The 144179-nt window shown below is 32.8% G+C and overlaps 8 protein-coding genes and 1 long non-coding RNA gene across 15 annotated transcripts; 3 read left to right on the top strand and 6 right to left on the bottom strand.

Annotated features, from left to right (window-relative positions):
* Positions 1-7820: 7820 nt before the first annotated feature.
* Positions 7821-95886, bottom strand: LOC144562170 (uncharacterized). Of its 5 annotated transcripts, none has more exons than XM_078311344.1 (3): positions 95877-95886; positions 8658-8728; positions 7821-8411 (listed from the first exon to the last, which is right to left on the bottom strand). In XM_078311344.1, exons 2-3 carry the CDS (start codon positions 8712-8714, stop codon positions 7971-7973), a joined length of 498 nt encoding a protein of 165 aa, XP_078167470.1. In that variant the 5' UTR covers positions 8715-8728; positions 95877-95886; the 3' UTR covers positions 7821-7970. The 5 variants fall into 5 exon arrangements, with proteins under 5 accessions (XP_078167470.1, XP_078167467.1, XP_078167469.1 ...); XM_078311341.1 differs by having other exon boundaries at positions 7821-8423; XM_078311343.1 differs by lacking the exon at positions 95877-95886 and having other exon boundaries at positions 8658-8780.
* On the bottom strand, positions 21617-31560 carry LOC144562165 (phosphoribosylaminoimidazole carboxylase, putative / AIR carboxylase). Of its 2 annotated transcripts, XM_078311333.1 has the most exons (19): positions 31400-31560; positions 31259-31317; positions 30133-30387; positions 29289-29504; positions 29062-29173; positions 28436-28498; positions 28021-28159; positions 27427-27482; positions 26871-26944; positions 26417-26564; positions 25857-26030; positions 25272-25359; positions 25032-25148; positions 24732-24829; positions 23971-24088; positions 23752-23846; positions 23043-23149; positions 22319-22432; positions 21617-21971 (listed from the first exon to the last, which is right to left on the bottom strand). In XM_078311333.1, the coding sequence occupies exons 3-18, from the start codon at positions 30318-30320 to the stop codon at positions 22339-22341; spliced, it is 1887 nt and encodes a 628-aa protein (XP_078167459.1). In that variant the 5' UTR covers positions 30321-30387; positions 31259-31317; positions 31400-31560; the 3' UTR covers positions 21617-21971; positions 22319-22338. The 2 variants fall into 2 exon arrangements, with proteins under 2 accessions (XP_078167459.1, XP_078167460.1); XM_078311334.1 differs by lacking the exons at positions 31259-31317; positions 31400-31560 and adding an exon at positions 31053-31075.
* LOC144561844 (uncharacterized) lies at positions 40205-44874 on the top strand. Its single transcript, XM_078310944.1, has 7 exons — positions 40205-40866; positions 42150-42188; positions 42314-42384; positions 42564-42628; positions 42920-43009; positions 43220-43312; positions 43856-44874. Exons 1-7 carry the CDS (start codon positions 40487-40489, stop codon positions 44270-44272), a joined length of 1155 nt encoding a protein of 384 aa, XP_078167070.1. The 5' UTR covers positions 40205-40486; the 3' UTR covers positions 44273-44874.
* On the bottom strand, positions 53813-55489 carry LOC144561918 (zinc finger BED domain-containing protein RICESLEEPER 2-like). Its single transcript, XM_078311024.1, has 4 exons — positions 55424-55489; positions 54918-55006; positions 54448-54815; positions 53813-54348 (listed from the first exon to the last, which is right to left on the bottom strand). The coding sequence occupies exons 1-4, from the start codon at positions 55487-55489 to the stop codon at positions 53813-53815; spliced, it is 1059 nt and encodes a 352-aa protein (XP_078167150.1).
* On the bottom strand, positions 77848-82194 carry LOC144561878 (E3 ubiquitin-protein ligase At3g02290-like). 2 transcript variants are annotated; one of them, XM_078310977.1, is made up of 7 exons: positions 82009-82194; positions 81483-81586; positions 80749-80855; positions 80508-80642; positions 79273-79690; positions 78920-79029; positions 77848-78514 (listed from the first exon to the last, which is right to left on the bottom strand). In XM_078310977.1, exons 4-7 carry the CDS (start codon positions 80625-80627, stop codon positions 78488-78490), a joined length of 675 nt encoding a protein of 224 aa, XP_078167103.1. In that variant the 5' UTR covers positions 80628-80642; positions 80749-80855; positions 81483-81586; positions 82009-82194; the 3' UTR covers positions 77848-78487. The 2 variants fall into 2 exon arrangements, with proteins under 2 accessions (XP_078167103.1, XP_078167102.1); XM_078310976.1 differs by lacking the exon at positions 81483-81586.
* On the bottom strand, positions 93897-95208 carry LOC144562076 (uncharacterized). Its single transcript, XM_078311212.1, has one exon. It carries the CDS (start codon positions 94760-94762, stop codon positions 94166-94168), a length of 597 nt encoding a protein of 198 aa, XP_078167338.1. The 5' UTR covers positions 94763-95208; the 3' UTR covers positions 93897-94165.
* A 9290-nt stretch (positions 95887-105176) lies between the features above and the next one.
* On the top strand, positions 105177-106055 carry LOC144561473 (uncharacterized). Its single transcript, XR_013513851.1, has 3 exons — positions 105177-105238; positions 105343-105589; positions 105678-106055. It is a non-coding gene; the product is annotated as an uncharacterized LOC144561473 (long non-coding RNA).
* A 6890-nt stretch (positions 106056-112945) lies between these two features.
* On the top strand, positions 112946-114371 carry LOC144562141 (uncharacterized). Its single transcript, XM_078311299.1, has 2 exons — positions 112946-113518; positions 113850-114371. Exons 1-2 carry the CDS (start codon positions 113129-113131, stop codon positions 114081-114083), a joined length of 624 nt encoding a protein of 207 aa, XP_078167425.1. The 5' UTR covers positions 112946-113128; the 3' UTR covers positions 114084-114371.
* Positions 114372-130529: 16158 nt separating this feature from the next.
* Positions 130530-131951, bottom strand: LOC144561657 (uncharacterized). Its single transcript, XM_078310682.1, has 3 exons — positions 131828-131951; positions 131359-131532; positions 130530-131176 (listed from the first exon to the last, which is right to left on the bottom strand). The coding sequence occupies exons 2-3, from the start codon at positions 131526-131528 to the stop codon at positions 130837-130839; spliced, it is 510 nt and encodes a 169-aa protein (XP_078166808.1). The 5' UTR covers positions 131529-131532; positions 131828-131951; the 3' UTR covers positions 130530-130836.
* Positions 131952-144179: the final 12228 nt, after the last annotated feature.

The following is a 144179-nucleotide window of genomic DNA, read 5'->3' on the forward strand; positions in this document are numbered from 1 at the left end:
TGGAAATTTTTTTGCACCCCCTCTCGGCATGTTTGATTTGTAATTCGGGTTAAATTTAGTGTTAAAATCAAAATAAATTTCTTGAATTATGATTGGTAATATTAATTATAAGTTATAGGATCAGAAATTATAAGTCAGGGTATTGGAACATTGTTTTTTTTATCGAGTACCCAATTAGTTAATGAGTTTAAATCCGACAATTTAAACCAGATTCAACATTCCCCCCCGCCCCCACCCCACGAAAATCCTGAGTCCGCCCCTGTATGAGCAGGAATTAAAACACCCACTTTAAATGTAAAATTTGGTCTCCAAGCACATTTCAATATGAATAACATATTGAGAAGTTCGAATTGACTATTTGAACTATGAAAATAGAGATATGAGCAGGAATTAAACACTTATTTTAATTTCCAAAGCATAATAGCATCACTTTATATATATATAGAGTAAGTAAAGTGGGTGTTTTAATTTACGCTCGTATCTCTAGTCTCAATTAAATATATATTTAATTGAATTATCAGTATTCACATCTGTGGTGATAATTAAGACGTGTTTGTACATGTGTCACAGCAAATGTTTTTTACAAATAAAGTCAACAATCGTGATTCGTTGTAATTATTTTTTCACAGATCAGACATTGCTTTTAACGACAAAATCACATTACATAAAATAAATAATAAAATCATTTAGTTCTGTGTCTAGAAAAATGATCGACAGGGACATGCATCAAGACATATACAAGTTCCTCCACTGGACGATGCAAGTTTACCTTTGGCTACCTATTTAAAAGGAAAGCAGATACCAAATAACAATGTATGAGAAGTATACTGGAGTCTGGAAACAGGAAACCTTCCAAGTCTTTCAACTCATAGACCCAATCATATAAAATGTGAAGTAGAACCTGTCCTATCCTGCAAAAATTTAAGATTATCTTTTTACCAATTTAAAGCTTCTTGTTGTTAAAGTAACTTTTCTTGACATGATGTATATATGAATATGTTACTAAAATATGACGCAAGTTACCATCAAGTTAATGACATATAGAGAATAAACTGCCCGATAATTTTGACAAACTAAAGGTTCAATGCATTATTTCACCTGCACACACACACACAAATCAAAAATCAACAATAAATAATATAAAAACAAAAACTTAAACAAAAAATCTAATGCTCTGGTTCACCTCAAATAAAGATGGAGACCATCCTAATTTGCGGAAAATAACAAATAAGGTCTTTGATGCGGCCATTTTTATTAATACCTCGAAAAAAAGTTAATTTTAAAAATAACTCTACATTCGGTTATTTTTCATAAATGTCCCGACCACTGGGTTCACAAGTGGCCCAAAAAAGTCATCAGACCGCCCCTTGCAGAGGCGGGCCACACCTCTGGCAGACCGCCTAGGCCAGGGGCGGTCCTCTTTTTTTTTTTTTTAAGAGATTTTAATATTTTGAAGCGATGTCGTAACTCTTTATAACTTTGATTTGGTTTGTCAGTTGGATATCATAAGTTTAAAGATAGCACTAATTAAGGACTTGGCATTAATTCAAAAATTTCCAACCTCTGACAGCTTGTTGATCTTCTTCTCTTTATTTCTGATAGTAAAACAGTAGTTTAGAGCTACTAAAATATATTAAAATCTCAAATTAGATCTCTGTTCATGCACAATGCACCCTAGACTGACATCTGGTATAGTACTAAGTCCAAACTCAGCAGCCAAGCACTAAAAACATCAAATTTGATCTCTTCTGGTAAATCAGCAAGTCTGGACTGATACAGGAATCAAATTGCAAAAGTGATTACACTAGCATGTAGAGCATTTATACACAGAATTGACACAAATTTTAATTTATTTGGATTTTTCTACAATCAGTTATGAATTTCCAAAGTTCGGCTTTTGAAAAAACTTTAAACAGCCATAACTTTGGCTAGGAAAGTCGAATTTGCGCGTATGATCACTTTTCGGAAAGGGGGGACGAGACAGATCTGAAGCATAAGAATTTCAAAAAAACATCGTTTAGTACCTCAAAAATTCAGTTTATGTTTTCGGTAGGTATACAATGATTGGTATTTTGTTTATAAACGTCGTTTGGGTTTTTTTTTATAGACTCATTTTTTTTTATTATATATGTATATATAATGTAATATATGTATATGTATATATAATATAATATATGTATATATATGTATATATAATGAAGTTTAAGTTTAAGTTGTAATAATGGTATATATAATACATGTGTGTGTGTGTATGTGTGTGTGTGTGTGTGTGAACTCATTTTTTTTATAAACTCATTTGTGTTTTTTGAAGTTTAAGTTGTAATAATGGTATACACTTGTTGGACGGACTGGTACTACCAAGCGATTAATCGGGAATAATCGGTCATAATCATAAATAATCGGCCGATTAGTCGGGAAAATCCGTGATAGTTTGATTGCCGCCAACAACTAATTATCAGCCAGTTAATGAGTCTAAACAGTCGCTTTTAACAACACTGATTTAATGTATCATTATTTGTTCTTCTAAAAAAAAGTATCTTTATTCTCAAATTTTTTGAAAGTACATTACTATTTGTGAATCATGTACTAAAGATTTTTTTTAAATAAATTAGTTTGATCAAAATTAAAGTGTAAGGTACCTTACAATAATTTGTTGAGTCATTTAATCAAATGTTAGACTACAAGAAGCAACAAGCCCTTTTTTTTATTGTAGAATGGTAGCTTTCTTGATATGTTTTATGTCTGGTTCAAATTAACAAATAACACAAGATTATGCATATCTTCGTCAAACAGATCGCATGTTATACTCGTGCTATTTGTAAAGATGAGATCAGCTTAATTTGATAATTACAACGAGAGAGATCCACCATTGAAAATTTAAATAATCCATTTCTAAGAATTTTTTTTAATTAATACTGGCAGATCCTGTTTAATTTTTACTCTGATCCATCTAACCTAGTTGCATTCAATGGCAATATTCATTTTCTTCATAAAATTATTAAGATTATCTAAAAAGAAAAAAAAAAAAAAAAGAGGACCGGCCGGACCACAGGCGGTCGGGTCCCTAGTGGACCGCCCCTGGCCCGGGCGGTCTGCTAGAGGTGTGGTAGGGGCGGTCTAATAGAGGTGTGGCCTGCCTCTGCAGGGGGCAGTCTGGTGGCTTTTTTGGGCCGCCTATGGGCCCAGCGGTGGAGGCATTTATGAAAAAAAAAACTCAATGCGGGGTTATTTTTAAAATTAACTTTTTTTTGGGGGTATTAATAAAAATGGCCGTCTTTGATGCAAAGAAAAAAAAATGAATATAGCTAATAAAAAATTAGCATATATAAGAGCACTTTGACACTTTCAGCTAGTACAGGCGCACTCTTTTTATGCAAGCAATTGCAGTCAGAAATTCATTTCGATATGAACTAAGTTATATACCTTGTACTAGATTTGATTATTACTTTAATTCGGTTTCATTTTTTTTAAGTTAATTTAAGCAAAGAAAATAACAAACATAATATCTCAACATCAATTCTTACTTTGTTTTCTCCGAAGAAAAAAATCGTATTGTTGCTTGCCATGCCATCATATTAAGTACCAAGTTACCAACCCAACTAAATTAATGATTTGAGATGGGAGAGACAACTTATTCCTAAGAACCAATAAAATCAAATGTTTTAAACAATCAAAGTTAAATTTTAGACGAAAGAACATTCGGAAGATATATATTCAGCAGACCAATGTTGCACTATTTAAGGCCTCATCATCATGAGCAAACCATAAGCACATCCTTGCATTCTAATCATACATACAATCAAGTGTTTAGTAATACACAACCATGGAGCAGTTTGTGCAATCACAGAGGTCTAATGGCCTTGCCGCTGTTCTTGCAATCGGCACCGCACTCCCAGATGCCATTGCCCCTCATGACACATATCCCGACAAGTTTTTTCGCCTTACCAATAGCGAGCATCTTACTGAGCTCAAGGACAAGATGACCAGGATATGTAAGTTAGTTTCCATTTTATTAGTTATTGCATAATCTTAAAAATGTTGTCATCTGACTTGCTCGCTCTCTGATCATAAAATGAAATATAAATTATTCATTCTAATTTATTCCCAATATTTGTTAACTCCATTAGTTTCCTATTAAGTAAGGACTTTAATTTATATTGAATAGGTGATGCTAGGATTTTTATGAAGAAGTGAACATTTAATATTAAGTTTATTAATTACACATTTTCTAAATTTCTTGAAAGAGATTTTCCAAGCAACGGAAAAATATCTCATAGAAAACTTGTTCTGCTGTTACGATGAATGCGTCCACCTTTATATTACAAACTATATATAGCTTGAGATCAACCATCTGAAATGCACACAATGGAAATATTTGATAATTAAAATGTAAGCGTGGCCTTAATTAGTACCATTTTGAGTTTTAAAGAGCCACTGCACATTCTTCTCGGAACCAACTTGCAATAATTTTATTTCACACATTTGTTGGAAAATTATAGGTAAGAGTACAACTATTGAACAACGATACTTGAGCATCATGGCAAACGATGGGGAGATTTTAAAGCAACATCCAAATATTGCCGACCATTCTGCACCATCCCTAGATGCCCGATGGGAAGTCGTCTCAGAAGAAGTACCCAAGCTTGCAAAAGAGGCGGCAACAGTGGCCATTGAGGAGTGGGGTCAGCCTATATCCAGCATAACTCACCTAATCTTTTGCACTAATAGCGGTGCTGAATGCCCAGGTGCCGACGTCAAACTCGTGCACCTACTTGGCCTCCCTACCTCGGTTAGGCGTATCATGCTTTACTATCAAGGATGTCACGCTGGAGCAACTACCTTGCGTCTAGCCAAGGACCTCGCCGAAAACAACCGTGGTGCACGTGTTCTAGTAGTTACTTCTGAGATCATCACACATGGGTTTCGGGGTCCTTCTGAATCTAATCCAGATGATCTCGTCTCTCAAGTTCTATTTGGAGATGGTTCTGCTGCTGTCATTGTTGGTGCTGATCCCAATTTAGAAGTGGAGCGTCCCCTCTTTGAGCTTGTTCTGGCAAGAGAAACAATGATTCTAAATACCATGGATACTCTTGCTATGGTACCTCGGGAGGTAGGAAATCTCGTTACCTTAGCGCCTTCTATACCAAAATATATCTCTGAAAACATTAGAGGTTGTGTAGAGGAAGCAATGAAACCGTTAGGGATTACAGACTTGAATTCTCTATTTTATATTGTTCATCCTGGAGGTCCTAAAATTCTAAAGATGGTTGAGGAAAAACTCGGATTGGAGAAGGAAAAATTCATGATGACAAGGAAGGTGCTGACTGATGTTGGAAACTTGTCGGCTCCTACGGTGCTTTTCATCATGAATGAGATGAGAAAGAAATCGATCAAAGAATGCAAGGCAACCACCGGAGATGGCCTTGAATTTGGGATGCTTCTCGGGTTTGGACCCGGACTTTCAATTGAGGCTGTTCTTCTTCGTTCAGTTCCAATTTAATAGCTGGTGTTAGCAGAATGAAGGAAATAATTGATTTCAATCGTATGATATCATTATTGAATAAGGAAAGAACACATTCTTTCAACTGTTTAATACAAAGAATATAGCATGCTCTTTTCCCAAATTTGTTGGATCGTATTTGTTCTATTTCTTGCTTAATGGCTACTTGTTCTTTTTATGCTTCGGAAGCAACTGTGTACTTTTGTACTCTTCATTTTTGCAGTGTTTTAAATTGTTTTGTTATAAATTATAATGTTGTATGCTTCATTTTTTTTGCTTTCCTGCAACTTCAGTTCTGGTCATTTCCAAATTGTGCTGTATTAAACTTTGAGTCTTTGACTAATTATCTTATGTTCAGTTAAAACATAAAAATATATATGTACATGTACCAACAACAACATCAGGAACAATTAGAGAGCATTATTTTTACAAATACAAATATAAAACAATAATAACAATGATAACATCATTCTTAATTTTAGTAATAATAATAAGATCAAACCAATGATTAATTAAGCACGATTTGTCAAATTTTATAAATCTAATTAGAAGTCATGGTGCTTTTATAGATGCGTTTATTTTAGATCAAGTATATAACACTGCCGTAACATTGAATCATTCCTTATTTTTTTAATTATTCTTTCTAAACAGGCACACTCTTCTGTATTATCAATTTGTCAGAATATCAGCTCATAATGTCATTTTGTGCGGAATAATTTTTCACTTTTTCAACCAATAAAATATTCTCATATGTAATATGAGGATGTCTTCATATCCAGTGAAGTTTAGGATAATTTAAAAAAAAAAAAAAAAAAGGTTCACGATAATAAGGTCTGTGAAAACGCAAATTTGAGAATAGATTTTGCTTTACTTTCTGAAATGATCGAGAGGATCAGTTGGGATCCTTGGGGCTCATCTGGCTGGACCTCCTTGTGATACAACACTCAATAATAAAAATAATAAAACTCAAAAGTGTGGATTTCAGCCATAATAGATGATAATATACTCAAAAGTTAAAGATGATTGGTGCACAGGGGCTTTGTACCAGTATTGGTACAGTAGTCTCTATTGTTACAATAAGTATTAAAATTATTTGTTTAGTTCAATATTAGCTCGTTTTAGTGCAATTAGCATTAAAAGACTCTTTTCCACTTATTGGATGTTTTATGGTTTTTTAGATATATAAGGCTGAGAATTTTTGTAATAAATGTAACGTATATATATGTCGTAGGTGTTGCAGTTAAAAATAGATAGATGCATGCAGAAATTTAATTTTGATTTGGTACTAGTTCGTATGAACTTTCGGAATCATTACTGTTATAGTAAAATGCATTTGGAGAAGATACAAATCACAAGTTTGTATAAAAAAACTTTTTTACTATGACTATATATAGTTTTCTATACTATAATATGATTTTTTTATACTTATTAAAAATATTTCAGACATTCAGTGTTATAAGCAAATAATGGGCCGATCATGAACTGGGCTTTATTATTTGGACTACAAACCAATGACTTTTGTTCTTATAATGCTGTTTTGGGCCTAACATGTTTTGCTTGGGAAGATGCGGAGCTTCATTAACATTTTTTTGTAATTACTTTGATCTCAAATAAATTAAAAAGCATAACCGTGCTAAATTAATTAATTAGCCTTGAGATAATGGGGCTCGTCAAGATATATGTTTCAGTAACTCAGTACTACAATGAGATTTTACAAAGTATTGATCATTTGAAATTAAAGTGTTGCCATGATTTATAATTTATTTTGATTGCAATTGTTTCGTTTAACTTGTCCTTTCATATCTCATTGCTTTGTGTGACCAGATATTGTTGGGGTTCATTTGGTAAGTAATGCAGCACCATCAATTATTTTGTAGAAAAAATAATTTCTAAATCTTAAAAGATGGAAGGAGCTGATGAAATTATTTCTTTACAAAATTTTCAATTTATTATAACGAACTATTGAAGATTTAAATATTTATATGCTTCAATCTGACAAACAAGTGCAATTTTCTTTCTCTGCAAAAAAGTATTAAAATGGGAGTGTACTTGTAGAACTATTGAGATAATTATAAACGCATAATCTTGAGATTAACAATTATTTACAAATGTGCATGACACGAATTTAGTTTATCCTTCTATTAGTGAAATATATAGTAGGTATTTTTCTTACTTTTCAGAAAGGAAAAAAAAGAAGCTAAGTTTACATCCCTGGGATCATATAACGAAATGATATTGTAATCAATTATTTGCAGAGATAAAACAATCACAATGTTGAATATTTCAATATTAGTTATGTAGACAATACATGAAATACAGTATGATCAAAAGATATATAATAAAGTTATTCATTTCCTAGTACAATTAGCTAGTAGGAGCAAATTCATCGATTGTCTAATTATGTCTCCCAGAAAAATGCAAACTTTAATCGAATAATTAATTAACAACAACAACTGAATAGTGTTGATCACTAAATTGATAACTGGTTTATCTCAAGCCACGGGCCACAACTCATTGTTCGATTCATCTTCGACCTCTCGTGCACACTATCCATGGATCTTCTCCTAAGCGAGTTTTTCCTTGCAATATCCCTCATGGTACCAGCGAAGGAGAGTTCAGGGTTGAGCCGAGTTGTTTTATTAAAGTTAGAGCAAAGAGAAATGTTTGATTCTAGCGCCTCTTCCATGGTCATATTTGGTGATCGTTTTGCAATCTCCTTTATTGCCTCAGAGCAAATCCCACAAACCCACTTGCCGCAGAAGATTTTTCGCACTCCTGAAATGAATGCAATGGTGCACTCCTCTGACATGCCACAACAGTCGCACTTTATTAGCTCTATCTCGGTGCTTTCAACTGTACATTTCTCGTTTGGTATATCTGAGAATGCGCGCTGAAGATCCACATCCTTCTTCTGCTGCAAAAACTAATCACTTATTAATGATGTTTCATGTATCATTGAGTAATTAGGAATGACTTGTCATATGCAATACTTGTGGATATAAAGTACAAAACAAATGATAGAAGAATTAAGTAGCTAGCTACGATATGACACTGCTCATTCAATTATGTAAATACATCATTACTTCACTTAATTTTCATTTGTTAAAAGTAAAAACTACTGGCTTAATTTATTATACACACACACACACACTCATACCTTTGGTGGAAGAAGACGCTGTTTACTCTCCTGTTTGCTCATCGGTGTAAACTGCATGTAGTCTTAATGAGCTTGCTACCTCTCACTCACACACAAAGCTGGTTTGGCCTTGGAGAGAAAACTTTTTTTTTTTTGAAAGACGCCTTGGAGAGAAAACTGCAGTGCATGCCCTTCCTTTTATAGGTGCATGCGTACATCAACTTGTGCAATTTGCTCATTGAAAATGATATTTGTATACCTTTATATCGCTCCTATATATGTACGTAGCTTCTTTTAATACCATAGATTGTTTTACTTGTGCTTTCTCAAACAATATTCATATTTCCATATAGTTTCTTAATTTGATTCAAAATCTACAATTTAAGTGCATCTTTGATTTTGAAATGTATTTAGTACGTTGGGAGTCAATCATACATAAATAAAAAAAATTACAAAATTCATTGTTCTTAAATTCGCCCTGGGTGCAATTGTATTTTTTGTAAAAGCCAACAGAACTGCTTATATCAATATAAATATTGGAATTTTTCACTCTATTATGGACTAGAAACAATCAACAACAGGGGCAGATCTAAAGCCAATCAAAAGGTGGCTAAGCCACCCTATGATTTTAAAATATTAGTTATATATACTAAGATTTAATTAAATTTTATTTTTTTGAAACATTTTTATATAGTCCAGTCCCCTTATAAATGATCACATGTTTACTTTAATCTAGTGATAGAGTTTACTTTAATCTAATGATCACATGTTTACTTTAATATATTGAGAAAGGATTCAATTCCCACTAGCCGCAATTTTTTGTATTTTAATATTTAGGAAAAGTAATTAACAACAATAATTTGCAGGGGAGAGCCACATGCGACCAGGTTCAAGAAAATTTTCAAAAACATACTTCTAACTATATTTTCAGAAGAAAAAAAATTAAGAAACATATACTTGAGTTACAAAATATATAATTATAAAATCATTTCTTTCATAAATTTTGTCATATCCTACTAAAACTAAATATCTTAGCTCCTCCGGGATAATCGAAATTTTTTCATAAACCATAATTAAAAATAGAATTTTTAGGGAACCAATAAGATTACTTTTTTTTTTCAAAAACCATAAGAACCGTGGGAACGCCACGGTCTGTGTTTTTTTTTTTTCCAGACCGTGTGGTTCTCACGGTCTTGGGAATTTTTTTTTTTTTTATTTCTTCACACTTGCACGAAAATTGTCACAGAAGATCCGCAATTTTTTTTTTTTTTGATTTCCAGACCGTGTGGTTCCCACGGTCTACCCAAATTGAAATCAAGACCGTGGGAACGGTCCGGTCTTGATGAATATATCTCAAGACCGTGGGAACCCCACGGTCCGGTCCCTATTTGTTTCCTTGGCACGATTACCTCCTGCTTCTTCCTTGTCGAGTGAGTGCATCTCTTCCCCATTTTTTTCATCTTCTCTCTTTTTTCTTTCTTCCTTCCTTCCTTCAGTTAAATTTTTTTTTTGTACTCTCATAATTAGTGTGTTTATTTTTTTTAATTACATAAGTTTGTATATTTTTGAAAGAGGAACAAAAAGAGCTTCAGATCTACAAATTTCGTTAGGTATGTATTTGATTCTTTTATTTTTGATAAATAATCTGCAATTATGAATAAATGAGTAGAATAAATTGTTTATGTAGTAATTGTAGTATAAATAAATGGTTTATGTATAATTTTTTCTTTTTGTAGTATAAATAGTTTATGTGTATTTTTTTTATTAGTATAAATGGTTTATGTTGTAATTGTAGTATAAAAAAATAGTTTATGTAGTAATTTATTTGCATGTAGGTTTCTTTAGTGTAATTGTAGTAATTGTTGGATGATTTATTTATTTGCATGTTTTATGTAGATGCATGGTTTATGTGCATGTAGTTTTTTTTAGTGTATATGCATGTAGTTTTTTTTAGTGTAGATGAATGTAGTAATTTTTGGATTATTTATTTATGATTTATGTAGTAATTGTAGTATAAATAAATGGTTTATGTATAATTTTTTCTTTTTGTAGTATAAGTAATTGTAGTAAGTTTATTTTTTCAATGACGATCATATTTTAGGTTGTAAAATTGAAAATGATATCGATTATTGATTATGAATTTTTTTTGTTCAGATAATGTCTCAAGTGATAATAAATGTTTATTATGGACGCGAAATTTCAGACGCACCGACCTGCACATTTCCTGTTACTAATTCAACCAGTCTTCATGAGCTAAGAAAACATATATATGTTAGCATTCATTTGCTCCCTAGTCAATTCGATCTGACAATCAAGGCTCGTTTGAACACGGCACCACCTGGCTCAGCGGAAAAATACCAGTTATTTAGTGTAGACGAGGAAACGATATGGCACATGATGCTTGAATATGCCACTCCGGTACTGAATTTTAAACTTCTTGATTTAGTGGTTGAGTCAGTACCAGTTGATAGTCATACCAATTATGACCCATATCCGGGTAGTGTACCTGGAAGTAGTAGAGACACAACGGTGTCTGATTCACCCATATATTGTGATGACCCACCCGAAATACCGATAGTGGATGATTTGGTAACTCGTTTTAACGAGATGAATAATAATACTAGCTCAGACACAAACTCTGACCTTGGTGGCTCAGCTGTCGGGGAAGATGATATGGCTGAAATGGAGGATCAAATTAGAATGCAAGATGTAATGAAGGAGTGGGTAAATTCTATTCCCTTTATTAATCGAGGATTGCAGCATCCTTTTCCGGCATTTAATGACGATGTGCCGATGCCGTACAAGGATGAAGCATTTTTTGGTTATCCACCCAGAATTGACGGTCAATTTTCAATGGGACAGATGTTTAACTCCAAAGCCGATCTTAAATCCCAGTTGGGTGCATTTGCCCTAGATAATAACTTAGAATTACAACAACAATATACCAATCGTACTGGTTATGTAGTTGTATGTAGAGCAGAGGGGTGTCCATGGAAGGTGTACGCAAAAACCACTGAGACGGGAAATTGGACAATTGCAACAAACCCAGACGAGCACAATTGTTACAGTATTGCTTGTAAAGTAGATAGTCGTCAGCTGACTGCCAGGATGATTGCAGATGTAATCAAACCTGGTCTAAAGGAGGACCTAGAGATGTCAATTAAAGCATGTCGATTTGCAGTTAGAAATATATACAAAATGGTTGAGCCTTCATACAACAAGATTTGGAGAGGGAGGGAGTTGGCTATTGCTGATTTATTTGGTTCTTGGGAAAAAGCCTACGAACTGCTACCTTCCTTGCTCGGTGCAATCCAGATGTCTACCCCAGGAACAAAATACGTAATTAAGCACGAACCATCTACAAAAATGGGCATCCGTATTTTCACCCGTGTGGCATGGGCTTTCGGTCCATGCATTGAATCCTGGCCATATCTCCGACCAGTTATAAGTGTAGATGCTGGACACCTATCCGGCAGGTATAAAGGGAAATTATTCATGGCATGCGCTTATGATGCAGAACAACAATTATTACCAATTGCGTTCGGAATTGCGGATGAGGAGAGTTCATCCAATTGGGGCTGGTTTATGCAATTTGTACGTGAAAATGTTGTCGGTCCTGGTCGGATATGCGTTATATCAGACCAGCATGCTGCAATCCGTTCAGTGTTTGATAGACCTGATTTAGGGTGGTGTGAGGAAAGGGGTGAAGCAGTTCATCGATTATGTTCTCAACATATTGCATCAAATGTTTACAAGTTGTGCAAGGACCAAATTATCAAAAAATTATTCAAGAAATTTGTGTGTAAGATGAAACCTTGGAGGTTTTATGAGGGTATGGATTTGATAAAAGGCAGGAGTATTACTACTCATCAGTATGTCATGTGGTGTGGCAAACGGTTGCAAAATCTCGAAGAAGAGCCTTTGCAACTCCATAAGTGGGCACAATGTCATGACGGAGGCCTGAATAGGTGGGGTATAATGACTACAAACGGATCAGAATCCTTGAATAACGTATTTCGAGTGGCTCGCCAGCTGCCTGTAACAGCAATAGTTGAGCGCACATTTTACAAAATTGTGGATTGGTATGTGAAAAGATGTAAGGTCGCTCAACAGTGGGTTCAAAGAGGAATGAGATTTTCACATAACATATTATCAGTTTTACAATATCGGACTTCAAAAGGATTAAAGCATGTAGTGATACCAATGGGACCCAACGTTTTTGAGGTCGTAGTTCATGATGGAGTCGTCAGAACGGTATGTCAGCTGTTTACTTAAATTATCAGTTTAAATTTATAAATGGTAACATTTAATTATTTTAATTTATTTATTGTAGGGAGTGAAGGGAGACATGAAGTATGAAGTTAGATTTTCATTTGGAGAGAGGGGAATGCCTGTTTGTCAGTGTCAAAAACCGCAATTTACAGGCATTCCTTGCGACCATGTCCTAGTGGTGTGTTGCAAGTTACGTCTAAATTCGACGAATTATGTAAGCCACTATTATAGCGTTGAAAATTATGTCAACACATGGAGAGGTAATTTTTCCGGCTTTGGTAACGCCCACAATTGGCCATTTGAAGCTGGAGCACCCACAATCAGGCCGGACCCAAACAAAATTAATAAGGGTAGGAGGAAGCACAAGAGAATTCTAAATTCTATGGATGATATGGAAGCTCGAATTAGGCCTCGCAGTGCAGTACATCGTCCAGGGGATCAAATAGAACAAGAACTTCAGGTTGGAATTTACATAGTGAATAAGTGAATATTTTAATTATTTGATTCATGTAAACATTTTTTTGTTATTATTTCTTAGGAGCAACTGGTGGAAGACGAAAAAGCGTATCTGGTCCACGTCCAGAGGCATCCTCTATGTATGCAGAGGCAACTGCTACACATGGTCCACGAAGAAGCGTATCCGGTAGTCATCCATCTGGTAGCCAAGCAGAGGCATCCGGTAGCCGTCCATCTGGTAGCCAAGCAGAGGCATCCGGTAGCCGTCCATCTGGTAGCCGTTGGAGTAGAATATTCAGACGTGGTAAACACTGAAAAAATTTGTAGCTGTTCTGACCTTTGCCCATTAATCATTAAAACTGTACTTATCTGTAACATTTTCGTATAGAGAACTATTTGTCACTGTGCACTGTGCACTCTCCTACCGGAAGATGAAAACTATTTGTCTCGGGCCTCCATCTCTCCACGAGAGCAGTGATCAACTCTCTATCAACCTGGCAGTGGTGGACTTCGACCATCTGATACAAACCTAAATTCTTCAAACCTTCTTTCATAGTTTCATGGTAGTCAATGTGCATTTGCAAAGCTCCAGGACGCAGTGCATGATCAGGCTGGAACAATAATTTTAATGCAAAAAAAGTTTAACGAAAAATTAAATTTCAATTCAAGAATTTAATAAGTAAATTTAAATCCAAACCGATATTGAACAAACACCTTTACAGATGCCGCATGTGATTGATGTTGTGCATGAGGCAACTGTAATAAAGATTTTTCACTTCTTTGCATTTTTCACTGCAATATAAATAAATACATACAAAAAAAAATTTAACATTCAATATTGACATGCATAACATGCAAACCCAATCAAATATTCACATTCATTCTATTACTTTACATTATTTATACTAAAACCACTTATACTACTTAAAAAACAAAATAAAAATAAACCATTTATTTATACTACATGCAAATAAATCATGCATGTACATTAACTATGGAAATAAATAAATCATTTAACAATTAGTACATGCAAATAAATAAATCACCCAACAATTACTACATGCATACTAAAAAAAACCTACATGCAAATAAATTACTACATAAACAATTTATTTATACTATAATTACTACATAAACCACAAATAAATAATCCAAAAATTACTACATTCATCTACACTAAAAAAATTACATGCACATAAAACATACAAATAAATAAATCATCCAACAATTACTACATGCATACTAAAAAAACCTACATGCAAATAAATTACTACATAAACCACAAATAAATAATCCAAAAATTACTACATTCATCTACACTAAAAAAAACTACATGCATCTACACTAAAAAAATTACATGCACATAAACCATGCATCTACATAAAACATGCAAATAAATAAATCACCCAACAATTACTACATGCATACTAAAAAAACCTACATGCAAATAAATTACTACATAAACAATTTATTTATACCATAATTACTACATAAACCACAAATAAATAATCCAAAAATTACTACATTCATCTACACTAAAAAAAACTACATGCATCTACACTAAAATTATACTTAAACCATTTATTTATAATACAATTACTACATAAACCATTTATACTACATAAACAATCTATTCTACTTATTTATTCATAATTGCGGATTATTTATCAAAAATAAAAGAATTAAACACATACCTAACGAAATTTGTAGATCTGAAGCTCTTTTTGTTCCTCTCTCAAAAATATATAAACTTGTGTGATTAAAATAAAAATTACTCTAATTATGAGAGTACAAAAAAAAAATAGCTGATGGAAAGGAGGAAGAAAGAAGAGGGAAGAAAAAAAATGGAGAAGTGGCGTGGGGGAGAAAGCTCTCTGTCTCGGGTGGGGAAAACACAAATTGAAGGCCGGACCGTGGGAAGCACACGGTCTTGAGAATTGAAGGCCAGACCGTGGGATGCACACGGTCTTGAGAATGCAATTTGCTAAGACCGTTGGATGCACACGGTCTTGAATTCAATTTCGGATTTTCTGTGGCAATTTTTGTGCAAGCGTGGAGAAATCAAAAAAAAAAACAAAACAAAACAAAATTTTTGCAAGACCGTGAGAACCACACGGTCTAGAAAAAAAAATGACAGACCGTGGGGTTCCCACGGTTCTTATGGTTTTTGAAAAAAAAAAAAGTAATCTTATTGGTTCCCTAAATATTCTATTTTTAATTATGGTTTATGAAAAATTTTCGGGATAATCTGTCAAGCATTGTCAATTACTTTCCACTTATGATGGATGTGACCGATACAAGTCCCAAAAGGTACCTGAGGCCCGAGTTTTGATAGGACTTGCCGTTGTTTTTCACCAAAAATGTCATATCAGAAGCGACATAATTAAAATAAATTTGCTTCAGTTATTAGCAAGCCTCTAAATAGCTAGCTATAGCGGTTTTGGACCCAGAAAGCTAAGTTACGGGCTAAAACTGCTCTAATCAAGCTACGACCGCTATAGCGCGTAGCGGCAATAGCGGCAATAGTGGTCCGCTATGCTACATGGGTTATGATTTTGCAATTTTTTTTTTCTGAAAACATGATTTTGCAATTTTAATGGGCCTTAATATCTAGATTGTTTTTTTTTTTACTTTATTAAGCTATATCAATACAATGGAACATGTGCGGGCTATACCGCTATATCAATTAAATTTTGTATCATGCATTAATATATGGTAGTGGTATATTTTGAATATAAAATATATCGATAGTTTTTGAATTAGGGATATTTTGAATGACAATTTGAACTTTGTATTGGTTTAATATGAATAATATTAGAACTTCTTAATTAATTTGATATTTTTTTTCTTGATGAGACATTTTTACTAGGCAAAGCCTTCTATGGACATAAGGACCTATTTGTAAAATGAACATATTTTTATTTTTAAAGTTCAAACAGTCGATCCGAACCGTTCATCTTGTTCTCCATATTAATATGTGCTTGGAGACCAAATTTTACATTTTTCTGATTTTTTTTTACTATTTATTAAGATGGGTACAAAATTCAATGGTCTGAATTTGATATTTTTTATACCCATCTTAATAAATAGTAAATAAATTCAGAAAAATGTAAAATTTGGTCTCCAAAGATATATTAATATGGAGAACAAGATGAACGGTTCGGATCGGCTGTTTGAACTTTGAAAATAAAAATATATTCATTTTACAAATAGGCCCTTATGTCCATAGAAGCATCACTCTTTTTACTATTAGTAGAAATATAAAATATAATTTTTGAAATAAAAAAACGCTATTTATAATAGCTTTCGCTATAGCTCCGCTATTCGCTAAAGCTTTTTTTTTTGGTCTCCCCGCTACACTGCTATAAACGCTATTTAGAAGCTTGGTTATTAGTGATTTATGCAGTTTAAATAAATCATGTTAAAGTTAACCTAAAAGGGATATATACAGGAGATCATCAAAAGAGTTCCTGGAAATCATAATTAAACTATATATATAATTATATCTATGAAGTTCATTTTATTGAATAATTTTTATATATGCTCCATGATTAATATATACTTATTAATATGCAGTTGATATATCATGATATGATCAATAAGTTTCCTTGTTCATTTTTGCAATATGAAGAATTGCAATTTGTGATATTGCGGCTATGAAATAGGAGAAAATGATTGGAACATAGGATCATGACATCTCAGTACCTTTTTCCTAAAAGGCGAAGAAAAGTTATGAGCTGATCATGCCATAATTAATTTTGATGCATTGGATCTGTTCACACTGAAAATGAAATGCATTTATTAGTTAATTGCTTTACAAATTCATAATTCGAATGCACTTTATTCACGCAAAAATTAATCGAGTTAATTACTTAATTTGCTTAATTAATTAAACGTCCAACTTTAATCGAGACATCTTTCTCCAGGAAATATTAACAATTTAATTTGTTGAAAAGTTTATTGAGAAAAATATAACTGATTAATTATGAAGAATTTACATGCAAATTTAATAGAGGCATGCATTTTTCTTATATTTATTTTCTTAAAATAAGGGCTTCTATAGATTTTTGGCATCTAATGTTTTTTTAAAATGTATTAGAGACAAAGTTCATAAACATTTATATTAGGTATATGATTCAACTCTTATTAATTAGTTCTAACTACCTGTTTACCACGTGAGGAACATATAATTATCCTTCTAATTAATAAGAATAGTAATATTAAAGGCGCACCCATATGTATATATAAATACCAGTACATGCATTTGAAATGAAATTGGCATGTATGTCTATCTATATAATCTATAAAGATGGATAGCCTGTGATGGTTCACGAGGAAGAAGTCGGTATTTTATGTTATGATCTGTTTTCATTAAAAAAAAAAATTTAATAAAAAAAACACCTTCGAACGGGCTTATATATATTAGCTCAAGTGGATAAAAGGTGCCCTGGACCACCTTCATGTGTGCATTTTTTTAATATATACATCACGCATTATTACTTCAATTAGAAAAACCTATTAATTTCTCATGCATTCACTATCCCGTGTATGTGATCCTTCATATTGCAACTTGACAATTTGAGACTAATCAGTGAACTTTTACTGTGCAAAATTCTCTTTACCTTGTTCATTGATGTTGGAGGTTGGACAAAAATTTTATTAATACCATTTCGAAAAAATAAAAACCACTGACATTGAAAATTTTGAAAAATATTAGGGCCTTCAATTCAATCTGCGGCTCTATTTTTTTTTTTGGGGGTGCAGATTGAATTGGAGGCTCCTCAAAAATCTAATTATAAGTATATTATAGTGCATTTTTGGGTTTTTGGAGGCCTCCAATTCAATCTGCGATCCCCCAAGAATGGGGCCGCAGATTGATTTGGTGGCCTTGGTATTTTTTGAATTCTCCATAATTTGTGGTTTTTTTTTTTTACAATGATATTAATAATAATTTCGGGATGTTGGATGTACTTTAGATAATTCGTATATATTGTTTTTTTTTTATCAAAAATCACCAGATCTTTTTAACTTCCTACAGTTTGAAACTGAGCCAATCATTTGATCATGCCTAATAATTTATTACCAATGAAAAATTCGATCCCTTTACCTTTTTCATTTCATATATACGTTGTTTTTTCTTCAGAAATCATTATTTAATTACCGAGCAACTGAGCCAATCAATGAAAAATAAAGAAAACCATTTTGTTTTTTGAGGAAAAGTAATATATTAACTAATGGGCGTCTGGAAAATATGTTAATTTTGTGGTATTTAGATTTGTTGTAAGAATAATGCTGGGATTAATGTTTGTGCAAGAAAAGTGTAAACATAATATTTTAAAATTTTAATTAAGGAGAATCCCACACAATTACGTCTGTCTGATGTTCCTATATATATATAGAGAGAGAGAGAGAGAGAGATGGGCTATGGTGCATTGCAATGCATAGGCCATGGTGTGCATTGGATCTTAAATCACCGATTCAAAGACCAAATGACCGATCCAAACCGTTCATCTTGTTCTCCATATTAATATGTGCTTGGAGACCAAATTTTATATTTTTTGGAATTTTTTTACTATTTATTAAGTCACTTTGAAAATCGCTGATCCAACGGTGACTGTTTGGAACAGTAAAATAGAAGCCACCGTTGGATCAGCGATTTTCAAAGTGGCTTAATAAATAGTAAAAAAATTCCAAAAAATATAAAATTTGGTCTCCAAGCTTATATTAATATGGAGAACAAGATGAAAGGTTTGGATCGGTCATTTGGACTTTGAATCGGTGATTTATGGTCCAATGCACACCATGGCCTATGCATTGCAATGCACCATAGCCCATCTCTCTCTCTCTATATATATATATGAGTAAGGCTACGGTGCTATGGGTTGCATAGAGGGCTACGGTGCTACGGCTCAATATTCGAGTTTTTAAAATCCTAACAGTCGATTCGAACCGTTCAACTTGTTCTACATATTAAAATGTGCTTAGAGACCAAATTTTATATTTTTTGGAATTTTTTTAGATAGGTACAAAATCACTGTTTTTGGATGGTCCAGATGCAGTGATTTTGTACCTATCTAAAAAAATAGTAAAAAAATTTCAAAAAATATAAAATTTGGTCTCTAAGCACATTTTAATATGTAGAACAAGATGAATGGTTCGGATCGACTGTTTGAACTTTGTAAATGGAGATAGAGACATGAGGTATGGTTGAGGCATAAAATCAATGGTGCATTTTAACCCTTCTCTATAAAAAAAAATAGTAAAAATGTTATAAAAAATGTAAAATTTGATCTCTAGATACATTTTTATATGGAAACTATGCATATTTATGAGTCAGATCAACTGTTTGAAATTTGAAATTTGAATATGAATTTAATCAACAATGAAACATTTTTTGTTAAATTATTCCTCCCATTCTACCGACCCAATACTTTTTAAATCCCAAGTTGAATTCTAGACGAAAGAATATCTATATTAAAATATTTAACATGTAAATCTTGATTGCTACAATTAGATAGAAATTAGAATAACTCTGCCTGTGTAGTTTTTACACAGCCTGTCCCAAACCCGAAAAATGGAGAGTTCATAATAGGCTTGGCGAGCCAGCGGTAAAAAAACAGTCTCTTTATGGAAATGACACCCTCATGAATTGGACAGGAGTAGTATTAGGATGGGTAACCTTCTGGGAAGTCCATGTGTTGCTGATTCCGGTTAGATTTCATTTCTAGACTATCTCAACTTGTTTGGAAATAAAGGCTTTGAAGAAGAAGAAGAGGTAGAAATTAGAATCCATGTACATTTATGAAATCACCTGTCTTCTACATTTCTCAATCCATGTGTGGGCGGGTGTTTGAAATTCAGCTGGAGCAGTCAACAAATTGTGCTCTTCATCAACTCAAAAAATCTATTAATTTCTGGAATAATTAAATCATGCAATTAGTCTAACACACACACCCGCCCCTCCATTAGCATATTAAATCACGTGCATAGTCCTAACCTATCATGATTAAACATGTGGTATCTATAACTGTTCAACAAAGATACATGGGTATGATATGATGGCCAAATGATGGTCAGAACCTTCCCTAGATCAGAGCAAGTACATAAGCTAGCAAAAGAGTCGGCAATGACAACTATAAAGGAGTGGAGCCAACCTATATCCAAACTTAGTTACCCATCTCATCTTGTGCACTAATAACGGCGTCGACTGTCCGAATGCAGACATGACCTGCTGGTAATAACCGTGGTGCACACGTTCTTGTGGTCATTAGCGAGTACACTCGATCTCCATGCATTTCACAGCACACGTTCTTGTGGTCACAACTCTTTCCATGATTATCAGTCAGTTCAAATCCGGACTTTAAACAGTCGGTTCAAATACGCTCAGTTCATGTTTAACCGGTAATCTGAGATAAAAAAAAATTAAAAAAATTGCTTGTTGCTTTTGATTAGGGATATAAATGAGCCGAGTTTGAACGAGTTATCTTCAACTCGTGCTCAGCTCATTTAATAAATGAGCAAATCAACTCGAGTTGGAATGTCAATAACGAGCTGTAAAGCCAACTCGAGTTCAGTTCATTACTAACTCGAGTTAGCTCACAACCCGTTTGACTAGTCAATTTTCTTAGTTATAGTTACATACTAGTAAGAGTTTATCTAAACAAAAACAATTAAAATGATTTAGTAAGAGTTTATCTAAACACAAACAATTCAAACATAATTAACCAGACAACTAACAAAATAAAAAATTTAAACAATATCTCAAGAATTATTTAAAAGGGCATGGGAATATTGTCATGAATTTTGAATAACTCGAATTGTTAATGAGCGAGTTAGAGTATGCTCAAACTCAACTTATTTATTAAATGAATCGGTCAACTCGATATGAAACTGACTCGAGTTGTAAATGAACGAGTTAAAGCAAGCAGTTAGCGAGCAAATTATGAGCGAGTCAAGAATTTGAGCAATTTTGTACGCCCTACTTTTGATGATTGTACATATAAAGTAGATAAATGGGGCTGAACAATCCGTTAGTTGTTCACAAGGGATGCACGCGTCAGGATCCAAAAAATAAAGATGCAATAAATTATGTTCTTTTGTATTTGATTATTCAAGAATACATTTTGTTTTATCAGATTCTATGGTCGAGGGCAATTAATAATATATTTCTCCTTTGGATACTAGACCTAATTACTTGTACATATTCATTTAACAGATGAGGCTGTCACATCGGGCCTAGCTTACAAACGAAATAACTGACAAGTTGTGAACCTTATGTGATGCAAGAGCAAACAAAGTGCCATTTGGAGCAAGAAAATAAATGGGTAAGAGACTAGGGACCATCCCAGGAGACTAGACAACGTGGAATGTATGCTCTTCTTCTACTTTCATGATTGCTAACTCCCGTGACTGTTGCAGGGTTCATACACAATTACAATTCGCCTCATCAGAGATGGTAATGGGTACAAGTACAACTGGCACATACTAACTAATCACCAAAAATGAGCAACTTCTATGCTCCATAAAATTTTGAATGTGCTAGAATAACATATTAACTTATAACAAAACTGCAAGGAAGCATAGTTGCGCTCCCACCGAGGACAGTTCCTAAACATCATTAAAAGTAAAAGATTATTTGCAATACAAAAACTCAAAGTGTATGAAATTTCCAAGTTGAAGCCAGAAAAATGAAGACCTCCTCACATATCAGTGATAAATAAAAGTAAAAGAAATGTTATTAATGGTCCTACATTATAGAAATTGTGAATCTAGAATAATAACCAAAAAGATAGTAAATATCTGTTGTACCACCCCCCCTGCCCCTCTACTAATTATTTAAAGGACTGAAGAAAATAAATATTGCTTATGGTTCTGTTTTCTATTATTATTTTATCTTAGCAAGGAAATTTGTATGAAATCATTCCAAACTTGAGTTGCAATTAATGAGAACTTACAAGTAGAAACGAAAAGATGGTCAAGCGTTCAAGTATCTCTCCCAACCTTCTACCTCAAGCCTTTCGGCCTTCAACAAAACAGTATCCTTTAGCTCTTGCTGATATTTTGTCACCCTGCCAGAAATAACAAGTATAAAAATTACCCTATAATTTAATCTAACTTGTGTCAAACATCCAAAAAGGAAAAATATACATTCTTTCAAATTATTAGTTAGAGGTTATTTTGCCCATGATGCTCCTAAACTATCTGGGTTTGTTCCACCGAGGCCCACCATTTATTGACAGTCTACAGGGGTTAGGTTCAACAGTTCAGATAGTTCAGGAAGGCAGGGACCAAACTATAGAAAATACAGCAAGTCCAAGGACCACCACAGGATCACCACATGGTCCACATACATACATATTCTCAAACAGCTGGGGACCAATCTAAGCAGATTCCCATGCCAAACAAAACTTGATAAAACATAAATTCATGACCTCTTCATTTTTAAATGAAAAGCTAACATAAACCTTAAATGCTTATTAGGTCCCCTTGTCTATCCGGTATATATTGATTAACCTGTCCACCAGTTTTGTAGCATTTATAATCCAGGAAATAGGTTGAACTCCTAATAGTTTATTAGTTTGGGAGCAAATTAGGACAAAGTATCAACATGTTAGTAACAAACCAAAAAAAGTGATTCTTCCTTTTATACAAAAATAGCAAAAACAAACAATGTCATACCTGTCCCATAGATCAGAATCTGTGGATGCCAGCATTCTAGCAGCTAAGAGACCTGCATTCGCCGCATTTCCAATTGCAACCGTTGCCACCGGAATCCCTTTTGGCATCTATTTCCAATTTTCAAAGATAAAAGAAGGGATATTAACTTTAAACTTCATTCTTGTTTCGTACCGAGAAGTTCGTAATTAGTTCTTTATCACCACAAGGTTAATCACCCAAATTGTATTTTATTTCAAGATAATATTAGGAAAATAGAAGGCTTTGAAAAAGAGTATTTAAATAAACATCCCTTTAAAAGTTTCCAATGGCAATTTAGTCCCTAAACCTCCTTGCATATCACATCCTCAGCCTAAAGGAAACAAAAAAAAAAACAAGTCTTCTCACCTGAACCTGACCAGCACCAAATTAATGCTAGTACTAAATGGAGTCTTACAGGTGGTGGTAAAAATTAGGATAAAGGGTCACATATTGCAAAGTCTGGCAAGTTATACTGCCATTGAATATGATATGCAAGGAACCACATTGGTACTTTAGATTAAGTTTTGTATAAATTCATTTTGGAAATAGGCCTGCTTTTTTGTTCGGCAGAATTATCAAAAAATTTTGTAGCTCTTTTCCAAAAGTTTACTCAGTACAAAAGCTAATACCATATACACACCATCCAGCTGGTATAAAAATCCTAGCTTCGAGTACTAATGTAAATGTAGACCTGAACAATGGATAAAAGTGAATCCATTCCGCTCAATGAAGAGGTTTTGACAGGTACCCCAATTACTGGTAAAGCAGTCAAGGAAGCCACCATTCCTGTCACCAATCTCATACAATAAACATCTAATCCACTCTGCTGTACCTTATGTTACCGAATGCACAAAAAAAGAAAAATATAAAAAATTGTTTGACTTTAAAGTTTAAACACAAAGAAGCTTACCTGGTAAATGTGCAGCTCCACCAGCCCCAGCAATAATAACCTGAATGCCCCTCTCTTTTGCGGATATTGCAAAAGAGTACATCCTCTCTGGTGTACGGTGTGCTGATACAATTGTTAGCTGCAAAATAATAAGAAAATTGCATAGCATAAAATTTGTTATAGGTATTCAGCAAGAAACTTCTGAGAAATCGTATAACAGAGCTTTCATTCACACCAATCGAGGTGCAATGAACTCTCTTTTGTGCAAACAAGCCCCACAGTACCATAATAAAGTCTCAACAACACTTCTTTGCCAGTAAACAAATATTATTTCAAAACTTGCCTTGTTTGCCCAATTAAGCTGCAATTCAGCCCTTTTCCCCCCTTGCTGAAGACTTCATTTTTGCTATGTTTTTGTAATAACTACTTAATTAAGCTGCAGACTATGCACCATTTTTATTGATAAATGCCTCATCGGCACAATTAAGCGAAGATTCAATTGTTATTTGCAATTTACTCAAATTTAGCTCAGTTGAATTGCAGCAAGTCATGATTAGAGTCATTTAACCCATATTTTTGCACTAAAGCATCAATTTCCCTCAGTACAGAATCAAGTGCCGAAAGAACTCTAGGAACAAAGTATAGAATAATGTGGTTATTCAAAAGTGGACAAGCCAATACTTGTACATACTGGACACATATACAACAGAAGCAGGATGTAGAAATTATGCTAATCTTTGTGACAGAAAGCACCTCTAGAATTATCAAATGAATAGCAATACCTCAAAGGATATCCCAAATGAGGTTAGAATCTCTGCAGCATCTTTCATTACTGGGAGGTCAGAATCTGAGCCCATTATTATTGCAACACGTGGAGTAGCTATAAAAGATTTTTTTTAATTGTACATCATAATTAGATACTTGTAGGTACATAAAAACTTTAGAGGCCCTTTGTGAAAAGCAATTGTAAAAAGAATATAGTAGTTGCAACTGACATAAATATAGGTTTGACTATGCAATGCAATGTTTTCTAAGAAGACAAGAATAATGAAAAGATCAAGTTATATAAATATATCACTTACCAGTTCGCTTTTCTACAGTTGCATCTTTTTGCAACAGTGAGCTTAGACGTGATTTTACAACACTCTTAGAAGGGCCAACAATTGTTACATGGCCCATCTTCCTTTGTTTCCTCATTTCTAAAGACAACAATCAAAAATCAGTTTCTTCATTTTTTAAAAGAAGATTCAATTGCGATAATGAAAGAACAAACAAAGATATAGTTGACATGTAATAAAAGTTCATACTGAATATTTACTGACCTGGTTTATCGTACCAATGCACAGTGGCACCAGGAATGTTCAATGCCCTTCCTATTAGTTCGTTGGCTAGCTTAAACCCCTCTTCCCCCTTGAAGAAAGAAAAAGAAAAGGCTTTATAGAGACTGCACTTTTTAACGTTATAATCTACAGGGATAAGCTTCCGCACTCAAATGAACAGATAAATTTGTTCAAAGATATCTGGTACAACCACTACACATGGACAATGTTATTGATAGTTTAGGTTAGTTATCTAACAAACTACACCATAATCAAGATCTTATATTCTGCTCTCAATTTCTCCAAGTGCCCCCAAATTTTCTTCTCTTCCTTATTCACAGAAGGATAAACTGACGGGGGTAGTTTGGAAACTAAATTCAGAATGTAAGATACAGAAGATATTTGCATATGTTTTGTTGGGTTATAATGATATTTCCTGTTTTTGTATAAATATGCATTGCAACTTTCCCTTGCAAAGATGCATACGAATTTTGACATTTTCTCAGTGCACACATAAACCTGTCACCAAGATGCAATTATGATCATCATTTTAAGTTTCAAATAATGCAAGAGAGTAGGAGGTCTGACATCAGCTTCGCCAAGAATGTTGTACATAATAGCCGCAGGGGTCTTGAGAGAAGGGTCCCCCAGAGGTAGGCCAAGAATAGCCCGCAAGTGCTGCTCGTATTGGGAAGTATAGCATGACTCTATCGTGTGGTGCCCACTGTTATGAGGCCTTGGTGCTACCTCATTCAACAATACCTATTCAAGTCACAGATAAAAAAAAGTTCATGTTAAAGAGTTGCACATCTTGATCATTTTTTATGCTACAGAGTTGCACATCTTAACCCAATAATTAAAAAATTATGGAACAATTTTGCCACGATAAAACCCAAGTACAGAATTAGGCGTTATGTTACCCTCACAAAAAGGTTCTAAAATAAAAGGATAATCTAAAGGGCAAAAAAGCTGTGGTCACAATCAACCATACTGAAGCTACCATTGCAAATGTGGTCAAAAACAACAGTAATAAGGTTACCATGATAGGCCTGATACTGGTAGCCCTTTATCTGTTGAACCTTAGTATTCTGGTACCAAAAATAGGTATGGAAATCCTTAAAATAGAATGCACATTTCTTGAAACAAACCTTGCCATCTTGTGTTAAGAACAACTCAACGGCAAAAACACCTGCACCTTCTAATGACCCAACAGCTTTTTGAGCAATGCTAATAGCTAACTTCTTTGCTTTATCCAGAATGTCAGCTGGAGCTTCAACCACATGGCAAATATTGTCCCTAAAAGGATTAAACCAGTAGGATGTTTAATCTTGTACGCCTTGATATGAACAGGTTTTGATGTCTCACTTCACTCAAGATAAGAAAAAGATGAAAAAAAAAAAAAGGAATTCAATATTTGAAATTAAAGTTATCAAGAAGTAGCCTGCCGGAAACAGATACAAGAGGTACAGTATGGACCTTGCCCATATTGCCCATACAACATACATTTCATACCATTTTTAAAGCATGAGAGGAAGGATCCCTCAACAGTCCAGGCAAGTTAAAGTTACTGATCTGGTACAGGTACTGCTACTAAACTCTTACTTGTGAACAGTTTCAACCACAGGATAGCATAGTGTTGAACCATCTCTGCTCCGTGCCACTATTACTGAAAGCTCCTGAACGTACAAAGAAAAGGTAAAATACAATCAATCATATTCATTTCTACTACTTTCAAGAATAAAATCGTAGAATCTACACAATTGTAACAAACATAGCATTAGTCATTGTGCAATTTGGACTAATATTTAGTATGGAAATAAGTCTTGGATGTGATGCAGTTTTGCCAACATACAACAACTTAAATATGTATAACCAGGTACACCAAAATGACTTTTCTTTGGGCTTTATTTTCTCACTATTATGATGTGATTGTACAATGAAATATATTGCAAAACTGAGGAGCTGATACCATAACCTCAATTACCAAACTATTTAGAAACAGCAATGGTTGAACATGCTAACATGCTTTTCAGCAATGTCAAATCCAGTCACAAGTCAGGGAGATACTGTTACAATATAATAGGCTACAATTGAATATATTTAATAAGTCGGATGTTTTGTAAAGACAAAGATCACTCAAAAGAGAGCAACAAGAAACCTTAACAAAGGGTGTCCATTTCTCAACATATAAACCGTGCTCAAAGCCTCCTAAGGCTGCAGACAAAAAAAGAAAATTAGAAAACTACAAGAAATAAAAAAGACCGGTTACGAACCTTATTATGAAAATATTTATTAGGGTAGCAGGTTTTAACGCAAGTATGCCATGGTATGTTTGGCCATTTTTTTTACCATGGGTCCAAGTACTCTCCACCAGTACTGGTTTTGATCTCATAATAAATGGTTGGCCCCAAAGATTATCTGATGAAACCCACTCTTTCCATTTGAAATAACGTTCTTTATTTGCTCCATGATGATCAATTAAAATTAAAGCTATTTCACAGTTCAATTTTTACTTAAAAACTTCAGCATATGAATAACAACATTAAAGAAGCAAGTACCCAAAACCAGCATCATGCTATAATAGTAATGACATGTATCAGACAAATCACAATATGCTTCCTTTGAATCAGTAAGTACTTGTAGGCTTTAATGATTTAATTTCAAAAGTACCCAATTTTGCCCTCAAATCTGATGTACAATATATGGTATTATCTGGCTGGTACCATACAATATAACTTGTGCAGATATTTACAATTCACAACAGAAGGAAGATCATCCTTTCTATGAACCACGGCATTGCCTCTTCCATCATATGCTAGCCTCTTACTTTTTATCATTAAAGGGTACCCAAATAATTCACCAGCTCTTTCTACACTAACTAAATTATCGATCTGTTCAGAAAAAGAAGCAAAATGAGATTGATAATACAAAAAAAAAAGGTTCACAGTTTTTCGATTGTTCCACTATAAAATTACAAACTTACCAATTTCAGTTCATTAAACATCATTTTAAAAACTTGAAAAATGAAAACACAAATCTGTACTATAGAAGACCTTTTGGAAAATTTGTAGATTATGTAAGAATACACTGATACTTACATTTTTTGTGGAGATATGAGTATGAATGAAGCAATTTCCTTAAAAGGCTACTTAAGCTATAAAAGTTACCTCCACAAAATCAGGAAGTGGGATGTCATGCTGAGAAAAATGAACCTTTTGCGAGTACTTGTCCTGAAACAAAAGTTTCAATTGAATAATTCAAATTAAATTTCAGTATAATTTAAGGTTGTAAAGTTGTAGCAACATATTAGTACTGAATATCAGTTAAGTAAGGACTGGTATATCACTAAACCAACCAGTGCAATATCCTTTATTCACCTCAAGAATTGCAATGGTGGTTGAATCTGTCAGCACTGGCCTTAAAGTACAATACAAGAACGGTTTAGTACCAAATCCTAAAAGTGGAATAAACCTATGGAGTTGGCCCAACTAATCCCCCAATTGGAACTTTGTGTCTACCGTCAGCCATAGACAATCAACCCTTGTTCAATTAACCCCCAATAGCATACATAACTTGCATTCAAATTAAGACAGCTTAGCCACAATGTACCCTCAATTTTGCAATTAAAAACAAAACTAGCCAAGAAAAGGTTAAGATATAAGAAAGGGATAATGTTATCCTAAAATGTATTATGCTGATCCTTGGTTCTTTTCTACAGAAAAAAACAAGAAGAAAAAGAGAGAAACAATGAATTTGTATAAATGGGTATATAAATATGAATAAAAGAAGTTACTTGAATTATGCGAATGGTAGAAGCTTTAGGTTGACAATCAATCCCTTGTTGCTCCAGTTTCTCCAGTGCAATTGCATCCACATGTTCTATCTCGACTGTCAATACCCCACACCTTCGCAACAAGCATAAAGAAACTTTATTGCATAATATACTAACAATTGTTACCGTCCCCAATTACATCTGACTGGTCACATCTGCTTTAGAGATAAAACAGATTTTCAACTGACCTTTTTGCAAACTCACACACAGATTGACCGTCATTAAAGTTGCCGACCACATGCTGGTATGAAAGAGAACTTGCTGGGCAGTTCTCCATGGGGTCCAACGTCACAATTTTGAGCGCCATCTTGCTTCCAGCTTGGCACAGCATCCACCCTAACTGCCCCCCACCAAGTACCCCAATTGTCGTCTCTGACACCCCGTGTATCACCGCCATTTTTTGTCTAAACATAGAATTCAATAGTGGTATTTTTAATTAAAAATATCTTCTTTATATTGTGCAGATGGCAAAAATCATCGGCCAGACTGAATCTGGCAGGAACAATTGTCAGCCCCAAGTCTTGATTCAAATTAAACCTAAACCCCCACCAAGACCCTACACTTAACATACAACCATAACTTTAAATTGAAACCTTCTTAACCATAAATTCATGCTTAAGTAGAAAAGCCCAGAGAACAATGGCACCGGTGAATGTTCAAAAGGCACCTAGGCATGTGCATGACAACACTAATACTATACAAAGGGGTGAAATTACTCCATAAGCTATTAGTCATATGGTGGACAAACAAATGAAATAAAGACCATTAGCTCTTCGACAAAAAAAAAAACATGCAGCATCTTTTTTAAAACTATGGATCTAACAATTTCAACCAAACATGCACATAGAAGTATGAAAATCACTACTATAGACACATGCACGAACGAAATACACGAAATACAGTAAAAATGTGTGTGCCTGATAAGTGTTTGAACTTTGAAATAAAGCCCAAAAACAAGGTATGTAGTTCATAACCCTTTTCCAATAATAATTCACACTAAATCAAAAGGAAAAAAAAAAAATTTGGGCTTACGGCTCAAAATTCTCTTGCATCGACGAATTTACACATACAATTCTTCTCACCGAAGAAGATTCTGAAGCCGTCAAACTACTATTGCTTTGCAAAACCGGGGGAAGAAAGAGGGAGGTTTTGGGGGCACAAACAATTTTGGAGCGGGCATGATAAGCACAATTTGTGGCTGGATTATATTTTAGAAACATCTTTTATTGAAATTTTGCGCCAAAATGATAAAAATCCCACTTAAGCGGGCAGTTGCAGCAAGTGGCACTTGGAAAGAGAACAAAAAAAAAAATCAAACATTAGGCAATCTAATTTGGTTACATATGCATAGAGATTAATTAGAGAACAATGTGTTAATTTGACTTAATTATACTTTTGTATTTGGTATCTTATTGAGCCAAATACAAATTGAAATCAATAAACTACCAAACTGGACCACTTTAAGGAGTTGTTTCTAACAGGTTTTGCAAACACCTTGCATATATCAGCATTGTCGGAAACAGTTCCCAAGATAATTCTAATTTTGTCAAGTGACAATTCCCAAATCAAAATTTAGGAACAATATACAGCTCACTGTAGGCAGTGGCGAGGCTAGGAATTCAATCAAGGGTAGGCAAGCATAACTATATAAATAGTTGTAAAAAAAAAAATTAACATAAATGAACATCAAAGGTTAAGTCAAAAGTTTATAACAAATATTGTTTTACATATCAAAAAACAAGAAATATATTAATGCTACAAAATCAAGTCAAGAGCTTGATGACACCAGTCAGGGGTTCCACAAAACAAGGGGCCAATGTAATCAGTTCAAACTTTGTAAGTGTAAACAATTGGCCATTGCTGAAGTATACCATGAAGAATCAATACTGTACAAAATAGGCAACTACAAAAGTTTCTTTTGTTCCAGATAGCATAAAGAAATTGAATTGTACCTATGGATTGATTCTGGCTCTTCCAAGGGTATACCTAGATCAGTCAGGGGTTCCACAAAACAAGGGGCCAATGTAATCAGTTCAAACTTTGTAAGTGTAAACAATTGGCCATTGCTGAAGTATACCATGAAGAATCAATACTGTACAAAATAGGCAACTACAAAAGTTTCTTTTGTTCCAGATAGCATAAAGAAATTGAATTGTACCTATGGATTGATTCTGGCTCTTCCAAGGGTATACCTAGATTGACTTGCAGTGATGCTATCTGTCAATTAAATTTACACAAAAATTCATTTTCAAACCAAGAATAAGCAAATCAAAGTACACAATTGAAAACTCCTACGTACTCTAGTGAAGAAAACCGAAAACCAGATTGAGGCGCAGGAGAGAGCGGCTGAGGCGCAGGAAAGAGCGGTTGAGGAGCCGAGCGGCTGAGGCGTGAGAGACGCGCACCGTGCGGCTGAGTGGATTATTTCCTTCTTCTTTTCCTTCGCGCAGGAGAGGCGCACAGAATTTCTTTCTTCTTTTCCTTCGCGTAGGTTTGAGTTTTGGGCTGGGTAGAAAGATTTAGAAACTGGGTAGGCAAGCCCATAATAAAAGCCCGGTCAAAAAAATAAATAAATAAACTTAGGAGGCGGCACTTGCCTCCGAATTTTTTATTAATAGAAATAAAATAAATAAAATATTTAAAAAGAACACTACCGTTGAGTTTTGTCGAAAACTAAGTAGACCGGGTCCTGTAAACCCGTCCCACCGGACGGGTCCAATTGACCCGTCCCGGTTAATCCGTATTAGCCGTTAACTAACATCACGGAAGAAAAAAAAAAAAAATTTCCCGGACGGGTTTAAGCATCCCGTCCCGAGTCTGTAAAAAAAAAAAAAAACAAAAAAAACAAAAAAATTCCGGACGGGTTTCAGCATCCCGTCCCAAGTCTGTAAAAAAAAAAAAAAAAAAAAAATCTGGACGGGATAAGTAAACCCGTCCAGAATTTGAAATATTATATTTATATTATATTATTATATTATATTATATTATATTATATTATTATATTATATTATATTATATTATTATATTATATTATATTATATGATATTATATTATATTATATTATATTATATTATATTATATTATATTATTATATTATATTATATTATGATTTTATATATATTATATTTTTTTGTTTTTTATATTATATTATTATATTAATATACTTATATATATATTATATTATGAATAGAACTAGTTTAGTTGTGCTTAAGTTCACCAAAGTGTTTGGTGAGCTTAACTCCAAAACTTATTAAATCGTTTTCAAATGACGAATCCAAACCGTTAGAACCTGCCTATCTTGCGAGTGATGCATCTACGTGTGAAAATTTTAAACGTTCAAATTAATTTAGTATAAAGTCAAGCGGTAAGAAAACGTTGAAAAAATAAATGCACTAAAATTAATTTATTAATCTTTTAATCTTGACCGATTGACTTTATACTAAATTAATTCGAATGTTTAAAATCATAATATAATAATATAATAATATAATATAAAAAACAAAAAAATATAATATATATAAAATCATAATATAATATAATAATATAATATAATATAATATAATATAATATAATAATATAATATAATATAATATAATATAATATAATAATATAATATAATATAATATAATATAATATAATATAATAATATAATATAATATAATATAATATAATATAATAATATAATATAAATATAATATTTCAAATTCTGGACGGGTTTATTTATCCCGTCCAGATTTTTTTTTTTTTTTTTTTTTTTTACAGACTTGGGACGGGATGCTGAAACCCGTCCGGAATTTTTTTGTTTTTTTTTTTTTTTTTTTTTACAGACTCGGGACGGGATGCTTAAACCCGTCCGGGAAATTTTTTTTTTTTTTTTTCCGTGATGTTAGTTAACGGTTAATACGGATTAACCGGGACGGGTCAATTGGACCCGTCCGGTGGGACGGGTTTACAGGACCCGGTCTACTTAGTTTTCGACAAAACTCAACAGTGGTGTTCTTTTTAAATATTTTATTTATTTTATTTCTATTAATAAAAAATTCGGGCACTTGCCTACCAGTGCCTACCCCCTGTGAAGTACTAAACTCGCCTCTGACTGTAGGTGACTACTCGATTAAACTTCAACAAAGAACAGAGATAATGAAGTTATAACAAGGTAGATCTCGAGAAGTGGCCGCAATGCTTGTGTCGGACTGCAGGGGAGATGGAGGCGCACCCTCTGTGAATGGAATGAGAATGCGGCGGCAGCGCGAGCCGACTGGAGTGCAGACTGAAAGAGAGATTTGGGCGAGAGAGGGAATTTGGGAGGGAAGATGAAAAAAAAAAAAAGTTAGGATGAGATAGAAAAAAAAAATTGAAGGCAGTGGGAATAGGAAAAAAAGTTGGAGGCAATGGGAGATGAAAAAATTGGAAGACCTATTCACAAACCCATATGCTCTGAGATAACATAATATTTCTGTTTAGATCAGAGCTGTCTGATTATTATTACGCACGAATATCAAAAGAACACGTACGTTACTGAGTAAGGCTCGGGTGCTATGGATAGAATAAGATTATCCGTGCTACGGCTTCAAAAACTTATTGTATAAATTTCAAACTTCAATTTAAGTAGCTCAATAAATTGGTTATATAATAAGCTTGTAGAATATTAATTTTTACTATTTTTATTTATGAAAAATGACAAAAAATAGCCTAAAATATTAATTATTTTATTTTATTTTTAGGCCATCTTTCATAAATCATAAAAAATAGTAAAAGAATTTCAAAAATAGAAAAAATTAGTATTCTACAAGCTTATTATATAACCAATTTATTGAGTTACTTAAATCGAAGTTTGAAGTTTATACGATAAGTTTTTGAAGCCGTAACATGGATAACCTTATGCTATCCATAGCACCAAGCCTTACTCTACATTACTTAGGGCCGGATCCAAGGGTGGATTTATGTATAGATCAGGGGGTGCTAAGCCACCCTATGATTTTAAAATTCTTAATTATGTATATTAAACTTTAGTTAAACTTTTGAGTTTTTTGAACTTTTATATAGTCTAGCACCCCTCATAAAATAACAAATGTTTGTTAGTAGTCTAGTGATTTGAGTTCTAGTTGTTATGTGTGAGGTCATGGGTTCAATTCCCACTAGCCACATTTTTTTAAATTTTTTTCATATATTATATTGGCAAAGGCTTCTATGGACATAAGGACCTATTTGTAAAATGAACATATTTTTATTTTCAAAGTTCAAACAGTCGATCTGAACCGTTCATCTTGTTCTCCATAATAATATGTGCTTGGATACCAAATTTTACATTTTTCTGATTTTTTTTACTATTTATTAAGATGGGTACAAAAAATATCAAATTAAGACCATTGAATTTTGTACCCATCTTAATAAATAGTAAAAAAATTCATAAAAATATAAAATTTGGTCTCCAAGCACATATTAATATGGAGAACAAGATGAACGGTTCGGATCGATTGTTTGAACTTTGAAAATAAAAATATGTTCATTTTACAAATAGGTCCTTATGTCCATAGAAGCATCACTCTATTATATTTTATAGATTAGCCCCTCCTATTTACATTTTCTAGTTCCGCCCCTGGCCGGATCTAAACAGAAATTTTATGTTACCTCATATAATAGGGACTCTCTAGTCTCTACCATAACTATTCAAATGATTAAATCAGGACCGTTCTTTACTTATCGGATGGCATGGAAATTTTGATATTTATTATTACCTAAAAAATTCAAAAAATATATTATTATTTTTTTTACATGGCCTTTGACCAAATAATACTTCCTCTTCAAATTTTGAAAACATTTTCAGACCGTTCGTTTTCACACATAAAATCAACGGTCGATCTATAATGAAATCATTCCAAATCTATTTTAAAATGATCAAGGGAGAACATTGAACGTAACCAACATAAACATTCAAAAAAAATTATTATGTATGAACTTCGATCCAACATGAAGTGTTATAGCCATACGGTGATCCAATTTTCGATCAAATAGCTGGATGGGTAAATAAAACTAAAATTTGATCAAACTTGGGTGCAAGACAATAAATACAATGCTCTTTAATTTAAACGATTCCCATCTACCAACAAACGGACATATTCCCGTGTGTATTCATTAACTCACGAAACAAGAGTTTATATTTCCTGTTCATGCATAGAAGATGTGAGTCATACATATAACATGCTTGTAATGCTATATAATTTAATGTGTCAAAATCATTTAATTAAGCAATAAACATGTTATAAAATTAATTATTGTATAAATTTTATTAATATAATTTTCATCACCAAAATATTTTTTAAAATTGAAGTAGAATTTGCAACACTGGCCAACGTAGTCCCCCATTTGGTTATAAAAACCGCTAAAAACATATTTTTTTTAAACTTTTTCATATTATTTGTAAAATTGTAAATAGTTCTATAATACAAGTTATAATTGTAAATAGTTCCACCTCCAAGTTATTAAATCTTTTTTCAGGGTTTAATTGTAAAAGAGGATGTTGCATCTGTAATATGTTCATACTGACGTTTTGATTTGCTCATTATTTTCTTGCTTCATTTTTTCAAATCTTTCTTGCAATGCCTTGTACTTCAAGAGGGGGATCAATGCCATCTCTATGCCATCCCAAATCAGGTCACTTAATATTTTCAAGTTTTACTGTAAGTCAACTTTAAAATCTGATTGCAAATGTAAATCTTCACTTATCTGTAACGAGTGATGCTATGATACTATGCATAGCATGGATTGGTTCATACTATGAATCAATACATCTGTTTTCAAAATCCAAAAAGTGTTTTAAGCTGTTTCATATTATAATTTGTTTTACTATTTTTTTACTATTTTTCTAGATAGGTATGAATGTGTTCTTCAACTAGAATTTAAATTGGTATACAAGAGGCGCTCTCTCGAATAAAGTTCAGCTTCTATATCTCTCTCACACACTATTTTCCTCAGTCTCTAATCTCTGTCCTTTTTGGCATTCTGTGAATTGTGAAGATGATGTGATAATGCTAAGAATTTGTGCAATTTTATCCCTTTTTTACAAAATTGGCTCCTTGTCTTGCTTATCCATTTATGCTTGCTAAATTTATGATAAACTTTTTTTAAATTTCAGTGAGATATTGTGTGGTGAGGTGATTGGTTGATACGAATTTCAGCGAGACATAAGGGAAATATCTCATTATATCAGTCCATTAATGTGCCATAAAATTTGTCCTACTGTGCTCGCACCATTAATGTACCAGTAAATAGTGTTCTTTGGTGAGATCGAATCACCCGCTCTCAGGGGAGACAGAAAATTCCTGCTCCCAGAATCACTGTTGGTGGACCTCCATTTTAAAAAGTAACAGTAACCGGCCTCCTTTAACAGTGACCGATTCCACCCACAGTGACTGGGAGGGCAGAATTTTTCTGCACTCGGGGTGCAGTTGATCTGTTTCCTCCTTCGGTATAGTGGCCATATTGATACACTTCAGTAAAAATATTATTGTATTTTTTATTTATAAAATTTGACATAGTTCAAATTATTTTTGAAACACCTTTGATAATGGTTTATCTTATAAGCTCTCTTTTTGTAGTTGTCTGACAACAAGTGGCGGTTACTACATGGTCATGGCTGCACCAGTAATTGTGGCAGATAACATGTAACATGAATTATCTATTAATTGTGTGTTCTTTACAGAATTAGATAAGATTTAACGAACAATGCAGTAATTTAAATTAATTAACCGGCGCCACTTATTGTAATATATTTTTTGTTCAGTTTGGTGAATTAATTGCGTATCTCAAATATTCTGAAAATTTTAATTTAAAATCCCAATGCTTAAGTTTGAAAACTAAAGTTTTTTTTACACTGATAATTCATAGGATGTGAACAATATTAAGTAGGATGTGATTTAAAATTTTAAGATTCTACAATTTAAGTTTCCGAATTATTTGTGTACGTATCTCATTTACTTTTTAAGTAGGATGTGAGCAAATTATAATTTTTTTATGCGTTTATATGCAAAATTTATAATTTTTTGAGTTTATTTAGTATCAAGTAAAGCGATCAAATGTAAGAGTTTTTAAGTTAATTTTAATACATTCATTTTTCAACATTTTTGACCACTTGATTTGATACCAAAATAACTCGAAAGTATACAAAATTAACATGTAAACATTCATATAGTAAATCGGTTTGAACATTTTATATTTATCATTTGAAGTCTATTTGATAAATTTTAAAAATGATGTCATATGACACCAATGTCATACAAGACAAACTCTGTTATAAAATAATATGATATCATGCAACCCAACTATGTTTGAAATTAAGAAAAACTCTGTTATAAAATAATATGATATCATGCAATCCAACTCTGTTTCTAATTATAACAAATTCGCTTACTTCAATTTAGTTTTTCAGTCTCTGTCACTAATATGCACATAATATATTTCTTTTTGCCTAATATATATCACAACTCATAATTCGGTTATTACAAATTAAATATATATATATATATTTTAGTAAAAATTAAAGATCAAATCATCAAATCATTTAATATTATAAGAAACTTTTTATTTGATTTTCGATTTTGCTACTTCTCACGTTAATAATATTGTCTTTATCACTAAATTAACATTTTTTCTGTTAATATATTTATTCTTTGTAAATAAACCTCATATTTTTTTAATAAAAGATATTGTCTGCTATAAATAAATTTTTTTTATCTTATCTTTTCAATTATCAATATAAATATTCATTTAGTGATCATAGTAACAAGACTCGTGATTTATTCTCATTTAATTCGTTTATTTTTTACATTTTCGAACCGAACTCTCAATAAAATGGAAAAAAACATATAATATGCTTTATTCGCGAATAAAACGTGAATCACGAATTATTCGCGAGAAAAACCCGAAAAAAACGTCAATCTTTTTTTTTGCTGGGGTTTGTGATACGTGTTATCCCTCGAGTTGGGCTCGTGTATTGGGTGTAAGGTATTCGGACTCTGACCTATGATACCTTGTGTGTGCATGTAAGGTTGTGAACCCCCATTACATGCTCAGCTTTGGGCCTTATATAGATCGGGGCTCAGCTGTCGCATAGCGCACCGATCTGGGGCTTGACAATTTTGTCTGGCGAAATAGACAGTATGGAGCTTGCCACAGAGATCACTCTATGTGAGTGACCTCGAGTTGGGCTAGGTTGTCTTGAGTCGGGCCAGGCCGTCTCGAAATCGAAGGCCTGTACAACCTTAGGTGTTCCTAACAGGCTTGTGCGTGCTTTTATGGGCCCTGACCCTTATCCTTGCTTGCTTGGTCGTCATGCTTTTGGGCCTAAGGCCTAGGGTCCTATCAGTTTGTTTTGGAGATTTTTTTTTTTGCTAACTTATTCTATCGAATTATTTCTAAATTATATCCGAATTACGAATTTTTGAATCCATCAAATTGAACTCGAACTTTTCGTTTGTCACTATGTTAGTGACCCTACTAACTATTAAAAATATAATTCAACAATATGCGGACGCATTTTGTATGAACTACTCAAACTTACAGGGTTATTGGTCACTCATAATCTCGAACGCCAAGGTCAGAAAACTGAACAGAGGAGTCTCCGAGACGGAAACAACTATTACAACCTATGTTGCATGGATACGGATACGGGTATCGTATCAGATACGATACGGATACGGCGATACGGTAATTTTTAAAAATCTAGGATACGATACGTCTATTATATATATATATATAGAGGTTGGCTAAGATCAAAGTGGTAGTTCCTGAGCTTTGGTGCTACCAATTCATTTTTCAATTTTCAAAATTCAAAACGTCGATCCGAACCATTCAAGTTGTTCTCCATATTAAATTGTGCTTGGAGACCAAATTTTACATTTTTGTGAATTTTTTTACTATTTATTAAGCCACTTTGAAAAGAGCTGATCCAACGGTGGCTTCTGATTTTACTGTTTTGTTAAGCCACCGTTAGATCAACAATTTTCAAAGTGGCTTAATAAATAGTAAACAAATTCAGAAAAATGTAAAATTTGGTCTCCAAGCACAATTTAATATGGAGAACAACTTGAACGGTTTGGATTGACGTTTTGAACTTTGAAAATTGAAAAATGAGTTGGTAGCACTAAAGCTCACGAACTACCACTTTGATCTTAGCCAACCTCTCTCTCTATATATATTATTTTTTATTAATTTATATATTACATTTGATCTAATTATTTAAATAACCACAAAAGTCTAATTAATAAGTGAATATATTACAAAAATCTAATTTACTAAATGAAGCTATAATTTATAAGAATACACTCAGATATAATATGAAACAAACTTTGGTGGAGTGGTTAAATGTTTTGCGCAAGAGTGAGCCTTCCCAAGATCGAATCCCGCTACCCGCAGAGAAAAAACTCAATTTCCTCTATGCGGTGTTTGCGCGGTGCACCGGAGTCGCGGCTCACAGCTGCGGGGGCGCGGTTCACGGGTTCGGCTCCGCTCACAGTCGCGGCTCACGGGTACGGGCGCGGTTCACGGGCGCTGATGGCCGTATTCAGACGTGTCAACAGAGTATCGGAGACCGTATCGATACGCCAGCTGGCGTATCAGATGCGTAACGTGGCCGTATCGGTATCCGATACGGGTACGGCGCCTAAACTGAAGTATCAGAGTAACATAGATTACAACCATACGAGAGATCTGCGCGCGTATTCTGAACCTCTATGCAATCAAGGTATAACTCACTGTATGAACGCAACATTATGTAATAGGTCACCAATACTTACCATTGTCCAATAATGAACCGCTACACTAATCACTGCTGTCGCAGCGATACAGAAATGTAGAAACCTTTCTTACCTCCTTTTTCCCGAGTGCGTATCATCTGAGATATCTCATATTTTGCATGACCCACGTGTCCATTGGCTACTCGGGGATGGCGCGGCGACCAGTATTATTTAAACTTTGAGATTCGTGCAGAATGTATTCGAGCAGTTTAGATTTTTCGAAAGGTCACGCAACATGTGAGATATCACAGAGGATGCGAATTCCTTTTTTCCCTCCTCACGCTTGCTCAATATAAACAAAACCTCTCAATAATTTCCATCCGCATTCGGCATTTCTCTAGTATTCGAATATTCAGTGTCGTTGCTGGTACATTCTTCGTGTGTCAGGTCATAGTCCCTGCCTCCCTGGTTGTTTTGATATTCGCTACGCGAACGGATATTACCTGAATATTAATAGAAGAACCCGGAAACTATTAATTTCGCGTCGTCTTTGATCCTCTCCTCCGACCACCTCCTCAGAACTCAGAAGAGAGGCATCTCATTTGGTCTTGAAGAAAGGGAGAGCGAGCGCGAGTGCCCGAACGAGAGAGAAAATGGACCGCATAGACCCGCCAACATCAGGAGCGAGCGGTCGCATAATCCCACTGATGGCTAACATGCGCCGCTCCGTTCCCTCCCGCGCGGCTATCGTGCGCCTCTTCGTCTTCCTTCAGTCGATATTGCTCTGGTTCTTCCTCGTCCTCCGTCGTACCTCGAGACTCTCGAACTCCTCCACGCCATTGCCGGCAGTTGGAGCACGGAGGCGGCTCAAGGCCGCAGAAGAGGAGGATTCCAGGCGGCGAAGAGAGCTGGCGGAGGCGGTGGATATGGTTGGCCCTGCTCCCTGGTACAGGTCCGGGACCTTTGATTTTGTGGGGCCCAGGAAGAGCTCCCTCTTTTGTCGGTACTGGGTCCCTCTCTCTGGTGAGATGAGGTGAGTTTTAATTTATTTCTTAAGTATATGCTGTAATTTATTTTCAGGGAATTTGTGATTTTCTGTATTGCTTGCAATTGCTTCACTGTCCCTTCTCGTTTTCACTGAAATTGTGAAATTCTCTCTACTTCAAAACTTCATTGGTGGGATTATGTTTACAATTTGTTAATACCTATATTATCTGAAATTACAGGCACATGTACTAAGTTACAATTGTTTCACATAGAAAAAACCTGTCATAAATGGATACAGTTGATCTTAAGAAGGATTGTTTATTTTCTCTAGTAAATGGAACTGTGGTACTTAATATTAGTTCATAGTCTAAAATTTGTGCAACTTAAATTAATTTAGATTATTCTGAATGATTAATTGAATTTAGCCAAGTCTGATATCGAGACTCATGTCAGTGGGAAGTGGGATCACATGTAATTAACCTCTATATAAAAGTGTGCATCACAGTGAAATTGTTCTTGGATAAGATTATGAATGCCCATAGATACAGTTTCTAAATTTACAATATTTTTTATGTGCTTGATCATCCACTTAGAACAATCAGTGGTTCTAGTTTGTTGTTTAGAATATGGTACTTTAGTAATGGGTATTATTATGGGGTCGATAACAATGATTGTGTTGCTCAGGTTTTTATTACTGTTGGTAGTTAATAAACCTTCAAGTTATGTATTTCTTTGCTCATTTGGTCTACCCTTTCACAATAATTCTGAAGCCCAAGAAAAAAGAGAAAACAATTCTTGATTTCATCTTGGGTCCATCATGCTAGTGGTCATAATCCATATTATGGTCCTAAATGGAAGTCAGTAATTGAACAAGGATCATATGTGTGGAAAGCATTTAATAATAACGCCCGCATAGGTCTGCAGTCACTTGGTGAGATTCTTTAATTATTAGTGCCAAAACATAACTGTCTCCATGACTATGTACTGGCAAAAATCAGAGGTAATATCTGTGGAGGTAAATCTAAATCTATGTTCTGCATTTGAAAACACCAAAATTTATTTTGTATTTTTCACATGGCTATATGTTGTGGACATTAATATAATCAAAAGTATTTGTAATACGAGACATAATTTTTATATCTAGTTGGCCAATTTGCTCTGACATAATGGCAACTCCCCTTGATATTTGCATCCTTTTTGGGGGTTAATTTTATCTATACTTTGTAATAGTATGGTTTTGTGTTACCACAGTTGTATTTTGTGCCTTTTTATGCTTGACAGCACTGTGATGCAGAGCTAACTGCTTGTTTGTTTTCCCAAATGTTGCAGGGGCATATTGATCCTTATTCATGGATTGAACGAGCACAGGTAATTTATATGACTTACTGAGGTTATGCGGATTTGTTGTAAAGGATAATGCAGTGGCAATTTGTGTTGAGTCAATTATAAACAACAATTGGCATCTAATGAAGAAGTTGGTTTTAAAATTTTAGTGGAAGATATGCACATTTTGCAGAGCAGCTAACTTCATGTTACTTTGGTGTTTATGCGATGGATTGGATAGGTGAGTTACCTGTTCAAGCTATTCCCTGTTCTTCCCAGCATCAATATATTCTCTTGTTGTTCCAAAGTTTCTTCTTTTGGGAAATGGGGAAAGTGCAGTTTCATTGCAGGACTATGTACTTTTAAATTTTTATTATTTTGTTGTTTTAGAGTATCACAAAATCTACCATTACTTGGCAGGTCATGGTGGAAGTGACGGATTGCATGGTTATGTTCCTTCACTAAACTATGTTGTTGAGGATACGGTAAATTTTACTGTGTTCATTAATATAAGTCTACTGTATTCTTTTGAATTTTCCAGAAAAGACTCCTTGCTAGATAAATGAATAACCACTTATCTTGTTATAGATAAATAAACACATACAGTTGTTTCTTTGGATGGCATCTTGATCATTTCCTTTAGAATTAAGTGGCAATAATGTTTTATTTGCTGTTTCAAATTTAGTGTAACTTAGATTAATCTAAGACAGGTAATTATTTTTCCTACTGTTATTGTTGTGTACAGAAATTTAACTTTATTTGATTTTTACAACCAGGGAGCATTTCTAGAAAGAGTGTCATCTGAAAATCCTGGTATGCCTTGTTTTCTTTTCGGCCATTCGACTGGCGGAGCTGTGGTTTTGAAGGTGCCTTCTTTCAATATCTTATTTTATACCATTATGTTTTATTTGGCATATTTTCTTCCCCAACTCTTAAAAACATCATTTTTCAAAAAAAAAGAAAAGAAGAAACTCTTAGAAACAAACATCAAGATTTTGAAAATGTTTTTGCATGTGAAATTTTCCACTTTCTGATAATGTTACATGTTTTCTAATATGTACATGTAATATTTTCAGGCATCTTTGTATCCCCATATCCGTTCAATGGTGGAAGGGATTATATTGACATCGCCAGCTTTGCGTGTGAAACCAGCTCATCCAATTGTTGGGGTATTAACTTCTCCAATTTCTATCAACAGTCTTTCGGTTCTATTGTCAAGCTACATTGTTCAATGTCCAATAGGTGCAACTCAAATTGCCAAAAAGTAGCTCTTGTTTGGTGTGGCAGTTTTGAGTACGAACTAGCATGCACCTACTGGTGCTTCCAACCAACTTTTAGTTTTTATTTTTTATTTTTAAATTCCTCCTTGTTTAGTGCTTGGTTATGCAAAATCAAGGACAAAGTTGATCCTAGTTTAGTCAGGAAATTGAGATTAACTGTTTATTTAGGTTAACTATGGTAAACTAGAGCTGTGCTATTTGGAGTTAAATGCAGTCAAGAAAGGAAAAGGTTGAGGACAACTGAAATTTGATTTGATCGATGTTAACTGAAACTAATGTGGGCTAGATTTAAGACACTTGAGCTTTCCTCAAAATCTTAAATTTGTGAAACTATTTAAGACTGTGCTGAGCAAATTAGATATATTTCATCCTACTTTCTACCAGTAAATTTTGGTTCACTTGATCTCAAGTTCTCAACAAACTCTTTTTCAGGCAATGGCACCTATAGTTTCACTAGTAGCCCCTAGATACCAATTCAAAGGTGCTAATAAGCGAGGCATCCCTGTTTCACGGGACCCAGCTGCCATGCTGGCAAAATACTCTGACCCGTTAGTCTACACTGGTCCAATCCGCGTCCGAACTGGGCATGAGATCCTACGCATCACCTCCTTCCTCATGCAGAAGCTCAGATCAGTCACTATCCCTTTTCTAGTGCTCCATGGGTCTGCGGATCGGGTCACTGACCCATTAGCTTCGCAGGATCTCTATAATGAAGCCGCCTCAGTGCACAAGGATATTAGACTCTATGATGGGTTCTTGCATGATCTATTGTTTGAGCCTGAAAGGGATGATATTGGTGCTGACATCATTGCATGGATGGAGAGGATACTTGGAAAATTTGAAAGGTGATATATGAGAAGAAAACAAAATTTTAAATTAATAAATGGTGGGACTTTTTGTTGTTACAGGGAGGTGTTAAAAAATGTGGAGAAAATTTACAGGTTCCCCAGCAAAAGAATAGGAAAAAGAATATATATAAATCATGTATACCATTGCCAATGCAAAACACAAGTATAGCTAACAAAATTTGAAAAGAACAATCTATTTATATGATGCCCAATAGCCTCTCTGCTCACTTCTTCCTCTATTGGGATGGTTGGGTGTTCTTTCTAGAAACTAGGAGAGCAGGGCATGAGCATCATTGGCCATGATTATAGGTTTGCAAGAGATTGTTGCCATTTTTGTAGAAGCGATGCATGATTTTGTTTGAGGTTCTACTGGGGGTGCTTGTGAAAATTCCACTTTTGTATTGATCCCTTGTTGGTCATTTTGGCATGTAGGGATCTTATCTAATCTTATGTAAGAATGTATGTATAAACTTAGTTCCTGTTTCTTGTATATGTATACATATTATATATTATATAGTTGGTATAGAACATGACTTCCAAAATCCAAATGAACTGTTTTTTGTAGATATATATTATTTTGTAGCCCGTACATTAGATGAATTGTATATCTCGTTTCTTTGAGACTGGTGGTACATGTATCTAACAGCATTGTTCACAAATAATGTCAATGGCTCAAGGCTTGAGCATTAATCCATCCATTATAGAAAGAGTGAATCTCGCCTTTAATCTAGGTTCTTACACTTTAGAAAAGCCACCCTTTAATATCTTTACAGGCTAACACTAACCGGGCTCTTGAGTAAGGCTTTCTGTGGGCCTTGCCATTCCAACTTACAAGGATTAAATAGTACATCTAGCAATATTTTGTAGATTCAAGAGGCAAGCAATTATAAACATTTAGCATTGCTTACAGATCCATACTAAAAAGAATTGCTTCTTATTGCTTGAATTGGTTATCTGGACATGGGATGTGGATTCAATATTGAGAATTTTTTATTCATAGAAATTAATAAAAAAAATAGATAGAGAAATAAAAAGAGTATGTATGTTCTTACACTTGTAGAAAGATCGGATTTATTGTTTTCGATCCAAATTTTAGATCGGGATCAATGCCTCCAATCCAAACAAATTTGATTTTTTATTTTTATTTCCTTGTTGGCCAGATTCATTGTGCAGGACAAAATAATCATTTTGTTGGTGTACAAAACAAAATAGTAATTGATCCAATCAAAATAATTATTGTTCCAATTACATAATAAAATAATAAGTTGCGGAATATTTGATACAAAGTCTTTGCCCTTGCTCCAATTAATTAATCAATCAAGAATTCAAGATAGTCAACGGAAAAAATTGATCAGTGGGGCCAGTGAAGAAAGCATTTTATTCTTTCTATTACTTCTATTAATCTGTCCCAGGTCAGACTGTCATAGAAGATCCTCTTTAGCTGGAGAAAAAATTCTTTTGTTTGGATCGGAGACGGTGATACCAATCCAAAATTTTGAATCGGAAACAATGAGTCGGATCTTTTTATGAGTGTAACAACACATGTATTCTTTCTATTTCTTTATCTTTTTTAAATCCAATTATCCAACGATTCACAGCACATCCAATACATGGAGCTGAACTTGAGAGCATTCTCATTTTTACGCTTTCCTCTTTTCTTAATGCGTTGATGTTCTTAATTTTGTTCGGTGGGAACAAAAGGAATCCCAAAATAAAGTACCCACCTCATTTTGCATTGCTAGTTGCTATGGGCCCATTCGGCAAGAGTGGAATAGAAGAATAGAGTGGGAAAAAAAAAATTATTTCCGTCGAACAAGAGAAGAAGTGAGTGGAATTGAGGAATTGAGAATAGGAAGCATCTAATTGTCCACCATTTGTCCACAGCTTTGACTTGCGCGAATACTATAAAATTACTTCTACATGCTGTATAATTATACAATATATTACATAAAATATATCAGTTAATCACAAAACATCCGGCAACTATTTGAAGTGGTTCCATGATAGTTAGAAAAAGATTGCAACGAGAAAAGAAATGTACTTTCAAACTATACTTTCGGAACTTGCAGTTATAGGAAGTTATTGGCAGTTAGAGTTAGTTATTAGCGTCTGGAGTGGGTTGAATCGTGTATACTGTAAAATTGAATCTTGTATACAGTAAAATTTTTGATTGAATCTTGTATACTGTAAAATTGAATCTTGTATACAGTAAAATTTTCAATTGAATCTTGTATACTGTAAAATTGAATCTTGTATACTGTAAAATTTTCAAATAATACTGTAAATTTTCAATTGAATGTTGTATACTGTAAAATTTCTAAATCTAAACCATAAAATAATATCATTTATATTGTAAGATAAAATGTAAAAAATGCTACATTTCAACTTAAACTATAACCTGCAAAGAATCATGTATACTGTAAAATTTCAAAATATAAACCATAAACTAATACCATGTATACTGTAAAATTTCTAAATCTATACATACATCCATCATCTGTTCAACAAAAATCTGTTCACCACACACAAAATCTGTTCACCACAAACAAATCTGTTCACCAAACACAAAATCTGTTCACCACAATGTTTGACTCTGCTGATTCTTCAATTCCTACATCTCCCACAATATCGGGTTCGGCATTTAAATCTATTTCTACAATCCTAATTTCTGCAACACTATTCACGCTAGAATTTTCACTTGCCTAATCTTCATTCAAATCAAAAGTCATTGGGGCAAAACTGTAAAAATCAATACTAAAGAATGTTAGACACAAAAAAAATATAATGATGTACATCAAAATGTATTCATAGCACTGTATTTGTATATCTTATATACTGTAAATTACTTAATATGAAATCTAACATACACATATCATAACAAATAATACAAAGTGCATATGAAAACATTACTTATATACTGTAAAATTTGTTACCTATACCGTAAACCAAACCCATTTATAACATAAAATGATATACATAACATTTAAAAAATAACAACATATATCATGTAAAACTGACTTGCGCCAATACTGTAAAATTCCTAATTCAAAGCTGTAACTTATGTAAAACAATCTAATAACAATTTTCAAACATAAATAAAAAGTGTCATTTCACTTGCACTAATCCTGTAAAATTCATCATTCAATGCTGTAACTTAAATAACAAATCTTATAAAAAAAGTCATCCAATTTTCAAACATCCAGAAACTTTCATAACATATTGCAAAATGCATAATTTCGCAAAATTAACAGTACAATATGAAAACATTTCAATATGCACCAGTACTGTAAAATTCATCATTCAATGCTGTAACTTAAATAACAAATCCTACAAAAAACGTACTTCACATTTTCAAACATCCAGAAACTTTCATAAGAGTTCGATATCCTGTAAAATGAGACATATATATTGTAAATCATATATATATGTACTGTAAAGAACAGAGAATACAAAATCATACAAAATTACAACATACGATAATATTCAGATACAAATTCAGTCAAAATGATAAATCTGTTACTGCATACAATGAAAAAAACAAATTCAACAAAAAAACTTACTAGATTTGAATATCGCCGTCTTCTATCCGATCGAAACACACTCTTCCGTTGCGATCATGTTTAAACAACTAGATCGAGTCAGTAATCTAAAAAAAAATCGTCATTACGAACAAAAAATGAATGACAGAAGCAAAATATTGTAAAATCACAAGATGCATATTGTAGAACTACAAAGTGAATACTGTAAAATAACCTTATTATGCTCCAGATCGCCTCGCTCTTATCTCTCTTCTCCAGATCGCCTCACTCTCATCTCTCTCCACCAGATCGCTCCTCCAGATTGCCTCTCTTAGATCGTCGTACGCTCGTACTCTCGTACTCCATCGCCTCTCTTAGAGAAGAAAGCGCCGATGAGTAGTCGTACGCTCATACTCCGTCGCTGCCGCCCGTTTGGCGTTGCTGGTCGTCAGGACAGTACTGTTCGAAGCATGGTGGAGCGCTGCGGCCAGTGATCCGCTGCCTCCGGCGACGTCGAGGGCGAGGTTGATTGGAGTAGCACGAGATACTTGAGCAAGGAGGAGAAGTTGAGTAATGGAGAGATCGAGAGTAGATCTGACAGAGAAAAGGTTGGGATATTGGAGAGGAGAACAGAGAAATCGAATTCAATAAATGAAAAGAACAGAGAAGAAAATTTTGTAAACCTACGAAATTTTGGAGAATTTTTGGGATATTGTTTTGTACAGGAAAGAAATCGCCTTCTGCTCTCTTTTTCATTTTCACCCGATCGAGAAATCAAATTAGAAAAATGAAAATAATGGAGGAGAGCAAGAACAGGAAATTTATATAAGATAGTTACGAAAAAACAGTTTGGTGGGAACCGGAGTCGTTAAAAGGTAATAGATAAGATGTTGTGGACAAATGGTGGACAAGACTCAGTGGACAAAAATCTTTTCTCTTGAGAATAATGGAATTGGATTTGAACTTTTGCAGTTAAGTCCCTATTTTTTGCATTTTGGTCCCTCCTCTATTCCTCTATGAGCTAATTTTCTATTCTAAAAATTTCATGACTTGATCGTGACTTGATCGCCCCATTTCCAAAATAAATAAACACAAAGGTGCAAGTAGGGGTGGCAAAAAAGTTCCTACCTCGTGGCTTGATCATGACTTGTATCTGATTCACTCGGTAATAGCTCGTTTATTTTGGACCAAGCTGTTAACGAGCTAGCTCACTACTAGCTCGGTCCAGAATTAATAAGTTCAAGCTGGGGCCTAATTTGCTCGCCAGCTCACGAGCTAGCTCAGCTAGGTATCAATTTGTGAATTTGTATTAATTTGTGTGCATTTTATATTGTCTAGCTCAGTTCAGCTCGGTTCAGTTCGATCTAAAAAGTTTGTATAATTTTTCTCAGCGAGCCAGCTCATTAGCTCGAGCTGCCTTGTCATGATTTTAAGCTAAAGTTTTATCTCGGATGCCCTAAGTCCAGCTCACTCGGCTGTAGCTCGATTCAAAATTAACAAATTGAGCTAGAATCTAGCTCGGACCGAACTAATTCATTGCCACTCCTAAGTACAAGTGTAGAGATAGAGCGCACCTATGTTTGACCATTGACCAAATCTACATCGAAGAGAAATGATTGAAGACGTGCCTAATATTTATCATGAACTTATTTTCTAAATATCATGACTACATTTTTCTTCGCATCTAATATTAAGATTTTTATTATTATATCAAGTGACACTAGATAATCCGTATATTACACAAATAAACTCATATTTTTATTTTTAAAATTCAAATAGTAGATTTGATTATCTTAATATGATTGTCAATTGAAAATTGAAGATATACTTGATCAAATTTTAGATTTGTTTGTTTTTAGATTTCTTTTTACTATATTTTAAATATGTAGAAAATCACCATTTTTTTATAGTCCAGAATCTTCATATTATGTAATTTTTTACATATATAATAAAATAGTACTAAGAAAATCTAAAATAATTTAAAATTTGATCTCTAAGTACATTCTCATATAAGATCATAGATAATTCACTTATATTAATTCTTTATTTATAATTAACTTTATAAAGAAGCAAGTATTTGACAAGTTTAAGACTTTTTAGTCTCTTAAAGAGCTCTAAGGAATCTTTAGGAGGGTGTGCCGAATACTATCCAAGTACTTAAGATGCAATTTATACAAATGGGCAACCCAAATTAATTCTAATCGAATCAAACTCAATTTAGTGTCTGAAGAAACTATAACGTGTATGCTTTGAAATCCGTGCCATGTTAAAAGAACGAACCGGATTTACTTATTGCACCTAAGGTACATTTCCAGCATTCATATCTAAGTATTTATTTATAACTTTTTACAATACTACTCGTAAGCACTTAAACCTCTATCTACAAGCATTTAAATTCTAAATTTGAATAGTTTTAACTCCTAACTACTTTTGTCTTCAAGCAAAAAAAAAATTCTTTCACCCACTTTTTTTTTCAAGTCGTTATATTTTTTTTTTAAATTAAAGCCAATAAGCACTTTAAATTCTCAAGCTTTTAAACCTGGCATTGAAACTATTTAAAAATTTGACTCAAACTACTTTTAATGATTGCATACTGATGAGCCAAAATGTGACTACTATTTTTATTATAAATTAATATACCTTTTAAACTCTAATTTCAACTTATGATCGGGATTACAAGCGCATAATTCTACCGCGTAGTATAATTGCAGTGTCAATCCACATGGATAGTGTATTAAATTATAAATAATTTTCACTAGTCTAGGTGCTTAGATAATAAAATTTTGAGGTGGCGGTCATAAATACAATCAAGAAATTATAACTTGGTTAGATTAAACAATAAGTAGAGAGTCTAGATTTACTATCCTTCTAATTATGCAAATATAAGTTTCGACGTATCTCTATGTCGCATGTGGCACTATCACTATCACTATCGCATACGGCATAGATTGCCCCACAGCTACCCCGCATGCGGCACTGTCACTACCTACAAGGCATGCTAGGTGTTTATTTATGTGATTTGAAAGGTTTTTCGATCTTTCGATCGGCTTTAGGCTGCCAAGACTAAAGTATTTTATGTACGCAATTGATATTCTTTCCCTATACTTACTCGTAGTTGAAATATCTCAAAAAACCTACTTAAACTAAGTATCTCTTAATATAATATAAATTGCAATCTACGTGATCCTACCAAGGGAGTCTACTGGATTCGAACCCTAGTCTTTGAACCGCTGCTAAGTCTCGTTAGCCGAGGTGTTAGTACTTATAGTGCTATCCTTCTCACACAAGGACGTAATGACTACGCAATCATTGGTATGTGGAGATCATTAGCATATAGTAGACAAAACTATGTATGCTAGGATTTAATAAAACACAATTCAAAGAGTAAAAGAAAACTCAAATCATAACATAAACAAAACATAAACATAAACATAAACATAAACATAAACATAAACATAAACATAAACATAAACATAAACATATATTAAAACATAATCTAGAATTCAAGTACAACCCTACCTAGAGATGAGAAATTTAGCTACTCAAAGCCATGACAATTGAAAAGGAAATAAATAAAGAGAACATAAATTACAACCCTCTTGAAGATGAAAGAACTTTTGCCTCCTTAGATGACGCCTTCTTGCTCGGCTTTTAATGGCTACAACTCTCTCCCTAAGTATTCTCTGACCTAGCTTAACAATGAGAATTGCTAGCTATAATTCTGGACTTAAATACACATAAAACACACACTAAATCCTAGGGGTGCTAATGAACGGGCCCCCTGTTCATACGCGGCCCAATTCAGAATTTAAAGGAACATATCATGTTCATGATCAGCCCAAAATAAATTTTTTCATGCTCATGTTCAGCCCGTTCAGCACTGTTCAAAACTAAGCCCGTTCAATATAAAGCTCGTTTAGTATAAAGCCCGTTTCAACAAACTAGATTGACCAATGAACAACTAAATAGACCTACTTAACATAAAATCTGAACTACTAACGGAACAATACATCATTATAAAATGGGTCTACACAAAGTATACCTTCCTCTCCTTGTTCATATCCGATTTGAACATCAAAGATTAAATATGTGAAACATCAGCCATAAAAATTGCATAAAAACATTTTAATTAAAAATCATAAAACACCACAGTATAAAATAAATAATAATTAATTAAATTGCATAAAAACATCTTAAATTTTAGCACAAAATCAAAGGTGCATAACATCACAGATTAAAAATCTCCATTTTACATTTTAGGCCCTTGAACTAGAGAATTTAGTTTTTATCAAAACAGTCCCATAATTTATAGAAATCACGCTTCAACAAAAAACACCATACATTTAGATCCCAAATCTCGTGCTGATGGTAGAACCTGAAAAGAATCAAATCATAAATGAGCTCCAAAAAACTAACAAATATCTAAGTAATCTATTGGAATATGAAAAGAATAATATAAACCCTATATTCAAATTTTAAACATTATTATCGATAAATTAATGTCACAGTTACCTAAGAGAATGTCAAGTCATCTTCTTTGAATGATGGAATGAACTTGGATATATGTTAAATTCAACTATTAAAGCTAATAAAGAAATCACAGCAAGGCACCTAGCTTAAAGATTTACAATTTTAGCTAATAGACAAGAATGATACAATTAACAAATCTGAAAAGAATAATGGAAATAATATAAAGCAATCTATTAGAAGCTACACCCATTATTACTGTTATCTACCTTAAGGACCTGAAATGTTCCAATTGGTATGAAAGGGAAACCTATAAATTTGTATTCTATAATTTTTTTAATTCTATAGAAGTTATTACTAGTAGCCCCCCCCCTCAAAAGATAAAATTACATCCTTTTATTTGAACCTATCTTAATATATTAATTAATGAAACAAATATGTATTGTGACTAATGACTAATTTCACGCAATATAGATGGACCATAATTTTTACTTTTGTGCCCTTTTCTTATGCAACATCTTGCAAGAGACTCTTAACCTACAAAATATATTTATAATTTAGTTAGAAAAATAATAGAGATGAACACCAAATCGAATTTAACTAAGAGTCAAAGTACATATTTAGTACCGTTAAGAAACTGCATGAATGGGCGAAATTAGTCTAACTTGAAGTTACCATCAATAGACGCAAACCAATCCTTTGAGCAAACTAGAGCCTCAATGGTCTCAGGAGTCATCGAACTCCACAAATTATTTGTCAACCGACCCGCTGTACTAAAGGCCGACTCTGATGCAACGGTTGAGACCGGAACAGCCAAAAAAACCCTTGCCATTTTTACTAAAATTGGAAACAAGTCCGACTTTCTTTTCCACCATTCCAAAACATCAAATTCTTCATCCTCAGACACCATCAACGGCTCTTCAAGATAACTATCCAACTCACATTTCTTTTGTTGCAAATTATTGTTTTGAACTTGAAATTGGGAGAATCTCATCTCAAACTTTCTTTTTTGGAGTATTCCACTTTCCACTTGTGGGGACCAACTACTTGTCGCCCGGTCCGTATTGCATGTCGTCTTCTCATACTCGTCATAGAATTTTTTAAGCGAAGTTTGCACCTCGCTCATTCTTTCATTGTACAAAGCGGTCTTTTCTCCATATGCATATTGGAAGCAAAAATCTACGCAAACCATCTTTCTCCGAGGATCAAAAATACATGCTAGTGTTAGGATCAAATTCGGGGTTTCCCAATATTTGTCAAATTTTTTTTTCATCTCCTTCGATAAGTTTTGCATGATTGTATTGGAACCCATTTCTTCCTCCAACAATGCGGTCCGAACACTACACACCTCTTTCATAAAACTATTTGAAGATGGTCGTCTCACGATTGAGAAAGTCTTCGTAGCATTTAGGAATATCTCCAAAAATCTCGCCATCTCTTCCACTTCCTTCCATTTCTCCAAACTAGGAACAACCATTTTAACGTCATCTCCAAACCAATCCAAAGCCTCTTTGTATTTCAAAGCTTCACGAATCATCTCGTAAGTTGAATTCCACCTAGTTGGACAATCTAGAATCAAACCCCTCAGATGGCAAGTTAAGATATTTTAACTTGTCATTAAACAATTGAAGCTTGGAGCCACTCAAAGCTATATTTCGTATGAGATCTCTAATTAGAATCAAACTCGGTGAAATAATCTTCATACCACATTGTACCATTATATTTAAGATGTGTGCCGCACATCTCATATGCATGTATTTCCCTTTGAAAATGGTTTTCTCCCAAAAGTGCTTCTCTAAAAGTCCAACTGCAACATCATTCACCGCACAATTATCTAAAGTGATCGTAAAGATCTCACCATCCAACTTCCACTCCGTTAAAGTATTCTTTATTAAACCCGCAACATTTACACCCATATGTGGATAAGGAATTTGCTTGAAAGAGATGATCTTCTTTTGAAACTTGAAGTCCTTATCAATGAAATGTGCCGTTAGACACAAATAACCCAAATGCATGCTCGAAGTCCAAATGTCACTTGTAAAAGAGACACGTGAATCCAATCCTTCAAACTCCTTCATTGTTATCTCAATTCCTACCTTAAATACTTACACGCAATCATTTCTCAATGTCTGTCGCCCTACGGGTTTATATTCGGGTCTCAAAGATCTCATAACCGGTTCAAAAAACTAACTTTCAATTACGTTGAATAGTATCTCTACATCTATGAAAAACAAAGTCATCAAATTACGGGACAATATGGGATCAAACTTATAATTGGGCGCACCAAAAAAATCAGTGTCTTTGCTCAATGCAAGCCATCTCTCTCTTTCTACTTCATCAATTTTTTGGCAAACCCCTATATGCCGATGCAAGTGTGTTGTTCCAGAACCAGGACCGGCAGCGAACTCAATAGAGCAGTGATTGCAGAAAGCTTTTGCTCCTACTTGACGAAAATGGAGCCACACTGGTGATGTCTTTCGATGTCGCCTTACTGCGGTCGATCTGCTCTTGGACTCACCAACATCGGAATTTGCTTGGGTCATAGATTGTGACATTATGCTATTGTACAACAAAATAAACATGAATTAGACTAAAAGAATTAGTTTTTGATAAAATGATGGTTACAATTGAAAATTTAATTCAAAAATGTATCAAGGCAACATCTTACCAGTAAATAAGCGATATGTGACAGCTGAGAGAAGGCCAAAAATATCACCAACAAAAGTTTGCCAAAACCAAAAAATGTTGTCCTGTGTACATTAAAACACATTAGTAAGCTTTAATAGAAACTTAGTTTTATTTTTTCGCTTAATAACTGAAGCGATTGGATCAAATTCTAGCACGAACCAACTCATTGGAACATACATCAGACAAACTAATGATTTCACTTTTAAATCTTTTTTTTTTTAGCAAATTAGAACTAATGACCCAATATACAAAATATGAAGAAATAATAAAAAATGAAAAAGGTCAACTTAAACTATACAGTGAATGATTTGATCAATGGCCAATTGTATCGCAAAATGGATACAACGGGTCTTGGATACAAGAATGGTCAATTCTCATTTGCATCAAACCACTCACAAAGCCCAAAAGGAAAAGGGGGACACTCAATCTTTAAACACTAAAAATTATAAATTTAAGTTCAATTGTGATCCCCTACTTACCAATTTTTCACTAAAAAGGGCAAGACTCCATTGAGAAAGGAGACGCCCGATGTGAAGCATTCTCATGACTCAAATGCTAAACAAGATCAAAAGTCACCAAATTATGCATTTAGGTACAAGTATAATAATAAAAATTATAAAAAACAAAAATAATTTTCAAAACAATGGTAGAAGCACATTTAATCCGAAAGAGTCAAACAAAACTTATTTTAAAGGACCGGATTAATGGTTTTATGAACTTAAGAATAAGAATGCTTTACAAAACCAAACTCAAAGAAGGAGTTCGGTAAGAGATGTTCCCCAACATCATAACAAACCTAAGAGTATTTCATCTAGTGTCACACCTAGGTTTTGTAATAGGAATAACAAAATTCATGAGGTAAAAAGAAAATACCAAACCACTTTCAAGCAAGGTTCTACTACTAAAAAACAATCAATTACATTGTGTAATTATTGTTGCAAAATTGGCAACACCTCTTTGGAATATAGATTTAGGAATGCAAACAACAACCAAAATGTTGTTTGGGTTCCTAAAGCTAAACTAGCTTAGGTTCACACTTAATCTCCCCTAAATTATTATAATTGTCAAAAATTAAGGGTGAGATTAAAACAAGGTATATGTTAGTTACTAACTCAACAATAACTAATATATACTTTGTAGGTGTGTTTGATTATAAATAAAAAGGAAAGTGCTTGGATCATTGATAGTGGATGCTCGCATCATATGACCGGTGATAAATTAATTTTTAAATTCTTAGAGCCATATGATGGAGGTACAGTTACCTTTGATAATAATCAAAGAAAAAGTTTTATTATTGGAATAGGCTCAGTTGGTAACCAACACTTGATCATATACAATGTATACCTTGTTGATGGGTTAGACTATAACTTAGTGTTAGTAAGTTATGTGACTCGGGATATTATGCTAAATTTGATATTAATGCTTTTCACATAGTTAGGTCTTTGGATGATGCTTTAATATACTCGGGTAAAAGAAAGAAAAATGTTTATTACTTGTACTTTACTCATTTTGATTCCGGTGAGACGTGCCATATCAAGTGGATCTTGGTTATGGCATTGTAGATTAGGTCATGTCTCGGTTGATACAATTAGGAAATTGGTTAAACTAGACCTTGTACGTGGTTTACCAACACATAAACTAGAACTTGATGGACTATGCGATGCATGTGTTCAAGGTAAACAAACCAAAAGTAGTTTTAAATCCAAAGACATGGTTTCAACAGATCACCCCTACAATTATTACACATGGATTTGTTTAGACCAATAAGTGTACCTAGTTTGGCCAAAAAGAAATATGCATATGTGATTGTAGATGACTATAGTCACTTGGGTTTTGTTCCTACAACACAAGGATGAAGCAATTAGTAGCTTTATTGAATTTTGCAAATGTGTTGAAAATGAAAAGGGATAAAAAATCTTTAGAATTAGAAGTGACCATGGGAGGAAATTTGAAAATGCAAAATTTGATCAACTTTGCTCTAAAAAGGGATATAAACATGAGTATTCGGCTCCTCGTACACCTCAACAAAATGGGGTAGTTGAGAAGAAGAACCGAACCTTAGTTGAGCTTGCCCGAACCATGTTCAATGAATACTCCTTTTATGGTATTTGGGTCTAAATGCTTTGTTCTTGATGAATCCCCCAAAGTAACGAAATTCGATTCTAAATCAATTGAGAGAGTGTTTGTAGGGTATTCAATGTTAAGTAAAACCTATATAATTTATATTGCATCTCAACGGGTTGTTATTGAATCCGTGAATGTTAAATTTGATGAAGGTGCTAATCAAAAGGTCGAGAAAGGTATTGAAATTATAGATACTCAAATGCCAATGTTTGACGTGGATGAAGTTGAGACAAATACCGACATGATTGAAGATCAACCCGAGCAAGCTCAACTCAACACGGATCCAACAAGTGTTGAGACGGATCCAATAGTTATTGATGAAACAAATATTGAGATGAACTATGCAAACCAAAGAGATTCAACCTCCACGAATCGAGTACCAAATTTTCGAAGACCTAAGGGAAGTATCTTCTCATCATTTTTCAAGTGTTATTGGGGATCCAAAGGAAAGGGTTAGGACTATATCTGAATTAAATCAAATGATTGGTCATTGTGCATTTGTATCCAATATTGAACATAAAAACTTTAAGGATGCAAATGTAGATCCTAATTAGATTTGTGCCATGCAAAAAGAACTTGCTCAATTTGAAAGGAACAAAATTTGAGAACTTGTACCTAAATCAAATGATATAATGATTATTAGAACCAAATGGGTCTTTAGAAATAAAAATGATGAAGATGGAAATGTCATTCGGAACAAAGCTAGGTTGGTAGCTCAAGGGTACAAACAACAAGAGGGTATTGATTTTGAAGAAACCTTTGCACCCGTGGCTCATCTAGAATCCATTAGAATGCTTTTAGCATATGCCTCAAACAAAAATTTCAAATTATTTTAAATGGATGTTAAAAGTGCATTCTTGAATGGATTCATAGATGAGGAGGTATATGTTAACCAACCTCAAGGTTTTGTTGACCCAACATTTCCTAACCATGTTTATAGACTTACCAAAGCACTCTATGGACTCAAACAAGCCCCTAGGGCATGGTACGGTAGACTAAGTTCCTTTCTAATTGATAATGAATTCATAAGAGGTGAAAATGATACAATCCTTTTCACCAAGAAAAGAGATGGATCACTCTTAGTGGTGCAAATTTATGTATATGACATAATTTTTGGTTCACCTAATGCGGCACTTGCCGAGGAATTTTCTTCTCTTATGAGTAGCGAATTTGAGATGAGCATGATGGGTGAATTGAATTTCTTCTTGGGACTCCAAATCAAGCAACTCGTGGATGACACTTTTGTGAGCCAAACCAAGTATGCAAAGGAGTTGATTAAGAAATTTGGAATGACCGGGAGCAATACGAGCAAGACGCCTATGGCAACCAATGCAAATCTTGACTCGGATCTGAATGACACATCGGCCGACATCACTCAATACCGAGCTATGATAGGTATCCTACTCTATTTAACTGCTAGTAGACCCGATATAATGTTTGCGGTATGTCTATGTGCTAGGTATCAAGCAAATCCCAAAGAATTGCACTTGAAAGCCGTTAAAAGAATTCTTAAATATGTCAAGGATAGTTTAAATTTGGGATTATGGTATGACAAACAATCAGATTTAGACTTGAAAGGATATGCCGATGTCGATTTTACCGGAGACCACAATAAATCCCAAAATAATCAAACTCGAATCTCTAGACTGTTATTTGTGCTTTGAGATTCGTGTAAAATATGTTTGAACTTGTATTGTAATACTATCACTAGTTAAACGAGTTGTGAGCCAACTCAAGTTGATAACAAGCTGAGTTTGAACTTGTGTTGTAATACTATCACTGGTTAAACGAGTTGTGAGCCAACTCGAGTTGATAACGAGCTGAGTTCAAGTTGGCTCTACAACTCGTTATTATCATCTCAACTCGAGTTGGCTCGCTCGTTTATTAAACGAGCCGAGTTCGAGTTGGGGGTAACTCGCTCAAACTCAGCTCATTTACAGCCCTATGCTCACCTCATCCATAAAATCATTCGAGCAAATGATATGGTAATACTAGAGGACCAAGAATTTGCCATGCCAATACATTTGGTTGACAATTTGACAAGGATAGGGTGGGTCCAAGCTTATTTCGGTTCAAGACTAAGGCGCTTCACACCCAATCAAAGGGATATAAATGCTTGGATAAACGCAGAAAATATCGCACCAAATCAATATTGGGATCCCCAAGAAGTACCATAACAAGTGAACCAAGAACAAGCCCCACCGGCTAATGTACCCCAACCTTTTGCAATTCCTCCACTGGGTCAATTTGAACTACCACAAGGACTCGAAGCACAAATGGCTTGGCTATGCCGAGAAATGTATGTTCAACGGTTGGAGAGTCAAGAGATCAAAAGGGGAATGAAGCAAACTCGAGCAAGAGTCAACCGCATCGTCAAAGAAATTGGCTTACTCCGTGAGTCTCAATCAAGTCTCACTTCTTGATTCATCAACCAATATAGCACTTCCAGTACCTTGACATCCCAACCTCAACCTCAACCTCAACCTCAACAGGCGTATTTGAAGAAGAAGACGAGGAGCTCAATGAAGCAGAGCTCAATGATGAAGAGGTAAATGAAGGTGACGAAGAGGATGAGGAGATTGAAGAAGGAAATGAGCAAAACAACAACATGGATGACGAATAACTTTCATTTTAAAATTGTCAAACTTTAGTATTAAAATTTACTAATTTGGTTACTATGCACGAACAATTATCTAAGTTGCATGCTTAATTTGAAATTTAATTAGCTTAATTTGTAGGTTGAATTGTTTTAATTGCTTGTGTTGGTTGAATTGGTGAATTGAGAATTAATTAGGGTTTAAATTGCAAAAATTATAAATTTTATGCATTATGAATTCATTTGGGGTTTAAATGCAAAATGCGATGGGTTTAAATTGTTTGAATTGATATATATTGGATATTTGGTAATTGATGTTGATATACATGAGATGTAGGGATTTAAATGAGTTGTATGAATTGATAACTTGTCAAGGGTTAAATTGCAAAATTGTTGAATGCGTAGAATTGAATATCTTGGAACCTTGACATGTTGCATGATATGTTGAAATGCATGAATTGAATTGTTTTGTATGAATTGTGATATGCATTGTGATATGCATGGTGATATGCATGAATTGAATTATCGATTGACAATCCTTGTTCTTAAAAAATTGCGAATTGAAATGGAATTGTCAATTGTCATGAAAAATGTTAGAGTATACCCTCAATTATATTCTATTTGTGATTTATCGGTATTATATTGCTAAATTGAGGGGGGAGTGCATATTTTGAGGGGGAGCACTTAAATTAGTGCTAATTTTTCACCATTTCGTCGATTTCTAAAAGGAAGAGAAATTGGTACCAATTGCTAGACATTCAAAATAACGATTGGGTAAAACCAAATTTAAAAAAAAATTGATTTATGCACTTACTCGCATTGTATATTTTTGCAAATCGTCAAAAGGGAGAGATTGTTGTTCGAGAAATAATCTTTTTCGTCTATTTGACTAATTTGCAAAAACATACAATTATTGAATTTTACGATTTCTTTTATTTTTGAAAGATATGTAGGTTGAAGTCAAATGAAATTGCATTATGGAATACTTGGACTGAAGAAATCAGGAAAATATTTATCAAGAATATAAATTGTAAAATCAGAAGCTCGGTAAATTAAGTTTGAGGCTGTTTAAACAGGGATCAAACGTTGGTAACGTTTGTAAAACGTTGTAACATTTTAGGCCTGTTAGAAACGCTAAAGTAACAGATTGATCAAACTCAGAAACAACTTAAAACGTTATAACATTTTTATAAACATTGTAACATTTTAGGATTCTCAGAACTACTGAAGCACAACTGTATAGAATCAACTTGAAACGTTGTAACATTTTAGGAATGTCAGAACGTTAAGTACAGCTGTATCAAATTCAAAATTCAAGTTACAAACGTTGTAACGTTTTAATTAAATTTGAGCTTCAGAAATTCCTGTTTTTTTATCAAGATTTTACAGTGCAAAACGTTATAGAAAAGTTATACAATCGTTGGTAATGTTTTGATCAATTAGCTGAGCTGTCAGAAAATTAAAACTCTAAATCACATTTTGAACTAAAACGTTGGTAACGTTTTAGCTCAATTAGCTTATTTTTGAGCTGTTTCTATAAATAGGGCTTTGGGTTTTCTTCCCAAAGTATCTCAGCTGACCCTAATCTTCTTAAACGCGATTTTATGAGAGCTTTAGTTACTCCATTGTTGTGAGAGCTTAAAACTTCAAAATCCCTCAAATAACCTCAAACCCACTTCATTAATCTTGAGTTAGATTAGGTTAGAGTGATCTATTAAGTGTTTCTCTTGAGTAGCTTAAACTTTGAGACGTTGTTCTCATCTCTTTGAGTTGGCCGGTTGACTTCCCGCTTGGATTGTAAGGGCTCAACGGTTCACAAGTTGTAATCCTTTCGTATTGGGTAATAGCAAGGCACACCCAGAAGAGGTTGCGAAACACCGGAGACGTAAGCCTTTGTTTTGCCGAACTCCGTTAACATCGCACGTGTCAAATTTCTCTAAACTCATATATTTACTTTTAATTGCGATTATTTTCAGTTTTTAGAGCAATTAGTGGTGCAATTAGTATAACAGAGACTTCAAAGTAGAAGCCTTCTACGGTATCCACTAAGAAATTAATTAGAAATTGAAGTTTCCTCTTGATAGAGAGTACTATTTCAATTGCTCCTTAATCCCTATTCTCCAATGGAAGATCTTGAGTTTAGGGTTTGTGGTTTCTCAACACATGAGAGAGATCAAACGAGAGAGACAAAGTTTTGGCTCTCTTAAGAACATGGGTGATGAATGGGATGAAACCCTAGGTAGTAGGGACCTCTTTATATAGCCTACATGTTGTTTAGAAGAGCTCCCACCGACCTAGACACATTCTCCACGTTCTTCCACGTTCCCCATGATTTTCATAATTAATATGGGCCAAAATTAGCCGATTCTAGCCAAACAGCGCACTGTGTGATACCGCATGCGACCTAGGCATACCGCATGCTACATGATGTACAACTTATTTTATATCAAATTGTAGATGTTTTCACAAGCTTTCCGAAAAGTCATAGAACACTGAAAACGGAGCTACGGTTGATGAGATATGCCTATTTTAAGTTCTGTTCACAGAAATCGTGGTGGAAATACAGAACTCTTTGCTGCACACAAAAGCTCTCTTTTGTGTCTCACAAAGCTTCTTCTATTTTGATCTTTTCCCGATATTTAATTTCATTAATCATTTAATTAAATTCAAACATCTCATAATTATCCTCATAATTATTTATCTCATGTTAAAGTAGAGAAACTCATTTATTAGTCATGTCACACATGTCAAATAAATATAGGAGCTAGCCTTTCTAATTATTTCCTTATCGGTGTGATCCTGTGGAATCTATGTCATGTTGGCAATGGCATAATAACATTTTATTATCATAAACTATAAGCGGAACTAGCTATACATTATAGTTACCAAAATGACACAAATATAAAGTATCATTTTACAATACACGATCCGTGTAAAGTAATGCTTAAAAAATATCACTTGTGTCTATTCCTTGCCACATGATATTATGAATATTATACAAAATTGGACTGTGTCATATTTGTATTATATATTCGTTTCTTGGTCTCTTAAGTAAATTATAAATATATAACTACACTTCAGTTATATTGCATGCATTATAATTATAATTTACCAAGGGGCTTATTTTATATCATCACTCATTATAAATGAGGGACAATGATATTATTGACATATGACTTTCTGCCGCACAAGTTATATTTGAGGAACTAATATTTTTATCATTACTAATGATAAGTAGCTTTTAATATTAATTTTATTATATATTTCTCATGTGAAAAAAATATATCTCATATCTAAGAATTCTAAGACACAATGAAAAAATTAATGACACTAACATAATCCATCCATATAATATTTCCATCTGTTGCGTATGTTCAATATATGAAACCTTTCATATACTCATGTTATTAAACAATAAAGCTTTCTCGGCATTTATAAAACTACAATGTACTTTAATCAACATGACAAACTTATCATGATATATTAGTGTTCTATGTTAATAATAGGGTATTTATGGCAAGATAGCAGGGTCTCTTTATGGCAAAATAATAAGCAAGATAATAGGGCATTGACAACACTATAGTAGTGTCTCTTTATGGAAGATAATAGGGCATTTACGACGCTAATAGAATACTCCAATTGAAGGTGCTTGGAGCACTATTGTTGTGCCCTTAGATGGCAAGATAATAGGGTATTTATAACGCTAATACAACACAACAATTGAAGGTTTTTGGAGCACTCTAGTAGTGTCCCTATATAGCAAGATAATAGGTCATTTACAACCCTAATACAACACTCCAATTGAAGGTGTTTAGAGCACTCTAGTAGTGCCCATATATGGCAACATAACATCATTTACAATCCAAATACAATACTTTAATTGAAGGTGTTTGTAGCACTCTAGTAGTGTCTCTCTACAACAAGATAATGAGACATTTATAACCCTAATACAACACTCCAATTGAAGGTTTTTGAAGGACTCTAGTAGTGACTTTATATGGCAATATAATAGGGCATTTACAATTCTAATACAACACTCTAATTGAAGGTATTTGGAGCACTCTAGTAGTGTCTCCATATGGCAACATAATAGGGCATTTACAACCCTAATACAACACTCCAATTGAAGGTGTTTGGAGCACTCTAGTAGTGTTTCCGGATTGCAAGATAATAGGGCATTTATAACCCTAATACAACACTCCAATACAAGGTGTTTGAAGCACTCCAGTAGTTTCTCCATATGGCAAGATAATAGGGGATTTACAACCCTAATACAACACTCTAATTGAAGGTGCTTGTAGCACTATAGTTGCGCCTCTAGATGGCAAGATAACAGGGTATTTACACCCCTAATACAACACTTGAATTGAAGGTGTTTGGAGCACTCTAGTAGCATCTCTAGATGACAAGATAATATGACATTTACATCTCTAATACAACACTCCAATTGAAGGTGTTTGGAGCACTCTAATAGTACCCATATATGGCAAGACAATAGGGTATTTACAACCCAAATACAACATTCCTATTGAAAGTGTTTGGAGCACTATAGTAGTGTCTCCAAATGGCGAGATAATAGGGCATTTACAACCCTAATACAACACTCCAATTGAAGGTGTTTGGAACATTCTAATAATGTCCATATATGGCAAGATAATCGGGCATTTACAACCCAAATATTACACTCCAATTTAAGGTGTTTGGAGCACTCAAGTAGTGTCTCCATATGGCAAGATAATAAGGTATTTACAACCCTAATACAACAACACTCCAATTGAAGGTGTTTGGAGCACTCTAGTAGTGTCTCCGGATTGCAAGATAATAGGGCATTTATAACCCTAATACAACACTCCAATAGAAGTTGTTTGAAGCACTCTAGTAGTCTCTCGAAATGGCAAGATAATAGGGGATTTACGACCCTAATACAACACTCCAATTGATGGTGCTTGGAGGACTATAGTTGCTCCTTTAGATCCAAGATAATAAGGTATTTACAGGCCTAATACAACACTTGAATTGAAGGTGTTTGGAGCACTCTAGTACTGTCTCTAGATGGTAAAATAATAGGGCATTTACAACCCTAATACAACACTCCAATTAAAGGTGTTTGGAGCACTCTAGTAGCGTATCCAGATAGCAAGATAATAGGGCAATTATAACCCTAATACAACAGTCCAATTGATGTCGTTTTGAGAACTCTTGTAGTGTCTCTATTTGGCAAGATAACAGGGTATTTACAACCATAACACAACACTCCAATTGAAGATGTTTAGAGCACTCTAGTAGTGTCTCGATATGGCAAGAAAATATGGCATTTACAACCGTAATAGAACACTCCAATTGAAGGTGTTTGGAGCACTCTAGTAGTGTCCCTAAATGGCAAGATATTAGGGCATTTACAACCCAAATACAACACTTTGATTGAAGATGTTTGGAGCACTCTAGTAGTGTCTTTATATGGTATTATAATAGAGCATTTACAACCCTAATACAACACTCCAATTGAAGGTGTTTGGAGCACTCTAATAATGTCCCTATATGGCAAGATAATCGGGCATTTACAACCCAAATATAACACTCCAATTCAAGGTGTTTGGAGCACTCAAGTAGTGTCTCCATATGGCAAGATAATAAGGTATTTACAACCCTAATACAACACTCCAATTGAAGGTGGTTGGAGCACTCTAGTAGTGTCTCCGGATTGCAAGATAATAGGGCATTTATAACCCTAATACAACACTCCAATAGAAGGTGTTTGGAGCACTCTAGTAGTCTCTCGATACGGCAAGATAATAGGTGATTTACGACCCTAATACAACACACCAATTAATGGTACTTGGAGGACTATAGTTGCGCCTTTACATGGCAAGATAATAAGGTATTTAAAGGCCTAATACAACACTTGAATTGAAGGTGTTTGGAGCACTCTAGTACTGTCTCTAGATGGTAAGATAATAGGGCATTTACAATCCAAATACAACACTCTAATTAAAGGTGTTTGTAGCAGTCTAGTAGTGTCTCTCTACAACAAGATAATGAGGAATTTATAACCCTAATACAACACTCCAATTGAAGGTTTTTGGAGGACTCTAGTAGTGAATTTATATGACCATATAATTGGGCATTTATAACCCTAATAAAACACTGAATTAGAAGGTGTTTGGGGCACTCCAGTAGTTTCTCTAGATGACAAGATAATATGGCATTTACAACCCTAATACAACACTCCAATTGAAGGTGTTTGGAGCACTCTAGTAGTGTCTCCGGATTGCAAGATAATAGGGCATTTATAACCCTAATAAAACACTCCAATACAAGGTGTTTGGAGCACTCTAGTAGTCTCTCGATATGGCAAGATAATAGGGGATTTACGACCCTAATACAACACTCCAATTAAAGGTGTTTGGAGCACTCTAGTAGCGTCTCCAGATGGAAAGATAATAGGGCAGTTATAACCCTAATACAACACTTGAATTGAAGGTGTTTGGAGCAATCTAGTAGCGTCTCTAGATGACAAGATAATATGGCATTTACATCTCTAATACAACACTCCAATTGAAAGTGTTTGTAGCACTCTAGTAGTGTCTCTACATGGCACGATAATAGGGCATTTACAAGCCTAATACAACACTCCAATTGAAGGTGTTTGGAGCACTCTAATAGTACCCCTATATGGCAAGACAATAGGGTATTTACAACCCAAATACAACATTCCTATTGAAAGTATTTGGAGCACTATAGTAGTGTCTCCAAATGGCAAGACAATTGGGCATTTACAACCCTAATACAACACTCCAATTGAAGGTGTTTGGAGCACTCTAATAATGTCCCTATATGGCAAGATAATCGGGCATTTACAACCCAAAAATAACACTCCAATTCAAGGTGTTTGGAGCACTCAAGTAGTGTCTCCATATAGCAAGATATTAAGGCATTTACAAGCCTAATACAACACTCCAATTGAAGGTGTTTGGAGCACTCTAATAGTACCCCTATATGGCAAGACAATAGGGTATTTACAACCCAAATACAACATTCCTATTGAAAGTGTTTGGAGCACTATAGTAGTGTCTCCAAATGGCGAGATAATAGGGCATTTACAACCCTAATACAACACTCCAATTGAAGGTGTTTGGAGCATTCTAGTAGTGTCCCTAAATGGCAATATATTAGGGCATTTACAACCCAAATACAACACTCCCATTCAAGATGTTTGGAGCACTCTAGTAGTGTCTCTATATGGAAAAATAATAGGGCATTCATAACCCCAATATAACACTCCAATTGAAGTTTTTTGGAGCACTCTAGTAGTGCCTTTATATGGTATTATAATAAAGCATTTACAACCCTAATAAACTGAAAGTGTTAGGAGCACTCTAGTAGTGTCTCCAGATGGCAAGATAATAGGGCAATTATAACCCTAATACAACAGTCCAATTGATGTCGTTTGGAGAACTCTTGTAGTGTCTCTATTTGGCAAGATAACAGGGTATTTACAACCAAAACACAACACTCCAATTGAAGATGTTTAGAGCATTCTAGTAGTGTCTCCATATGGCAAGAAAATATGGCATTTACAACCCTAATAGAACACTCCAATTGAAGGTGTTTCGAGCACTCTAGTAGTGTCCCTAAATGGCAAGATATTAGGACATTTACAACCCAAATACAACACTCCGATTGAAGATGTTTGGAGCACTCTAGTGGTGTCTTTATATGGTATTATAATAGAACATTTACAACCCTAATACAACACTCCAATTGAAGGTGTTTTGAGCACTCTAGTAGTGTCTTTATATGGTATTATCATAAAGCATTTACAACCCTAAGAAACTGAAAGTGTTAGGAGCACTCTAGTAGTGTCTCCAGATGGCAAGATAATAGGGCAATTATAACCCTAATACAACAGTCCAATTGATGTCGTTTGGAGAACTCTTGTAGTGTCTCTATTTGGCAAGATAACAGTGTATTGACAACCATAACACAACACTCCAATTGAAGATGTTTAGAGCACTCTAGTAGTGTCTCAATATAGCAAGAAAATATGGCATTTACAACCCTAATAGAACACTCCAATTGTAGGTGTTTGAAGCACTCTAGTAGTGTCCCTAAATGGCAATATATTAGGGAATATACAACCCAAATACAACACTCTGATTCAAGATGTTTGGAGCACTCTAGTAGTGTCTCTATATGGAAAAATAATAGGGTATTTATAACCCCAATATAACACTCCAATTGAAGTTTTTTGGAGCACTCTAGTAGTGCCTTTATATGGTATTATAATAAAGCATTTACAACCCTAATAAACTGAAAGTGTTAGGAGCACTCTAGTAGTGTCTCCAGATGGCAAGATAATAGGGCAATTATAACCCTACTACAACAGTCCAATTGATGTCGTTTGGAGAACTCTTGTAGTGTCTCTATTTGGCAAAATAACAGGGTATTTACAACCATAACACAACACTCCAATTGAAGATGTTTAGAGCACTCTAGTAGTGTCTCCATATGGCAAGAAAATATGGCATTTACAACCGTAATAGAACACTCCAATTGAAGGTGTTTGGAGCACTCTAGTAGTGTCCCTAAATGGCAAGATATTAGGGCATTTACAACCCAAATACAACACTCCGATTGAAAATGTTTGGAGCACTCTAGTGGTGTCTTTATATGGTATTATAATAGAGCATTTACAACCCTAATACAACACTCCAATTGAAGGTGTTTTGAGCACTCTAATAATGTCCCTATATGGCAAGATAATCGGGCATTTACACCCTAAATATAACACTCCAATTCAAGGTGTTTGGAGCACACAAGTAGTGTCTCCATATAGTAATATAATAAGGTATTTACAACCCTAATACAACACTCCAATTCAAGGTGTTCGGAGCACTCTAATAGTGTCTCCGAATTGCTAGATAATAGGGGATTGATAACCCTAATACAACACTCCAATAGAAGGTGTTTGGAGCACTCTAGTAGTCTCTCGGTATGGCAAGATAATAGGGCATTTACAACCCTAATACAACACTCCAATTGATGGTGCTTGGAGGACTATAGTTGCGCCTTTAGATGGCAAGATAAGAAGGTATTTACAGGCCTAATACAACACTTGAATTGAAGGAGTTTGGAGCACTCTAGTATTGTCTCTAGATGGTAAGATAATTGGGTATTTACAACCCTAATATAACACTCCAATTAAAGGTGTTTGGAGCACTCGAGTAGTGTATCCATATGGGAAGATATTAGGGCTTTATAACCCTAATAAAACACTCCAATTGAAGGTGTTTGGAGCACTCCAGTAGTTTCTCTAGATGGAAAGATAATATGGCTTTTACAACCCTAATACAACACTCCAATTGAAGGTGTTTGGAGCACTCTAGTAGTGTCCCTATTTGGCAAGATAATAGGGCATTTACAACTCAAATAGAAAACTCCAATTGAAGGTTTTTGGAGCACTCAAGTAGTGTCTCCAGATGGCAAGATAATAGGGCAATTATAATAACTTAATACAACAGTCCAATTGATGTCGTTTCGAGAACTCTTGTGGTGTCTCTATTTGGCAAGATAACAGGGTATTTACAACCATAACACAACACTCCAATTGAACATGTTTAGAGCACTCTAGTAGTGTCTCCATATGACAAGAAAATATGGCATTTACAACCCTAATAGAACACTCCAATTAAAGGTGTTTGGAGCACTCTAGTAGTGTCCCTAAACGGCAAGATATTAGGGCATTTACAACCCAATTACAACACTCCGATTTAAGATGTTTGGAGCACTCTAGTAGTGTCTCTATATGGAAAAATAATAGGGCATTTATAACCCCAGTATAACACTCCAATTGAAGATTTTTGGAGCACTCTAGTAGTGTCTTTATATGGTATTATAATAGAGCATTTACAACCCTAATATAATACTTCAACTGAAAGTGTTTGGAGCACTCTAGTAGTTTCTCCAGATAGCACGATAATAAGGAATTTACAACCCTAATACAACGCTTCTATTGAAAGTGTTTGGACCACTGTACTCATGTCTCGAAATGGCTAGATAATAGGGTATTTACAACCTTAATACAACACTCTAATTGAATGTCTTGGAAGCACTCTAGTAGTGTCCCTATATGGCAAGACAATATGGCATTTAAAACCCTAATACAACACTCCATTAGAAGGTGATTGGAGCACTCTAGTAGTGTCTCTCTATGGCAAGATAATTGGGCATTTAAATACCTAATAGAGCACTCCATTAGAAGGTGTTTGGAGCATTCTAGTAGTTTCTCTGGATGAAAAGATAATAAGGCATTTACAACCCTAATACAACATTCCAATTGAAGGTGTTTGGAGCACTCTAGTAGTGTCCCTAAATGGCAAGATATTAGGGCATTTACAACCCAAATACAACACTCCAATTGAAGATGTTTGGAGCACTCTAGTAGTGTCTCTATATGGAAAAATAATAGGGCATTTATAACCCCAATATAACACTCCAATTGAAGGTTTTTGGAGCACTCTAGTAGTGTCTTTATATGGCATGATAATAGAGCATTTACAACCCTAATACAACACTTGAACTGAAAGTGTTTGGAGCACTCTAGTAGTTTCTCCAGATAGCACGATAATAGGGAATTTACAACCCTAATACAACTCTTCTATTGAAAGTGTTTGGACCATTTTACGCACGTCTCCAAATGGCTAGATAATAGGGTATTTACAACCTTAATACAACACTCTAATTGAATGTCTTGGAAGCACTCTAGTAGTGTCTCTATATGGCAAGACAATATGGCATTTAAAACCCTAATAAAACACTCCAATTGAAGGTGTTTGGAGCACTCTAGTAGTGTCTCTATATAGCAGGTTAATAGGGAATTTACAACCCTAAAGCACCACTCCAATTAAAGGTATTTGGAGCACTCTAGTAATGTCTCCAGATGGCAAGATAATAGGGCATTTACAACCCTAATACAACACTCCAATTGAAGGTGATTGGAGCACTCTAATAGTGTCTCTATGGCAAGATAATTGGGAATTTAAATCCCTAGTAGAGCACTCCAATAGAAGGTGTTTGGAGCATTCTTGTAGTTTCTCTGCATGGAAAGATAATAGGGCATTTACAACCCTAATACAACACTCCAATTGAAGGTGTTTGGACCACTCTCGTAGTGTCCCTATATGGCAACATAATATGGCATTTACAACCCAAATACAACACTCCGACTGAAGGTGTGTCCAGATGGCAAGATAAAATAGGGCATTTACAACCCTAATACAACATTTCAATCGAAGATGTTTGGAGCACTCTTGTAGGGTCAATTGCTATAAAATAGGGCATTTACAACCCTAATACAACACACCTATTGAAGGTGTTTGGACCACTCTACTCTTGTCTCAATATGGCAATATAATCGGGGATATACGCCCCTAATACAAGACTCCAATTGAAGGTGCTTGGAGCACTATAGTTGTGACTTTAGATGGCAAGATAATATGATATTTATAACCCTAATACAACACTCGAATTTAAGGTGTTTCGAGCTCTGTAGTACTCTCTCTAGATGGCCATATAACAGGGTTATTTACAATACTAATACAACACTCCAATTGAAGATGTGTGGAGCACTCTAGTAGTGTCTCCAGTTGGCAATAAAATTGGGCATTTACAACCCTAATACAACACTCCAATTGACGTTGTTTGGAGCACTCTAGTAATGTCTCCATATGACAAGATAATTGGGCATTTATAACCTTAATACAACACTCCAATATATGGTGTTTGGAGCACTCTATTAGTTTCTCTAGATGGAAAGATAATAGGGTATTTATAACCCTAATACAACACTTCAATTGAAGGTTTTTGGAGCACTCTAGTAGTGTCCCTATATGGCAAGATAATAGGGCATTTACAACCCTAATACAACACTCCAATTGAAGGTGTTTCAAGCATTCTAGTAGTGTCCATATATGGCAACATAATACAGCATTTCAATCCGAATAAAACACTCTAATTGAAGGTGTTTTTAGCACTCTAGTAGTGTTTCCATATGGCAAGATAATAGGGCATTTACAATCCAAATACAACACTCAAATTGAAAGTGTTTGGAGCACTCTAGTAGTGTCTCCGGATTGCAATATAATAAGGCATTTATAACCCTAATACATAACTCAAATAGAAGGTGTTTGGTGCACTCTAGTAGTCTCCATATGGCAAGATAAAAGTGGATTTACGACCATATACGAACACTCCAATTGAAGGTGTTTGGAGCACTATCGTAGTGTCTCCAAATGGCGAGATAATCGGGCATTTACAACCCTAATACAACACTCCAATTGAAGGTGTTTGGAGCACTCTAGTAGTGTCCTTATATGGCAACATAATACAACATTTACAATCCAAATACAACACTCTAATTGAAGGTGTTTGTAGCACTCTACTAGTGGCTCTCTTCGACAAGATAATAGGGTATTTATAACCCTAATACAACAATCCAATTGAAGGTTTTTGGAGGACTCTAGTAGTGTCTCCATATGATAAGATAATAGGGCATTTACAACCCTAATATAATTCTCCAATTGAAGGTCTTTGGAGCACTCTAGTAGTGTCTATGGATTGCAAAATAATATGGCATTTACAACTCTAATACAACACTCTGATAGAAGGTGTTTGGAGCACTGTAGTAATTTCTCCAGATGGCAAGATAATAGGGGATTTACGACGCTAATAGAACACTCTAATTGAAGGTGCTTGGAGCTCTATTGTTGTGCCCTTAGATGGCAAGATAATAGGGTATTTATAACCCTAATACAGCACTCCAATTGAAGGTTTTTGGAGCACTCTAGTAGTGTCCCTATATGGCAAGATAATAGGGCATTTACAACCCTAATAAAACACTCCAATTGAAGGTGCTTGGAACATTATATTTGTGCCTTTAGATGGCAAGATAATAGGGTATTTACAACCCTAATACAACACTTGAATTTAAGGTGTTTCGAGCAGTCTAGTACTGTCTCCAGATGGCATGATAATAGGACATTTACAACCCTAATACATCACTCCAATTAAAGGTTTTTGGAGCAGTCTAGTACTGTCTCTAAATGGCAAGATAATAGAACAGCAACCGACAACACTCCAATTCAAGGTATTTGTAGCACTATAGTAGTGTCTCCAGATAACAAGAAAATAAGGCATTTACAGCCCTAATACAACACTCCAATAAATGGTGTTTGGAGCACTCTTGTAGTGTCTCCAGATGGCAAGATAATAGGGCATTTACAACCCTAATACATCACTCCAATTGGTGGTGTTTGGAGCACTCTAGTAGTATCTCGAGATTGAATGATAATAGGGTATTTACAACCCTAATACAACACTCCTATTGAAAGTGTTTGGAGCACTATAGTAGTGTCTCCAAATGGTGAGATAATAGGGCATTTACAACCCTAATACAACACTCCTATTGATGGTGTTCGGTGCAGTCTAGTAGTGTCATCAGATGACAAGACAAAAGGGCATTTACAACCCTAATCAAACACTCCATTTGAAGGTTTTTGGAGCACTCTAGTAGTGTCTCTATATGGCAAGATACTAGGGCATTTATTGCCCTAATACATCACTCCAATTGATGGTATTTTGAGTATTCTAGTAGTGTCCCTATATGGCAAGATAATAGAGCATTTACTACCCTAATACAACACTCCAATTGAAGGTGTTTGGAGCACTCTAATAGCGTCTCTAGCTCACAAGAAAATAGGGCATTTATGGCCCTAATACAACACTCCAATTGATGGTGTTTGGTGCACTTTAGTAGTGTCTCTAGATGACAAGAAAATAGGGCATTTATGACCCTAATGCAACACATCAATTGATGGTGTTTGAAGCACTCTAGTAGTGTTTCTATTTGGCAATGTAGCATGGCATTTACAACACTAATACAACACTCCTATTAAAGGTCCATAGAGCACTCTAGTAGTGTCCCTATATGGCAAGATAATAAACAATACAACCCAAATAAAACACTTCAATTGAAGGTGTTTCGAGCTATCTAGTATTGTCTCTAGATGGCAAGATAATAGGGCATTTACTACCCTAATACAACACTCCAATTGATGGTGTTTGGAGCACTCTAGTAGTGTCTCTATTTGGCAAGATAACATGGTATTTAGAACTCTTAGACAACACTCCAATTGAAGGTGCTTGGATCACTATTGCCTCTAGATAGCAAGATCATAGGGCATTTACAACCCTAATACAACACTCAAATCTAAGGTGTTTGGAGCACTCTAGTAGTTTCTCCAAATGGCAAGATAATAGGGCAATTAAAACCCTAATACAACACTCTAATTGAAGGTGTTTGGAGCACTCTAATGATGTCCCTATATGGCAAGATAATCAGGCATTTACGACCCAAATACAACACACCAATTGAAGGTGATCGGAACTCTCTATTCGTGTCTCCAGATGGCATGATAATAGAACATTTATAACTCTAACACAACACTCCAATTGATGCCGTTTGGAGCACTCTAGTATTGTATCTATTTGTCAAGTTAACAGGGTATTTACCACCTCAACACAACACTCCAATTGAAGATGTTTCAAGCACTCTAGTGGTGTCTCCAGATAGCAAGTTAATAGGGCATTTACAAATCTAATACAACACTCCAATTGAAGGTGTTTGGAGCACTGTAGTAGTCTCCCTATATGGCAAGATAGTGGGGCATTTAAAACCCATATACCACATTCCAATTGAAGGTGTTTGGAATACTGTAGTAGTGTCTCTATATGTCAAGATAATATGACACTTATAACCCTAATATAACACTCCAATTGAAGATTTTAGTAGCACTCTAGTAATGTCTTTATATGGCAATAAAATAGGGCATTTACTACCCTAATACAATACTCCAATTGAAGGTGTTTGGAGCACTCTAGTAGTGTCTCCATATGGCAAGATGACAGGGCATTTTCGATCCTAACACAACACTCCAATTGAAGGTGTTTGGAGAACTCTAGTAGTGTCTCCAGATTGCAAGATAATATGTAATTTATAATCCTAATACGACACTCCAATAGAAAGTGTTTAGAGCACTCTAGTAGTTTCTCCATAAGGCAAGATAATAGGGCAATTAAAACCCTCATACAACACTCCAATTGAAGGTGTTTGGAGCACTCTAATAATGTCCCTATATGGCAAGATAATCGAGCATTTACAACCCAAATACAACACTCCCATTGAAGCTGTTTGGAGCACTATATTGCTGTCTCCATATGGCAACATAATAGGGCATTTACAACCCAAATACAACACTTTCTATTCGAGATGTTTGGTGCAATCTAGTAGTGTCTCTATTTGGCAAGATAACAGGACATTTACAACACTAATACAACACTTCAATTGAAGATGTTTAGTGCACTCTAGTAGTGCCTCCAGATGGCATGTTAATAGGGCATTTACAACCTTAATACAGCACTCCAACTGAAGGTATTTGGAGCACTCTAGTAGTGTCCCTATATGGCAAGATACTAGGGCATTTACAACCTAAATACAACATTCCAATTAAAGGTGTTTGGAGTACTCTAGTAGTATCTCTATATGTCAAGATAATATGGCATTTATACCAATAATATAATACTCCAATTGTATATTTTTGGAGCACTCTAGTAGTGTCTTTATATGTCAAGATAATATGGCACTTATAACCCTAATATGACACTTCAATTGAAGATTTTTGGAGCACTATAGTAGAGTCTTTGTATGGCAATATAATAGGGAATTTACAACCCTAATACAACACTCCAATCGAATGTGTTTGGAGCACTCTAGTAGTATCTCCATATAGCAAGATAATACGGCATTTGTAACCGTAATACAACACTCTATTTGATGGTGTTTGCAGCACTATATTAGTTTCTCGAGATTGCACGATAATTGGGTATTTACAACCCAAATACAGTACTCCTATTGAAAGTGTTTGGAGCACTATAGTAGTGTCTCCAAATGACAAGATAATAGGACATTTATAACCATAATACAACACTCCAATTGAAGGTATTAGGTGCACTCTAGTAATGTCTTTAGATGACAAGATCATGGGGCAATTACAACCCTAATACAACACTCAAATTTAAGGTGTTTGGAGCACTCTAGTACTGTCTCTGGTTGAAGAAAGCTCTAACCGAACGAAGCCACCTCAATCTTTGTCTATACGTCATAGAGTAGTCTACTATATTATAAGTAATTGCTACGAGACATCTTCTTAAGAAAAGCAAGTAGAATATAATCACAGAAAGAAAGGGAAGAAGTATTGCACGAGATGGAAGGATAATAGGGTATTTACAACCCTAATACAAACTCCAATGGAATGTCTTTGGAGCAACCTAGTAGTGTCTCTATATGGTAAGATAATAGGGCATTTACAACCATAATACAACACTCCAATTGAAGGTGTTTCGAGTACTCGAGTAGTTTCTCGAGATGCAAGATAATAAGGCATTTACAACCCTAATACAACACTCCAATTGAAGATGTTTGGTGCACTCGAGTAGTGCCTCCAGATGGTAAATTAATAGGGCATTTACAACCCTAATACAATAGTTCAATTGAAGGTGTTTGGAGAACTCTAATAGTGTCCCTATATGGCAAGATAGTGGGGCATTTACAACCCAAATACAACATTCCAATTAAAGGTGATTAGAGTACTCTAGTAGTGTCTCTATATGTCAAGATAATATGGCATTGATAACCCTAATATAATACTCCAATTGTAGATTTTGGAGCACTCTAGTAGTGTCTTTATATGGCAATATAATAGAGAATTTACAACTCTAATACAACACTCCAATCGAATGTGTTTGGAGCACTCTAGTAGTGTCTCCATATGGCAAGATAATAGGGCATTTACAACCTTAATACAACATTCTAATTGATGGTATTTGGAGCACTCTATTAGTTTCTCGAGATTGCATGATAATAGGGTATTTACAACCCAAATACAACACTCCTATTGAAAGTGTTTGGAGCACTATAGTAGTGTCGCCAAATGACAAGATAATAGGATATTTATAACCCTAATACAACACTTTAATTGAAGGTGTTAGGTGCACTCTAGTAGTGTCTTTAGATGACAAAATCATAGGGCAATTACAACCCTAATACAACATTCAAATTTAAGGTGTTTGGAGCACTCTAGTACTGTCTCCATATGGAAGAATAAAAGGGTATTTACAACCCTAATACAAACTCCAACGGAAGGTCTTTGGAACATCCTAGTAGTGTCTCTATATGGTAAGATAATAGGGCATTTACAACTCTAATAGCAAATTGTGGGCAAGAATAGCAAATTCTTGGATATATATTGACTTTAGCAACTGTGGGCAAGAATAGCAAATTCTTAGTTATGTAAATCTCTAATTTTTGGAGCTTTCAGAAGGTGCAAAATTAGGCAATATACATCTAACTCGACTACTTTTTCTATAAAACATCTTGCGTTAGCAACTTACGATCATGCAACGGTAGGAGTGTGTATTATCTGAACGATTGAGGTCAGAGTCATTCTAGACCACTGGATCAAGATGTCCTTATCTGTTAATGGCTTTTGAATAATCGAAAGTCAGATAGAACGGCAATCATCTGATCTGATAAAGATGACTGCTAATTATCTACTCCAACCAGTTAGTTTAAATAAGTTTTAGATAAATATCAAAATAGAACAATAGAACATCTTGATTTAAGGAAATAGTTAAAACGCAACTGTTACGCAAGGAAAAAACTCAAGGTTTTTATGGTGCGGTTATTAATGGATAGACATACACATAATCCAACAACCTGGTCACATTATACATTAATTGATACACTTCCAACCAGATGCTATTATCCAGAGTACAAGGGTGTTTTAATTTTTTTTGACAGATGGTGGTGTCGCACCTGTAATGCAAATGGCATAGATCAAGTAAATACTTGAAAACTAAATTAGGCCAGGATGAATGACTCGAATTAACTAGTTGGTATTTGCTTTTGCACAAGTGCAAAACCGAGTAGCAGTTATTGTATCAAATCTGTAGCAACAAATTCTTCATTGTCATTCATTATATTTCATACAACATTGACTTGTTACAATAACATTCCCTTCAAAATTTAACATTTCATAAGGGTAGGCATCTGATGTAGCAAAGGAACAATTCAGTGACAATAATAAAATTCCATATCACAAAATCCAATGTCTGATATAGGGCTAAATTCAGTATTTATTTCAATACCACTACAGAGATGCAACAATACAACATAGACTATTTCAATTTATGCAGCCAGCCTTACGTGAGACCAAATAAATATTAAATTAATAGCATCTCAGAGCTCTCGTTTCCTAGAGGAGCTCTCTTTGCCTAGCGCAATATGTATAGTTGTTGTCAGGCTCCAAGACAAGATGCTGGAGCATTTATACAAGCAAATTTTCATGCATGCCCCTGAAAAACCTTCAAATGTAGGGCAAGCCCCTGGAAAAGAGGGACATCTCATACACGTAGTAAAACATAGGAAATATCACTGGTACATTTCCTCTCCAATTTAATAGAAAGTGGCACCCAATCTTTGTTTAATTAAGAGGAACAATGACCAAGGAGGATATCTGGGCACCTTAAAAGGCACTGCAATTTCCGTTGCTAATCTCTTTCGAATATATTAGGTGATGTTTTGAGGTTTTAAAAGGAATATATTAGGTGATGTTTTGTATTGTTCAATTATTTTACGAACTATCACTATATACATATACTATCCTTACAACTCTAAAGGCATGTGAGAGAAAAAGTGCAGAAGCTTCTTCTATGGACTCTCGCAAAACTCCATCTCCTGCATTTCCATAATTTAAATATCACGCATGAGAATACAAGAAACATCAAGGACTCAATATTCAAACCTTCTAAAAAGGTACCTGACCAGCCTGATACCTGGCATACTACTTGTATCAATACAGGTATAGATAATTTTCTGCAAAAGACCTACTTTTTGTTCCATTACTTATTATATATTTCTTTTTTATCTCAGCAAAACTGAAATTAGAGATCCCATAAAATCCTAAGTTAGAGGAAGAACATCAAACAGAAAAGATGTACAACCGCCATCTTTCTCAGTGAAATTCATCCACCTAAATGCATTGCTTATACATACGAAAGGGGCAGACAAATAAATTAGTAAATTAAATAAACAAGCAAAAAGGGAAAAGAAAAAAGAGAGAGAGAGAGAGAGAGAGGGCACCTGTCCACAAACAGGGCAACTGTCACTCCGTTCCATCCATTCATATATACAACTCAAATGAAAATGGTGCGAGCATTTTGCCACTATCTTTGGATTCTCCTCTGTATATTCTGCAATAATTAAAAATAAAACAACTTCAAGCTACCAAGAAATGGCCTTTTCAAAATTGCAATAATTCTCCTGTGTATATTCTCCGCTCCACTACCTCTTAATCAACAAACCATGATTCCTAACAGAAGTAAAACTCCCTAATAACCAAAGAGTAGTGTATCAACTTTCTGAATTTTTCCTAACAATTGGATTTCTGAAACTGAAATACACTGTACAGGATCAAGTACTTCAACAGCACGTACCTTCTAAACAAGTGGGGCATACATCCTCATCCTCTGAACTGGTTACCAAATAGCCTGATCCATATAGTTTAGCAGCCAAGCCCTTGTCAGAGCCACTCTTATGCATCTTAACAGAGGAGTCATCAGTGTCTGTGAGAAGCCTTTTCTTCACAGACCCTGTATTGGCACTGTCAGTACCAGAACTGCTACCATTTCGCCTCAGAGGCTGAGAATCTTCTTGAGTATGGCCAAGAGATTTGTCACGCCTTGACACCAGTTGGGAGTAGGGAGGGGGTCTTGGTACCAGGTGGTACGTTTCTGGTGAGGGCATAGTATTGTCTGGTGAGGTAGGGCCCAGCGTCGTGGCGCCAGATGGATTCACCGGTTGACCAGCTGGAGCACCAGCCCTCGACTCAAGTCTCTGAAATCCTGCATTGTACTGGAAAGAAAAAAAAAAAAGTTTAATGACAAATATTTTAAAGCAGGACAATATAGTTTTTGGTCTCTTCAGGTCCCACATTACAAATAGTCAACTGCTATGATGATTGATTATTGAAAAATAATGATAACTTAAATGGTGTAATGCTCCCATGTTTCAAGTTACTTCAGAATTTATTTTAAGGACCATCCTGGCTTCATATCAAGACAAGATAATACAGAAATTTGATATTCGGCATCATCAGAAAAATTTGGAACTATCAGAAAATACCTCCGTAGTTAATACCATAAGCAAATTTTGTAAATTAGATAGCTTGAATAAACATTAAAAGGACTGATCAATCAAACTAATATGAATCGTCCATAAAAACTTAAGAGAAATGGGAGCATTTCCATTAAATGATTTATCATCCTAATTATCAAATATGACCTAAAAAGTTAGATATACACTATCCTGCACTGGTACTTTAACCCATTACATTGGTAGATCTGTAAGGGATTAGCTTTTTTTTAAATATGTAGGACGCTTACTATTTTCCTCGTAGCTTACCACAATACTAATGTTACTAAATACTAACTCGAAAGAACCTTTATTGGTATAAAATGTAGTAACTGCTTGGGAACCCCATTTTTTTTTAAGAAAATAAAAATGGTGCAAGAAATATCAAAAAGGATGCTGCATATAAATCAGGTAACTTAGGCCATCACAACAAAGGGTCAGAGATGACATTTTTATTCTCTTTTTGGCAACTTGCGATATTGGTGTTTTCAAGTTTGTACATAATAAAAGAAAAGAGCTATGCCATAAAGAAAATTACCCCGCTGAAAAGCTGGTGAAAAAAATATCTAAGGCAGAGACACTGCCGATAAATGGGATTATTGGGGTGTGCATACTCTTCAAAATCATCTGGGCAAAGGCAGCAACAAGATCCACCCATGCTTACACAATTGTACTGCAAAAATTAATAGAAAGCAAAAAAAAAAGGAAGTAAAAGCTTTCAAGTGAGGTTAGTTATGCCGTCAACAAGAATGTCTAAAGATTGAGCGGAAAAGAGGTACCTCTATGATATCAATTCTCTTAGATTAGTTATTTATAAAGATCAAGTTTATCAATTGATGAAGTTTCTTGTATATTTCTTGTCCCATACCCAGTTTAATTTTGTATCCTGCAAGAAAAGAATCGCAGTGACATTATTAATAACCAGTCTGTCGGGCTTTTGAGAAAGAACCAAATAATTCATCATGCTTGCAAATGACACCCAACATTTATATATGTAGTTCACAAGTAACATCCATAGAATAATATAACTAGTACTCACCATTAGAATGTTAGTACAAGTGACAAATGTGTGCCTTCAAATACTGAAGGGAAAAAGGTGTATTTCTTGATAAATGTATATTTTTAACCCTTCCAATATTTTTCTTTCCGAATACCAATTTGGTTAAAAAAAAAAAAAAACTAAGCACAGCACGTTTAATGTTGGGTTTTCATGTTTCATTTGAACTTCTATCAATAGAGAAAGTTAAATTTGACTAGAAAACGATGGGATAATTTAGCTACTAATTATTTGACTCGATATTGATATAATCTGTTATCCACCAAAAAAAATATATTATCTTCATAGAAAAGTAAATGTGCACGCCATTCAACCAGATGCTCCCTACTTTTGTATGCACCAACAAAGACTGCACCTTTACCATAATTCATCAATTTTACAGAACAGAAAACCTAACCATTTTAAACTTTTAAAAAACAAAATGCCAAATGCTGAGCTTAAAATTGTCAAAATTACCAGTTATATCTGAAGGATGCTAATTTTTATCTCAACCCTACATCCATAAATATTACTTCCTCTTTAGGTTTACCATCTATGCTACTAAAGTAAGATGACCAACACTGAAATGCAACACCTCATGAGCCATACCATTTAAATTTAATATATTAACTCAAATTACACAAAAATTATTTTGGTAAAAGAAGTTACTGAAGTCATGTACAAAATAGAAAGAAAGTCCTTAAAGTAGAAATAGCCAATAAAACCTGAAAAGTAATTTGATGGCAGGTATTTTCTACGATCCAAATTCAGAAATCCCAAATTCATCAATTACTCGCAAAAGGTAAACTATTTGTCCGCTTCCTAATTCAGCCCCAAATTCGCAAAAGGCATCTGATTTTTTACTAATTGAACAATGCTACTCAACAAATTCAAGTAAAAAGTACCAGGGGTCAAGATCCTTAACAGTATATTAGACAGTTATCTCCATCCGCCAATATATTAGAAATAAACACCGGATCCAATCAAAAGAAACAGAACATACCTTCTAAATCGAAGAATTCGACTAGGGTTTTAGGATTTTAGCATCCGATCATACGGGGGACAAAAGGGTAAGGTAAAAGTTTTACCGTAAAACTGAGCGAGAGAGAGGGAGGGAGGGAGGGAGAGAGAGAGAGACGGTGTGGTGTTTGGTGTGTGATTCGAGAACAGTTGAGGTGTCGCTGTGTGCGGGAAGCGTATCCTCTGCAGAGCCAATCGCTGCGGAGCTGTGGAGCTTTTAATCTGGTCCGTTCGTTTCGGATCGAACGGACCAGATCAGATTTTTCCCGAATTGAAAAAATATATATATATTCTCAAAATTTTCAAGATCTGATCTAGTCCGTCCGATCTGAAACTAACGTACCAGATTAAAAGATCTGCACATCTCCGCAGCGATTGGCTCCGCAGAGGATACTCTTCCGTGCGGTGCGGGTGGTGTGGACTATACCAATATTTTATGAAACTCCACAGAAGTCCTTATATTTTATATATTTAAGGACTCAATGGAAAAAGGTAAAGCAAATTGACTACAAAAACACAATTATATAGTCGAGAGTCAATTGCATAAATGATTTCTCGTAGTTTATATTACATGGACTGGGGTATTCTTAAGCTAACCAAGTTAGCACCAAAATTCATCACAAACGAAACGACTAACAAAATTGAAACCGATCTATTTCGAGTAATGTATTACATACAAATTTTATAAATTTTTAAATTAATTTAATATAGAGTCTAGTTATTAAGAAAATAAGGTTTATAAGTTAGTTTTGATACGTTCAACTTTTATTTTTTTATCATTTGATTTTATACTAAATTAGCTCTAAAATTTATAAATTTTGCATATAAATTATTTGAAATATATCGGTTTCAACAATTTACATTTATCGTTGAAAATCAATTTGATGTGTTTTGAAACTAAGATTACCAAGAGACTGAGGAGCTTTAAGAACATCCTAGTTGCAAAGTAAGAATCTTGTTTTACTTTACGTTCATATCTTTATTTTCAATGACTAAATAGTCAATCCGAACCAATCAACATGATATCCGTATTGAAAGGTGCTTGGAGACTAAATTTTACATTTTTTGGAAAAATTTTACTATTTTTTTAAATAGGTAGAAAACTGTTATTTTTGGACAGATTCTGGACCATAAAAAATAGTGATTTTGAAATATTCTAAAAAAATAGTAAACAAATTTGAAAAAATATAAAACTTGGTCTCCTAGCACATTTCAATATAGAGATCATGTTGAGCGGTTCGGATCATCTCTTTGAAGTTTCAAATATAAAAAATATAAATATGAAGTGAAACCAGACTCTTACTTCACAAACTCACCATAGCCCAACTATATATATATAGTTGAAGTGAAATTCATATATATTTAAGAGTAAGGCTTAGGTGCTATGGATTAGGCATTCTGTGCTACTGCTTCAAAAACCTATCGTATAAATTTTAAACTTTGATCTAATTAGCTCAGTAAATTTGTTATATAATGAACTTCTTGAATACCAATTTTTACTATTTTGTATTATTTATAAAAATGACAAAATGACCTAGAATATTGGCAGCTTTTATTTATTTTTAAGTCATTTTTTTTCATCTTTCATAAATCATAAAAAACAGTAAAAAATAGTTTTTTACAAGTTCATTATATGACCAATTTACTGAGCTACTTAGATCGAAGTTTCAAATTATACAATAAATTTTTGAGACCGTAGCGCGAAAGGCCTTATGTCATTTATAGCACTTACTCTATACTTAAAACTCACAAAAATATTTTGTGAATTCAATTCTAAAATTTGTCAGATTAATATCAAACGATAAACTTCTCGTTGAAACCAAGCTATTTTAATATAAAAGAAGTGCTTCGAATCATTGTTATTTAATTTCAAATTGTTTGTTGACACGGTGTAATCAATTGATGTGTTTATGTATATATTTGTGTGTATAAAATATAAATAAAATAAGTAGTATCATATGACTATTTGTCACAATTATAATATTTTTTATTAGTAATTGCAAAATTTATATTACTTCAAACCATAAATTGTAATTATTGATTACGGTCTTTATCACAAGTGATGTGTGCCCCTAAAATAATTAGTTGAGTCATTTATGTATAAAATCAAGTGTGCAAGCAAAGACAAATAATTAGAGGTTGGCTAAGATCAAAGTGGTAGTTCCTGAGCTTTGGTGCTACTAATTCGTTTTTTTAATTTTCAAAGTTAAAAACGTCGATCCGAACCGTTCAAGTTGTTCTCCATATTAAATTGTGCTTGGAGACCAAATTTTACATTTTTCTGAATTTTTTTACTATTTATTAAGCCACTTTGAAAATCGTTGATCCAACGGTGGCTTAACAAAACAGTAAAATCAGAAGCCACCGTTGGATCAGCTGTTTTCAAAGTGACTTAATAAATAGTAAACAAATTAAAAAAAATACATAAAATTTGGTCTCCAAGCACAATTTAATATGGAGAACAACTTGAACGGTTCAAATCAACGTTTTGAACTTTAAAAATTGAAAAACGAATTAGTAGCACCAAAACTCACGAACTACCACTTTGATCTTAGCCAACCTCCAAATAATTATTAAAATCCGTAAACAAGTTTTTATTTGATCCAACTGTTCTTCGGCCTCTTGATATTTTAATAAAAAAAAGTTGCACATATTATTTCTGATGAAAATAAAGATTAAAATTTTTGTCTTTCTCATCTCTTCTAACCCGCACCTCCAACACAACGATATTCTTTATTTTCTCCCGTCTCTATTTTTTTTGGATAGAGAGGAGGATGAGAGAGAGGGGAGGAGCTAAGGCGGCCATTTTTATTAATACTCTTAACAAAAAACTTAATTTTAAAAATGTCATTTTGTATTGTTTTTTGTCAAAACTACCCCGACCGTCAGGCCCACGGGCGGCCCAAAAATCCAACCAAACCGCCTGTGGTTAGGGCGCTCCATACCACTAGCGGATAGCCCGTGGGACAGGCGGTCCGCTTTTTTTTTTTTTAGAGATCTTAGTATTTTGATTTAAATAATTTTGAGAAGAAATTTTTTTTTGTTTAGAGTGTATGTCAAAAAATAAGACAATAGTTGATTTAAAGTATATATTTCAAAGAACTAAATTATTGATTTGATTCCTTAAAATTTATATGCATACCAAAATCATTAACCATAGACAATAGTTGATATGCAATACAAACTCAAAAAGATCGAATCAATTAGAAAGTGTCTAAAGAAATCAAATTCAAAATTCAAAATTTTTTCATGCCATTAAAAAAAATCCATCTTTCAGATTATTTACAAAATATTTAATAAATTTCTATAATAAAAACTTTTACCATAGATTTTGGTTACAAAAAATTATTAAATAAAAAAACGATTGTACTTAAAAAATGAAAAAAAAAAACACTTGCACACATAGTTTATAGGTGATTTGATTCGAAGAGGAAAAAATATGAATAATTATAGTCATTTTTGCACTCCAGTTTTTCTTTTGTTCTCGTAACTACAGTAGAAGAAGATTATATTATGGTCTCCACTAATTTTATGGCCTTCTTTTTCAGTCACTGCATTAGTTTATGCGCCAACTTTCATAGGTATAAATACTTGAGAAATAAGAGATTAATACTTGCAAAGAAAGATATTAATATTTTCGTGCGTAACTTGATATGATGATCCTCTATTTTCAGCCCTCCAATAGTCTCCTCGTCAACATTCTTCTAATGAAGTAGTGGGGATTGATACAGGGACTAAACTGCAAAAGTGATTGCACCAGCATGTAGAGCATTCAAAAATACACAAAATTGATATAAATTTCAACTTATTTGGATTTTTCTACAGTTAGTTATGAATTTTCAAAGTTTAATTTTCGAAAAAACTTTAAACAACCATAATTTTGGCTAGGAAAATCAGATTTACGCGTATGAGCACTTTTCGGAAAGGGGAGGACGAGACGGATCCGATTTTGCCTTGGTGCTACACTAGGCATCGTCGTATCAGAAGCATCAAAATTTCAAAAAAATGCCGTTTAGTACATCAAAAATTCAGTTTAAGTTTTCGTTCGACGGTAGGTATTAAAAACAGCAATTTTCAAACCATCTTAATAAATAGTAAAAAAATTCAAAAAAATATAAAATTTTGTCTCCAAACACATTTTAATATAGATTAAACATCTAACGGTTTAGATCGGCTATTTGGACTTCGAAACTATAGATATGAGCGCAAATTAAAACACCCCGTTTAATTCACGAAGTAGCGTAGCCTTACTCTACATGTGTGTATATAATATAAAAAATGTATATATATGTATATGTATATGTTTATGTACATATTTATACATATATGTATATATTATAAAAAAAAATTGTATATATGTATATATGTATATGTGTATATGTGTGTATGTGTATGTGTATGTGTATATGTATATGTGTATATGTGTATATGTGTATGTGTATGTGTATGTGTATATATTATACATATATATTATAAAAATCGGAAAAAGAGAAGAAGATCAACAAGCTGTCATAACTTAAAATTTTTTGAATAAAAGCCAAGTTCTTAATTAGTGTTATATTTAGACTTGTGATATCCAACTGACAAATAAAATCAAAAGTTCACCAAAAAAATAAAAAATCATAGTTATAAAGAGTTACGACATCACTTCATAAATATATCAAATGTTTTATATTTTGGCATACACTCTAAACAAGAAAACTTTTTCTTCACAAAATTATTTAAATCAAAATACTAAGATCTCTAAAAAAAATAAAAAAAACCGATCGCCCGTCCCACGGGCGGTCCGCTAGTGGTATGGAGCGCCCTAGCCACGGGCAGTTTGGTTAGATTTTTGGGCCGCCCATGGGCCTGGCGGTCGGGGTAGTTTTGACAAAAAAAACGATACAAAATGGCATTTTTAAAATTAAGTTTTTTGTTAAGGGTATTAATAAAAATGGTCGGGCGTGATATTATCGCAGCTTGAAGCATAGAGTCACCATCTGTTGGGTTTCGGTGGAACGGTTCAAACTCATTTAATTAGCTTAAGCTGCGGAAAGAGTAAAACAAAAATTTTTACATCTAACTTAAGCTACGGATTAAATGAATCAAGAAGATTCGTTTAATCCTATTTACAGATCTACTCCATAATTGATTTCCTAAAGCATTAAATCTATTTACAAATTAAATAGATTAATATAACAATTTATACCTTGATTTCAAATCTCAGTTGGAATGCAGACCTAGCGAGTAGAGCCTCACCAGGGATGGAATCGACTCGCAGTATCACACGTGTGATACCTCTATTGGTTATCCACCAGGACTAACTGGAGAGCAATTTACTTCTTCTGCCATAAATACCGTAAACCGCGGAATTCTGCAGAAACACTATTCACCGAGAAAATAATGAAATAAATATATTTGTGTCCTGAAGTAACTCAGTTTTGCTTAAAAGCTAAACCGCAGGATTACACAAAATATATTATTTCCTAATCTCGAAATAACTGAAATCAAGGAAGAGAGAAAAACCGATTAACGAAGTAATCAGATTAACACGTGAATTAGTGAGTCTTTCTCTCTACCCCTACCCCTCTATTTATAGAGTTTTGAGGAGGTTCGCAAAAGACCGAAATACCCCTCAAAACAAATCTATTTACCAAAAGCCCTTGACACCTCATCCTTTTATCATGTGAAATGACCAAAATACCCTTGCCACCTCACATGACACATGTCAACACATGGGAAGTCGGCACCAAGGTAAAAAGATCATTTTACCCTTGGTCCATTAAGGCATGAATAGTGTTGGGCTTTGATTTTGGGCTTTGACTTTTGGGCTTTTAATTTTAATTAAGGCTTTGATTATTTTGGGCTTTTAAATCCATAATTCAAACCCATAATTAACAAATTAAAATCCAAATCAAATATATATAATTGTCATATACAATTATATTTCTTTTCGGTTGTTGTTCGGTAACTTTTATACAACGTAACGTGTACGTTTATAAATTAACCGTTGTTTCTGCTTGTCATTCTAAATGACATTTATAATTTAATTATATCATGTATAATTAATTATAACCATCTTAATATTAATTATAATCAATTTATAATTAATCAGTAAGATTCTCCGAGTAGCTCCTATATGGTGTGACCCAATAGGATCTGTGTTATGTTGGTAAACAAAGTTAAAACTGTTTTAACTTCTATAATCATGAGTGGCGTCTGGCAACACATCATGACCATCCAATTACACAGATGATGCTGTACTGTACAATATCACGATCCAGTAAACAATTTACTCGTGTCAGTTCTTCTGTCTCATATCTATCAGATCAGTTTCAAGGTAGATGTGTGTCATCCTTGGTAACTGTATCTTTTCTTGATCTTGAGTAGATTATCAAATATAATTACTCTTGTAATTATACCGCATGCAGATAATCTAACTCTATCAAGGGGCCCAGTGATGCTATAGCTCGTATAGAGATACGAGGGACAAGTAGTATTCTTGGCAGACTATCACTTCCTCAGCTAAGTTATATATATGGAAATGCTACCGTTATGGCTGTTTTTTACGGACAGCGTTAGATAACACTTACTCATATATATTTCTTAGTGGGAACGATAAATACCTCATACTGTAGAACTTTGACACTGAATGAAAACATAAATGACACGAACACAATTCTATTTAATGTTTCATTCGGGGTCTGTCAAATACCATGTTCCTATAACATGTATCCATGTGATTAAAATGACATCTCGTGTCAGGTGGTTTGTAAAACTTAACCATCTTTTAATCCACATGCTAACCTTATCGCGGTAATTAGTGTTCCTGCTAATTACCTTGGTCAGTGACTTTTAAGAGTATATATTATCTATATTATGGAGTTTCACAATTTCAGTCATGAACTCGAAATGATCCATAATTTCAATAATACTCAAGGCAACAAAATGATATATAAATAAACATTCAATTCATGAACAAAGCTTTATGATTAATTTATCGTATTATTGACTTCTAGATTATTACAAACTAACACCATCTTGATTGGAACGCTGCAATGAGCATATTCGGTCATCGCGCTACAGTTATTGGACGAAAGTTGATCGGTCGTTAAAAGAAATGAGGAATGAGGTAAGATAGTGTTTAAGATTGTAGATAAGTAGAATTAGATTATTAGAGTAATTTAGATGAATTTATGAGAATACAGGAATTTAGATCTAATATTGAGGGTCATTAAGGGTCATTAGACTCGTTGTAATATGTTTTTTCATCAATGAAATTATTAGTAGGCAATTAAAACCAATAAATATAAGAGAAATAAATAATAAATAATATTTTAGATGTAGATATTCAATTATAATACATTAAATATGTTGTACCAATTTGTGGCCTAGTTGAAATATGTTTGAACTATTCAGCATGAAAATTGCATCAATTAGACAGATCTCTCATTTGTTTGTTGTTAGTACAAACGAAAAGTTACATACACATATTAAATTCAGGCAACTGTTACATATAATTTTCTTAAAAAGGTTTTTCTTATTTCTTTCCTTTTTGAAAGAGGCTTGGACATAATTTTTAGCTCTGAATTCAAGTTACCTCAACTATAAATACCACTTCCAAAGCAATATAATATAGAATGAACTCATCTAAATTTAGAAAGAGATTACATGACATATAATTAAATAATCTACAATTACACATTGATCAATATTAAATTTGTTATTTTAAATTAAGCTAATTTTTTATCTCTATATATTGAGACTAATTGGGCTTAATTAGCCTCAAGTAACAGTTGAGCCATATTCCTTTTCTGATCGCATCAAGTTGGTCAAAACTAAGTCAAAAGTTTTTTTTTTTATATTTTTGCATGAAAGTCAAAAGTATTTTAGACATGGTTGAAATATAAACAAGGACGGATTTAGAATTACGATCAGTAGCAGGTATAAAATACTAATAAGAGTATTTTTTTTTCTCCTGACGAATTAAAGTAGAAAACAGATAATTAAGGATCTAAAAAAATCACGATATGACCAGATACGTCACGATACGATACGGTTTAGTCATATCTCACTGCATGACATTGCATGTGTGCCGGTCACGTATTGTTACTCGCATGTCCCGTGCAGTGACCATTCACGTGACATGGTCATCTTTCGAAAACTTGACACAACACGGCATGTCATGCAAAAGATTTGGTCACGACACGACTTATGGTCATGTGAGTCACGTGTAATTAAGACCTTTCGATCTTGAACGAATGGTGAATCTTGAATAAACTAGCCTAAATTATGAAAAAAAAAAATTAAACATGACTGGTCACATTTGGATACGTCACGTGTGGTCACGGCATGCCTTGGTCATGGCTAATGCTTTATGACCATTCACGTGTTTTTGACCATCCTTCCAAATTTAGTCACGGTATGACTAGTTATGACATGATATATATTTAGATTCTCAGTAGCATATCTCTTTTTTCTCCTGACAAATCAGCAACTCTTCTGAGTGTAGTGAATCGGACCGCGTCTTTTTTCTTTAATTCTTTTACTCAAATCAGTATGGACCGACTTTCTTTTTCGTGTAATCTTCTTCTACTGGCTGTAAATTAAATCTAGCGATAGTCATTGTTTTTGTCTAGAGTAAGCACAAGTTAAAATACCATTGAATCTCAAAAAAAAAAAAAAAAATCGAATCCAGAAATAAACTAGTACCTACCCCTAATCCATCTTGATCCGCCAATAAATATAGGGGATTTGTTTCAAAATTCGTACAAATTTTAATTAAATGATCCGAGTTGAACTTAATCTTGTCAGTACCTCACCTTATACGAATTTGTAACAGTTTGGGTCTTGACTCTTTAATTGCTAACTAAGCAATTAATGTCTATATTTAATATTCACACCATGTTTGTGAAAAATTCACGACAATAAGATGAAACTACTTTAGAGCATGCACCATGAATTAACACAAGAGCAAGATATAAATTTGATCAATCAACTTAACAAAAACAAAAACAAGCAAAAATGAAGCATATGAGTATGCTCTATTTTTATTAGTATACACCTGTTGTAATATTACAATGTCTAATAGTTTATAAACTGGACAAACGAATTATCTTTCAAAGAATAGTTAACTTTCTACTTGAGATACTGTCATGTTTTCAAAAAAACCAAAAAACTTTGTACTTGAGAAATTAATTAGAGGACAACCAATTTTATGATTCATTTTATCAAAAATAATTTGAAACTTATTTATTAAAAAAATGCAATTATAACAACTTTTTCGGCTATTTCATCCAGATTGGAGAGTATTATATAAGTGGATAATTAATATTTGGTTGTTCTTATATGTGAACAGTTTTGTTAGCGTCTTTGAATTCAAATCAAATTATGTGCAATAAGTGAAGTAATTCTCTTAAATAATTTTAAATGTAAATGTACAAAACATGGTTTAGTAATTTCATTCTCAAAAACTGGTTTATTTATTTTAAAAAAATTCTGGAATTCCACTAGTCCTAAATTATGCAATTAAGCAACAAAGACTAAAGTAAAAGCCATTAACATTTTAGATCCAAACTGGTAGCAACTGGTATGAATTTGGATTATTTTGGTAGTAAAAGTTAATAACAATTTACAAAAGAACAAGCAGATACATATGAGATTACAGAATAACATTTATATTTTCTTTGGCTTTAAAATAGTAAGAAAGCAACTTACATGCTGTAAAATTCACCGCAGCTGTAGAATATTTCATTTAGATTTGAACCGCTTTTTAAAATATCTTGATTTGTTGTTAAAATTTGTTTTTTAAGATACTTGCGGAGTACAAAAAAAATGTTAAATTATGTTTGGAGCATATAAAATATTTTCTGCTCTATTTTATTTTTTATTTTCCTTTGGTCGAGAACTACTCCTACGTGCAATCTTAGATTTCTCGAAGTATCTTAATCTTCCTATTAAAAGGATATGAAAAAAAAATGAATATGAGGACTAAACCGCTTAACATGATTTTCAAGTACTACATGCTTAATTATTATTTTTTGAAGATTGGCGGCAAATGCTGTTAACATGTCTAATTATTGTGTAAGTATATATTATAATTGTTTGAGTGAGGTTGTAGTAATATGCAAAATGTAGAGCGATTTGTACTATAAATTCATATTTTATTTTTAAATTTCAAATAGTTAATTTGAACCGATTAACATGATTAAAATGTATCTGAAGATTATTTAAAAGTAGTGATTTGTTAGCTATCTACAAGAAAAATAAAAATAAAAATAAAAGAATATATAAATTTTAGTTTTCAATTGTATTTCCGTATGAATATCATATTAAATGGTTTAGATTAAATGTTTAAAATTTATAATGAAAATATTAATACATAATACGGACTAATATTTATATTAGCATAGCCTCACTCTGAACTGTTTACCTTTTAACAGTTTATCATTTGTTAAATTAATGACTAAATCTTGGGTTCATGCCTGAATCTGATTTAATTAGGCCCAGGCCTTAATCAACCCCAGTTCAATCCAGAGGCCAATCAAGTGTGGATCGAATGCGTATCCTCTGCATTAACTCAAAAGGAAATCTTTTGAGTTAATAAATCTCAATCGTCTGATTTTAAACGTAACTAATCCAGTTCTTGTCTATAACATAGGGATACTTCAATATTAATGCATAACTAATCTGCACGAATTTTGAAATAAATTAGACGGTTGAGATTTATTAACTTAAATATCCCCTTCTGAGTTAACGCAGAGGATATGAATTCGTGGGGATCGCACTTGTCTTTGCTCTCAAGTCTCAAATCTCCCTTTTTTAAGCTCCACACCGGAATCGCACTTTGTTTTTAGATCGCGACCGTTGATTTAAATAATTAATGGCTCTCTGGTGGAATTCGTGTTGGTCTGGTTTTCTCTTTTTTTGGTAAATGGCAGAGAGAGATGTTTTCTTTTCTTAAGAAATGAGGTCGGTTCAGATATCTCAATTATTTTTGTCTCTATCCTACGTTTACTTTTTAATTTTTTAATAACCAAAATTTTAAATTTTCTGTTAATGAAAAATTAATAAAAATTTATCACTTTGTAGTTTAAATTTTATCTAAACTAATAAGTTGAGCTCTTGATATTAACAATACTAAAATTGAAATACCATGATTTATTATTTGTATATAGAAAAAATAATATAAATTATATTTAACGTTTTTATTTTGATATCTAAATTATAAATTTTAAGTTATCGTAATGTTATAAATAGAGATATAATGGAAACACTACAAATGAATATATTTTAAGAGGTCTGAAAAATAATTAAATGAATGGAAGTTTGTCGTAGTTCGTTTTTGAGAGCATGATACTCAATCCCTTGAGATTGCCATTTCTCGGTATTTCTCGCATTTCTTATTAGCTTCTACTTTTCATTAATTATGCAATATTTGGTAGTTTCTCTTTTCTTTTCTGTATAGCACTGTGTTGATTGTTTTGTCTCATTAATCATTGAAAACAGCTTGTGTTTTCCTCACGCACACGAGTTGTTTGACAAAATGCCGCAAAGAACACTGCTTAGTTTTCTCCACATCAATTGAACTATTCATGTGATCAGGCGTAGGTCCTTTGTTTACCTTTCATAATATACTTTCTTTTATCTTGTATTTTTCTTCTTTATATAACTATCATACAAATTATTGCCATGAATTGCATTACTACTAGCAATTATTGCTTTCCTTTACTTTCTATTGGTACTACTGGAGTGTAAAGTTATCCGATTAAAAAATGCAATATCAGCTTTTCAACTACAATTTTGCTTGTATCAATATATGGAACACTTCCTAAGAAAATATAACAGTGTAAAAGGCATAGCCAATTTTCTCAATTACACTAAAAAGATGCATGTAATCATTGCTTATTTAGAAAAGGAGTACAATTGTTTCTCAATCAATTGTTATTGCCATGTTTGCATAAACATGCATTGCCAATCACTGAATGTACTTCAAAAAATGCGTGACTTCTGCAGTAAAGATTCGCTCTAACAAAAAAGAAGAAGAAAACAAATATCACATTTCTGCTCAATACTTGAAAAATTATGTGTTTCCACAGATTCTGGTAAGAATCTCGACAACTCTAAAATAGTTGCACAAAGGATCTTAAATTCAGTTCTCAAGTATTCATCTCTTGAGACCCGAATGAATCCTGTTTCTGTAGCCTCCTCTGCTGAAGAACCTTCCTTATGAAGACATCAGCGACTAGGTCAATTTCATCTTCTAGGTTAAAGTTTGACGCATCTTTCCGGGAACTCTTTACCAAATCTGTGACCGAACTTGCAGCTAATTCAAGCTCACTACATTCTTCTCCCTCTTCTTCATCCAAATTGAATAGGGAGTGAGTCAAGTCGGGGTACTCATCATCACCCCCTTCAAAAAGCGCCATATCCATATCTTCAAAATAGTGATCAGGTGTACCAATCATGTCCATTTGGGCTTTTCGTGGTACCATTACACCTTCATATGCCCGGAAATTGGCACCGGTACGGGTACTGGTATAGCCATGTTGTTGGTCCCTTTCATTGGAAAGGATTGCATTCATCTTGTGAGAGATTGTGGTCATTAGAACCTTTTTATTGTTTAGTAGCCCTAGGAGGAGAAGCCGTGTTTTGAACCCGGCAGTTTTGGTTTTCACAGCAATCGATTTGGTTTTCACAAGTGTAACAACAACCGTAAATAGGTTTTTGAAGAACTTTGAGGCCTTATCCTTCATTGTTTTAATGTCAGGAAGAATTTTGTTGAGATTTGAAGGGATAAGTTAGCACAGAATGTTAGTATTTGGCATGAACATAAACAGAATTACAAGAAATTTGAAACCATTTAGACTCTGTATTAGATGGTCAAAATAGCTATGAATATTGGATAGGTGAGTGGTTTGGCATGGGCTTTGTACTGAGGCTTTTGTGGGTATATATAGATGAAGAAGCATACTAATTCTTTGGCTGTGTTCACAACATAATTGGTGATTCGACTCAATGTGACCAGTTACACATTACAAAGCCTGTGAAGGACCGGCAACAACAGAAATGAGTTTGTCAATGTGGGTCGCCACACCATCTTACAACCCATATCTCCACAGATGATATTATACTATTCTTGGTGGGGAGGACACTATGAAAATAAGTCTTTTGTGCTCTCAATTTGCTCTAAAAACTTGAGAGATCAGAGGTACCAATGTCGTAAGAAATCAGGGTATATATTACATAATCATATCCTATATTGCAGTCTAACAAAGGCATATATTATGCCATCTGATCCATATATACATATGAGGTATTATCTTATAGTATTTCATAAAAATAGTATATTTCTTAAAATGGTATGTTATATGATATCTTATGAGGATGTGTAGAAATATCTTATACTAGTTATTGTAAAAGGTATTATATGTAATTTCAACGCTTTGATTATCTGCTTTTTACGCAATAATTTTAAAAGATTTGCATTTTTCCATTTTATGTTAAATGGAGAAGAGTTGGCTTCACCAAAAAAAGTTTGACAGTAGGTGTTAAAGCAAAGTTAAGTGCTTAAATTAGGAAAGAAAAGAAAAACATGGAAGTGTGATTAATTGATTATTTGGCACATAGTTAGGAGCTCAAGAGAGCTATGCTCTCTTTTATTTTCATTCTTTGACTACTTAATGGCAAAAGCAGTGCCCACACAAAATTTTAATGAAAAAGTGTTCATCACCTGTAGACATTTTTCCAAATGCTTTTGCTTTTTGCAGCTTTCCTATTGAAGTTTGCTTGTACATGTTGGCTTACAGCTTGGGTTAGGATCTAATTCTTTTTCATATACATTCATTACATAAGAAATATGATACATACAGAACTTGGTGGCCTAGTTATTTTTATTTATTTACTTATTATTATTTTTATATTTTTAGAAAGAGCCTAGTTCTATTTTTGTGATTCATTTTATTTTGAGGAAATATTTTTATCAGTATGTGGGTCAGGTATTAGCAATTGTACTTTGTTTTTATGAAATATGTATACAAGAAAATAGCAACCCAATAATTAGTAAGTTGTTGTCTCAATGTGTCACAAACTTTTAAGTGGAACTTTCTTCATAGCAAATGTAGACTTTGTAAGCTTCTCTATGTTGTTGATAAAACAGTACCATAAGCCATTGTTAAGTTTTTATAATTGTATTGAACAGTATGTGGCGAAAACCACATGTAGTTTTGCTAACTTTTTGCAAACCAAGGATCGATTACAAAGAGTTTGTAATCTTGAGATGATTGGGAGTGCTAATTTAATATTAAGTTCTTTAGATTTTAAATTATTTCTACAAAATGCACCCAAAAATTGAAAATTTGATGCAAATTTAAAAGCTGTCACTGTCACATGGCTCTCTCTTTCATTTAAAGTGAAATTATATACAAGAGCAAGTTGGTTAGGTTGATTGCTTGTTAAATATATGCATCATGAAGGCTTGCTGTAAAGCACACTGTAATAAAAGGCACTAATTTTTAATAAATTTACTAGGAATTAATAACTACATAGTAATGTTTATCCTGAAATAAATATGGCATTACCTAATTAAAGGAGTGTTTTGTTAGTTATGGATTTAACCAAAATTGTACCTTAAAACAATAGAAAGAAGATTGATATAAAAAACATAGTAAACTGGTACAATTCTTGTTGCCAGTATGGTTTGTGGTGAAACTAGATGTACTGGCAATTTGAAGTAAATGTACATACAAAGTTTACATTTTTAATTAAGTACATATCATTTTTACTTGTATTTTGACTACTTTTAGTGTACCATAAAGTGTTTCATTTCACACAGTGCAGCTCATTAGGCAAATTTATGTAAAACTATATGTTCTGTGGTAAATTAGGTAATGATACTTTTATGTGATTCTTGAATTAACTGCAGTAAGTTTCAGTCTACATTAGCAATTTTACATTGGATTTGGGCCTTTCTTATATATTCAATATCTACTTCCCTTTTTTTGTTTACTGTTATATGATATACTGAGATTGTGACTATCATAAGCTAATAATTCATTGAGGGAACCAAGGAAGTTAAGATTTTGAGAACCAGGCTTAACTGGTATGGGAGATTCAGGTATAATCCAGCTCCATCTGAGAAGTAAAGGAAAAAGGAGGGCTTTTGAGCACTTCACTAAAAATAAAGCTAGATTTTAACTTCATATGAAGAAATGAAACAAGATTAGCTTCTATAGGAAGAACAATTAATGAAATTATTACATTTTAGTACCTCGCGACTTGATTAATTAATTCAGATGGGTGAGATTGGAAATACTAAGTATGCATACTATAGGTTGACCCTCTATTCTTTGTTTCCTTGATGCAATTTGGCAAAAGTGATATTTCAGTATCTTTTTCTCCCATTTGATCTACTAAAATATGAAATCATAATTGTTGAAGCACTAGACTGCATTGTATGTTCAATTTCCACCTGCTTCTATTTATATGTAAATTATGTTGATCAATTGAGTTCTATGCATTAAGATTACAATAACAGTTAATGCTTTTACTTATTTTTTTAAATTTTAAGTGGAATCGATTTATTAATGAATTATCGCAAAGAGCACTAACCTTTATTATAATTCTAATAGGCCATGACACGTTTCGAGTTAGAACATAATATCTTCTTATCTATCTCGATTTTTCAAATGTAGAACAACATTACTCTCGTTTCTATATATTTAACAATTTTAATTATGTCTATATATTTTCTGAACGTGTATATGCATAAGCAATATCTGGATGTATGCATTCATATATACCTTTTCTTTTAAATATCTTCATATTCTACTTAATTATTGAATCACAATTGTCAAAATGCATGCGTTCACATATTGCTTCTGAGCACGAATTGAGATATTTGATGGTAATATAACATAAATGCATGCGTTAAGATATTACTTGTGAAGATTGCATCCATGTATTTGGAAAATAAACAGTATTTTTGTTAGTGCTAGACAATCTTTTAGAACGTCTTTAATTTCAAACTTTGAAGTCTATAAATCTTGCTACCTATTATGTAAAGTATTGATTTTTAAGTCTATAAATTTAACAAGTAATCTAATTGTTGCTTCCAACAAATGGATCAAATATCTAAAGTCTGTAAATCTTGATAAACAACTTTGTAAAGTGTCAATTTCTAGTTTGTAAACTTAACAACTAATCTCAAAATATGCTCCTATTTGAAAAAAGAAAATCGAATACAAGACATTCGTAATTTGAGATTCGTAAGATTCTTTATAAATCATTGAAAATATTAGTAAGAATGAAAGCGGAAAAAAGAAAAGTATAAATAAAGAGGTGACTGGTAAGAAAAAAAAAGTACAAATAATCCAAAAAAGAAAGATATAGAACTCTAAAAATAAAAATAAAATGGGCTCGAGGAACAAATTAGAGGATGAACAATCAAAGGACCATACCTTTTCTCTAGAATAAATTTTGTGAACAGTAAGCTCTCGTCTTAAAGTTCTTCACTCAATTTAAGCAAGTATCGGTACATGTTACATTATTATATGAAAGATAAGAAGTTTGAGGTAATGGGTAAAGATATATATTGGCAGTGTTGTTTTTGCTTTCTACAACTCACACAAAATTAAAAAAATAAAAATAAAAAATAAAAAACATATGTATACAGTATGAAGTTAAAATAACATTATCAATATCTCGAGGTAATATGTTTGAAGATTACATCTGCTGTCATTACGCACGGAGCATATAAGATCCTTACATAAGGGTGATCTCAATTAAATGTCTCAACTTAGAAAAGATGATGGTACACATTGCTGCAATGGAAGGAAAAGATTTAAAAAAAAAAAAAAGGTACTTGTTAGTGACCCAAAGAGATATAATGTCACTTTTAGAAAAGAAAATGCATTGTTGCTTGAGCTTAATGATCACATTTTGCACCATAAAACCATGTCTCTCGCCTATTTTTCATTATGCCTCCACTTGTCAAAAGGATGGTCTAAAAAGACTAAAAGACACCTTCCCACTTCAATTAAAAGAAATAATGATTGTAATCTCGCAATTCTTTTTAGGGTTAAAATTTGTAAAGATCTCAATTATCATCAGCACATTAATTCTAATGTTTGGATTGATAAAAAATAGCTGCTCTTCAAAATAAATGGAGTTATTCCCAATTCAAAGCAATTCAAACAACTAATAGTTTTATTTCGAATAGCTAAGAACAATACTAATCCGCTATTTTTTGTAATGAAGATGAAATAACAGCTATTTAATTATGTGTGTGAAGAGTGAGAGAAATACTTCTTTCTCATATTTCTACTAATATAATTCCAACTTATTTATGTGTGTGAAGAGTGAGAAAAATACTTCTTTCTCATGCTAACATAATTTCAATTTGACGAAATTGACGTAACTTATATAATCTTCATAGTTGAGACCTCACTTGTCTATTTTTCATCTTTCATATATAGCATCACATTAACACTATTTTTTTTCAGTTTCAACTATTCACTATTCAAATATACAATCCAAATTGCACTAAATTAATCAAAATAACACTATTTTCACACTAATATGAAAAATCATTGTTTTCTCTCTATTTTCATCTACTAATCTCAATTCCTCCATTCTTGCACGACTCAAACATATATGTATAGATACATAGTTAAAATCAAGTTTTCCTGTCACGACCCCGCTGTCGGGCCGAGAGTCGCGACAAAAAAGATAGTCATGCATCCATCATTTGTCCCGTCAACCTACGTCGCAATAAAAACACAAACAGAAACAATACAGGGTCAACTACAAAACTCAATAACTTATTATTTCACGATGCGCTTCTCTATAATTGACTTATTTAAATAACCATTCAAACAGACTGGATTAATCCACACAATTTCAAATCAAGTTATATTTGCATATTTAACCGGTGATAGCACCCAAGTTTAAGTCAGCAGTAATACAAGTCACACAATATCCATATCATTTCATTTCACACAATCATGTCATTTCATTAATTCTGATAAAACACAATCATATTATTTCACAAATCAAATTCAAACCTCAGACTCGCTATCCCGTTAAATATGCCCTCATAATCTAATACACAATTCAAACATCCAATTTAACCACACAAATTGAAAATACATATTATAGAAATTGAAGTCAGATTACCTCGTAGCGATCAATTCAGAAATCCAATTTAAATTGCAACGACTGTTCAGAATCAATACGACGTAGTCAGAATTTCAATAGGAAATACAATCCAACAAAAATCGCTCAAATTTTATAATCAGTTGGTTTTCTGTTTCTTTCATTTAGTTGGTTTTCTGTTTTTTTCTTCTATTTTCTTTTTTTTTTCAAATATTGCAAATAAGTCCATAAAATATTTAAAATATTTATAAATTAAAATTTATTGGGTGTTAAACTGCCAACTTTAAATATTTACCAAAAAAAAATCGCTCAAATTTTGTACATGCGAGGTCTCACACAAAATATTATCTTAATCACTATATCAAAAATGAATATTATCCAAATTCAAAATAGCTTTTATGTGAGAAATTTTGTTAAAATGATAAATAACATGCCTGAAGAACAAGGTAAATGCATTTTCTTTATGATTAATTGCTAAGAAGATTCAGAAGCTTGTATTTATTGTATGCAACCCTTGTGGAAAAAAAAATAAAGAAAAACAATATCCTCATAAAAGTAGACAAAAATTGAGTTAGGTGGATAGAAATTAGAAACTAAAAACTTCTTGAAAAATTCCGGTATGCCAAAAGCTTAATATAAATAAAATTATTATAATTAATTAGTCAATGGCACTAAACTGAAAAAGTGCAATAACTAATAATTAAGTAGCATAAATCTGCATAAATCCAAACAAATTGGGTGGACATCCCTGTTCTCTGTGGCAATAAAGGCATATCATACCATGTAGTGAGCCGTAGAGAAGAGCCCAATTAATAACAAAAAAAAATAAAACACGGCTGAATTGCATAATTCAATATTTTATTTCTAGCAAGTTCTTCAGTAAGAATTCGTGTATGTTACTAAATTAATTAAATTTGATTATTTAACAAATTAATAAAATTGTTATTTTTTTTATGAGGATGGTTCAAATGCATTCAGTTTTAGCGTCTCCAATATACATCCGTTTTTTTTTTTTCAATAGCTTTGTTTTTTAAACTTAAAAGTTTTAAAATTAAATAAGACCGTTACACATTATTTATATCATCTTCTCTATGTATTATACAAGATTATGACAATCAGTTTTGTTTTGATTGTTATCAATAGCTTGAAAATAAAAACACATTGTTGTGAATATTTTTTGGATGTTTATTTGTCAATATAAAAATTCAATTGAAAACAAAACGTAAAAGTAATAATTTTTATGTTCATGTAGAAATACTAATATTAATTACATCCAATGGTTTTATTTTGACATGTGAATTTTTAAAAAATTGGTATTAATTAGAAAATAAAAAAACAAAAGACCTAAAGATAAAAAAAAAGCATTTAAATTATTTTCTTTTAAATACTAAACTTCTTTATTGTTTACATATCTGTTACATATGATATGATATAACCATTGTCATGCTTGGTGGAACTATTTCTTGCTAAAATGGAGCCTTTTTTTTAAAGGTGGTCCAATTGACCACCCTGTTTTGGACCAATTAATTTTTGTTCATATTTGATTATATATTAAAAAGTACTTTCCATCTCAAAATTTGATTGGGACAAAAGGTTGAAGGTACCAACATGTCCTGCACAATTCTTTCTTTTTATTTATTTAATATGTATATTTCTGTACCACTCAGGTATTTTTTTGTAAACCATAAATAATTTAATGAATTTTATGGAACAATATGATGGCTTTTTTTTTTAAAAAACCATAAGAACCGTGAGAACCGTTCGGTCTCACAATTGCCTTTTCCGCAGACCGTGGGATCCGTTCGGTCTCAACTCTTTTTTTTTTCCGGTTTTTCCAATTCTTCACGATTGCTGCACAATTTCTGCCACAGAAAATCTCTATTTTTTTCTCCAGACCGTGGGAACGGTTTGGTCTACACAAATTTCCCTCCAGACCGTGGGGACGGTTTGGTCTGCATTTTTTTTTTCTTCAGACCGTGGGGACGGTTCGGTCCCTATTTTCGCGAACCCGTGACTCCCTTCTTCTTCTTCCTTCTCACTCAGTGCGTCCCTTCCCCATTTCTTTCATCTTGCTTCTTCTTTCTTTCTTCCTTCATCTAAATTCTTTTTTTAACTCTCATAATTAGTGTGATTTTTATTCTAATTACATAAGTTTGTATATTTTTTAAAGAGGAACAAAAAGAGCTTCAGATCTACAAATTTCGTCAGGTATGTGTTTAATTCTTTTATTTTTGAAAAATAATCCGCAATTATGAATAAATGATTAGAATAAATAGTTTATGTAGTAATTGTAGTATAAATAAATGGTTTATGTATAATTTTTTCTTTTTGTAGTATAAATAGTTTATGTGTATTTTTTTTAGTAGTATAAATGGTTTATGTTGTAATTGTAGTATAAAAAATAGTTTATGTGGTAATTTATTTGCATGTATTTTTTTTTTAGTATGCATGTAGTAATTGTTAAATGATTTATTTATTTGCATGTTGTATGTAGATGTATGGTTTATGTGCATGTAGATTTTTTTAGTGTAGATGCATGTAGTTTTTTTTAGTGTAGATGAATATAGTAATTTTTGAATTATTTATTTATGGTTTATGTAGATGCATGGTTTATGTGCATATAGATTTTTTTAGTGTACATGCATGTACTAATTGTTGAATGATTTATTTATTTGCATAGTTTATGTAGATGCATGGTTTATGTGCATGTAGTTTTTTTTAGTGTACTTGCATGTACTAATTGTTGAATGATTTATTTATTTGCATGGTTAATGTACATGCATGATTTATTTGCATGTAGTATAAATAAATGGTTTATGTGTATATTTTTTTAAAGTAGTATAAGTGGTTTATGTAGTATAAATAATGTAAAGTAATAGAATGAATGTTAATATTTGATTGGGTTTGCATGTTATTGTTGGGTTTTGACTGTTCAAACCTATTGATTAATAGTGTTGGGGTTTTGACTGTTCAAACCCATTGATTAATCATGTTGGGGTTTTGACTGTTCAAACCCATTTATATGCTTAAGGTGCGGAAAGAGTAAAACAAAACTTTTACATCTACCTTAAGCTACGGATTAAACGAATCAAGAAGATCCGTTTAATCCTATTTACATATCTACTCCATAATTGATTTTCTAAAATATTAAATCTATTTATCAATTAAATAGATTAATATAACATGTTTATACCTTGTTTCCAAATCACAGTTGGAATGCAGACCGAGCGAGTAGAGCCTCGCCAGGGAAGGAATCGACTCGGAGTATCACACGTGTGATACCTCTATTGGTTATCCACCAGGACTAACCAGAGAGCGGTTTATTTCTTTTGCCAGAAATACTATAAACCGCGGTATTCTGCAAAAACACTATTCACTGAAAAATTCGTTTCAATCAGATTTGCTAATTAAACCAAATCTGAAATACCGTGAAATTCGGTAAAACACTATTCACCAATCGAAAAACCGTAAATAGAGAAAGAGAGAAATCTAATTAACGAAGTAATCAGATTAACACGTGAATTAGTGGTTTTTCTCTTTCACCTATGCCCCTCTATTTATAGGCAAATGAGGAGGTTCGCCAAAAGACCGAAATACTCCCGTACTTGACAAAATTACATTTTTGTCGTTTTGGATGTGGCATTCAAATTTGATTTTGCAACTTCATATTGGTTAGATTAGTTTAATGGATTCTAAACCCATTAACCCAAAGGAATAGTAAATAGTAACTATCCAATATCAAATATGTATAATTGTCATGTACAATTATATTCGTTTACGGTTTTCGTTTGGTAATTTTTATACAACATGTCAAACACATTTATAAACAAACCTGTGTTTCTGTTTGTCATTCTAAATGACGTACAATTAATTATAATTAATTATACCAAGTATAACTAATTATAACCATTAGTTTTTGCTTTGTCATTTTTAACAAGACAAATATAATTTAATTATAACACGTATAATTAATTATAACCATCTTAATATTGATCATAACCAATTTATAATCAATCACAATAAGATTCTCCGATTAACTCCTATATGGTGTGACCCAATAGGATCTGTGTTATGTTGGTAAATAGAATTAAAACTGTTTTAACTTCTATAATCATAAGAGGCATCTGGCAGTATACACTATGACCATCTAATTACACAGATGATGATGTACTGTACAATATCACGATCCAGTAAACAATTTACTTGTGTCTGTTCTTTTTGTCTCATAGCTATCAGATCAGTTTCAAGGTAGATGTGTGTCATCCTTGCTAACTGTATCTTTTCTTGATCTTGAGTAGATTATCAAATATAATTACTCTTGTAATTATACCGCATGCAGATAATCTAACTCTACCAAGGGACTCAGTGATGCTATAGCTCGTATAGAGATACGAGGGACAAATAGTATTCTTGGCAGACTATCACTTCCTCAGCTAAGCTATACGTATGGAAATGCTACCGTTATGACTGCTTTTTACGGACAGCGTTAGATAACACTCACACATACATATTTCTTAGTGGGAACGATAAATACCTCATACTGTAGAACTTGACATTGAATGAAAACATAAATGACACGAACACAATTCTATTTAATGTTTCATTCGGGGTCTGTCAAATACCATGTTCCTAAAACATGTATCCATGTGATTAAAATGACATCTCGTGTCAGCTGGTTTGTAAAACTTAACCATCTTTCAATCCACATGCTAACCTTATCGCGGTAATTAGTGTTCCTGCTAATTACCTTGGTCAGTGACTTTTAAGAGTATATATTATCTATATTATGGAGTTTCACAATTTCAGTCATGAACTCGAAATGATCCATAATTTCAATAATACTCAAGGCAACAAAATGATATATAAATAAACATTCAATTCATGAACAAAGCTTTATGATAATTTATCGTATTATTGACTTCTAGATTATTACAAACTAACAGTTATGCATGTCAATATTGAATGTTAATTTTTTTTTTATGTATTTATTTATATTGTAGTGAAAAATTCAAAGAAGTGAAGAATCTTTATTGCAGCTGCCTCATGCACAACATCAATCACATGCGGCAACTGTAAAGGTATTTGTTTAATATCGGTTTAGATTTAAATTTACTTATTAAATTCTTGAATTAAAATTTAATTTTTGGTTAAAACTTTTTTTGCATGACAATTATCGTTCCAGCCTGATCATGCACTACGTCCTGGAGCTTTGCAAATGCACATTGACTACCATAAAAGTATGAAACAAGGTTTGAAGAATTTAGAATTGTATCAGATGGTCTAAGTCCACCACTGTTAGATTGACAAAGAGTTGATCACTGCTCTCGTCGAGAGGTGGAGGCCCGAGACGAATAGTTTTCATCTTCCGGTAGGGGAGTGCACAGTGACATTGGAAGATGTTAGCTGTTTGTGGGGCTTATCTGTTACCGGTAAAATATTTTTTGCTGCTAATTTATACTTTTGTTATTAATTGAAATTTTGTACTAGTATAATTTTGTTTAACATCTATGTTTACAGGGAAGGCTATCTCTGGATGTACCGATGATAATTGGTCACAATTGATCCTAGATTGCCTAGGGCATGAAGTGTATGATGGTTATGAATGTGATGATAATGATTTTTATTATAAAAAGGTGGAGAATCCGGGTCAATCCAGTGAGAAAATATCAATCTTACAAAACTATGTGCGTCTTGTATGGTTGAGAACAAATTTTGCAAATACGAATTTGGATGGAGTCGATGACCAGGATATAATCAATCGGCACACACGAGCATATGCAATGGAGTTGTTCGGGATTATAATGTTTCCCGATGCGAATTCAAGCTCCGTTCGGTTAATGTATTTACAATTCCTGGAGGATTTGAGACCTCGAGGTGGTAACTATTACAACTGGGGAGGTGTTGTACTAGCATGCATGTATCGCGAGTTGTCACGGGCATGCAGATATAAAGCAAGTTCAATTAATGGTCTATTACTACTGCTTCAGATGTGGTCTTGGACCCGGTTTCCTATAGGCCAGCCCAGACCACATGATATACCATCTAAATGGTTTATGTATATCATCTTCTCTATGTATTATACAAGATTATGACAATCAGTTTTGTTTTGATTGTTATCAATAGCTTGAAAATAAAAACACATTGTTGTGAATATTTTTTGGATGTTTATTTGTCAATATAAAAATTTAATATGAAAACAAAACGTAAAAGTAATAATTTTTATGTTCAGGTAGAAATACTAATATTAATTACATCCAATGGTTTTATTTTGACATGTGAATTTTAAAAAAAATTGGTATTAATTAGAAAATAAAAAAATAAAAGACCTAAAGATAAAAAAAAGAAGCATTTAAATTATTTTCTTTTAAATACTAAACTTCTTTATTGTTTACATATCTGTTACATATGATATGATATAACCATTGTCATGGTTGGTGGAACTATTTCTTTCTAAAATGGAGCCTTTTTTTTTTAAAGGTGGTCCAATTGACCACCCTGTTTTGGACCAATTAATTTTTGTTCATATTTGATTATATATTAAAAAGTACTTTCCATCTCAAAATTTGATTGGGACAAAAGGTTGAAGGTACCAACAGCAACAGGTCCTGCACTCTTCTTTCTTTTTATTTATTTAATATGTATATTTCTGTACCACTTATAGAGCGGCTATTATCCTATAGCAGTGAGTACATACAAAATATTAGTTCTACTTTGAGGAAAACATATATACATAAAATATTAGTTGTTTTGCTTGTGCTTACTTAATGGTGAAGTCATACAGAGCTCAGAGAACACTTGTTCCCTCCTAACTCCAAAAAAAAAAAAATTAAAACTTGTTTTTCTTATTTCATATTTTTTTAGATAAAATTATAAGAATATATTTTCAAATATAAAAATTATAAAATAATACCTCATCGTAAATAATTATTCTCAAAATATGTTTTTCTTTCTATATTTTTTTATCAGAAAAAAATTAGAAACATATACTTAATATCCAAAATGCTTATAAAATTACTTAACAATATCCAAAATACTTATAAAATTACATGTGTCTCATCCTAAAATTTTGTTCCATCCTAAAGTTTTTCGTAACATTTTTTGAGAATATAGTTAACATAGTACAGAAATAAGAGGTAAGAATTCAAACTTCTAATAATAACAAAAATAAGTAATGGGACTGAATATATTAACTACAAGAATAATTAATTGGTATTCTTTTTCATAAAATATCAAATCAATAAAGAAACTGTAAAATTAAATGTGTATTGAATTTGTCAAAATGAAGTGGTGAGCTTTAAACAATTTACACTTCTCTGTACACTTCTTTTGAAAAATTAAGTGTCAATTGGCCTTCAATTAAAAACATGACTAATGTATGGGATCCGAGTGGGTGCCAATTAATTGGCACAATTTGATGATGCACACTAAATCTCCACCTTCCGATTTTATATATATTTTTTTTAATTATTCACACGCATTTAATTCACCAATATGCCACAGCTGTTATTTGTTAGCATTATTTCTCCAGCTTCCCTAAGGGCTTTTCATAAAAAAAAAAAAAAAAAAAATGATGTATTTCTCCAGCTATTCTCTCTTCCTGGTTTTGTGCTCCGTGTACATTTTTATTGGCCGGGAATTTTGTGGGAATTTTTTCAGCTATTCTCTCTTCCTGGTTTTCCACCAGCTAAAGTTTAGATGCCAATAATGCCATAATAGGCAATTTGTTTTGTATTTATTTTTTCCTTTTTCATCGTTTTCACTTTTCAAATGAACTTTATATTTTCTCAATTTTTGCCTTTGCTAAATCAATATTAATTTTAACTTCAAACTTTGCATTTTATCAATGAAACTTTATTTTTACTTAATTCTAATATAACTTGTGTTAATAAAATTACACCTATGACCCTAGCAACATCTGTTGGTATCAAAACAATTATATTCCCAAAATTAAAAGCATTGTATATTAATGAATTGTTTAAATAAAATTAGTTAAAACACATGCTAGGCGGTAGTAGGGGTGTAAACGGTCGGATACGGATCGGATAGTGGTCTTACCGTATTCGTATCCATTTGTTGTACCCGTCTGCATATCCGTCTGCATATCCGCGATATTCGTCTTCTAACAATTCTACTGATTTATGACAAGTTTAAAAGACAATAAAAGAGAATTAAAGTTGTTTTCAATTGATAAAAAGGAGTTTCCAGGGTTCATATTTCATTTCTGTTCAGCCCCGAGACATACGGCCCGTACAGATTCCCGTACGGTCCGTATGGGACCCCAAGTTGATGTTGCAGCTACTGTTTTCTGCGTTGATACTAATGTTTAGGGTTTCTATCGACCAGATCTAGATACCTAACCTCAACTTTCGCATTTTGGCCTAGTACCCGATTACCAGACTCAAATACTTCCCTCTTAGATGCGTTAAACCTCAACTTTCGCATTTTGACCTAATTTATCTAAGTTACTTGTCGGTTTACTAAAAGTATCCAAGGACTTTCGCCTCAAGGAAAGTTTCACCTTTCGGGTACTCCTTGGTTTCACCCTACTTCATATACTTTATTCGGTTGGATTAAATGTCATAGACTTGGCTCCTAACACTTAGATGTGCACATTCATCTAACGGGATGACTAATCAATTAAAGCAAGCACAAATAAAGCAATCAAAATACTACACAACAAGGTAAAAACAAAGCATTCAACACAAAACCCAAGTAGCATGCAAACAAAGTCAAACTAGAAACTACATCTTAGCCCTAGAAACAAAGTAAATTAGCTACTCATGTTCACAAGATAACACAAATAACAAGAAATGAAAGAGTTCATGAAAAAACAGTGGAAAATCCGAAGATCTGTTGCAAACTCGCGTTTTTCACCTCTCTTCCTCTTCTCCTCGTCTTCTTTTTTCTCTAGGAAAGATTGTCCTGATTCAATGACCCAATCCCCCTTTTTCTGCTGTGGAATATCTCCTTTAATGCCCCAGATCACGCCCCCAGAGGCTTCCTTTTCGGCCTCCTTAAATTATGCTCATTTCGGATTCCAGCTGGATTTTCCGAATTAGCGTCGTACGGTCCGTACGGGATCCGGTACGGACTGTATGCCTGTGCTTTGACTCGGAGACTTTGTGCCTCTGTTGTGGAACCTTCTGTGTGGTTGGGCAGATCTTGTACGGTCCGTACAAAATGTCATACGGACCGTATGAAAAGTAGTCATATCCAGTTTTTCGCCATTTTTCCTGCAAAATACCAAACAAAGCATAGCAGTACCACATTTCATCGAAATACAAGTAAAAAGTCCACATTTATAGGCTTTAAAGCACAGGTTTCAGTGTAAATTAGGGCCGTAATTTAGATATAATATGAAGATATCAAATTCCCCCAAGCTTGAACTTTGCTTGTCCTCAAGCAAAAATCCCAACTTAGGTATCGGGTTGGACTTTGGACTACCTAAATGCAGATAAATTCCTAAATGTGAAAATTTACATGAACTGCTCTTATCAAGAACCATGAGAATCATTTTGGATACAATTTGGATTTTCCTTGATCAATTTTGATTCACCCCACTAATCGATTAATTAAACTTCAAATTCTGAAATATTTTAATATTTGCAAAGCTAATTACCCGAATTGATCAATATTTCATTCTTTCACTGAAACTATGCCCTCGTTTGTGGTGATTTTTCTTCTTTTAGCCCCCCCCCCCCCCCAAGCTTGGAACAAGCTTAGGTCAGAAAGTCGTGGAATTCGTGTGTTGATGTATGCAAAAGTTCTTTTCTTTTCTAAGTTTGGGAGACGAGCTCAAAGGCGCCCAATAGGACTTATTGTCAGTACTCTTATTTTCTCTATCTTTTCATTTATTTCATCACTTTTTTTTATTTTTATTTATTTTTGTTTTCGCATACACCATGAATACACACATCTAATGGTATTCATTCATACCAATGGATATCCCGATCTTTCTTTATTTAAAATCTCATTTCCCTATTTAAAAGGCACAGTTCAGCTTCAAAAATGACTTTTCGATACAATTCAAGTTTTCATCTTTTGAAGTTTTCAAAACATCCCTTCCTAATCAGTTCTTTGATCAATTATGGGGTTAGTTCTAATTTTTTCAAGGTCATCCCAAACACAACCAAAACTTTTCACAAAAGTCCCTAATTCAAGCAATCACGCAAATTTATCCCCTAAAAATATAAATTGTTGAAAAATAAACATGACCTAAATGCAGATACACTTTTCTTCTATTCCACCCCCCCAAGCTTGAATGAAGCATTGTCCTCAATGCTTGAATTCACACAAGAAAAAGAAAATAGAAGAAAATATGAAAACTAACCAGACATGGAGTGAGGGAAAAGGCAGGGGCACCTCACCGATTGGTGGGAGGTGGGTTGGGTGGTTTTTGGTGGAGCGCCGTGTCGAATGTGTCGAAGGGATACACCATTCTTTCCTTATACTGGTCGGGTGGTTTTTTCGTTTTAATGCACCAAGGGATAGAATGCATAGACCAGGTTGGTTGTGCACGGCCCGTATGCTAGTCTGCACGGTCCGTATGCTTGTGATCATCCGCTGGTAAGGTCATGTGCATACATGTGGCTGGGTTTGTGCCCATCAGCTCCTCAATCAGGTTCCCGATCACAGTTCGCTGAGTTTTTAAATCCTCCAAGAGTCCAACGGTGCGATCCGAGGGAGGATCTGGGCGGAGCGCTGTGTTCTCAAACACTTGCAAAAGAAAAATCTACTCCATATCTTTCAAGTCCTTGATCGAGCACCGATCGCACTTATGTGAGCTTTCAATTTCTCCAAGAGCGTGGCAGTCCGATCGGGGTTGAGATCTGCATTTAAGATCACAGGACAAGATTTATTTGGGTCTAGAAACTCATACCTGAAGTTAGCTGGGAGAGGTTTGAGCTCAGGAGTCGGATGCTCTGCCTTGGTACGGCCCGTGCCGGATTTGTCCGACCCGTGTAAGGTCCTCGGATTAACCTCGTCCGACCCGCACCCTTCGTTCTCCAGGTCCTCGGATTGAGTTGTACGTCCCGTATCAAATTTGTCTGACCCGTATCAAATTTAAATTTTTATTTTTTGTACAAATTATAATAGTCCATCTTATAAAATAAAATTACATGATAAATTTTCAAATGGCTCCTCAATTTCAATTTTCTGATTCTGCCCCTCTCACAAACAACTTCACATGCACAATACAGCATAGAAGATCTACAGGAATAAAAAAAAAATATATATATATGAAGCCTAACGGGCGCAGAAATCATGGATCCACCGACTTTTTTCAAATCAAAAGAAGGAAAAAAAAAATCAAAATAAATGTTTGTTTTGGATTTCTTTATCTTAAGTTGGTTGCTGAGGAGCGGGGCATAAGCAGTTGTAATGCCATTTTCTGAAAACGAGTAAAGAGCAGATATTACGGATATTCTGTGCACCTTTCAGTGGAGGCATTTATGTGGCAGATACAAGATTACTTCTGTGTTTTTTTTTTTCTAAATTATCCATGGACACTACAAGCAAACTTGAGAATTTTATATGTTCATATATGCACTAGAAGAAAAACAAGCTACTCCCGAATTGTATTTGAACCGTAAAATTAAATCTCGTCATATTATTCGTGAATAACTAATTTGCTACTATGAAATATGAATATATTTTACATGTGAGACCCAACACATATTTGTACACTTTGAGCGCCACATTGAGAGACTAATGTTCAAAATCATAGCTTTTCATATTATTTGCCGCTCCCTCCCTCACCGTTCGCTTCCCCACTAAGTTTTCTTTTATCTTTATTCTTCTATCAATCAATACCAAATTAAGAAGCCCATTTCATTTTATCTACAAGTAATTTACAAAAATGCTTATATATAGCGTGTTGGAATTTCAGGACCACTAAAAATAAACAGGTATGATTAAATATTTCAAAATTTAAAAACGAGTTTAAATAATGCAGAGTCTAATTATTCATATTTGTGTATAGGAAAGATATATATATATAAGGAAGAAAGCTAGCTATAAACATTTGTAGAATATACTATAACCCAAGTATTTTGAAAATGTCTTCTACAATTACTAAAAAATAAATAATAAATAAAGATTTACAACTTTTTTTTCATATATGTTTCAGATGCATACACTCATTTAATGTCCTCATATCATATATATGGTTCAAATTACAAAGATGCGTAAATTATTTAATATCCTCAATGATATGGTTCAAACTAAAATATTATAATTATAGACGTGTTCTTCACTGTTATGATAGGCATATGTATTAAATTTGAGATAATTATGAATTTAATTATTCGTCTATCAAATAATTTGATGAGAAGCTAATAAAATAACTTTCAAATTAGATAGGCATATGTATTAAATTTGAGTTAATTATGAATTTAATTAGTCGTCTATATATCATATAATTATTAAACCTTGTTCAAATTTAATGCGATGCTTAAACAATGAAGAACATATATCCATTTTTTTTTTTGTTTTACTAGCAATAATCTATAAAAGGTCAAGATCGATGAACTCTACTTATAAATCGTTTCCCGTGATAATATGCTGCCACGCATAACAAATGGATAAAATAGAAATGCATATGTAATCTTTATTTAAGACACACCAATTTGCTTCAAAGATCGAAAAACTATTTTGTTCCAATAGCAATTCAACATCACCCATCACATATTCTCATTTTAGGTGCTTGATGAAGTAATGGGGTCTACCACCGCTCCCATCAATCATGGCATTTGTACATTAAACCATTTTCCAGTTGTATATTAGCACAAAATCTCTCCTACTACGTACCCTCTCAACAAGGCCAGGGATCTCTCTCTCTCTCTCTCTTCTCTCTCTTTTGTGAGGTTCCAACCTCACATAGAGAGAGAAAGATCCCATTATCTGTGATTATCTCAAATCCATATCAAATTAGTTACCAATTGATCACCTATCTAGTTATATCCTTCATGGAGCTTCATTCCCATATTAGGAAAAAAAGACTATGGAACTATCTGAGAGCAATCTATTTTATGATGAGAAAAGGTCTTATATCAAAGAGGAAGCTCCTAATGGACCTAAACCTAGCCATGAAACGGCGCAACAAGGTCCTTAGTAGATCATTCACAAATATTTTCTTACATGGTTCGAAACGTGATCTAGGGTTTGGTCTACGTGAGTACGAGTTCTCTTGCAGCAACAGCCCCAACCCAGCTGTTTTTTCGCACAAGCGCCGCCACAACTACTTCCCGTGTCTCGGTTCAGTGTCTGACGAGCCTGAAATGTGGTGGTCGCATGGTGTTGCTCTGCGGCGGATCAAGTACTCGCCATCCCCATCCCCTAAGATATCTTTGTTCATGGTATGTAAGATGCTATATCTCGCAATCTAATACCATATTTATATATATATATTTTTTTTAAATTGTGTTCTAGGTAGGACACTCAAAATTTAAATTTTACAAAATATATACAAGTATATAGCTATAGCAGGGCATTCGGCATTCTATAATATTGGATGACAATATATATTCACAAAAAAAAAAAAAGAATACAGCATCATTTATGATCATCCAGAATTATAATTTTTATAAACCAAAAAATCTCGTCTCAAACATATTTGAATTATATCATCAGTCTGTCGATTAAATTAATATTTCATCTATAACATACAATTATATATGAATAACACAGTCTGGAGAGCTGGCGCCAGGTGAGAAACGGAGTCTAACACCATCGCCAATCTCAATAAGAATAATCGATTATTCAGATGAAGAAGAGGAGCAAGATGTGCCACAAGAAGAAAACATAGTAGACGGTGAGGCTGAGGAGTTCATAAGGCGATTTTACGAGCAATTACAGGCTCAAAATCGAATCGCTCTCTTGGAGTATCAAGAGATCAGAGAATACCAGAACATGTTAGCCTGAGAAGCATGCATGACATTGTACATATGTATGTACATCAATGTGTGTATAAAGATTATCTGATGTTCCCTAATTTCAGGTTGTATGACTATTTGATCTTTTTAAATATATTAGCCTGGATTTAAACTGATTGTGGTATATATTTCCATTTGCATATGGTATGTAGATGGAGATTATTTCCTGTTATGTGTATGTTTATGTTTCCTGCCATGCATCATGATCATTTTTATTATGTTGAATGATGCATTTCTCTTTATTTTATAATAAAATTAGCATGATCACTTTGCTTTCTCTAGATATCTCTGATGGTTATGGATTGCCATATGATTATTATGATAACATTTAAATAAACACAAAATACACGCAAATTATGTAAAAAAAAAAAAATTGAGTGAAATTAAAGAGGGCTCAAAGCGCACTTTTTTCACAAAATAATCCTGTTGATTTTGAATTATCATAACCATATAATTTAATTTGGCATGATTTTCAACAATATATTTACTGATTTACATCGTTTAAAAATATTAATTCCTAATATTTTGTTTGGGTTCAATCAAGTCCAATTACGATCCAATGAAATTAATTTTTAAAATTATTTTAGCTTGAAGTGATTCCTTCAAATTTTAATACTAATGAATTATTTAAATAGTAGTTTACTTCAGCAGTGAGATTTGATAAATGATATACCATTAATTAAAAATGACTTTCAGAATTCATATTTTATTCCATATATAATAGCCGTGCACTACGATCGAAGAATAAATAGAAAGCATTTTAGCGGAAATAATCGAATTCTACAATAATTTAGCATTATATATAAATTCCTTGTTTAATTTTGATAATTCAGTCGTGGACAAACAAAATTAAAAATGAAGGAAAGAGCAAATCCATTGACACAGCCCATCATTTTCCAAATGATATTATGAAAGGGTTAAAAACTTAATTTTCATTTAGGATATATAGTTGTCTATAAAACTTCTAATTTTGCAATGCAATCATTGACAACAATACTTGTAGTAGTTAATTAACTATTTAATGCCCAATCTTAAGTGTGAAATTACTAGAAGATCGTTGATAAATTGATCCTTGTTTATAAATAACTTTATGAATTATAATACTTCGTAATTTTTCATTAGCAATAATTTTCTACTTCATTATGTTTGCTAGGTTTCAGTATAATAAAAAGAGTTGTATTAATCTAATTATTTATGGAACTGTATGCTTCCTTAAGAATAAAATCAACCATACAAAATAAAAATAAAATGACAAATATCGCTTGTATTATGAATATTTAATCAAGTGCCCGTAATATTTTAAGAAAATTACCAACTTTCTATAAATTAAACAGTCATAATCATAATTTTCACTACTATATATACTCCAAACATCAACCAGCATTCTGCTCACCTTATACTTAAATTTGAATATGAAATAATAAAATTATATATTGTCAGGGTTATGTCATTGATGCATAGTACGTATGAGGAGTAATTATCAAAATAAAAGTTTGAATATCAACTTCTCACATATATTCAGGTACGCAAAGTAAGGTACAAAAAATTAAAATAAACTTTGATAATTTTGGATATGTTATTCAATTTTCTATTACTTAAAAAAATATTTTATTTTGCTCCTAAATTAGATAAATATTAATTTGTAAATAATCATACTACAAATGTTTAGGAGTGGTTTGGCTATTTCTCATCCATATTTAGTAATAATAATAATAATGATTATGAGAATAATAATAACAATAATCATGATAATCATGATAATTATGATAATAATAATAATTATTATTATGATCATGATGATGTACTATAGACATCCTCTTGTTATGAATCATTGGTAGCAGAGAAATATACTGGCATTTATGGACTCGTTGTCCGTATTTAGACATGTTTTAATTATTATAGGCAATGTAAGAACTAGTTTTTGGTCTAATAGAAAAGGGACGTGATTTCTTATGTGAGAGATCATGATTTGAAATTTGGATGGAAAAAATCATTTGTTGTAGCTCATTTTTATTTCTGAAACTTTCTGGATTTTAAATTTGATGTGGCGATTTCTATTCTAATTTTAGAGATGTATTTAATTTTCTTATTTATAAACTATTGGACAAAGTTTCTTCTTGAGAAACTATTTCTAAGCATCATGTTAGTCAAACAATTCACTCATATTATTTAGAATACATGATTTCTAATCTGACGTGACTTAATACAAATTCTAAAATTAATTTTAGGAATGTGAAGCTTTAGAAATTTTAAAGACTTTAATTTTTTAAAAAGGTATTAACAATTATTTTAGAAATTAATTTCAATTCATGAGATAGAGATGCTTTAATAACAGAAGTACAGAATTTGTGACTTAACCTTCATTATTTTTTAAGAAAATAAATACTATACGCGCGAAATGCAGCGTGTATTATGTCCGTGTCACGGTCCATACGTACATTATGGCCCACGTGTAGGGCCACACAAGCTTTGATTTAATACCTGTGTTATGAAAGATTACGATCGAGCATGTGTCGGTTGCAAAATAAAAATTATATTTTAAAAAAGAAAAATACAAACACGAATGATAAGCCATTCAGTCTCCCTTTATAACAAGAAATTTTCTTTTGTTAGAGCGTGGTTAGGGCTAATGAAATAATTTTGAAAACCGAAAAAAAGTACAAGGGAAGATCCGAAGATGTCTCGCCAAATATGTGATCTCAGCCTTTCATTTCTGTTGTGATTTGTGCTATATCGTCAATTTGGTGGCCGAGGTCTCTTAATAATATGATTAGTATTACGTAAAATTCATGTAAAAAAGTACAGAGAAATATATTGTATCTTTGGTAGATCAAGCACTTGTTATTTTAGATGAGAGAAACAAATCTAATAGATGAGATCATATATAACATGACATGGTTGAAACAATTCTTGTAATATTAGTATCGTGCATGTGTATTGCAATGAAAACATATAATAAGATAACGAAAAAAAAATGTCATAAAAATAACATATTTTCATATAAAAAATTTCAACAATATCCACGAATGATAATAACATGGATTGAAAATAGAACATATTATAAGAGAACAAATATGTTCAAATTCAGTATTTTATAGAAAATAAGTTCGAGGACTTTTAATTCATACGTATGTTGATTTTGTGTGGTATTTTCTATTACAATAAAATGCTGCAATTTGTTATTTTACTATTTTATTAATCTATTATTGTCTTGTTGTATGACAATTTGTATAGTTTTTGCTATTAATATGGATATGCAATCCTTATTGCTATTACATGTAGATCTATATTCTTATTGCTATTAATGTGGATGTGCATGTAATCTTTATTATTATTACGTGTGGATCTGTATCCTTAAATAACATACAACGAAAGATACTTAAATAATATTTTTCAGATAGAAATAAATCGACTATCTGACAATCAAATATAATGGTTTTAGAAAAAAATTAAAAAATAAAATAAAGATCTAAATCATTACATCTACATGTGACAAATACGTGTCTAAATAAATTTAGACTTCTACACGTATGAAAAACATCAAAATGATGCATAGAATTAAAAAATATATATATTGACAAACTTTTGATCGGAAATTCAAAGTTATTTCGAAGAGTAGGGTTAAAATGCACCACTGGTTTAGTGCTCCAACCATATCTCACATCTTTATCTTTGTTCTCAAAAGTTCAAACAATCGATCCAAGTGGCTCAACATAATCTCCATATTAAAATGTGCTTAGAGACCAAATTTTATATTTTTTGAAAAAAAATTTACTATTTTTTTAGATAGATACAAAATCACTGCATCTAGATGGTCATATGCAGTGATTTTATACCTATCTAAAAAATAGTAAACAAATTTCAAAAAATATATAATTTGGTCTCTAAACACATTTTAATATGAATATTATGTTGAGCGGTTCGAATCGACTGTTTGAACTTTGCAAGTGGAAATAAAGACGTAAGATATAATTGAAACACAAAAACAATAGTGCATTTTAAACCTACTCTTTTTCGAATATAACATCAAATAATGTATCTGTGGGACTTAGACAGCAAGTATTTCATCTTCCAAGTTTCTTCCATTACAACTACCGACAGCTAACATAGAGTTCCGGACTTCCGGGTATGGGCTGTTAACCACCAAAAAAATTCAGAAAAAAAAAAAAAATGAATATAACATTAGGTAAGGTAAGGTACCGACGTACCGTTACGGTCTTGTGTGGGTCTGGATTTGGTACCTTTTCTGCTTTCCACAATCTAGGTAGGTTGTCCTTTTTAAACAGAGGTCCGCTGTCAAGTGGGTCCTTCCTTTTTCTTTCGCTTCATTTAGAATCATAAAAGTCTCTGCTTCTATTATAAATTGCTCCATATGGGATGGGACCAATGTCAAACTGTACAATTCATACCAAATATATATATGGAAAAATGCTAATATGTTACACGAAGCATAGAGGGTCTTCCTGCAATGGCTTAATATTTGAATTTTTAAAATTCTAATAGTCAATCCGAACCATTCAACATGATTTTTATATGAATATGTACTTGCTAACCAAATTTTACATTTTTTAGAATTTTTTTACTATTTTTTTAGATAGGTAGAAATCATTTGATCTGAAAATTCTGTATCATTCAGATCAAGTCATTTTCTACCTATATAAAGAAATAGTAAAAAAATTCTTAAAAATGTAAAATTTGGTTAGCAAGTACATATTCATATAAAAATCATGTTGAATGGTTCGGATCGACCATTAGAATTTTGGAAACTCAAATATTGAGCCGTTGCATGAAGGCCCTCTATGCTTCAATCTTTTTCATACTTCATCTTTTATATCTTTGTTTTTAAAGTCTAAATTGTCGATCCGAACCGGTCAACATAATATTTATACTAAAATATGCATGGAGCTGAAATTTTATATTTTTTGGAAACTTTTTACTAATATTTAAGATATGTACAAAATCACTGTTTTTGAACCGTTCAATAAACAGTGATTTTCTATCCATCTTAAAAAATAGTAAAAAAATCCAAATATTATAAAATTTTATCCTTAACCATATTTTAGTATAAATATCATGTTGAACGGTTCGGATCGATAATTTGGACTTTGAAAACGAAGATATAAATATAAGTTATGATGAGGTATGAAAAGCTTGAGTTCATTTACCAGTGAAAGGCCAGAAAAGCCCAAATTTTATTTACCAGTGACCGAGTTCATATCAAATATGCAATTTCTGATTTTCTATTGCATAGCAATACCTATTGTGTTAGCAATTTCTTTGAGATCTCGTATAAGTTAGTAATTTAAGTATAGTTTCATATGCCCATGATTGATGAATATCAAAACAGCTTCGAGACATGAAACACATGCTGGTTTCCCATATTAGGAGCATCCCCAGATTCACGAGGAGTGTAACGATGAATATAACAAACACAACTGCAATACCTGACAGAAATTATCATCTACTTAAGCTTTTACAAAATTAGTTTGCTACGTAACATAAATAAAACATATTGAAATTTTGACATCCGTAAGTATTGCCATTCTTTTCCGTCATTTGAAAAGCAGCAAAGACACAAGCAAACATCATTGCATAATTTACATATTATCTGGGCCTGGAAGCAATCGGGCATCTGAAACTGAGAAATGATTGCGAAAGCGCCAGAATCATGGCTTGGCTCGTGACAATAGATGCCACCAGAACCACCATGAATCTCATCTCATATAGTGAATGTAGAGAAAAGGTTTAAATCAGAAACTGTACTTGGTTGATTGTGTTGTATATGTTATTAAAATTTTGCTAATAATTAGAATGTAAACATGAAGTTATAGCTTTTTAGAAACAAATGACCTATAAACTTAAGGCTAATTTCAATAAATTTAACATAGAAAAAGCAAGTTTTGTTTTTCTTTTCAGGGCTAAATTATCACAAAATATTCACATTTTGGTGTTCTTTCAAACATCCTATTTGAATGCATGCATGTATATATCAAATATTTTAGATTGCATGCATCTATATATATTTCAAATCACAAATATTAATTTGTATTTTATCTAAAACTAACATTGGTGGTAGAAGAAACTTTGTTGTATCCGGCTTTCTATAGACCCATAAATCTGGGCTATATTGATAATTTTAATCTAATCCGACAAATAAGATAAGCCCCTGTGTACCAATTCTTGTGGGCTTTGATTGAATATATTCTCCCTCCAATAGTTTTATGACCTTGGGTCTTGATCTGTTAGAATAGAATCAGCCCTGAAATTTTTTTAATTTTGTATCATCTAAAGTATATCACCCTTCGAATTTGAATCCATCCCTTCGTTTTATATTGGCACCGATCTCAAAGAATCCTGTTTAATTGTCTGATTTATATATATATTTAATTGTCTGATTTAAGTTTCAATCCAAACCATAGAATACAAATTATACGATCCAAAGGTCCCTGGTACCTATACTTAAAAAACTACCTCCTAACTCATTGCATTCAGAGGTGAAGCTAAGAAGAAGAAACGGGTTAATTGACCTCCATTTTTCTTTCATTTTTTTTATATTTTGTGTATGATTCTGACTAGGGGTGGCAACGAACCGAACCGAATCGAACTTATCTTAGGTTTGAGTTTGATTTGAATTAATTTCGAACCAAACCCATTTCGAATCGAATTAATTGCGAACTACACATTTTTCGAATCAAACCCGAATCGAATCATGAACTAAATTATTTTTTAGCAGCCCTAGTTATACCGGTAGTTTATACATTAATTTTTTCTTGCGGGACAAAATTCACATGGCTTCCTTTTACCGGTATGAACTATGAAATAAGTGTTTTTAAGTTGAAAAATTGTTCATGAAAAAATACATCAGATACGGCTTTCCTGGTATGAACTATGAGAGACGACCGAAGAGAGAGGAGAGACAGCCAGTCACCAAGAGCGTCGGCTACATTTTAGAGCTAGAGGAAGAGTGAGTTAGAGAGAGGTGGAGAGAGAACTAGGTTATTAAGATTTGAGAGCGAGGGAGTGTCGGCTAAGTTAAATTATGACTCTCTATCTTGGATTTTAATTTCATCAGGTAAATGGATGGCCGGTGATTTTATGAGATTCGAACCACAAAAAAATCACGAACCTATTTCGATCGAACCAGGCTAGGTTTGAGTTTGGTTTGAATTAATTTCGAACTGAACCTGGTTTGGTTCGTTTCAATTCGAACCCATTTCGAATCGAATTAAACTCGAATCAAACCCGAATCAAACCCGAATCGAATCACGAACCTCGAATTTTTTTGCCAGCCCTAATTCTGACTCTGATTGCAATAGAACACAAATTAACATCTTGCATTGTTGGGATGCTTCTGCTCTCAATTTGTGCACAAATTAATATACGGCTCCATAATTCCCAAGCATATTTCAAGAGGATATCTTAATGAGACGAGATGCTCATATCAAATTTGATAGAATAATAACAACTACTCAGCATCTGCTTAAGTGGTCCAAAATTTAATAGTGAAGAATCGGTCACATGGCCATATATACTGTTCGACCTAAACCTAGATCTCTTCAATCAATATGAAACAATCAAATCAAATCAAATCAAATCAAATGAGATGTTGTACAAATAGACAAGACATAACACTTTGATTTCCTTGTTATTCCTCATTACTATCACAAAATTGATTTGTCTATTCAAGCTGATGAATAGAAAAAAGAACTACAGTTTAAATTATTTAAAAATAAAATGGGATCAAACATATGACATGGAGAGAAGGGTAAGTGACATCAATGTTTATTTTTTCCAACTCCAATTTATAATAGACCAATAATAGATAAAGTTTGACTGGCTTGATCAGATCAGATTTGGTTTATTTCATTGCAATTCTCCATGAAATTCTCATGTGCTTACTTTTCCTTTCTCCCTTTTTATTTTATTGATTAGGGTTTTGTGATCAGAGTCTTTATCCAGTGTGGTCCAAGGCTCCAAGTAATAGATTCATAAACAAGCCACTTTTGCCGTGGAATTCCAAAACGATGCCTTTTGCCTTTGAGCTGCTCTCTTCTCCATTTTAATAAAATGGACTTGAGAATATCATCCATAATTTAATATAATTAAAATAAAAAGTTTTATACAGAAAGCAAATCTAAAGAAATTTTATTCAACCTAATTAAAGTTTGTTTCATCAATTATATATGTTATAGTAAGATTTTACTATATGCACACAGCAACGTTTTTGAATTTTAATAAAAAAAACAGAAACTAACATCACCATATTAAATATATGCAGAACACAAATATACAGTAACATGATAAAATTTCTTAATTTCAAAAACTTCTGACAACTTTAGCAAAGTTATCAAATAAATACACCAATAAGATAAATGTTATCCTTAAATTACTTACAAGTGTCCAAATAAATAATAACTATCAAAATTCAAAATTATCCAAAATAAAATATATAGTCTTTAGTCATAATATAAACAGCTTTATCCATCTTATAATCAACTTATGCCTACTTCTATGATATAAATTGAGGGGACAAAATTCCATCTGCAAAAGGCGCCAAATTTAGTGCTGGTTCTTGGTTCCTTCCCTCCCTGTTGAAGCGAATCTTTCAAACTTAAAAACACATGACAAATTCTAACATGTTACTGTCTACATGGAATACTACTTTACGCTTTAGTAATTTCGTAAAGTAACCCTGGAAAGAAACAAATTCAAACATGTTGCTGAGCAATTACTGCATTTCAAAAACAATGAAACTTTTGTAATTGACAAATGAGACAGAGGTCAATCTTTTAAAATAAATAAAGTAATAATTGATTAACTTGCTGATCATACCTATTGACGCTTTTTTTTTTTAATTAAATTTTACAGTTACGTGTGCTTTGTGACAAATGGTAGAACGAATATTTCTCTGGCTAGGAGTTTGACAGAATCGTCCTAAATAAATATATTTTCATTCAATTTTGCAAGTAAAATATATTCATTTATCACCGAGATCATAATTTAATGCTAATTAAGTAGTTTTCAATAATAGATATTGAACTTTAATTTAGCGAGGGATGTACGAGTAAAATATGTATGCGATGTTGTCCGGCTCGGTTCAGGTATAAATTAGTGTGAATTTATGTTATTATGTGAAATTTAACTATACATGAATTTAGTTGTATGAATTTTTGTCATTCTATGTGAATTGCATGTTTAAATGTGTAAATTTCATGTTAAATTAATTGTAAAGTCATGCAAAATGAATTTTCTATCATTTTGTCATATCATATAGCTTCAAATTATGTAAATGTTTGACGGGCTTCATTATTGATCATTTTAATTCGTATGATAGTAATCTAATAAAGTCCAATGAACTAACGAACCAGTCGATCTAAATTGCTTTTGACTCGTGATGATTATGAGCTGAGATTTCAGCTAGCTTCGAAATCTCAACTCATTCGACTCTCTCAATTAATGTAGTAAGCCATTCACAAACTAGATTCAACTCCTTGCCACAACTAAAAATTGAATATATAAAACAACTTATAAATTAATTTATAAAATATTCATTTCTTTGACCGCTTGGCCTTGTAGCTTTCAAAATTTTGCATATAGATATATCACTCATGAAATACATGGATTTCAACGATTTAGATTCGAGGTTTGAAGTCGATCTGATATACTTTTGGAGTTGTGATCACCAAATCCTCTTGGTGAGCACATCACACCCTAATTTGCTGCTGGCAGCATTTTAGCCAAAGGTGCTGCGGCCTTTTTTTGTTTGGTGATGTCCAAACAACAAATCCAAACTGTTAGATGTTTAATCTATATTATAATCTATTTGGAGACCAAATTTTATATTTTTTGGAATTTTTTTTACTATTTATTAAGCTAGTTTGAAAACCACTGTTTTCAGTAGTTTTCAAACCAGCTTAATAAATAGTAAAAAAATTTCAAAAAATATAAAATTTGGTCTCCAAGTATATTATAATATAGATTAAACATCTAACGGTTTGGATTTGTTGTTTGAACATCACAAAATAAAAAAAAGGCAGCAGCACCGCCGGCAGCAAATTAGCCACAGCATATATATATATATATATAGAGAGAGAGAGAGAGAGGAGGGATCCACTTACATCCTTTTTTGGTGACACCGGATTACATCCTACATTTTTAAAGTCCAAACAGTTGATCAAACCGTTTAACATGATGAATATATTAAAATGTGTTTGTAGATCAAATTTTACATTTTTTTTTTAATCTTTTACAATTTATTAAGATGGGTAAAAAATTCAATGGTTTGAAAACAACAATTTTGTAAAATACTTAATAAATATTAAAAAAATTCAAAAAAATGTAAAATTTGATCTGCAAACACATTTTAATATATCAATCATGTTGAACGGTTTGGATCGATTGTTTGGAATTTGAAAATGTAGGGTGTAATTCGGTGTCACCAAAAAAAGATGTATGTGAATCCCTCCTCTCTCTCTCTATATATATATATATATAATTTGATTTCTAAGTATATTTTTATATGAAGAATTAGAGACAATGACTAATAGTTTGAATTAACTGTTCAAACTTAAAAAAAATAGAAATTGGGTTTATAAAACAAGTCGATACGTAATAATATGTTTATTACCATATATAGTTTCACTCTATAATAATATTAAAATATAAAGATAGAACTGCTCATTTTAAATTTATAAAATTAACTTAACCGCCCCAATCAATGCGTAGATTCGGTCATGACTCATGAGTCATGACTATATTAAAAAATTCAATTATTAAATATTTGATGTGGTTGAGATGAGTCCAAAATTTAGGGAGCTGCTCTTATTCGGAAGCAATTGGCCAATAGCAGGTATAGTCAGAGATATTTTTTGAAGAATACTTGAGAGAGTTTCGGTTTCTATATACGAATACGATCGATCCGAATCAAGTACCACGAAAATTTGAAAAAGATATTGATTACATGTCGCATCTCTTTTTCTCTTTCTTTCTTTTTTTCGTCTTATGTTGTTGTTGTGTTGTCACTTTGTCAATTACAAATCGCGTCTAGGTAACTCCGATTTGTCTGAAAACCGATTAATTGTTTTCTTTCTTCTTTTTTTTCTGAAATTAGCAACGATCGAGGTAATAATTCGGTTCACCTTTTATCACGCTAGTAAATCACTAATGACACAGAAAATATTCAGCTCTCCTACCTTTTTTGTTCATGTGAAAGTGTAAATAAAAGTGGACCGAACTATTAATTCGGTTGTTCTTACGTGAATCAAATCAATTGTTCAGTTATTATATTTAAAGAGAAAAACCAATCAATATATTTTATGACAAATTAACTCTCTAATTTCTAAAACCCCAAAAAAAAAAAAAAAAAAGTTGGTGCCTCCAGTTTGGTAATGATTATGATAACAAACATTTTATACTAACATCGTGCATGTCACCTTTAAAATCCCCACCACATGGCTACATGCCAATATGCCATGTTCTCGTTTCACACTTGCACAACATAATAACCAAATCTAAAATATATATATTATCCAAGAAAAAGATGGTTTTGCAAAGAAAACCAGGAGTACACGCTTCAAAAAGCAAGTCTACCCACTGGTCAACCGCTTAGAACCATTATTGGAATAATATTAATTTTATAATTTGTTGACTACATCATCTGATCCTGACCCAAACAAAGACAATATAATCAAAACCTACAAGGGTACAGCTATAAGATGTTGCTATCAACGGAAACCTAGTCCAAGAACCTGGATTTTTTTTCTCTCTTTTCTATAATATTTTTTTTGTTTCATTTTCTGATTCATTGACTTGGCATTTTTGCAATTATCGTATACTTCCTATGGATCATTTGGTAACAGTTAAGAGCCCGTTAACTGTAGTTTAATTTGATAATTTTGACAAGAATTTATTAATCAGATTAAACAATCCTTTAGGTTGAATATAGAAATATATAAACATGTTGATTATCTACGTATAACGTAAGTATGTAAAGATTGGCTAAGCGTTATGAAAACAAAAAGTTCTAAAAGTAAAATATTTTTAAAAAATGTAAATTTGGTCTCCAAATACATTTTAATATGAAGAACATGTTGAGCGAACATGTTAAGCGTTTTAAATTGACAGTTTGAACTTTAAAATCACAAAAATTACTTATTTGTATTTGGGCCGATTTCCAAAAATTACTTATTCAGTGTGTGTTTTATCGTAGATTTAAAATGAATATATAAATTGATACATGTATTCAGATGTCAAATTTTACCTAAATTTATATATTCATCTGAAATTGATATAAATTTGACATCTGAATTCAACCACAACCTCAACCTGCAAATCATACATGTAAAATTTGACATGTATCAACCTCAACCTGTAAAATTTGATATGTATGATTAAGATGGATATATAAATTTTCTATCGTAAATTTAAAATGTTGTTTTTTGCAATGAATCATTGTCATACATATATGATCTGTGTAAAAGAGTTGGGCTACGGTGAGTTGCGAAGTAAAGCAACTATTTTACTTCACGTTCATAATTTGCGATTTTAAAGTTTAAAATGTCGATCCGAACCGCTCAACATAATCTCCATATTGAAATGTGCTTGGAGACCAAATTTTACATTTTTTGGAATTTGTTTACTATTTATTAAGCCACTTTGAAAATCGCCGATCCAGCGGTCCAGAAATTTTTACTTTTTTACTGTTCACCCTGATTTTCAGATTTTCAAAGTGGCTTAATAAATAGTAAAAAAAATTTCAAAAAATATAAAATTTAGTTTCCAAACACATTTTAATATAGATTAAACATCTAACGGTTTGGATCAGCTATTTGAACTTTGAAAATGAAGATATTGCGTGAAGTAAAAACGTATTTTATTTCGCAACTCACCATAGCCTTACTCCTATGTAAAATGTTATTTTTTGTAGGTGAGTCATTTTTAAACCTAATAAGTAGAACTTAAATAAATAAATAAAATACTAGAATCAAGTTACATTAAACTTGGATAATATTAAATGAATTTCGTGTATATTTGACATATGCTGGTAATAATAAATTTACCTAAATAGGAGGAGTGTATATTTGAACCACACAAGTATATTTTGTCGATAAATTTGATGAAATTGTCCAGAAATTTTGTATTTTATAATGCTTTTTTATTAAAAAAAAATCAAAACAATTACATTAAGAACATATATAACTGGCTATTTATTGAGCCCTCATAGGAGGTAGAGATGTATCTAAAGCTAAGTCACAGGTACTTCGTCACTCCATATTTTCTAAAAAATCAATTATGTACATTGAAATTTAATTTATTTTTTTATAATTATTATATAGTTTATCTCTCTCATAAAATACTAATTATGTGTTTGTAATTTATTGAGTAGAAATTTATTTTGTAATTATATATTTGAATTTCAATTTTAATAATCTCTATAGGTTTTTTAGGATTTAAAAAGTTTTGATAATATCACACGTTGTTTATTTTAGGTTTTAGTTTTCTTTATTTAAATTTTTCTATTTCTATTCTGATATTATCATGAATGAAACGGACGAACTCTTTTCCCACCGCACAATACACATATTGACCAAATTACCATCACAAGTAAATAGGGAAACACTGTTATCCAAGCAATGTTGAATGTCTTTGTGCACCCGTCTGTCTACTATATTTTGGGGTTGTATTTTATTCTTGTATTTTGTAATTTATTCTAAATACTTGTACCCGAAGTTTTGATCTTTCCTTTTTCTTTTCTTTTTCTTTTCTTTTTTTTTCTTTGGTAAAGGAGTCATTGGAAGACAATTTGCTACCTACCTTAAATAAAAGGATAATTTTTGTTTGATATAGTTTCCAGTCGAACCAAAAGAGACATAAACATAATTATAATTAAAAGATTTGTGAATTATTCATTTTTTTAGTAATGCTGAATTGAATACCGAATTATTCGGTTGACCAAATTTTGACTGAATTTTTCTTGAATTTTGCTCATAACTTTTTTCTTTTCTTTTTTTACTTTTTCATAGGACTGAGATATTTGATTCAAATAATTTCTAAATTATACCTGAAGTTTTTTCGAATCACAAAACTTTTATCTCACCAAATTAAACCCGAATAATTCATTTATCACTGTGCTTACTATTGCCAGATCTCATCATCCCTCAGAACCTCAGAAATAAATCTGCTGTGATCTCAACCGTTCATATATTTTGAGATCCGTGCACAAAAATTATCTTTTTTTAAGATTCTTACATTATCTTCATTCTATTATTAAGCACGTTGGGTGTCCGATCCGCCAACAGCTACGATTGAAAGTTGAAATTTCAGATTTAATCTCAGCCATTCAATTACATAATCTGTCTTTTTTTATTAAATGCATCTGAATAATGTGTAGAAGTCTAAATTTAACTAAAAATATACTCGTCACACGTACCGCCATATGATGCATTACAATTAAAATTAAATAAACTCTGAAATTTAGCAATATAATATGTTTACTTATTTCATTCATTCCTTATTTCTTCCTCTCCAATTTAACGATATAATTATGTTTCCTCTTTCATTCCTTATTTCTCTTCTATGCTTATATAGCTATTGCCATGAAAAATCTAAAAATATTATCAATTTTGTTTCTATACATATCAGGATATTTGATAACAAGTTATCTGGTTTTTAGCAAAAATTTTCTTTGTTTCCTTGTTTCTTGTCTTCAGATATCTACATGCATCTCTTGCATCTTTTATTTATATGAGAATACGTTGGCATATTATTTTGTTGTTGAATAATTATTTTCTATTAGTCTCTTTTTCATGAAAATATGTTATTTTTTATGAGATTTTTTTCTCTTATAATATATTCCGTTGCAACGCATGGGAATGATACTAGTAATAAATGAAGGATTGAAATTGGAATCGCAGGACCCTGGATCGCAGCAGATTTACTTCCCAGAACCTCACCGTTTTATTCTTATTTTGTTTTATGTTTTATTTTCATCTTAACGGGTGCAAATAAATTCCAGATCCGCCGACAAATGATCCAATACCCTAACAACCCCAGACAACCCCAAGTCCCCAACAGCCAACCGAGCGAGGAGGTATGAAAAATATCTAGCGGTTATAAAAAAAATAGAAAGAAAGAAAGGGCTGATTCTTTATCCACAATTCTTTGGTCAAAATTTCATGCAAACCGAAACCAAATTGTTCGATTAGTACTAAAATCGTTCGATGGTTTAGATCCATGGGATCGGTTAAAACTAAAATCTTTCAGACGAATCTTGATGTAGATCAGACGGTTGTTGTTTGGCTTGGATAAATATGAATACATGACCTTTTGGACGAATCTAGTTCTAATGCTGGGGGTGGGTTTAGCAAAATGTGTGGGCTAAATAATTAGGTGAAGCATAACCATAAGCATGTGACGACTGACGACCTAATTACGTGCATTAAATGCCCCAAACGAAATCACCAAGAAGTTGAGGTCGGCACGCCAGTCCTCTCATGGGTCCCACATGGCTCATGCTATTCTCACCTCCTTTTTCTCTCTCCGGTCTCCATCCTGCGTTCTTAGTTTTTCACCTCTCTCATTTGCTAAAAAGGCTCCAATTGTGTGAACACAGATTTAATTTCTTGCTGTTCTTGTAAGGCGGAAGGCTCAATTTGTGTGAATAATTTCATTCAAAAATCCCTACAAATTTTATTTAAAAAAAAAAAATCATTTAACCGTATTTTTTTATCGGGCTTCAGTATAAATAAATTATCACCAACGGATCGTATGCACCAAATATATATGAATGTATACATTTTTTGATGAAATATGCACTGAAATTTTGTTTCGGGTTAGGAAATAATTACCCACCTAAATTGCATTTAAGCTCCAACTACCTTCCGACCAAAAATAGCATTTATACTTAGGATGGTATTTCCTCACCTAAATCCAAGCTGGATCTAACCATATTTTGTTATATTTCTTTCCGAAGCAGGGATCAAACCAAATATTTGAATCTTTCAGCAACCAATCAAATCTCTCTGATCCTCTCCAGTGCGGCAAAATACCGGACGCGTGCATGGCCGTCCATTTGCAGGAAGGTTTTCCATATAAGAATATAACACCACTTTTGATGCAAATTAAACCGTCTGATTCTCATGATTGTCGCTCCGATTGTTTAATTACCGAACCCTGCTCAGAATATTTACCGAAAATATTGGATAAAAAGCAAAAATATTACATTATGTACCGAAATGTTTATAATAATTTTCTTTATGGAAGTTACTTTCATATTAGTTCATCTGCTCAAAGATTTCGCAAGAAATATACAAGTTGCCATTTTTAAATTAAAGACTTGTCGGAAGAAATCCACAGTCAATCAAGACACATCATCAGATGAAGTCGGAAGAAAAAAAAAGGAAAAAAAAAAAGACAAACAAAGAACAATCAAGCATAGAAATTTGAAGCATTCCTTTATATATCGTCTCTGTATACAGTGACAAATTGACAACAAAGTAATATAAACTTTTTGTACAATTCTCATTTTACACGTATAATAAGCTCTAAATTCTACCATGATGATAACACACCCCTCAAGTAACTAATTCTACAAGAAATTACCTCTCCCTATATTTACCGGTTTAAAAGAAAAGAAATATTCTTGGCTCAACAAATACTCTTTTCTTTATGAGTAATAAAAAAAAAGATAGCAGTATTAACAGCTTCGGAAAATGTACATGTCAGTTCTGAAATTGAACCAAATCTCAAGCAAGAGCAGAGAGAACACGATTTGCACCCGAGTTGTGGCGGGTGGAACCGCCGCAGGTGAAACCCTCAATTCTCCTTGCGGGTGCCGGTGAAAAAGATTGTGACGACCTTCTCGGAACAGATGATGTAGAGCATTTTACAGTTTCGTAAAAGTCTCCCATGTACCTGAACTCGGGGTCATGGCTTAACGGGTTATCAGATCTAAGTGGCGGTGATTCGCAATAAAAGTAGCTATCGTCATTATCGGTACCTAATTCTGAATCATCATCTGATTCATTCCCAATTGCTATAATTGCTAAGATGTCATCAAAATCTACCTCTTGCATCGGATAAGATCTGCATGCAATTAAACAAGAAAATTAATTAATTGATGAACACAAGAAAACCTTAGTTGTTGTGATAGGATAAATGAATATTCAAATCACTTTCAGTAAGAACGAAGGATTGAGGATTAAATTATTCAATTATTTTCCCAATTTTGACAAAAATAAATAAAATCAACACATTTAAATACTAACCCGCAAGAATCAAAATTAAATTGGGATCGGCCATTAAAACTCCGCTTTGGCTGAGGACATACTAATTTATCAGATCTTGAATTCATCTGATTAGACCAATCACTATATCTTGATTCCGCTCCGCAATCAGAGAACAAACTTCTGATTCCACCAAGCTTTACGCTGTCCATAATTCTGAAATTATAAAAGAAAAGAAAAAGAAATTAGAAGTCAATAATTACAACATGCAGAATCATACAACAGTTTTTTTTTTCCTCAAAAAGTTGCAAGTTGTTTCTCTATAGCCATACATGTTTAAAACACAGAGACTTGAAAAGATGAGTAACTTTTTCTCCTAAATAGGGATTGATTTAAATCCTAATAGCAAACGGAAGTTGATTAAAAAATATAATCCCTTTAAATCTTAAAAATAGAAAACCTAAAAATCACATGATTCATGATTTTCTAATCTGAGATCCACAAATCTTACCAAGAGATGATAGCTAACACGGATCTCTCAAGCCAAATAGAGGAGAAACCAAAAGGGGAAAAAAAAAAGGAGCCAGTGAAAGGAGATGAGAGATGAAAGAAGACGGTGATCCGACTCGAGGTAGGATGCTCGTCTTTTATAAATCTCTCTCCTATCTCTGTCCGAGAGGTGCGCTCACCGCATGCCTTGCCCCCCTCATTCTTATTTTATAATACACCGCCTTACTTGGTCAGTTGGTCTAATCTCTGAGGCACACCTTTGACCAGGATCTGTCTAATTCTTTGTTAAATAATATTTTAATTTTAATGGGTACATTATTTTGTACAAGTTTAACACATGGTCCTCTGTATTATCAAAATTGTAATGGCATACATACAAATGCCAAAAGTATTTGTACGAAATTGTAGCTGACAATACCGCGTGAGACTATGGTGTGGTTTTATGAATTTGTATCTCTGTTTTTATAATTTAAGTAGTCGATCTAAATCGCTCAATATAATTTTTGTATTAGCTAAATTTTATATTTAAAAAAATATATATTGTCTTTTCATATCGAAAGAAATTCACTACTTTCAAATGATTTAGAATCTTTATATTAAATGATCTTCTATCTATCTTAAAAAAATAGTACAAGAATTTTAAAAAGTATATAAAATTTTGTTTTAAAAGACATTTATATATGAGATTATATTAAGCACCTTGAATCAACTGCTTAGACTTTAAAATAGAAATATTGATTCGCATAATAAATCAATTTATGTATCGCAAAACATCATATTATTTTAAGAATTTGCCTACAATCTAAGTACTACCAACTTCAATACATATAAAATCGGCTTAACGAATTCAAACTTATTTACTTTGTTGTTGATGCGTTTACATGTAAGAAATTATGATTTTGCTAATAACAGGGATATAAGAGTAGAACTAGGGTGCTCTTAAGCTCACCAAAGTTTTGATGAACTTAACTCTAAAACTCATCAAATCGATTTCAAATGACGAATCCGAACCGTTGAAATCCGCATACCTTACATGCGATGCATCTACATGTGAAATTTTTAGACATTCGAATTAATTTAGTATAAAGTCAAGCGGTCAAAATTATAAGGTTAATAAATTAATTTTAGTGCATTCATTTTTGAACGTTTTTTGACCGCTTGACTTTATACAAAATTAATTCGAATGTTTAAAAATTTCATATGTAGATGCATCACACGTAAGGTAGGTGGGTTTCAACAGTTTGGATTCGTCATTTCAAATCGATTTGATGAGTTTTAAAGTTAAGCTCACCAAAGTTACTTTGGTGAGCTTAAGAGCACCCTAGTTCTACTCGGGATAGAAATTTGAATATGTTAAATAGATGGATCTAAATGAAAGAAGGCTAAACTTTATGGAAATGCGAGATCGTGTGATTGTTTATACTTTATTCCCATTTGATCTGGTAATTAACTCTGCATATATTTTAAGTTGTTTCTTGTAGTGGGTTCGGCCGGCCGACCTACAAATCCGGATCTGGTCTATTTGTTTTGGATCCGTCAAATACTGCCAAGCTCTCAAGTTTTATCAAAATGGAGATGTGAAGGCCTTCAGTTTTGTTGAACTGGCTTTCATTTCCATAGTAAATATTCATAAAAAAAAAAAAATAGCCGGATTTAATTTATGGATCTCAAATAATGGCAAGCTCTCCAGTTTAAGAATTTGAGTTTGATTAAGCTGATTTTCATTTCGATATTTTTATACACATGAAGATGGAGCGGTAGAGCGGTAGCATAGTTGGTTAGAAGAAAGGGTTCTAATAAGACTCTGATTACTTAAAGATTAAAAGTTTGAGTTCTATTTATGATTCTATTTATAGTTCTTCAATTTTATATATTTGAAAAACAAATTAGCCTGATTGTTTAACATATATTTTTTAATTTGGAGAACTTGTTTTTACCACTAGATCAAGTTTGATCTTGATTTTAAAAATATGATTAAGGTTTATATATTTCATGTACATTTAAAAGCATTAAATCACAACTACTGATATTAATTAGCTTAATTAAGGTCATTGTTTGTAATATGTACATTTATAATATAGAATAATTGCATTTGCTCATCGTATACACATATTTTGTTAATCTAGACATTTTATTAAAATATCGATATGATCCGAATCCAGTACAATATATATGAATCACTATGTGGATACTCAAATTATTTTAAATGTGGATTCTCAAACTTTTATTGAATATAGATTCGCACTTGAATCTTGTAAAATTATAATGAATTTGCATTAAGAATCCTAATTAAGACCCATATTTAACTCAATCCACTGACATTCTATATTATCCTAAAAAAAACTGTTTGATTTGGAGGACTAATATTTAATCCGAAAATTCATATGTTGATCACAATTATTAATGGATCAAGACATCTATGTGCATAATATAAGAACAGAGACATGCAGATATAACAAGCAAATAGCCATTTACAATAAATAGCCACTATGTATAATTGAGTATTTCAACAAACAAAAAAAATGGGGGAAAATGTCAGTATTTGAGATACGAAAGTTGAAATTTTAGATTAAATATTTGGAATATACACATGTCAGTATTATGTCAGTATTATTTGTACTTGTATTCATATATCAGCAGCTATTTATATTACCTAATATTTTTTATATCTGTATTCACATGAATATATTCACAAACAACTTTTTTTAAAATAATTATGCAAGTACAAAATTAAATATGAATATTGTAAGTATATATAAATAATTTATTTATATCCATACGGATGAAAATTTATTTTTAGAGAAAATATATTCGGTTGACACCTTATGTATAGAAGATTTTATAAACCTTCTCTCCTTATTACTCTTTTAATAATAATCGTGAAATAATAATTTGGTTGACACCTTGTGTATGATAGTATTTAAATATCAGTACGTTCTAATTCTTTGTTTTTGTTTTTTCTTTACTTATCTCACAAGGAATCTACTTGTAACATATTTGTACTAACAAGGATTTGAAGAATGTACTGATATGCACTGATACGCAATTTGAGCATGTACGGGTGTGTTTGATTGCAAAACAATAATAGTTAGAATAGCTTTTTTGCTATTTATTTTATTAAAATAGTCAAATTTAACTTTTTGTAAGAATAAATTATTTTAATAAGGCAAAAGAGTTCAATTCACTATTCTAGCTATTTAACTCCATCCAAATAAAAAACAAGCTATTCCGAATAACTTTGTTTTTAAAAACAGCAATTTGATCTGATTAGAATTAATTTTTTTTTTTTTTTTTTAAGAAAAATATGGGTCTAGCCCCTATTTCATTCAAGATTTTGTCCATTACATAAGAGGCGTAACAGTGAAGAAAAAAAACAATGAGCTCAAAATATTTGAGCCTAAAGAACTAAGAAAAGAAAAAGGAAAAAGGAAAAAAAATGAAAATGAATGCTAAATGAAGGAAACCGCAAGGGAACAGTAATAAAGTAGAAACTAAAAAAAGAGTAGATTGTAACTCACAGTGTTTTAAAATGTCATTTTATTCATGCATGTGGAAGATCATATCGCATATGCGAATTTTTATGCGGATTTATATATGCATATTTTAAAATAAAAATTCACGTGTGTGTATATTTAAATTTATTTCCACATAATGATATAATTAACAATAGTTTTTTCACATAAATTATAATTAAAATACAATTAGATTATCAAATTAATCAAGCACAGACAAATACGCCAACTACAACCAGATTATGCATAAATTCAGTTTAACACAAACATCAAGTTAAATATAAAGTCCATAACAAGTTGACAACACTAGTTAAACTTAAAAAGTACAATAATGCAACAAGTCAACAAGCAAACAGTACAAAACTGCATGAGAGGACTGCATGGCCGCATATGCCACATATTTGAACAACGTGACTGTTTTCAGTTCGCATAGCTACATATTCGGACCGCATGCTCAAAACCGTATGAAAAGACTGCATGGTCATTCTAAACACGGCTGTAGACTGCATAGACATATGCGGCCACATTTTAAAACACTGATAACTCATGTGCCTTGGGGGAATTAATCTGGATCGTTCGTTTATATAAATTGTAACTCATGTGCCTTGGGAGAATTAATCTGGATCGTTCGTTTATATAAATTGTAACTCATGTGCCTTGGGGGACAGTACACGGACTCGCTCAAACGGACAGCTATTGATAACTCGTTTCTAGTTTCAATGTTGACCAGTCTCCTAGAAAAATGCTCTTGCATCCACCGAGCGATGGATGGCGATTGCTGTTGACCAGTCTCCTAGAAAAGTACTCTCATCCCGAAAAATTCATGTGATTTTTTTGTTGTTAAGAAAGGGCGTGTTCGGATGTCAATTTTCTATCGAAATTTTGATGGATTTAGGTCAAATTGGATTATAAATCCAGTTAGGCGTTCGGCTGTTAATTTTTTTTTCAAAATATTTTCTGCAGTTGTATCTATTCATATCATTTTTAATACAATTGAGTAGAACAAAAAACGGAGCTCAGACTTCATTTTTTTTCTATCCAATCTTCTCTCCTGCTGGGACCCACCCTCTCTCTTTTTCTTTCTCTGCCTCCATCCCACGTGGCTCTCTTTTACTTCTTTTAATTTTCTCTATTACACAGGCACTATCCATATATAAAGAACCACTCACCCATTTGATTTTGAATTGTGGAACTAATTCTATGTTCTGGTTCGGATTCTTTTTTCTTTTGTAATTACATATGTTTCAGAGCATAAAAATCATATATTTTAATGTCAACTATTTAATTACCAAGAAGCATAATAAATATAAATGCTCCGATACAATTTATTATGTCAAAATAATAAGATGCAAGAAATATACATGCGTAATTTTTATTCTTTGGTCTGGTGCTCTAATAATTTTTATGATATTAAAGCAAGAAATTGTATGCTATATATTAGATTAAATGTTTGTTTTTTGTAAATGTTTCTAATATATATATATATATCAAGGTTCTAAATAGCGTTTATCGCGTCATAACGGGAAGTCGAAAAAAAAAGCTATAGCGAATAGCGTCGCTATAGCGAAAGCTATGCCACATAGCGTTTTTTTATTTTTATAAAAATTATATCATACATTTGTACTAAATATCAACATTATCTAAGTCTCATATAACAATAAATAACATCAAATTGATTAAAAAATTATAATATTCATATTGAACCAATACAAAGTCCAAATTGTGACTCAAAATATCCATAGTAATACTAATATCATAAACTATCGATCTTTTTATATTCAAAATATATTCAGCATTATGACATAATCTATATTTTTTTCTATTTAAATTTCAAAATAACCTAGACATCATGGCATAATTAATTATCTTAATCTATTCAAAATATTCAAACTACCATATAGTAAGTATCATTTTGTTATTTCAAGAAATATCTTAATATATTCAATCTGAGCCTTTATTTAAAGCACATATAAATTGAAAAAAAAACAGCTCATGTTGCATAGCGCGCTATAGCTTTCTTATTTGATTTTGTTTGATGAATCTCTCATTTAATAATTAATAGTTTACTATAAAAATTAGTACGTCAATTGCAAAAAAAAAAAAATCATGGTTAAAATCCAATCTAAGCCTTTATTTAAAACCCATATAAATTGAAAAGAAAAAAAAATCGCTCATGTTGCATAGCGCGCGCTATTTGTGCTACACGCTATGTGCTATAGCGGACCGCTATAGCCCCCGTAGCTCAAATAGCGTGTTTTGATACCATAGCGTAGCGTTTAGAGTCCAAAAATGCTATAGCGCGCTATTTAGAACACTGATATATATATATAGAGATGGGCTATGGTGCATTGCAATGCATAGAGGGGTTTGTGTATTGGATCATAAATCTAAAATTCAAAATCCAAATGGCCGATCTAAACCGTTCACCTTGTTCTCCATATTAATATGTGCTTGGAGACCAAATTTTACATTTTTCTGAATTTTTTTACTATTTATTAAGTATTTTACAAAATTGTTGATCCAACAGCGGCTGCTGATTTTACTGTTTTGTTAAGCCACCGTTGGATCAACAATTTTGTAAAATACTTAATAAATAGTAAACAAATTCAGAAAAATGTGAAATTTGGTCTCCAAGCACATATTAATATGGAGAACAAGATGAACGGTTTGGATCGGTCATTTGAATTTTGAATTTTAGATTTATGATCCAATGCACAAACCCCTCCATGCATTGCAATGCACCATAGTTGTAAACTGTTTTTTTAATTTTATTTTTGTCATTAGATATTTTAAATGTTTCTTTTTTTTAAACGTTTTTATTTGTTTTTTCTTATTTTGTTTGTACCATTTTAGTAATATTTTTATTAGAAAAGGTTCATCTTTTTAATATTATTATTTAATCAATTTAATTTAATTGATATAATTTTTAAAAAAAATATGTTTACCAAATGTTACAATTTTCAACCCATAAAATATTAAATTTACAATATATTATTGGTCTAAATAATAAAAAGATGGTGGCATGACAGTTTTTTTTCATTGTAATTTTATATTTAATTACTTTTTTATATTAAGCTAACTTTAACTTAATTGATTAAAATCAATATAGAACGCTATACTATTTAAAAACAATAATTAAATAAAAAATCATTTATAACTAAACTAAACTAAAACAATTAAATAAATATACATATTTTAAAATAAATAAAGATTTCCTACAATTAATCCCATGATTCATACGAACACTCATTTTCTCATATTCTCATAATTAATCCCGTACATTATGTACCCGTGAGTTCCCACTTTTTCAAAAGTGAATTCCCATTCCGTAATCCCGTGACATCCGAACACGCCCTTAAACCTGCGATTTTTTCTGGGGTAATGGTACGATAATTCGTATCTCTGCGTTAAATCAAATTTGAATTTAAAAATCTGAATTGTCCATTTTAAATCCATAATAATATTAAAGGGTCACGTGGTCAGATTGGTTCGAATTCTAATTGTACGATCCAAAAATTAACGCAAATAGTACATTAATGTAGATGATGCAGATTCAATAGTATGAGCCTTGAAATTATTGGTTTGTAAACAGTTAATTATTTGACTATTAATTTTAACAATTATTTCCGATGTGATAGTTGATTTCTTATTTGATCATTAAATTTAAGTATAAAATGATAAAAATATCATCGAACAATTATTCTAGAGTTAATTTACTATTTGATTCTTGAATGTTTCTTATATAATATTTAGAATTTTTATGGTTTTGGGTTTTTAAATTTATAGAAAGTCAGTATTTTGAAAAGGAAAAAAACAAGGTACTTGCTTAAAAATTCATAATACATAAAATATTTGGTATTAATTTTCTTATTGTTTATTTTATATGCTCTATTAATTTTATGTTTAAAGTAGAGATAGTGTTTTGTATTTATACATGAAAGATATCAAACATAATGAAGTCAAAATATCATTAACATAACACTGATATTGAAAAATTGTAAAGTATTATAATCCATAAATACTTTTAAGATCATTAAGCATTCAATAATAATTTAATCACTAGAGAATCATCGCCATTAATAGTAAAATACAGTTCGAGGTTGACTGGCCACAAATTAAAAGTTTTAGAACTCATTTTTACTATTAGCAATAGTTCCAACAGCACAGATAACATATAGGCTGTATTAGTTCATTTTAATATTCGCGCCAAAACAGATTTGACGGTCCTGATCTAAACTCGCAATTTGAGTTACTTTAGGTGATATGAATTCCTTAAATATTTTATCCACGTATTTTTGGATTTTGAACCAATGATCTCTTACATAGAAGTCATATAACTTTGTCACTAGATCAAAAATAAGTTCTTTTAAATCGTATCTTTATCAGTTATAATTTTGTGGATACTGATAATTTCGAACACAGATATAGATTAGATAGCTCAAATATTTTTTTGGAGTCGGATTCAGATAAGACCCTTGATTCAAAAGTGTAACTATTTCACCCCTCCTCATATTATTATTTTTCTTAAATAATATATATATATATATTTAATATATCCTCCATGTGTATTTCTCGTTGTTCTAGTACCAAAATCTAAGAGTACATCCCAAAATAGATTTGTTTGATCACTAGACCCAATAAAAAAGCTCGATGATGATTATCTTATCTTGATAAGTTCTCTTTGATAGTATATCTCTTTGACCAAAAAAAAAAAAAAAAAAAAAAATTCAAAGTCAACTAAGATTTCTTTTCGAAGATTAATTTCAAAGGAATTAGTCTTTGTTATATATCAATAGCATTTGCTCTTAATCCATATCTTTGACAATAGCTGTTTATTATTATACCCCAAAATATTTTAAATTGAAAGTTGGCATATCATGTTTTTCAACTTATACACAGATGTTTAACCCGGCACGTAGAGGTAGAGATATTTTTTTTACAAAATATGAAATAAAAAGAAAAAGGAATTTCATCTAGAAACATAGAAACAAAGAAAAGTTCATATCAAACCATATCAAACCTGATTCGGTTGAACAAGCTATAAATTATAACCCGACCCGGTTATTCCTGTTCTTATTCCATAACTGGAAACAAGAATGCTTTTAAAAAAAATTTAAAATCAATTTGCTAATTATTTTCCTCCTAGTCACACAGATTTGTTAATATTTTTTTTTCTAAAAGCAAAGTCAAATACTAAAAACTCGGTTTTGTCAATCAGCTGAACCCTTATTTTCAGATTAGAAGTTTCTTGTTTTTGAAAGCCTTGGCAGTGTCTGCCAATGGTTTTTATTCAGATTAGAAGTTTCGCAAAATTAAGACATAAATCTTGGTCCCTTGATTTTTATAGTTTTTGATGAATATCCAAAGTAATGTATTAAACTATATATATATTTTTTAAGTTTCGCCGAGGCTGCAGAATTGTGAGTGGAGTTTGAACTCTCAATTATTGTATAACTACAGTTTTAGAATTTTTTTCTCTTAACTAACTGTACTACTACTCCAATATTGTATTAAACTATATTGTTGTAATTGTTATTTAGATTATGAAAGTATATTATATAACTATATTATTTAGTTATATGTGATTGGTTTTGAGCCACGGACTTAGCGCAACTGCGAAAAATCTGTCTCTTTATGAAAGATGCACGTTTAATTTTTGTGAAAAGTATCTAAAAAATGTTAGTTGTAATTTATGTTCAATTTCGTGAAAAGTATCTTAAAATATTGAGTGTACCAAAATATTTTAATAAAAAAAGTGTGGTTAGTTTCGATTAGCAATTTAGCACTGATTGAGTAGAACTTCGATATTTCTTTTTTGAAAATCTTCGCAGAAGTTGTGAAGTCGTGAAAGAGAATCAAACTCTCGACCTTTAGATAACCAACAATCTTACAATTTTTCTCAGAATTTTGAAATTCGATCATTCAAATTTAGAATTTCATCATCACATTTCTCTTGAAATAACGGTTGCATTATACAATTTCAAAAATTCAACAACTAGTTCTTAAAATCAACAATTTTTAAATGTATTTCATAACTAGTCAGAATAGTTACGTCTTTTATAAAGCATCATATTATTTATTTACTATAATCCATTGTAACATATTAGGAACTGTTGTTTATGTTCTGGTTACATGTTTTATCTCTTCTCTTTTCCTATGAATATTAAGACTTCTCTAATATTTTTTTTAGAAGAAATAAGGATCATGCTCATATTTAATTGATGGTTTTCGGTTACAAAGTTTGTATCCGTAGTTTACAAAAACATTGAAAATGCTCAAAACAGTTGAGCTTGAAAAAAAATAAATAAATGAAGAAAATTTAAACAAGAAAACTAGAAAAAACAAAAAGTCTTTAGTTTTTCTTCCTTCCGTACCAGTACCATATTGTAATATGTCTGGTACCGCTGCTTTTTTGCCCCTCAACTGTTGCAGTTTGCTTTTACCAGTTTGTGCTTCTGTTATTTGCCGTCCCGCTGCACAATCCTTTCCCACACGTACCAGTTTAGACCAGTACCGTACCGGGTTGATGCCGGGCTGTAAATGGTGCCTCTTCTCCAGGATTAGTAAATTGTCCATACTCCCTTCTCTGTGTTGACTGATTGCCATTCATGATCATCACGTACCATCCTCTCCTCGTACCAGCTGTACCGGTTTTTTGAAAAACTTTAATTGTCATAGAATCTCTTCTAATAATTGATCTGCATTTTCTTGAAATGCATGTTAATTATTTAAAAAGTAAGTTTGTTAACTCCCCTCTCTGTGTTCCAAAAATTCTTTATTTGAGTTTTCTCTAGAAAAGTTATGTGATTCAATCTCAAATTCACTATTCTGACAAATTGATTTAGTCGTATATTGAGCATTTGTTGAGAGTTAGAGCCTTGTACTTGCCGAAATTTTTTTATATACCATAATAAAAAATAAAATAAACCAAAACACCCTCGTTTTGGGAGAATTCCATCAATACCCAGATAACATAGACAATCCGTGGCCTTAGACTGAGGTATGCAGATTCAATCTGCGGCCCTAGTTTTACTATTTATTTTTCTTGTTTTACTTGGAAATTGTGTAGAGAGTTCAAATTTGAGCTGTTTCATGCTAAAATATTTTGATCGTCTGACATACCTTTGAGCTTTTAGTTTTCTTATAAATGTTTATGTAAACCAAAAAAAAAAAGAAAAATTGTTGGGCCGCAGATCGGTTGTGCGGTCCCCATTAAATGGGTCCACAGATTAGCTCTGTGGTCTGGGTAATTCTCTAATTATGATCAAACGAGAGTGTTTTGGTTTATTTTTTTATTATGGTATTTAAAAAAAAATCGGTTGTATTTGCCTGTTCTCTCTCTCATTATTTTTATTTCTAATTGTTGTGAATTCTTGTGATTTAAGTACGGTTGATTTTTTTTTATTCGTATTTTGAATTTGGTTATCAAAACAAAAGAATACAGCTTGAATTTAGGAGCTTATTTACTCCCCTTAGGCTGTCATTTGGGAGAACAGTTCTAAATTAAATTTAAGTAGATTGTAAACTTCAGCTCTGAATTAATATAATTGTTTACAAATTTAACTAAGAAAAAATTAGCACTTTGAAAAAGCACAAAAAAAATGAGATTTTAGACCCATTAAGGAAGCCTTTTGATTACAATAATATTCCCTTATAATCTCTCTTATAGTTGATTAGTCATCATTATATAGACAATATTTAACATAGGATCTCATCCATCTATAATACTAATTATCACCTAATTAATATGTACATTGATTAACATGCATTACTTGATCGTTTCAAGATGACCTTAAAGAGTATAAAACAGTTAATCTATCTAGAAAATAGAAAAATACTCAATATTTTATTTGATAAAACAATAAATTAAATTTTGACACCAACAAAAATGTCTGTTATATTCAAATTAATTATACCAACCCATGTTGCTGCTACACACTATAAGATCAAATAATTAGTTCCAACTAAATTCAGAGAAATAGCATACAATATCTTCATTCTAGTGGCAATCAAACAGAAACTCAATACTTCTATCTAAAATGTAATATCATCTTACACTTTTATCGCATGATTTCAATGATTGAATCTAAATCCAAATCCTTTTATGTTTTTGGATCTGCTTTCAAATCCCAAGTAGATTTAATAAGATACACTAGAAACCCAAATTTCTGGAGATGTTACCATTCAAGTAGATTTGCATTGGGTCAAGTTACGAAACAAGATTTGGTGAATCTGACGAGGCCCAACCTAAAATTTTTAGGCCCGTTATATTTTACAATCAGCCCAAGAGGCTTTTAGATAAATTGTTGATAATAACAATCCATATATCATCATAGCGCCATAAAATTAAACCTTCTGAATATCTGTATTATTGCACACACTACAGAAGCTACAAATTGACAAAATTCAAACTCTGAAGCGAACTATTTAGTACACGCCTAGAACAACTAGTCATGAAATTTGCGCTTCCCAAAACAACAGGAATTCAAAAACCTCACGCTCCTCTTTCAATCTTTGTGCAACTACAAAATGTTTGCTAAATGATGTAATGCATGCACGCTCTTAAGTTCTAACACAGTACTAGACTTTGAGCAATGGGTTCATACATGAATTGTATTGTCTTAATTGCTCTTCTTCTCTCTACACATCTGACTGTAAACTCTGATGCAGCTGATATAACCGAGTCCGAAGATTGTCTTGCGGTTTGCATTATATTAGCTACATTTTGCAATTTGGGTTGCTTCCAAAACGGAAATTTCGCTCCGTCGTGCATCATGGCTTGCGGTGACAAGAATCTGCTTTGCACAACCAGTTGCTTGATTTTGGGCTCAGTTACCAGCA

Source organism: Carex rostrata, chromosome 11, assembly GCF_964058835.1.
Source record: "Carex rostrata chromosome 11, lpCarRost1.2, whole genome shotgun sequence".
Lineage (NCBI taxonomy): Eukaryota > Viridiplantae > Streptophyta > Magnoliopsida > Poales > Cyperaceae > Carex > Carex rostrata.

Excerpts from the sequence above, each read along its gene's own strand:
- LOC144562170 (XM_078311341.1), bottom strand. The coding sequence starts at position 8,714 with ATGCAGTTTACACCGATGAGCAAACAGGAGAGTAAACAGCGTCTTCTT. Across the intron at positions 8,424-8,657 it reads AGCGTCTTCTTCCACCAAAG|TTTTTGCAGCAGAAGAAGGA; the intron begins GTATGAGTGTGT and ends ATAAGTGATTAG.
- LOC144562165 (XM_078311333.1), bottom strand. The coding sequence starts at position 30,320 with ATGTTTCTAAAATATAATCCAGCCACAAATTGTGCTTATCATGCCCGC. Across the intron at positions 28,499-29,061 it reads CTACCATTCGCATAATTCAA|GACAAGTACTCGCAAAAGGT; the intron begins GTAACTTCTTTT and ends CTTTTGTTTCAG. Across the intron at positions 27,483-28,020 it reads TCTTCCTTCTGTTGTGAATT|CCTTAGGAGGCTTTGAGCAC; the intron begins GTAAATATCTGC and ends TTTTGTCTGCAG.
- LOC144561844 (XM_078310944.1), top strand. The coding sequence starts at position 40,487 with ATGGACCGCATAGACCCGCCAACATCAGGAGCGAGCGGTCGCATAATC. Across the intron at positions 40,867-42,149 it reads CCTCTCTCTGGTGAGATGAG|GGGCATATTGATCCTTATTC; the intron begins GTGAGTTTTAAT and ends CAAATGTTGCAG. Across the intron at positions 43,010-43,219 it reads GCGGAGCTGTGGTTTTGAAG|GCATCTTTGTATCCCCATAT; the intron begins GTGCCTTCTTTC and ends TAATATTTTCAG.
- LOC144561918 (XM_078311024.1), bottom strand. The coding sequence starts at position 55,489 with ATGAGAATGCTTCACATCGGGCGTCTCCTTTCTCAATGGAGTCTTGCC. Across the intron at positions 55,007-55,423 it reads CCCTTTTTAGTGAAAAATTG|GACAACATTTTTTGGTTTTG; the intron begins GTAAGTAGGGGA and ends TAATGTACACAG. Across the intron at positions 54,816-54,917 it reads CGCTTATTTACTGGTAAGAT|CATAATGTCACAATCTATGA; the intron begins GTTGCCTTGATA and ends GTTGTACAATAG.
- LOC144561878 (XM_078310976.1), bottom strand. The coding sequence starts at position 80,627 with ATGGGTGGATCTTGTTGCTGCCTTTGCCCAGATGATTTTGAAGAGTAT. Across the intron at positions 79,691-80,507 it reads TTCACCAGCTTTTCAGCGGG|TACAATGCAGGATTTCAGAG; the intron begins GTAATTTTCTTT and ends TTTTCTTTCCAG. Across the intron at positions 78,515-78,919 it reads GTTGCCCTGTTTGTGGACAG|GAGATGGAGTTTTGCGAGAG; the intron begins GTGCCCTCTCTC and ends ATGGAAATGCAG.
- LOC144562076 (XM_078311212.1), bottom strand. The coding sequence starts at position 94,762 with ATGAAGGATAAGGCCTCAAAGTTCTTCAAAAACCTATTTACGGTTGTT.
- LOC144562141 (XM_078311299.1), top strand. The coding sequence starts at position 113,129 with ATGGAGCTTCATTCCCATATTAGGAAAAAAAGACTATGGAACTATCTG. Across the intron at positions 113,519-113,849 it reads CTAAGATATCTTTGTTCATG|TCTGGAGAGCTGGCGCCAGG; the intron begins GTATGTAAGATG and ends TGAATAACACAG.
- LOC144561657 (XM_078310682.1), bottom strand. The coding sequence starts at position 131,528 with ATGGACAGCGTAAAGCTTGGTGGAATCAGAAGTTTGTTCTCTGATTGC. Across the intron at positions 131,177-131,358 it reads TTTAATTTTGATTCTTGCGG|ATCTTATCCGATGCAAGAGG; the intron begins GTTAGTATTTAA and ends AATTGCATGCAG.